This window comes from Pavona decussata, unplaced genomic scaffold, assembly GCF_977016875.1.
Source record: "Pavona decussata unplaced genomic scaffold, jaPavDecu1.1 SCAFFOLD_161, whole genome shotgun sequence".
In the NCBI taxonomy this organism is placed as follows: Eukaryota; Metazoa; Cnidaria; class Anthozoa; order Scleractinia; family Agariciidae; genus Pavona; species Pavona decussata.
Genome location: NW_028145572.1, coordinates 482222 through 591497, shown reverse-complemented (window position 1 = coordinate 591497; position 109276 = coordinate 482222). Strand labels below are relative to the sequence as shown.

At 38.8% G+C, this 109276-nt stretch overlaps 7 protein-coding genes across 12 annotated transcripts; 3 read left to right on the top strand and 4 right to left on the bottom strand.

The window, feature by feature from the left end:
- Positions 1 to 16142: 16142 nt before the first annotated feature.
- On the bottom strand, positions 16143 to 18244 carry LOC146464572 (hematopoietically-expressed homeobox protein HHEX-like). The gene is made up of 2 exons (XM_085129302.1): positions 17803 to 18244; positions 16143 to 17149 (listed from the first exon to the last, which is right to left on the bottom strand). The coding sequence occupies exons 1-2, from the start codon at positions 18092 to 18094 to the stop codon at positions 16857 to 16859; spliced, it is 585 nt and encodes a 194-aa protein (XP_084985428.1). The 5' UTR covers positions 18095 to 18244; the 3' UTR covers positions 16143 to 16856.
- A 6795-nt stretch (positions 18245 to 25039) lies between these two features.
- LOC146464571 (glycerol-3-phosphate acyltransferase 3-like) lies at positions 25040 to 41030 on the top strand. Its single transcript, XM_085129568.1, has 16 exons — positions 25040 to 25194; positions 25571 to 25616; positions 26752 to 26873; positions 27017 to 27059; positions 27256 to 27310; positions 27423 to 27488; positions 28359 to 28433; positions 29345 to 29434; positions 30117 to 30210; positions 31455 to 31570; positions 32137 to 32192; positions 33096 to 33181; positions 33799 to 33927; positions 35068 to 35147; positions 36077 to 38296; positions 39937 to 41030. The coding sequence occupies exons 1-15, from the start codon at positions 25063 to 25065 to the stop codon at positions 36162 to 36164; spliced, it is 1278 nt and encodes a 425-aa protein (XP_084985694.1). The 5' UTR covers positions 25040 to 25062; the 3' UTR covers positions 36165 to 38296; positions 39937 to 41030.
- A 555-nt stretch (positions 41031 to 41585) lies between these two features.
- LOC146464570 (D(1)-like dopamine receptor) lies at positions 41586 to 63636 on the bottom strand. 5 transcript variants are annotated; one of them, XM_085129411.1, is made up of 3 exons: positions 50881 to 51662; positions 49918 to 49972; positions 41586 to 45183 (listed from the first exon to the last, which is right to left on the bottom strand). In XM_085129411.1, the coding sequence occupies exon 3, from the start codon at positions 45107 to 45109 to the stop codon at positions 43577 to 43579; it is 1533 nt and encodes a 510-aa protein (XP_084985537.1). In that variant the 5' UTR covers positions 45110 to 45183; positions 49918 to 49972; positions 50881 to 51662; the 3' UTR covers positions 41586 to 43576. The 5 variants fall into 5 exon arrangements, with proteins under 5 accessions (XP_084985537.1, XP_084985538.1, XP_084985540.1 ...); XM_085129412.1 differs by lacking the exons at positions 49918 to 49972; positions 50881 to 51662 and adding an exon at positions 63529 to 63636; XM_085129414.1 differs by lacking the exons at positions 49918 to 49972; positions 50881 to 51662 and adding an exon at positions 55593 to 55920.
- Positions 63637 to 66701: 3065 nt separating this feature from the next.
- On the bottom strand, positions 66702 to 70220 carry LOC146464569 (kelch-like protein 20). The gene is made up of 2 exons (XM_085129217.1): positions 68699 to 70220; positions 66702 to 68036 (listed from the first exon to the last, which is right to left on the bottom strand). Exons 1-2 carry the CDS (start codon positions 70062 to 70064, stop codon positions 67720 to 67722), a joined length of 1683 nt encoding a protein of 560 aa, XP_084985343.1. The 5' UTR covers positions 70065 to 70220; the 3' UTR covers positions 66702 to 67719.
- Positions 70221 to 70244: 24 nt separating this feature from the next.
- Positions 70245 to 74972, top strand: LOC146464568 (uncharacterized). The gene is made up of 7 exons (XM_085129220.1): positions 70245 to 70451; positions 71500 to 71589; positions 72249 to 72338; positions 72859 to 72981; positions 73385 to 73516; positions 73989 to 74105; positions 74641 to 74972. Exons 1-7 carry the CDS (start codon positions 70323 to 70325, stop codon positions 74752 to 74754), a joined length of 795 nt encoding a protein of 264 aa, XP_084985346.1. The 5' UTR covers positions 70245 to 70322; the 3' UTR covers positions 74755 to 74972.
- A 745-nt stretch (positions 74973 to 75717) lies between these two features.
- Positions 75718 to 82593, bottom strand: LOC146464567 (GDP-fucose protein O-fucosyltransferase 4-like). Of its 2 annotated transcripts, none has more exons than XM_085129218.1 (2): positions 82442 to 82593; positions 75718 to 78415 (listed from the first exon to the last, which is right to left on the bottom strand). In XM_085129218.1, exon 2 carries the CDS (start codon positions 78367 to 78369, stop codon positions 77257 to 77259), a length of 1113 nt encoding a protein of 370 aa, XP_084985344.1. In that variant the 5' UTR covers positions 78370 to 78415; positions 82442 to 82593; the 3' UTR covers positions 75718 to 77256. The 2 variants fall into 2 exon arrangements, with proteins under 2 accessions (XP_084985344.1, XP_084985345.1); XM_085129219.1 differs by lacking the exon at positions 82442 to 82593 and adding an exon at positions 80454 to 80594.
- Positions 82594 to 95908: 13315 nt separating this feature from the next.
- LOC146464566 (uncharacterized) lies at positions 95909 to 97781 on the top strand. Its single transcript, XM_085129406.1, has 2 exons — positions 95909 to 96286; positions 96453 to 97781. The coding sequence occupies exons 1-2, from the start codon at positions 96043 to 96045 to the stop codon at positions 96914 to 96916; spliced, it is 708 nt and encodes a 235-aa protein (XP_084985532.1). The 5' UTR covers positions 95909 to 96042; the 3' UTR covers positions 96917 to 97781.
- The last annotated feature ends 11495 nt before the right edge of the window (positions 97782 to 109276 follow it).

The window sequence follows — 109276 nt, the reverse complement described above, 5'->3', positions numbered from 1 at the left end:
AGACGCGATCAAAGCAATCTTAACTGTCGCTCTTGACAAGGAAGCAAAGAATATTTGGGCCGGGTCCTACTTTGTATTGAACCCTACTGAGCCACCCCTTGTCATCGGGGATTACGGAGCGGGCAGTTTGACTAGTTTGACACGTTTTCACCCTTACTACTGATGGGAAATGCTGGAGAGTAGAAGTTGGATCTTGAGCTATCACGAGGGGAAAGCCGGTGCATGTCACCAGTTTGAAACAGTATTTTAAGAGCTTTAGGTAAAAAGAAAAACTCGCAAAATATATATACTTTGTTTTATGGATAAGTGGTACTGTGGTAAAGTAATAACAGCTAAAATAAATTGACTCTTATCCGAATGTTAACGAAATATCATTAGTTGTCTCCTGCTAACTCATTGAACGTATTTTTTTCCTTTAAAGGACGTCGTGCTATAGCTAGCCCTAATTCGCTGACTTAAAAGGAAGTGTTACAAAGTCTTAGCTGAGGAAATGTTTATGCTCTCCTTTACTGGCTGATAAGAAAGTCAGATGGATGTGCTATAATCTCGTACCCAGATCTCCCACGGTCAGGCCGAGGGGAGATCTCACATTTCGACATTCCCGAACCAACTGAGATCAGGGTACGAGATTAGATGTGCTATTGTCAGCCGGATTTGAACAAATTAATAAATAAATAAATGCAACCACTAATAACTAGCAATAATCAACGGATTAGGGAGTACGTTCGATGATCTCGATCCCAGGCTCTCTCTATCCTTTGTAAAGTTGGTGACGATGTCATCCGCCCCCTGAAAAAAAAATCTACGCAGAATGCCAGATACGTGTCCCAAGATCCATCCATCCATTCTGGCAATCAACGTTGTCCCATACAATCTCAAATCCAATCCGTATTAGGAGTGCGCAAGCCACTTATATCACTATGATAGCTTTGCGGGGGCACGTAGTAACTAAAGTGGTTGTATTGACTACCCAAGGTCATTTCAAGTGATACAACCGTGATAGAGCTTACTTCGTCAAACAATGTGGACGCTTGCCAAGGTGGTATTTTTTTCTAGAAAGAACGTGATAGGTCGCAAATACAACTGATCTTATCTCTCAAATGGAATAGCGACAAATAAGGAATAAAAACCAAGTTAGCCGTTTTGTGGACTGGTAAAAAACTGATGTTGATTTTCTCACACGGGGTCCTGGCTTATTCTGAAACCTGATTTTAACCCCGCCATTTGTATATTGGGCTCTCCTTTAATTTACTGACGGACAGGAAAGTCAGCTGGATGTGCCGTGATTGTCAGCGATTTGTATAAATCTGGTGAAACCACTCATCATAATCATGCCCTAAGCCGCTTACATCGTTGCCTTGCTTGGGCATGCAGTAAGTGGTTGTATTGATTAGTCAAGGTCATTTCTCAGGCTTCAGTCTTGTCTTGATTGGAGAGTGCATCGTTTTGTTTCACAATAATTGATTACCTCAACCCCTCCTCCTCCCCCAATTGATCAATCCAGAGCCGTTAGGGTTAGGGTTACAGATTAGGGCTAGGGACAATTTACCTGCGAACCACGACCGGCGAAAATTAGCTACTCCCGTAAAAGACTGTATACAGGATCGATCAATAACGGTGGCCGCTTTGCAACCTTTTTTGCAACATGAATTTATAGAATATGGGTTAATTTATTGAGTGGAATCATGGGGTGTTTTCATGGGATCAGGAGTAATGATGACGTGGAGTTATGGTGTGAGATGATACGGTATGGGGTGACGGGGGGAATTTTTATGCTTTTACTAGATACAAAGTTAAAAGTGAAGGGATGGGTGAGATGGGATGTGGGAAAATTTATGTTAGAACTAAGTACGAGTATATATGAGTGTGAAGGGAAGAACTCTTAACGTGGTGTGCACTCAGTTTAGTGAATCCGCCCAACCATCCGGGTGGTATCGGACTTATAATGAAAAACCAACCAAAAAGGCGACAAACTGATTAATCAGGGTCTAATCAAAATAAATCACTTGAATTAATGTGCAAAACAACGTGTTGTAATATGGCTGAGAAACCAAAATAAAAATAATCCGTTTGCGCTTGTTTTACTGGGGCTTTAAATTGAATTAAAATTTGGCAATGGAACGCGCAAAATATTTTAGATATTTGTAGCAAAATCGTTGTTCAGGTGAGCGACGTTTTCTCAATTGCGCTTAGATAGGCCCCGCAGTTAGATAAATATTCAGGAGACCTGATGGGGCCGCTCGACTAAAAGCCGCTCTGCAGGCTGGAATAGAGCTGGCTGGGAACTTGTATATTAGACGGTTAACTGGCTGGAACGTTTCTAAATGTAGCTTACTGAGAATTTTTATTAAACAACTGGTTCTAGCTGGGTAAAAACTGTCTCGTTTGTTTTTCCTGCCTGTCAGGACCCCTGTCAAGTTCGTAAAAAATCGTATTTGACTTTTCGCTCTAACACCGTTTTACCAATGAAATTTGAAGGCAAGTAGCGCACCAGGAAATGTTATATTTTCAAGGGATTGTGTTTAATGTGCAAAATTGGCTTAAAGTACACAATTACCGTCGACAATTTGACAAGGACATGACAAGGGACATGAATGAAACGCTTTTTTCCCTACTATGTCTTCGGGCGACTTGCCAGCCTATCAGAATGGCTGAAAAAGAGAGAAAAATACAGCCGACAGCGGTACCTCTGGACACTTTGCCGGAGCGTTGTACCATGACGATGTACCACGAGATTTCGGCCCGCGGTTCGCTTATGCCAGCTGGAGATGGTTCCGCGGTGCTTTCCGATACCTTGTCCCCGACAAGACAGTGAGGGAGAGAAAAGTCGGGCCCTAGACCATATGAGACAGATCCCTTTTGTTGGCACCTCAGTTCCACCTTACTAACTTAAACTGAGATTCAACCATGGATATATATGACAATTAAGTCATTGTCTTCCATGTGGTGCGTTTTGAGGTTAGAGTATACGCACGGGCTAAAACGATGTAATGAAAGGAGGATGGCTCGTGGTCAAACGACCTCTAGTCTTAGTGGTACCGCTAGTCTTGGACTCCTTTTCGGCCTATTTCATTCTTACAATTTTTATTGTCGTTTTCCCGAAAACGATTGCTCCTTCGATGGATTGTTGACATTGTTAAGGGAATCAGGTCGTCACTCGAAGAGCTCTGTGAAAGCCGTTGCTATTTTCCTGTTTTTTGCTATTAAGTCAACACACGTTTTTTACCACAACAACCCAGATGCTACCTTTCGCCTCTTGATTTCTGGTAAAATCAATCCTAACTCTGGACCGGTTTCTGCTTCGACTGCTGGTAAGATCAATTGCCTCGTGATGAATGCCAGAAGCTTAAAATGTTATCACAAATACAGCACAACAAACTAGCAATCCGTGTGTAACCTCCAGCGCTTCAAGGACCTGGTGTACGCCGAAAACTCTGACGTTATATGTGTCAATGAGACACGGTTGAGCCAAAATATCAGCAACTCTGTAAAATTGCATTCTAACTTTACAATATTTAGGAGAAATCGGTCTGATCGTGGTAGTGGTGGAGTTCTTATCGCAATCAAAACAGCCTCCTTCAAAGCTGTCAAAGAATATAAACCTGAATCGGAAGCCGAGCTGCAACAGCTTGAGATCATTTTTGCCGAAATTACTACGCTTACTGGTCAAAGAATTTTATTCTGTTTTTGCTATAGGCCACTCAATGAAGACCCAAGTTGGATGGATGTATTCGATAATTTTCTGCATGAAGTTTGTGACCAGTTGGACAATATGGTAATTTCGGCTGACTAATTTGCCGGACATCCTCTGGGACTCCATTGACAGCGCATCAGGTGTTAACTAACCAGCCTTTATTGAAACCCTTCACGACCACCTCTTGACACAACTCAATAAAAAAAGCCCAGTCGTGGCAACAACATACTTGACCGTGTAATCACGAGCGTGCCGAACCGGGCCGTGTCAATGTAACCGACCGTATTGTCTCCAGAAGATACGTGGGTTCTTATAGCCACAGCATGGTTATTTTCCAGTTTAACGCTTTTATAAAAGCCCCACTAAAAACCCTGATATTTGTTTACGATTATGCAGAAGGCGACTTTGAGTGTTTGCGTAAGGCTCCCCCCGGCTCTGTCAGCAATTAACCTCTCTCCGATCATAGCCAATGACGATATAAATACTAACTGTAATCAATGGAAAGACACGTTTCTTGTAGAGGTCTCTGACTATATACAGACCAAGAGGCTTAAGGGACGGGATCCCATGCCTTGGATGTCTGGTGCCATACTTAATTTGATCAAGAAAAAGGAATCTATAAGACAAAATCTGAAACTATCTCCCTTGAGCCATCCAAGGAAGAAGTTTAAAAACTTGCGCAAAACAGTTAAGCGCATGCTGTGGAACAGCCGGTATGAGTTTCTTAGTTCCGTCGAGTCCGACCCTAACACAAATCCAAAGCGTTTTTGTCGATATTGAAGCTGAATTAAAAATCGCATACAATTCCTGATCGAGTCTCGACGCCAATATCAGCCAGTGCATCCTCTGACCCAGGTTATCGTACGCCGTTAAGATCTTCAGTTCAGTGAAAATCTTCGGGAAATAGCCAATCTGTTTAACTCCTACTTCGCATCAGTTTCCGCCCATGAACCCCCCCCCCCCCCCATCTTCATCTGGAAGCTCTGCTAATGCACCAGCTTACGGTTAGCGAAATTCAATCCGTGCTCGAAGCCCTTGATGCCACGAAAGCCACCCGAGCGCACAGAGAATTACAGGCCCTCCTCCTTACCGTCACTGGCATCCAAAGTCTTGGAGCGATGTGCATTTATTACTTCAAAGATAGACTGTACGAGGTGGTATTAAAGAGATAGTCAACATGGATTCATTAGAGGGAAATCATGCACCTTCAACCTTTTGGAAGTTTTGGACCACGTGGGCTCCCTACTAGACTACGAAAAACAGGTGGAAATGATCTATATGGATAAATCTAAGGCCTTCGATAAGGTGAACCGCGGCTGCCTGCTGCAAAAGTATCACGAGTTCGGATTTGGAGGCAGCCTCTTGCAGAGGTTTAGCTCTTACCTGATGGGTCGCTACCAACGTATAGCAGTGCTGGGTGAAACCTCTGATACTTTGCCTGTCAGCTCCGGAATACCTCAGGGCTCCATTTTAGGCCCCATGTTATTTCTCATCTATGTAAATAACTTGCCCGATTCGGTCCTGACGAGCCATGTTGCCATGTGTGCCAATGACACAAAAATATATAAACAAATTAAGTCTCAGGAAGATGCTGCGTACCTACGAGCTGACTTGCTTGCTGCTTGACAGACAACACACTTCAACAGCTGTTCAAGCACAGCTGGCTGGGATATTCATTTCTTAAAAGTCTTGCTTGGTGCCAGTGAAGAGCGGGTATCTTTTTCCCAGGAACGTTTCTAGTAACCAAGATTTACCTAGGGGCACTCAGCTAGTGTTTAGTGCAACATACGATTGATTTTCTCTAAAAGAGTCGTTGGGTACTCCTGAATATTGTTTTACCGACTTTAGTTCGCAGAATGTAACTAGCGATAATTCTATTCCAAGTCTGTTGTTCGATTGACGTTAAGTTAAAGCTTAAAGCTTGATGTGTGATCTTTGTGTAACTTAAATTTCAGCGCAGAAAAGTTTGACTAAAAGTTTAGGTTTCAGTAGCTTGTCGACAGATATTGAAAGATTGAAACAAATAAACAACAACAACAACAACAACAACAACAACAACAGAAAAACAAAGTAAATCAAAGTAAACCGGCTCTTTCGCGCGCCGCTATATTAAAACACACTGCGTTTTGAGCATGCGTAGTGAACGTTAGTTCCCAAGCCAGCTCGCTGGCCTGACTAAGACATCGACAACTAACACCCCTGGGCTCAGTTGTTCAAAGCCCGATTAACCTAACCCTGGGTTAACGTGAACTTTGATTCTAGTTTAATTACTAATGAATAAAGTTGCCAAAAGATTTTTGTTCCTCAGTTTTGACGTCGACATTTCTTTACCATTAGCTTACAAGTAGCTTTCAAGAATCTTCTTAGTGAGTGAGCGTGCTGTACACCTCAGTTAACTTTTAATCGTGGATTACCGTTAATCGGCTTTCGAACAACCGAGCCGTAAATGTTTGGAACGCTTGCATCGGACACAATTTGTTCATTTAGTTGTGGACAACAAATAGTTGTATTTCAGACCAAAATATGTAATTTTCCTGTCCCCTTTTCAGATCTAACCTCCAAAATCCAACTTGTTTTCGTCCTTTTTAATAGCAATAGTAATGATGATTTATTTCTAGCGTACACATAAAAATCTCAAAATTGGAGAGAGAGAGAGAGAGAGAGAGATTAGACTAGAGAAGAAGAATCGTAAGAATCAGTCTTGTCGTCTATAATTTAAACAGGGTCCCGTTTCTCAACAGGCCCGATAACTATATTTTTAAACGTTTTTTCTCCGATTACACAGTGATTACAGACATGGTACTTGGCCAACAGAGTTGATAAAATTATAAGATTTTAAAATTTAGCATTCAAAGCTTACAAAAATTGACTTCCGTGAAGACACATTTATCACCAAAAACCTATCGGGCCCGGTAAGTTACCGGGACTTTCGAGAAACGGGCCCCAGAACGGCTCAAAAACCATACACCTTGGCGCCGCACATACCTATATAATATATAGCCTATACAGTGAGTACACCCCTTTGGGGGGGGGGGGGGGGAAGGTGCCAGATGGGACTTTAGTCTGTTGATAGTCTGCAGAGATCGAGCGAGGCTCCTGCAGTGAGTTGCAGCAGCGCCCATGGAAGGAATGCGACATTTGCGTCATTGATCATTGCAGGGGAGATTTGCCTTCTTTACTTCCGTTAATTTCGTGTACAAGCGGTTATAATTAGATCGCTACACTTTCGCGGCTTTCATAAATAAATGAAAAAGCACAGAGCTTTTTCAAGATTCTCAGCAACTGAGGTGATAACTGAATAAAACAGGCCAAAATGTGGTAAACCACTGACAAAAATTTGCTACATTTTTAGCTTCCATTTGTGTTCAATCAGGGGCGAGATTATATGTGATTATACAAGCCTTCTTGTACTTGCACGTGAATTGTATTGCAAGCATTATGCATTACAAGCAGCGCAATGAAATTCTTTCATTAAAAAATGTACTTTTTTTATGCGGCTGACAGCAGAATGGTTTAGTTTACCAAAACAGATTTTTGAATTGCTGGTACTGTTTTGTTCTGGGTAACATCGAAATTAATTAGCTCCACGAGTTAGGCTTTCAACAACAAATTTGAAGCAATTTATCAAACTTGCAATTTATCACCACGCCTGAATATTTTGACTAATGGCTCCTGCAGCGCGCAAGCACAGCAGGTAACATTTGAGAACTTTATTATTAGAATGAACACGCGTAACTATGACGCAATTGTGACGTAAATTCTCTTCCTGAGCGGAAATTGGATGAGATTATTCTAATTGGCGGCAATCGCGAAAGTATTTGGAAAAGTAAAACAAAATTGAATACGTTATCTATTTTGGTAACTACCGGAAGTGAATGGATCTTTTCACTTTTCCAAAATAGCTTTTTGCGTGTGCGAAGTTGAGTACGAAAACAAAGGAAATTGTTTAGGAAGCTTGTGTTTTCATTTGCATGGTAAATAGATTTAATAGTTTGATGACCCAGGCGTAACTCAGTCAACTATATTTTAGTTTGCCGGGGTTATCCTCTGTGAGAGTATTAATTTTCCGGGACATCACCTTGCCTCTTTCATGCATCAGTCATTTCCAGCAATGGTCATCCCCGGGGCATCGCCTGGTGACCAGATTCAGCGAAGAGTTCTCTTGCAAAGACGAGGGTTGCCAGGTCTTTAGAATAGGGTGGGATATTCGCTCAGAAAGAAATGTATCAACGTCTGTCTCTCTGTTCGGTGTTCCCTGGTAGAAGTCGCCACAAATGAACTTCTGGTTTAATTTCACTGAACTGCGGGCCAAGGTCAACTTCTTAATGCTAACAATCTAAGGGTAGATACCTGGAAGTGACTGGCATTGCAGTAAGGACAGTCAGTTACAGGTATCTATCCTCAGATTGTCGATCTCCTAAAGCATAAGAGGCGAGGAACCTGTAGAAGCAAATCTATGCAGTTTTTGCGACCGCCAAGTCGTACAACAGCGCATGATACTCAGCCACTTATCCGCAGACACTCTCTTGTCGGCTATTCAGAGATACGACTTAGTTCCAAAATCTGTTTACAGTCTTCCCTCAGTTACCTTCTTTTCCCTTGGCTAAGAAATTTCCCTCTAGGAGATAATACCTTTACCTACAATTTTCGCCCAGTTTCCCTCTAAATAGTGAACTCCCAAACTTTTTTGTTCTTTTCTGTGGTGTATATTTCAACGCACTTACGAGGTTAAAGACAGTTTGACCAAAATAAATGAAAGATTGTTTACTACGGTGTAAGCCGTGCCGCGATTATCGTATTAAGTGGTTTTCTCCAAACTTTCTTTATTAAAAACCTGTTAAATATAGATTAAATTAAAATAAGGAAGTATAACTTGGCTAGTAGGTAGCCAAATGATCTGCTCACTGACGCATCTGCATAAAAAACAGATTGAAGTTCTCATCTTCCCAACGAACCAAATTCGTAAAAAACAAACAGCTGAGGGGAAAAGATATTCCTTGTTGTTTGTTTACAAGAGGCGTGTCCCAAAACCATTAAGCAATTGAATATCCCAGATTCCCTCTATCAACGGGCCCCAACAGGCAGGAAACACGAAAATGACTCAACGGGCGATCTTCCCAAACCGATAATTGCTTTCGTAATCTTTCACAGTTGCTGTTGGGATTAAGTCTCAACGGCGTCAAATGATCACGAACACTCGGCTGTTCAAAGCGCTAAAAAAATATCACGCCACATTGCACGAGGATGTTAGTCACCCCAAATTAAGTAAATTACGGATAATTACAGACTTTCCCCTCTCAATAAGCTGAAGTATTTCGTGCTCCGCAATCAATAACAGAGTTGAGTATGTTGATAGTTTCAGTAGTTTATCAAATGCAGAATACAGGTGTCAGGTTATACAGCACATTTGCGGACAGCTCGCTAATTGCGGTGACTAATTGTTTTCTTAATTGCTTTACCACTGTATAAATTCATCTTCGTCGGAGCAAATGACATAAACAAATGACATCAGAAATGGACTCTATCCAGCAGATAGGTTTAAAAAAAAATTGGTCCGGTTTGCACGAAACTGGAAGATCCACGCTGGTTTGAGATAGACGTCGAAGATCATTTCACGTTAGGTTTGGAAACTCTGGGCTGACAAAAGTGATGTTTCGTGTCACAGAAGTGTACAAACAGGAAATTCGCGCTTTTTTTCGACTCCCGTCTGTCTGTAGCAATCGTCAAACAGTGTTATCGATTCCTTTGATTGCAAAACTATCTAAAAACACTAAAGATAACAGACGCTGCTAATGCAGATGCTTGTGATTTTGAGCTAAGCACTTTTTGAATTTGCAGACTATACCCTTGGATAAAATTTGCAGCCTGTCAGGCTTTCTTCGTCAGGACGCTATCAATACAACATATACGGTGAACGAATTGTCACCGCGATTGCGTGTACTGTAACAGAAAATCATAGCGGATTGCTTATAACGCAACAGATAACAGGTATCTCTTGCTTTGTTCCATTTAACCACTTGAACAACTTGTGTGTTCTGTCAGACGACGTAGACCATCCGCCATTATTACAATGCAGTATTATATGCTTTCATTTTTGAAAATTTCTGTGTTACGTGCCGTGGGTATGCACAGTTTCTGGCAAAAAACAAAAACAGGAGCACACACACCAAGTTTAGGCCACGCTGTTGTTAATGTTCGACATCTCTCGGTTAGGAGCCTGAAGTTTTCAAATTTTCTATAAAAAAAAACTCCAATTCTTTATATCTTTGAAACTATGCAAATTACTCAACCGGGTGTAGAAGTGTGTTGGAATTTGCAGGACAATTAACCCATCCTTTCTCTTTCATACCAAAGTAAAATATTTTATTCACGATGATAAGTTAAGCTCAGTGCAGTCGTTTATCACGTTGCTCAGCTCTCCACGGGCGGTAGATAATGTACAGTACTATATTGGCCAGTTGTTGTCTGGTTGAACAGCAATTTTCCAATACTGTGACTGGTATGGAAAAGAAAATAATTTAAGTGTTCCATAAACGTATCAGAGAATTACCCTCCGGTCAGAAATTTTGTACACAAAATAACAAAAGGCGGAAAACGGCTTGAAGTATTTCTAGTTCTTCAGCCGTTCTGTTTTGGTTTCGAAGACTGTTCTTTTTTTCAACCGATAAGAAAGTTTGTTTGCTTCATCATCTTCTAAGTAGTGTTTCATTTTAAAGAACAAAAACTAACCAGACAAGTATTGAAGAAAACAGTAGTCTTAACCTTACGCAAAAACCCTAGACTGACATAGATTTTCTCCTTACTGTCACCCAGATGTTTCTTATGCCATTAGTTGGGAGAATTTGTGGTGATCATTTGTGTTATTCTCATGACCGGAGCGTGAGTTGTTCAAGCAGCGACTGCCAGTGATTTTCAGAAAAAAAAACTTATTAGATGGTTGTCACCATTGAGGCTTAAATGTTAAAGCTTTACAATCACTGCCTGGCTGGTCAACTGTTTTCCACGGACTGTAAGATAATAAAGTAATTCTTCAATAAGGAGTTGAAAACTAGTTTCTTGTTTAATTTGGGCAATTACCAGCCATGTCTCCTAAATCATAAAGATATCGCAAATAACAAATGAATCAAAATGCTAAAATTTCCGGTTCATTGAGGCACTTTTTCTCCAAAGCGCGGCTACTGTTTCATTTCATCTTTCACTGCCTTGCGCCCCGGAAAACGACTCAAGGGGAATCAAATAGCTGTGTTTCCTGAATTAGATAATGGACCACCATAGTTCACAAGACCCTCGTCTACCCGGCACCGGCGAGTAAACATACTAATTGTACAAGTGACAAAAAATGTTTACTAACGCATATAGCAGGCAGTTTAGTGATTTGGTGGGCGTGCTGATAATCGGTTTTCACCAGTTGACACAGCAACTTCACCAAGGAATGCTTTGATTTAGAGACAAGTTTGGAATGAACGAACGCAATCTTCCTCCATGGCAGGGCGTGTCGTGAGGTATGGACTAAGAAGCAACGCGAGCAAACGTCTTTTCCAGCATTCCAGCAACGAAGGAAAAATTTGGCAATTAATTAAGAACGAAAATACACATCTATCAGGCACTTTGCAGTTCGCGTATTCATAACAGAGATCAACCAAGAAAATTAGAATGTCATATGGCTACGATAAAGACATGTCGAAGTATATTCATTTTCTCGCACGCAACAATTTTCAAGACATTTTAGTTCAATTTAACTACCTGCTGACATGTAAGATTTATAGACCATGAATGCTTACCACATTTTATAAAAATTTGTTCTCAAAACGCGTTACTTTGTAGACATTTATATTGCGCTTTACATCATGTCTTATCTCTGTCTCTCACTTGACATGTAGAAATTCAAGTCCAATTTATTAGAATAAAACAAAATCTTCCAGTAGCTAAACTAAAGGAGTAAAACTTGTTTGCTCGATTCCTCTGGTTATTTTTCACGATTAGTAGATTCACGTGGAAGTTGAAAGGTTTACAATGTATCCGGCTACATAGAAAACTGAAACGTCTATGGACATCTGTAATAACTTTCCTTTCACCGTAGCTGACATATTTTGCTCATTTGCCATCGATCGCCACTGCCTGGACCAAGGCCTGATTATTGCAATGTAGTTTTAACTTTTGAGTCAGTGGATGAAACCTTACTTCAAGCTGGGTAAAATCACTAATCAATGTAATGCAGTTTTAACTTTGACTTTAGGTAGCTAGCTTTATTTTAGAAGTATAATACTGAAGGAGAAATTCAGTGTTCCAATTGTCTATTTCTTTCCTCTCTGTATACCAAAATTTATAGGTATCGACATGGTGTAATAGCCGGTTTTCTCTAACTACGAGACGAAACCTTGAGCACGGTTTCATCTAACCTTTTATTACAAGAAGAATCTTTAGTTGTACAAAACTTAAAAAATTTTAAGATCTAGATTGGTCGTGATCATAAAAATTTGTATGTATTCATTATGGACAATAATTCAGGTAACAGTTTTTAGAAGTTTTTTTCTGCTCTCTGTTCCTTATGGTTTACAAAACTGAACAAGTAGTTGAAATCAAAATACTGTTTCGATTCAAACCAATGAAAGCTAATGCGCAGTACTCTCCGGTGCTGTTTGTATTAACATCAGTAAGATCGGATTTTATAAATCTGCACTCATGACAATTTAAATGAAAGCTACTGAGCAGTATTTTCCTGTGTTGCTGTTTACTGTGCTGTGCAAGGTGGTTCTAGTGGATGAAATCATAATGCATGATCATTCAAACGAAAGCTGTTTAGAACTATTTGTTCCATTATGTTGTACAACATGTAAAAGGTGGTTTCAACACATGGGTTTGTACAAGGGGCTTTAAAATGAAACCATTTAGCAAAACTGTTGTTGAGCTGTTCCTTAGTGTGATCAGTTATATCCCGATTTCACGAATACTGCATGCTTTGAACACTGGCTTTCCCACTTCATGGTTTCGGAACTTGTGAGAGAGAGGGATAAAATCTTTCGATTATACATTTTCAGTGAAAACAATGTAGCAAAGTTGTTGACTTCAGTGTCATCACCATAAAAATGAATCAGAGCTGTCTTCCCCCGGTCCATTTTTTTCTTTTTACTTTCTTTATCAGCGAGGCAGTATACCTCCTTATAGTTCCCTCACTGTCAGGTGGTTTCAGGTTCTTTTTAAGCTAAGATTTAGAGCTTGTGAGCGTAATATGAATGGATATATATATAATAATAGAATATACAGATCGAAGAGTTCAGTATCATGATTGTGGTCAAGTACATGATCTCAGCACTGTTCAGTGAGGCAGAGGAAGGTTTCTGCTTGAATTGAAGAAACCAAATTAGCTCAAATGCAATAAATATTTGTAAATATTTCAATTCAGATCAGAAAGATTTTCAAACTCAATAAACTGGTTGAAAATGTCAAGTATATGTGTTGCTATGTATTAAACGGGTTCATGTTCAGAGGTTTTATTAGCTACTGGTGGAGTTTATATAATATACGTCTGAGAAGGGTGCTCTATCAAAGGCAATCTCTAGTTGTAGGAAGCATGAAGTTAAATGAACATCAGTTCTATTTTAACACTGCGTGGTTAGTTGCCCTCATTATTAAATTGGCAAAGCCGGTGGTAGACAAATGGACGCGCAATCCATTTACAGCCTCACTAAAATGAATTCCTTCACTTTCTTTTGCACAGCGCTTCTAAGAGAGATAAAGCCAGTTTTCAGTTGAAGCGTTAAAAGATGTGAATTACGCTTAAAATACCGGCAAAAGGTCTTCGCCTTCTATGGCTAAGCGAAAGCTTTAAACAATGTTATCAGTTCTTGCGTAAGGTGCATTTGGTTTTCCGCGGAAGGACGTTTTCAAAGTTAGTGGGTTATTCTGCAATTAGTTCAGCTACAGCATCTTACAGACGCTCTGATCGCAACCTTTGATGTATCCCTGATCAGTTGCAAGAGCGCTCCTACTTTTTGTAACAAAACGCGCGTATTCGGCAGGAACTGTGGTTGCCTAGTTGGTAAACATTCTCAAGGATATCATAGCCATATTTTAAACTGAACTTTCTTAGCGCAAAAAAAAAAAAAAATCGGCCGCGATGGAATATATCAAATAGTTTTTTCATGCCGACACTACCGGTATATAAAAACCAAGATTTGGCAGGCGGGGTAGACGGTAACAAATGCGATACATTTAATGAATTTTATGTCTAAATTATTTTAATCACTTGTTCTATCATAGTTCAGTTTACTGAGTTTTAGATAAAGGTAATTCTTTAGTACTGCATGTGATTTATCAGGAAAGATCAAGGCAGATCTGAGCTGGAATTCCACTGAATTAGTTTTGAATGTGGCTTATTGTTCAAAGTGGGATTGTAGTGTTATCACTGAGAAGTGTTTTAAAATTCTTATTTTTTTGTCGGGACCTACAATGCTCAGTCATGATTGAATAATGGAAAATTTGAAGCAATTTGACCTTGCTCAGTTGTCTTTACTTCGCTGAAGTGCGGAAGAATTTCGTAATAAGGTTTTTAGAAATAATTACCCTAACTAGCTTTTCATGTTGCTCTTGCTTTTAAGCATGTTAAATATCGCGCACTCTCGAACGTATTTTCCGCTCATGAGGTAATTCCTTATTCAAATAAAGCCTCACCAAGGAGAGCAAATGATTTGAAAATGATGTCCCTAATGACTCTACAGACCGTGACAGCTTTCCTTCCTCTTAGTTTGGAAAAAATTAAACCCTTTATCGGCTACAATATAAGTGAAAATGTTATAGAATGTGGTGGCTGGATCTTCGTTTTATTTTAGCAATAGCATCAGTTTATTGTTCCTTACAGCTTGGGGCGAAGAAGATCTTTTCAAACTTTCATAAAAAAGAGTTAATTCGGTGTTTTCGAAACAGAAGTCAAATCCATGGGTAATTTTTCCTTTGTTCCGTGATGCCTGTTGAAGATTCAGCAGCTGTTCTTTAATTGGCAAAAGCTTCTCGCGTCAAAGGCCGGAAAACGATCTGAAAAGCGAGAATCCAAACGCGTCAATTCATCTAATAATGCCACATTGAAAAGCTAAAACTCCCTAAAAATAATTTGCAAACACGAATTAGATACAAGCTAATCAGCTGATAATCTGCGTTTTGTTCCCACTTTACGAAAAAACATTGCTGTTGTTATGCTACTCTTAGCTTGAGATGCCCTAATTGCTTAAAATGATTAACGTTATTTTGAATTTGGATTACCGGGAGTGAAAGGAGAATGTGGCAAGGGTTATCTCTGCAGCTCGTAAGATACTTCGACCACACACGCAATATGTTTTTCACATCTTCGCAAACAACGTTTCGCTCTAATTCTTCATTTTAGATCAAACCCAAAAGAGATGAAGTGTTTTCAATAAGTTCTTCTCGGTCTTGGTTTCGAAAACGTGCATAAGGAATAAACATTAGACATTACACTCATTCAACAGAAGTGATGTGTTTAATAGTCTTTTAGATCCATTGTTGTGGATACAGGGTGGGGAAAGCAAGGAATTGATAACTAATTCAGGGCTGATTACAAAAGAGCAGAAAACCCCTTCAATTAGAGAGAAAGCGAGCTCCTCGAAAATAAAAGACCTCAAATGGCTTTTCGCAATCCTACTCTAAAACACTCTTTGTGCCTTTTGCAAACAGTGCAGGGCAAGGTAATTATTTTATCACATCTGATTTCGCACCTTTGTATTGAAAAAGAAAGCTTTTACAATTAATTTCAATCGGACAGTCGTTGCGTAGGAAAACAATTCAGAACAATTCACTGGGCGTTTTTGAAAAGCAACGCCGTGTAAGCGAGTACAATGGCCGTGCGAGCGAAATCAGCAGATTACGGTTATAGATTCGCTCAACTTTATCGCAGTCGCGAGAGCCCTTTGTCGCCATAATATAAACAAATAATTTTCTATCCAGTGACACAGTAGCAATTAGGGATCGTTAATGGCCCGACAAACCATCGCGTTTGGCGACTTCCCGATTCTTCTAAGTAGTCAGTGAATTCAAAACATTCAGAGGTGAGCACGACTTTCTTACAAACGAGCGTGAGATTAAAAGTCTACTGTCTCGATAAGAACGAAGAAAAATTGTTTGGAAGCACACATCCTGCCTATAGAGCAATTAAAACAGCAATAATGAGAATGAAAGCGCAATTCGCTAAAAGACTATGTCAATCTTATCACAGGAGATGTCAGAGATCAAACCAGCAAGCAATTATGTCGTGTCACAAGGCTCCGAAAAAGTGCCTTCGAACTATCGGAAGAATCTCTTGTAAGGATGAAATAAATCTCCTTCAGCTTGTAAAATTGAAATGTAAAGGCTTTTTGTGCCTCCACATCTTCGATATTCCCTGTCTTCTTGAATTTCCCGGCCGTTAAAGAGAAAAAAGACCCACTTACTGAACAACAACTGTCATTTGGGTAAGTTTATTCTCAGTGAAAATGACTAATTGGAAATCAAAGCTATTACACAGTATTCAATTTACTGTTTGCCTCTTTGTACAATCTTTTACTTTTTCTAGTAAAACAACAAGTTTCAAAAGAAAACTAGTCTCGAATCGTTTGCGAAGCACGATGTTGTTATATACAGAATGGAGTTTCTCACCAATTCAGGCGTTCTCGAGTTAGCTCGCCGCGCGCCGGGCCGTCAATTTTGGCAATTAATTTTTGCCGCCTCTATAAATGCGTAGTTTCGCAGAACAACTTAGGAGCCGAGTTTACAATCGTTACGTTGTTGATTACATTTAACAGCCCGGCAACCTAAAATCAGCTTAAAGTGAACTTTTTCTCCAATGCAATGATCTATAATCTGGCGAAGTAAAATCTTGGTCAGCACCCGATCGATGCGAATTTGACACAGTGACGGAGAGTCCACAATACCAATCTTCTCAGTACTCAGCGACCAGCGCGAGAGAATTCTCAATGGTTTGCTTAGTGTCATGACTCACAAAGATTGGGCTTAAAGCGCTGTAAAACCAGCGTCTGGCAACTTTTTAAATGTCTTAATTCCGTAACATTCATCTAAACTATATCTTGAAGTTGTGACACCTTCTCGCCTTTTGAACGACTCAGTCTTGAATCTGCGTGTTTATGTATGTACGAATGCCTTTTTTACAAGAGCTTATTTACGAAGAAGTGCTCTTTTCTGCCATTTTCGCTTCTTCAGTTTCTAATCTTTCCGATTTCTCGCCTTGAGATTCCTGTTTAAAGCGCCTCCATTTTGCTCTGCGGTTTTGAAACCACGTCTTCACTTGACGCTCCGTTAACCCGAGGACCTTAGACAGTTGCTTTCTCTCTGGTGGCGACAAATACTTCTGGTTCTCGAAAATCTTCTCCAGCTCCATGGTCTGCTCGTTAGAGAATCGAACCTGGCCGCCTTTCTTCTTCTGTGGCTTTGGTAAAAACAGATTCCAGGCACCTACAAGTCAAAAAATGAGGGCGGAAATGATTACAGATGCAATAATTTCTGCGGGAATAAGTTGAGGTCCGAGTCAGGTGTTAATGCTGGGAGACATTTCCGTTGAGCTCTACTCCCTAAAATTTGGCTACTGTAAAGCGTTGTAAGAGTAGAATGTCGATTGAAATTGCATCTAAACGGTGGTGATTTTCGTGTTTGGGTGAGCATACGACTTTCAGGAAGTATATCAGATGATGAAGGACAGTCATACATGTCATCTGTCTTGGTCTTGTGAAAGAAGGACAGAAATAACTGACTTGAGTAAACTGCGAAATGGTACAGTGCTTAGTTAGACAATGAGAAGTCGAAACTGAACTGAACTCTAGTTAATGACCTAATACTCTTATCACTTACTTCAAAACCGAAAGAAACTACTGTGGTTAGGAAAGGCAGCGAGAACTTTTGCGCTGATCCGTTCCTACTGAGTCACCATCGATCAGGCCGGACACACGGAAGGGAATCGAGTTCATTGACGGGGCACAACACGACTCAATAGCGCTAATCGACTGGTAATATCTCCCTGAACGAAACAAATCACTTCAAGCCGGTGACCCTGCAGCATTTTACAATCACATTTTGTAATTCACCCATTACTTAGCATTACTCTCACTTACTGTGGTCATTGTACGCTTCGTAGACGCTGGGAATGCTCGGCGCGTGGAAGCCAAAACTCCTCGGGGAATGGTAAGGCGTGAATGGACTGCTCAGATTAGTGTAAGTTCGTGGAGGAGGCAGGTGAAAAGCTGGTGATAGGCACGGCGGTTTGGGTACCTCGCACATAGTTGAAGTGCAGATAGATGGTTGAGGCCTCTGGGAACCCGAGCTCAGAATATCGTCAATATAAAACGACGATGAATTGTACGGAGGGAAGACGTTCAAGCTTCTGTTCCATTCACAGTGCTGCATAATTAACGATGGCTTCGCTGTTTCACGGTGGAGGTATTCCTGACGAGCTCTGCTGCGTACAGATTGTTCAAGGTATGTCCTCTTGACCGGGATGTGCGCTGCTATATATCGCGTCTCCGGCCCGCGTACAAACTGAAACAACTGTGTTATGTTGAAATTAGCAACTAATGACCGCAATTTAGATACCGAGCTATGATTGGCTGTTTGTCAAATTAATAGATGTTCCATTTGATAAGCAAGCGATTGACAAAGGCAAGGAATTGGCGCTCTCGTTTTGGCTGTCAGAGCAGTCGACAGCATTCGTTTCCGTACAGGTATCACTAGATAACAAAAAACATATACATTGGGTTTACATATAGCTTTCCTATAATGGGGCTTTAAAACCCCGAAGATTCGCCACCGACTCGATACAAAACAAAAGGGATCAAAGATTGAGCTTTTGTTGGTTAAGCTGAATGGCGAATTGAAGAGTGTTTGGTCGAGGTTTGATTAGTTGGTTTAGGAGGAATACAAGAGAATGTTTGATAATGGACAATCTAACACCCTTCGGCGCCCCGTGGGCTTTGGTTGACAATAGAGGGTGTTATCAATTAGTGATAATTAATTAACAGACATTTTACAACATTCCAAGCTTTTTATTTTTGTAATCAACATTCACAGAATTGCTTTGTTCGCCCAAAGAGGAGACACCAACCAGACAGGTGCTGTTCATCAAATTCTAATTTCATACCCAAACAAGTGGAAATAATGCCTCGAGCTCAATCGCAAAAGAAAACGACACTCTTTCTTGATAATACTCCCAGATTTAAGCCGCATTGTAAAACGAGAATAATCTAGCTATCACACCACTGATATGCTAACAGAAGATGCGATCGCGGGCTTGATACGCGCAATCCACTAGTAATTTGGTCAAGGTTCCTGATCTGAGGTTACTCGTTCGAAAAGTGAATTACTTAAGTGATGAAAGAAAAAAACACGATCGCGCGCGCTTTATCTGGACATAAGCGTGAATTTTCTCTTGAGAATAGGGGGTTTAAACGTGTTATTTTAAGCCTACAGAAGAAAGAGGAAGACAAATAGTCGTAAAGGAAACTTGAATGACAAAAAGTCGCACAAAACAAATGTGCCCGGTGAGAGTTTTTTCATGTTAATGATCCAACAAAAATAATCCATCGAAAAGGAATCGCACATTAGTGCTAAAAGTTGCACCCTTTCAAAAGTCATTTATAGCTTTCAATGCTCCCACAAACGCACGCTTGAAATTACAGTTGAAACACAATAAGCCTATTAAGAGGGTGCGTTTTAACCCAGGTGTTTTGCAGCTATTATCTGCGCCACCAGTGTCCGTGTTTTAACGTGTTTGTCGAGAGGGAAAAGATACTATGGAAAACTGCTTATCAGTACTCGTGGTCTGATTATTTCAGTAGATGCCGTCAACACAGCACGTCTCTTGAATATGTTAAGTGCTTGGATCGAGAAACAACGTATCAAATTCGGAAAGTGAAAAACTGTAGGAAACTGAGCTTATATAAAAGAGCAATTAATTTGGTGAACATTGATTTCTGAGAATTAAAAAACGAGTTTACCATGAAAGCAGGATGCAAAGAAAATTTTAGCCTGAACTGACTAAAGAGCTTACGAATCAAGAAAGAAACTTTTCTCGGTTCAAGCTAGATGTCTCCTTAACACGAGGCTAGATGAAAAGCCCGATAAACTTGTCCATTAAACATGGCAATTTCATGGCTCTCAAGAACATCTAGAGACGTGGTATCTTATTTCAAAACATAAGCAAATAGCCAATCTTTACCCTTTATTACAATGTTCATAGGCCACCTGCCTAAAAGGTGACGTCACACACATCGTCGCGCCTCCGAAAAGCACGACGTCGAGCTATCAAATACGATGCAAACCTGTTCTGGATTAAAAAGGGTGTTACTTTTTTTTTTCCATTTTCACTTTCTATTCAGACACTGCCCTCTTCAATCTAATCGCGTTATATTCGTTCCTAAGCTCCAAAAGTTTCGGTGTCAGGTAATATTTCTATTCCCTCACAATGTATAAAGATCTACAAATCTCATTTATGCAAGGTGGAAGTAATTCATTTGTGGCGTAACATATAACATCCGAGATTCTTCTTCTTCTTTTTTTTCTTTTATTAATAACAGAGCGAAATTGATCATCGATCAAAAATTTTGTCAATTTAAAAACCAATTATGCCTTTCCTAGAACAGTAAGGGAAAAAATTTCTCTGTGATAAGTGCACCGCTCACAAATCGATTATCGCTACTCGTGCGTCACGGCCTACTCAATGCAATAAATTTATAAAATGGTTTCGATGGGTGGAGAAGTTATTCAAGGTATGAGAATTAAAGTGTTCTGACATAAGTAATTTATAACGCTTTTAAAACCCCTGCACGGAAGAACGCTTATTTTATCGCTGCAAAAACGCACAAAATGTTGAGGGCATTTTGTTTGAAAAACTGACAGGAATGTTTTTGCTGTCGCAGCGGCGCGAGCATCCGTTTAGTACAAAATCTCGGGGTCGGAGAGGTTGTTACTGTAGAAGTATATGGGCGTTGTTCGGATGATAAAAGGTTATTTCCGCGGACTGAATATAAATGAAGACCGACTCACAGTATGGTTTTTAAAATTGTCATTTGATGTGCACCAGGAATTTTACAATTAGCTATTTGATGTACACCAGGAATTTTACACTAAACAGAACTGGAGAATCGGACTGAGTGCAAAACACGAAGAGTCGGCTCATCTTCAGCGTGAATTGGATTACGCCATTGGTATAAAGTGGTGTCAAAAGACTGCATGAAATGTGAAAAATTGTTCTAAGAATTGTGATGACTTCTCGATCGTCTACCAGTGAAATCCGTGACTAGTTCCAGAAGGTTTACAAAAGAGGGATTAAGCTCTGTATACGAGAGGTGAATATCATATACTCCCAAATGTCTTCTTTTTTTTCAGCATAATATATTGGAAGTAACTTACTTACTTGAATGAAAATGAATTTTGCGCTCTCTTTTATAATAGCCGGCAGGGCAAAGATCAGAATTTATCGAGAATTATCCCGTCTACGAACCAAAGTATAAAGTGGATAATGCGTGATAAACGCAGAAAGTTTTAATCCGCGAAAAACGTCAAAGTTCAAAGACAAAACAAGAAATTTTGATAAATCACGTATCTCATGGTATTTGATCAATTTTATGTATTGATAAATGCACGTGTCTACACGACTTACGACGCAGAAGGCCAAAGAAATAGATCATGCATGAATTCAGGCCCTTACCACACAATTAGCTCTCGGACGCAGAATGAGTTTTCTCTTGTCATATTGTGTTACTGATAAGGCAGTCGTTGGTCTATTTATCACTTGTCGGAGGCAAAGCTCTGAAAAATATCAACATGATGGACTCGTCAGTGCAAGGTCAAGTGATATCAGTACTAGTATATCGTCGCGTAACTTACATGTATCAATTACTCAGTTTTTTCACGTTGTGTGGTTGGACTGATGGCGCAATACTGAGAGACATGCATTCTATAAAAGTGTCAATGTTCAGGGGTTATCTGAATCATTTGCCTCGGCTTCAGATGAATTCCAGTCTTGTTTTAAGAATTATGCAGCAACCGGTTGAAGTAAAGATTAGAGTCCAGAATTACTGTTTCTTATTATCCAAGATTACTCAAACAGATTAAAATGAAGCTGTCTTTTTGAATGGATATCTTAACTTCTAAATCCCAGAAGGTGCACGATCAGGAAAGTCGAAGTTTAACAAATATTGTAAAAGTTCTTTTCGAAAAACTTGGGGGAAGACACAAAACAAAACAAAATAAACAAACATGCAAACTTAAGAACGAACGTCGGTCACGAGACCGCAGCACCAAAGAAAAGCCGGTATTGTTTTCAATCCAATCAAAGACCTTGGAAGAGAACCATCTTACACAGCATAATAAACAGTACCAAATTAGGAAGGTATTGCCCAATCAGGCTTCCATTTCGGGAATCAGGAGTCGATCACATTTTAGGGTTTCTCGATCTCTCCACAGGCTCAAAAGTTAGAATTCAGTACCAGTAGATTACATTAGATGGAGAGACAAGTCGAAATAGGTCAATGAGGTATTTAAGCGGATAAATATGTGAAATCGTCAGTTTTTTGGCCAAGGATTATCCAGGTTTAGGATAAGTAATGGCATCGTTTCCCAGCTGAGTACATGCAATCAATAACTATAAATATCTCTTTCAATATCAAGCCAGTTTTAAGGCATCTAGTCATTTTTAAATGAACATAGTAAAATTTTCGTCATTAGTTTAGCAGTTTGTTGTGCCGTTGAACCTTGGCTTCTAGGTTTAGACAATAAAAGTCGCTATATTTAATCTTTTCGTTCAGTTCAGTTCTTGTCTGATAATGAATTCAACTGGTGCAGGTTAACGAAAAAAGAAACTTTGATTAATAAAACATTGTTATCAGTTTATGGCTTATGATTCTGTTTAGTTATACATGTCTACCAGAAAAGCTTTCTTTCTGTTGCTTGAAAGACAACAGACTATCTCTAACAGGCTTTCTCTAGTACCAGAGTTGTTCTTTCTATCCTTGAACCTGTCTATAGTTAGGAATAAAATGATCACAGGTGACCCGGAATTTCAAATCTGGTGACTGCCGTATCCTCGAACACAGAAGGCGGTCTTCTAGAGAAAGTTATGATTTTTCTTGCGTAATACTGGGTAGTAGGGAATTTCGTGTATTCATTTTAGCAACCGTTCATTTGGGTGATTTCTAACCAGTCACGCGTCAGTTTTCAACAATTTAGTTCAGCTGGGTGTCATCTATGGTGCCCCCTTTTTTTTGTCGCAATTCAGTGCGAATTCCCAAGAATTGATTTCATGTCCGCAGTCTCAAACTCTTGTCAGCTAAATAAAAGAACTGTTCCATTTAGACCTGCCAATGCAAGCATTAACACTGATGGATTTTTAATAGAGATAAAGTAAGCGATAACAAAGTCATTCTAAAAATGTGCAAAGTTGTTTACAGCAATTCACTTCTTGCGATAAAGAGCGTTTAAAATTCACATTTTTGCTACGAGATTTCCACAGCGATAAGAGCAATCTCAAGGGGAGCAGCCTTAATGTTTCAAACATTGGACTCAAAAGGCAACGACGAGAAAGGAGAACCAGATAATTCTCAACAGTTTGGACCGATAGTACTTTTCCCGGCGAAGATTTTTGGGAGAAGATTGCGGCTAAACCACGATACAGGAACAGCTTCCGATGCATCTTATAAAAGTCTGGAGATTATCAGCCTCGGGGCGAGTTAATATTGCACAAATTGAGCTTGTTGTGTGGACACCACTCCACCTCCAATTGCCCATTCAAAACTCATTGAGATGTTGGTGTAAATTGCCCTGCAGATCGGGCAAAAACCGTAAAATTCGACGATTTTTGCGCGTTTCACCCAAGTACACGGTCAGCCATCTTTTCTCGGTTCGTGATCAGTTTCCGGCTATGACACTGCACCCGGAGGAGTAACCTGAAGTGATCTGTTATTCTGTTTGTCTGGTTACCATAAGCTGATAAGAAAATCTTCGCTGTGAGCACGTTATGTTATTATTTACAGTGAATTCCTGCTCGTCTCAATTAAATTAACACCATCCACCATTGCGCAATTCTTCCTCAGATCTTTTTTACACTTTTGTACTGACTGTTTCGGAGAATACCGATAATTTCGCTGGTCCAATTGTTTGGTTTTTTCACATAATATATCAGGATAAAATTTGTCAGTGGATTTCTAGATTTTTCTGTCACGCAGGATGGTGCGAATGAACAAATAATAATAATCAAATAATTATAAAAAAGACACCCATACCCTAACCAATCAGATGTAATAGCCTTTTATTCCTATACCCCGAGTATCTACCCTAACCAAGCCTGGTTAATCAAAACGGGAAGAAAGGAAGAAAGAAATTAAAGTCAGCTGAAAACGCATCGTCGGCTTAAGGCCGCGTAAAGGTCGATAGCATCTACTAATCATGTAACTGTTTCTTGTTGCATTTAATAGCTCTTAATAAAAGCCGAAGCTTGGCATTTCAAGGAAACAGCTCTACGAACCCCTCCTTACTGAAGTTATCAGAAAAAATGTACATGAATTAAAAAGCAAACAAACAAACAAAATGGCAACAAAAACAGCTGAACTGCCGGCGTTGTAGATTAATGCTCGTTTGAAAACACACTCACATGCTTCCCTCCCCTCTCCTCTGGGGAAAAGATGGCCATCGTTCATTTTCATTTTCATTTTTTATTTGCCCCAATCTTAATACAATCAATAGGTTTTCTACATTGTACATATATATTGTTGGCAGGAGATCCCAGCAAGTTTTTGCAAACTTTTCTTTAGGGGATCCCCTATTTCTTAATATTTTCTATTGTTATATAATTTGATAGCTGTCAAATATATATACGTATCTAATTATGATCATGATCATGATCTCAGTAATCAAGCCATGCTTCGCGCTCGAATCTGAAATAGTATTTGAATATTCTTATACTTTGTGCTATGAAATAGTGCCGAGACAATCAGTAACATCACAACGGCTCAACGAAGAGATTCTCCGTTTTCATCTCCGGATCTCCGTTCCTTGAGGAGGCCATAGGCCGACTCATTTCCGTCGGTACCCCAAAAAAAAGTATAATGTTCATTTCCAGAAAGGAGGTTTTCACTAATTTGTTTTTCAAGTAAAAAAAGATAATAAATTGCACGAAATTGAAAACCGTAAACGATCGTCATCCTATATACAGGGGGTATACTTCCTAGCCTAGGAAGCAGGCGCCCTAGTTTGTTTTAAAATTTCTAAAATTTCGCGCAAGCCCAGTTGGCAATTACTGCCAAGTGGAACTGTGGGTAATCAAACGCAAAAAACAAGTTGTCAGCGGTTGATCTTTGAACAGGTCCCGTCGACGAATCAAAATGGCGGTCTGGCCGATATTTCTGGGTTGTTATTTGGCTTTTATCGTGCTTTTTATGGTGATTCCTGCTTCACTTGGGTTTTCATTCGGAATCCGGAACCTTTATTTAGCCACACTATATAAATTGTTTGAGGTAAGCCTAGGTATGTTCACTGTTAATACCCCGCGCGACGAACAAAAAATTGTTCATTTGTTTATAGGGGTACGTACCTGGATGGCGGCGCAGTGCGATGTTGTTTGGATTTGGAAAGACCTGTTCCATTTATCAGTATAGAAAGCTTGATTGCCGCAAATTACAATTGTGTTTCGAAGATTGTAACCTGAAACGCGTTGCTTAGTCACCTGAGAGCTCCACTTTAAAATATTCAACTTAGCATGCCCTTTTACTAAATATGAATTTTTGAACTGAGCTCAAGTACTGCTCAGCCACTAAGCTTAAGTGTAACTTACTTTGATGCACAACAGTGTTTACGATATTTATTTTTATTTCTTGTCATTTTGTCTCTTAGTTTGGAAGGAAAACTATTCAGTCAAAGCAAGGCATCAAATCAAGTGGTAAAGTCCCTTTAATCCAAGATTTGTCTTTATACTTTGATCCGTTGTTCCCTGTACAAACAAAGTACCAACATTGAGAGTCTTACGAATCTATCCTCCTTTGGGAAAGTTTCGTGCATAGCGGCATAATCATGTGGTTCAAGCAAGTCTTGGATCTGATCTGAAGAACTTCTGTAGCAAATTATTGTTGTGTAAGGTTAAAATTCAACACAGCCACCACACATTAATTATGCATACAATGTCCATTTTTTGGCACAAGGTCTTCTCATGATTGATGTTAGTATGAAGGTAGTTAAATCTATGATTAATGCATGGAGGTGTAGGAACATTGTTCTCTGTTTTTGCCTAAATTAGAAGTAATATGCCTTTTAAAAAAAAGAATGATAACATTGGCTGAAGTCAAAGAGAGAAAAAGGTTATATTCTTCTGTCCTGTAGGTCTTATCTGGGTTTCGTGGCATAGTATTAGAGAAAAAAAATGCATCCACTTTGCTAGCCATCAAAACTGAATTGTTACAATGTTACAAGTATTTCAAGCATTTGTTTTAATGGATAATAGATAAATTCTTATGGTCTTGGGCATACAGGTTAAAAAAAGCAAGCAATGTATGTAGTCTCATTTAGGGCTTGAAACCAAGCAAAATTGAAACACAACGAGCATTCCAGACAGCGAGACTAAATGGTTCTTTAATCACCTAGAACATCAACAAATGGTAATAAATAGTATTACTAATACTAATACTTATACTAATACTAATAGAGTGTGTGCACAACGGCCATGTTGGAGGACCAAAGCAATACAATGATTTTCCTTTGGGAAATATATTCTATTTTTATGCAAATATATTCTATTGTTTTAGTCCTCCAACATGGCATAATAATAATAATAATAATAATAATAATAATAGTAGTAAATGATAATGATAATGATAATGATAGTTGAAAGGCTCATTGGAAAAAGTTGAAGCAAGTGGACAATATGACTCCTAGAATGCATGTTTCTCCAAATATACTCAACTTTGGTCTATAGACGTATCATCGCCTTAGAAACATAACTTCTGTATTTGTACTCTGATAAGGTGCTGTTTTGACAGCGAAGTAATCAATGTTCTAATTTTTATTTTTTGGTGTTACAGTCATTGATAAGAAATCAGTAAACCCTCCCAAAGGTAACCTGCCAAGAAACAGGTCATTTGGAACATTTCAACGAGAATTCCACATGGGGGACGCTATTGAGTTCTGCATTAATGGGGTTGAGGTAGGTGGCTAAGTCAGTTGATATCAGTCTATTTTATGAGTTCAATCTAAAATAAAATGAATACAATAAATAAATAAATAAATAAATAAATAAATAAATAAATAAATAAATAAATAGAGAAATGTCCATTATCTTTCCTCTAGGCCATCATAGATGATGAAGTTACCAAACGTTTTAGTGCAGAAGGTAACTTGTCACCTTTTTTTTTTTTTTTTTTTTTTTTTGCTGTCCTCTTTTGTGTATTGATACGAACACTTTTGAAAATGTAATCTTAAGGAATCTCAATTTGTTAACTGTAATTTGTGTTTTTTTATACTTTGAATGTATTTCAATCTGTTTTTGTTCTTTTGTCTAAATTCTTAAAACACTGATAATTTTACAGAGTTGGAATCCTGGAATCTTCTTACCAGAACAAATGAAAACTACCACTATGTCAGGTGTAGTATTATAAAAAAAATGGTTCTATTTGCCTGCCTTGTCAGTAAAATTTAACGGCTTAGCAGGATGTTTACTTATGCAGTTGTTGGCTTGCACATGTTTGTTTTGCAGTGTCAAGTTAACAATAATGTGGCTCATAGGATGTTTTGTGAGATATGTCATCTTGTTTCCAATGAGGTAAGTTTTTAGTATCCTGGAAGCTGGGCAAGAAGTAGTGTAGGAAAAGGGTTCCAAAATGATTCCAGTTTACTAGAATAATTATTAGCAAGAATGATCAATCACATTTATTTTAAGTATCTGCTGTATTTCTACAGCAGATAGGGGAGGTGTGGTAGTGTAATGGTTGGTACATCAGACGTTTAAGACTTTCAGTGAGAAGATCTGAGGGTCTGTGGTTCAAGCAGTGGTTAAAGGCCAGGCTCCTGGAGAGCTTTCGGGCCTGCCTTTTCCACGGATTGGCAGTTATTTTTTGTACAAACTAACTCAATGTGTAACTCTTACTCTTGGAAAACTTAAAAATGATTTTACTTTCAGAATGATCAAAAATTGAAATTTTTGTACTGAATTTTGTGTATTGTGAATTAGTTTTTTGGGTCCGAAACCTTTTTGGGAGTTTGAGAAATGCTACCAGGTCTCTGTTGTGTATAAATGAGTCCCAGCGAAATACTGATGCTTTACATGTACCCCATGATAGGTCTTCCCAATAATAGCTTAGCTTAACCTTGTTACTGTAACATTAGACAATTATTGTCTAATGTTACAGTAACAAGGTTAAGCTACAGTCATATGGGTCACTTAGGCTTGAAGTACGAGTGTTACTTGGTGTTCCATCATTTTGAATTATGAAGATCATACAGATGGGAGGCAAAGTGGAACATTGTATACACAACAGGGGATCGGGGTGGGGTGGGATGGGGTAGGGACAAGGGAACGTGGAACTCTACTGATCTCACCTTTAGGGAAAATAAAGCTTAATGTACATATCAGTCTGATTAGGCCAACAATAGACCCACTTTACTAGTTGTTAAAATTATTGTTTTGTTTCAGGTTTATTGTGTTGGCTATTGGGATGTCATTGTTAATCACATCGAGAGTATTTGTTGCACAGCTTCCAAAATCCAGGTTTGTGAAGGGTTTAGTAGCAAGGAACTGGCTGAACACAAGTGTATGGATCTTTAGATTAGAGTATGAGAATGAGAACGAGTATATTTGAGAATGACTCAATCACATTCACAGAACACTTTTTCTTTGTTGTTTGCCTGATCAATGGAGGAGGAGTCTCTAGCAGGGCTGCCAATAAGGACAGAGGCTGTGAGATTTCCGTCAGCTGTAACATGTTTGATCCCAGCTACTTTGGCAGAATAACAAGGCAAAGTTCACGTAGTGTTGAAAAAAAGGAGAAAACTAGTTTGGCAAAGATATTTTGTAGTACAGGTCATAATCTGCTGTGCATACATGTACTACGTGTGAAGTAAAAGTAAATTAAAAGTAAAGTAAAGTTAATTTATTTATACACAGTTAGATTTAAAGCTACTGTAGAAGCTTGTGGGACTGTGTAATCAAACAAAATAAAATGTCTTAAACAGAACAGAAACTCTTTAAAAATCCCAACTGACAGGGAGGCCTACCAGTTGGCTATTTACAAAGCGTGGCCGAGGATTTGAACAGGGGACCACCCCGAAACAAATCCAGCTAGTGGTCAGGGAGGGGACTCGAGCCTGGGGCCTCCACATTGAGTCCATGGCTCTAACCACTCGACCACATCGCCTCCTGACATGTAGGTCGGAAAAATCTTCTGTCAAACTCTAAAACTTGACTTGTCTTTCAAGGTCTCTTCTTTCATATGATTATGGCTTTTAAGCTCTTGTTCTCATGCATAGATCTACTTTATTGTAAGTTTTAGTGCATCCATGACATTGAACTGTGAAGTTAGATCTCTTATCAGATCTTTTATCAGTATGAAATTGAACATTTTCTGAAAACTTAAAGTAATTTTGATTATTTACTGAAGTTGTACTGTTATTGGTTTTCAGCTTCAGAAACTGGGTAGATACCAAATGCATGTTGGTTTCATTCAGAATAATTGCAAGGTCTGTGTCTGCTGTCATCACATTTCACAACAAGTGAGTTGGCTTTCATCTTCTTAGCAAAATCCAGACTACTCAAGACAAGTGACAAATAAGAATTATTTTTCTCTGACTAGTACATTTCTTGTACTTGTACGTGTCATGAATGGTGAATTAATGAATGGTCACATGGTACAAAATCCACCATTCAAAACAAAGAAATTCAAGTTTGACTGGATGAAAGCACTTTGTTATCCAAAACAAAGAAATTCAAGTTTGACTGGATGAAATCGCTTTGTTATCCAAAACAAAGAAATTCAAGTTTGACTGGATGAAATCGCTTTGTTATCCAAAACAAAGAAATTCAAGTTTGACTGGATGAAATCGCTTTGTTATCCGAGACAAAGAAACTTCTAGTTTGACTGGATGAACTTTGCTTTGTTTTGGATGTCCCTAGTGTGCAACTTGCTCTCCAGCATGTCAGATTCTGGTCCATGTGACCGTTAGCTGCAAAGGGCCTATTCTTTTTATCAGTTAATCCTTTGTCTTATTTCTTTGCTATTCATCTACTGTATATCAGCTCCCTTAGTAAGTTAATGCATTTTAAATGGTGTCCCTGTTCAGTGGTTGTTTACCTGCTATGTTGTTTTACAATGTTATTACATAAAGTTCTAATTTTTTTACTCACTTACTTTTGTGTAAGCAATATCCAAACGTATGTTCTGTAATTGTTCTTCAGGGAAAACATGGCGAGCGGTGGTGGAATTTGTGTGGCAAATCACACTACCCCTATTGATGTTCTGATTTTGATGTGTGATCGCTGTTATTCTTTGGTGAGATAATGGAGACATAATCTGGATAGCCTGCAAGCAAGCTCTCTTTTAGGTCAACTGCGGAAGGATAGCGTGAGAGGATTGGGGCGGGGTTTCCTGCTGTTTCCAAGGTGGAAATGAAAATTATTCAGCCAATGTTGCAAGCTCCTCTTTCTCCCACCCCAGCCCCAAAGGCAAATCCTCTTGTGGCTGACCTAAAAGAGAGCTTGCTCTCAGGCTATACTGTGGACACAATGGTGATCCACCACCCCTCCCTTCCCATGTAAAGTGTAGTGAAACTGTGACTGTGACATTTGCAATGGCATTCTGTCAAGTAGATTGTGCATCTGTGCTCCTTTTGAACACTGACTAGCCTGCAGCACCAGCAGACGGAATCAACTGGTACATAAAGGACCATTTGCGAATAAGCACCCTGTTCTGGATCCCCAACGGAGTGGCTTTTGTTTCCTTCGTTGGGGGTCTAGAAGAAGGATTTAGGCGCCAATTCACAGACAGTATTTACTGGCAGTTGATTCCATTTGTGGTGCAGGTTAACTCTGACCAACTCAGCTGTATCATAATCTGCATTTGCTTTTCATGGTCTTTTGATAAATTTGATAAACAGCCTATGTACAAGACAAATTTCCCAAATGATACCTAATTGTATGTGTACATTCAGAAAATATTATTGAAGCATGTGCAATTTATGCCCCTTTATGCGCCTTGTACGCCTACTGGCGCGCGGAGATTTGATGATGATGATGATGATGATGTGCAATTTATTTACAGTAGGTGTAGTGTTAACATTAGTTTTAAGGGGAAACTGTTCTAGTTCTTAAAAATGTTGATAAAAAGTTCTCCATGACTGCATTTGGTGACCTTGCATTTTTCTGTATTAATAGATAAGTAAGGGGGTTGGTTTCTTAAGAAACACTGGTGCTGCATCAGCAGGATAGTGGAAATGAATATTTGTTTTTGTTAACAGAGTTTGTCAGTGGCAAGGGTTAATGCTGGAAATGCCAGCTCTCGAATCTCTTTACGGAGATCAAATTACCTTGTCAAGTTTGTTGATGAGATGAAACATTTGTTTCTGTATTAATAGTTTGTTTTTTGTATGTTATAAACATTGTGTTTTTATACATAGTGTTCATCAATGGGGTATTGGCAATACGAGAGACATATTTGCATAATGTAGTGTGGAATTCAGCATGTATAAAACACATCCTTAATTTGATTGCTTTGTTCGTTGTCACTTCTGGTATCAGGTTGGTCAGCGGCAACCTGGGTTGTTCGGTTTCATAGAGAGGACCCTTGCAAAGACCCAGGATCATATTTGGTTTGAGAGAACAGAAATGAAAGACAGACTAATTGTGACAAGAAGGTAATTTAATATTGGTAAAATTGTCCAAAATTACATTTATGGGTGATCCTTTTTGTATTACAAAAAAAAAAGATTTTCAACCAAAAAATTTGACAACTTAATGGGCCCTACTTAGTACATTGTTGCCCTTGAACTGTGACATGTACCTGTTATTACAGCTAGCAGTAGTTTGCCGGACACACAAACAGGGGAGGGGTGAAAAACATTCAAATGCAAAATCCAGGGAAAGGCCGAGAGGTGAATAACAAATATTATTTGACTTTGAGTAGCCAATCAGAGAACTTGAAAAACAGTAGCCACTGGTTTGGTTTATTCTAAAGCAAAGCTATTCATATTTAAACTCTTCTTTCCAATGAATAATCAGTTAGAGGTGAGTCTTCGCCAAGTTGTTTTCTGTGCAATCTATTTCCCTGTATCACCAAGTTGCATTTACATTTACTTAATTGTGATTAAACATTTTATTTACATACTTTCTTATTTTTTAGGGGGGGGGGGTGGGGGAGGGTCGTTATTTTTATTACTACATATCCTCTGATAAAATGATTTCTTTCTTGTTACCTCCTCAGGTTAAGAGAGCATGTGGAAGATTCTAGTAAAAACCCAATATTGATATTCCCTGAAGGTAGGTGAACTGCTGCTGGTTAAATTAGAACTGGTATTCTGACATAATTTCTGAAAATACCCAGCCTCGTGACCAAACTTTCCATTCAGTAAATAACCTTTTTTAAGGCCGTATGCATCTACTTGTGTTTTTATCAGTTACAAGTATTTATTACATATATATTTATTACACGTACGGTACACTGTGTTTAACTCTGTTGATTTTAGCTCGACTTTGGCTTCGCTATATCCTGACAGTGGATTCAAATGTTAGACTTGATTTAGTGGTTACAGCTAAGGCCCGGTTCAAATGTTGTGCTCAACTCAATTTACCCTAATTACCATGAATTAAGTTTAACATTTCCTGGACGTCTGAATTAACTGTCATGCCAAGTGTTTAAATACAACAAGCTCTGTTGCGCTTGTGTGCAATTCAATATACTAATGTTGCACTTAATTCATGCTAATTAGGGTAAATTGAGTTCAACACGAGGTTTGAACTGGGCCTTAGCTATGATAACTGTGTGTCCCACAAACTTGATAAGCAAAGTTTATAAGGACACACCTACTAGTGAACAGGTACCTTTTTGCTTTGAAAGCCATAAGCACTCCTTATACCAAAAGTGGTTGAGCAATACGCATCTCCTGCATATGCCAGGTCTTAGAATAGGGTTTCTGTTCATTGACTTGTCTACAACACCTCCAGAAAGAGTGTTTACAATAACAGAAGACAGTCCCGATTCAGGTACTCTTAACTCATGCTCATGTTATCATGGGACAGTCACCCCTCCTGACCAATTCCTTCAATCTCGTCAGATCGCCTGATTCCATGATGTGCTATTGTTATGTTCAGGGGACTGCTAAAGCTGTTGTGATCAATGATGCAAACAAGTTTCTTTATTGTCCCCCTCATCTTTCACTTTAGGTACATGCATTAACAACACTTCTGTGATGATGTTCAAGAAAGGCAGCTTTGAGATTGGCGGGGACATGTATCCCGTAGCGATCAAGGCAAGACTGATTAGCATGTTCTTTTATTACAGTGTATATCCTGATGAAACTCAAACTTCAACATTTTTCCCCCTCAGGGGTACAGGGGGAAGTGAGGGGGGAGGGGGGTGGGTGATTCTATGAATTGCGCACTGATGCGAAGTTAAGGGCACTTACCATGTGCTAGAACTGGCCGGCCAGGTACGTCAATTCATGGACGGAATTCTCCAATTTGAAGGCTTGGGTATACGCCAGCTCTTCAATTTCTTCGAAATGGCACTCTGATTATGCAATTTAGACGATTTTGTAGATCCCGACCTTAAAAATGGCGTACGCACATTTACGAACTGACCATTCTGGGACGCCACTTCTCACTAATAAAAAGTGCCCAAAGTTTCCACGTGAATAGTAGTGGTTCAAATTTTAGTCCAGCGCTTCCTCTTTCTTGTTTTCTTCTTGCATGCATGTGTTGGTGCAAGACAAAAGTCATATACATGTAGGTTTTTGATGCATTTTTCCTTATCCAGACAAAATAAACCACTCAAGTTTTCAGCTTATGTTTATTTCAAAGTAACGTTTACAGCTCTATGTACAGTGGTTCTCATACGGTTTCCTTGCTTTCTGTTTCGTACCTACAGTACGACCCCACATTTGGAAATGCATTTTGGAACTCTAGCTCGGAAGGCTTTGCGATGTATCTCTTCCTTCTATTGACCAACTGGGCTCTGGTCTGTGATGTGTGGTATCTCCCAAAAACGACGCGTCAGGTAAGGTTTAGATCACGTTATCCTGTGGGCATGGGGAGCAGGGATGGTGCAACTCGCCTCCAACCAATGTGGTCCGGGTTCGATTCCTGGACTCGGCGTCATATGTGGGTTGAGTTTGTTGTTGGTTCTCGTCCTTGCTCCGAGAGGTTTTTCTCCGGGTATTCCGGTTTTCCCCTCTCCTCAAAAACCAACATTTCCAATACAGTGAAACTTAAATGAACTGATCTCATTAAAAATAGAAAATAATAATCACTTTTTGCGGTTAGCGTAAAATTTTTTTAAACACGAAAGTAAATGAAAAAATCTGTACCAAATTTATCCTGGCGAATCTATTCCTGATCTCGGTAAGTGGGTAAGCTGCTAAAGAAACTGTGGCGCTGTGTTGGTGGGGAGTAGAGACGAATGTTTGGTTTATCAGCAGAGTTGATACTGACTAAAGGTAAATTGGCCACCGTAAAGAGATTGGCGTGCTGACATTTCAAGCGTTAGGCCTTTTTCAGAACGAATAAAGGAATTATGGGTTGTGTGTTTCTATATAGTGACCAGAAGAGCTACGCTATTGATGGGAGCATGGTAACGTGGACAGCAAAATGATGCGTTATTCATTGAGTGACACAGGCATACTCGGTAAAAGGGAATCCGAGTGCTCCTATCAGAAGTCGAACCTAAGACCAGCCGGCGAACGCAGATGTATTTCCGGCTGTCGCTTCTCAAGCGACAGCCGGAAATACGTCTGCGTTCGCAGGCTAACCTAAGACCTCCTGATTACTAGTTCTATTACTAGATTACTACCACTGAGCTACAGGATATTCGTGGGAGCTAAGGTCATTAAACCAGGTTCATGGGACAAACATCCTGCAAACTGCTAGGATTTGCATATAGCATATGCGCAGATGTGATGGTATATAGTATAGAAATATTGCGCTAATTGTGTAGTGTGCTATTAGAATTCGCGATAAGCAGATAATTATTAATCGGCTTTTAATCGACAGACAGTACAGGTCTCTATCCGATTACCGCACAACAAGCTGCTTTTATCCTCTATTTTGGATTCCGTTTTTTGTTTAGTTTTGTTTTATTTGTATAATGTATCACGAATTGTTTTTTTTTTTAATTTTAATTTTGATGTTTTTGTCATAGGAGAATGAGACCGCTGCCCAGTTTGCAAATCGCGTCAAGACGGAGATCGCACGACAAGGAGGACTGGTTGATCTAATATGGTATGTACCAGCTCTTCTGGTATCAGTTTAGAGGCTGCAAAACAGTCCGTATCTTTTGCGTTGGTCTGTGCTACCAACGCGTCCCACCAGGCTTATGCACTGATAAAAGACTTTTAACACCAACCTTTCAGTGTTCCCGAGACCGGAGAAGCCCGCGGCCGGTTGTTCGAAAGCTGATTAACGCTAATCCCCGCTTTTAAAAGCTAGTTTTAAGCTAATGGCTAATGAAAAAGAAAAGTCTAATTCAAAACTCAGGGGCAAAAATCGTCTGGAAGAATCTTCGATTGATTAATTAGTAATTAAACTCCACTCAAAGTTCCCGTAAACACAGGATTAGCTGAATCGGGCTTTGAACAGCTGGGCCCTGGATTATAACCCAGAGCCCGGTTGTTTTAAAGCCGATTAACGCTAATCCCCGATTAAAAATTAACCGACGGTTTCATCTCGCTCATTAAAAATATTTTTAAAAGCTTATTTTAAGCTAGCGGTAAAGAAAAGTCCAAGGTGAATCTGAGGAACAAAAATCTTTTTGAAGATTTTTCATTGATTAGTAATTGAACTCGAATGAAAGTTCACGCTAACCCAGGATTAGCTTAATCGGGCTTTGAACAACTGGGTCCTGGTCATTTCTTGAGATACTTTATGATAATTAGAGGTTTTTAATTTGTTGGCCATATTTTAAACTATCTGACAGATGTGCGGGTGATAGCTAAATTATTTTTAGTTGCAAGTTAATGGAGTAGCTTCCCTTGAATGGAGGGTAATCGCAATCTCAAAATAGTTCACGTTAACCCAGGATCAGCTTAATCGGGATTTGAACAACTGGGTCCAGAGATGGACAACGTATGGCTGTCATGCTGTATAAAAAGACTTCTTCTTTCTCCACTGATCCGATCCACAAAAAATATTTTATCATTTCTATTCACCAGGGATGGGCAACTGAAGCGAACCTCAGTGAAACCGGAGTTCAGACAGCAAAGGCAAGAAGACTACGCCAGCACGCTGAAGATTGGCTAGACGTTCTAAAGCTGCAGAAATCCGCCGAGATAAAGTAGCGAGGAGTGATTGAGTTGGAGACGTGAATGATCTACTGGCAAGTGTGGCAACGAAAAGTGGGGCTGATAGCAGTTAATAATAGACCCTTCCACTTCCAAAAGTATCCATGCAGGTTTAAATCCAGAAAAAAAAAACTAAAACACAGGCAAAGAACACAAACTCTCCTTTTTGTAGTCAGAGTGCTGGTTGAAAGCTTTGATAAACAGCACTAATTTGAATTGCGGTACTTTAGAAATTCACACAGACTTAAAACGTCGTACCACCTTGAACAGTATATTCTCAAACTCATTAATAATTCATCAAGCCAAGACAAAGCAAATCACTACCGTGAAGGAGGTTTAGAAATGTGATCTTAATTATCATATAATTTTGTGTAAATTTTGTGTACTTTTTCTCCAAGAATTATCAATAGTTTGAGAAGCTATATCAAACACTCGAAAGCAGGGTTTCCTCCTATTTCCAAACACCTCGAAGTTGGTTAAAAAATCTCGGCTGCGCCTCGTTTTTCCAACCTACTTCTCGGTGTTTGGAAATCGGAGGAAACACTCTTCCTCGTGTTTGATATATTACTTGAACACCACCACAGGAAATTACTGCTTAGTAGCTTTCATTTGAATGGTCACACGTTAGGAATTTATCCACAGATTCGAACGTGAGAGCCATCTTGTACAGCGCCACTAATGAGTAGCTTACGGAAAAGTTGAGAGAGTTTAAACTATAGGTGATTGTGCGTGTGATTAAAGGGGTAAGAATGATGCTGGCATTGAGCATTTCATGTTTTTCTATCCGCCAAGTAAAACTGCTACAAATCAGTCGGTTATTGAGGTAAGAACCGCTGGATAAATCCATCAACAATGATGTGTTTTGTATAAAACAAGAAATGACAATTGTTTCCTTTTTGAGCTAACATTCACACTTGGTAACGGCATGTCAAAGAAATAATTATTTTTGCCAGGGTTTGGGTGCATTGTGGGTAATCTTTAGTATTTTTGAATGTATGACTGATCTATTTTATTGGTATGTGATGAGTTGAGAGTTTTGATGTAGTGGCTTTTAAAAGATGCAAAACAAACAGATGTTTCTTTAAAAAAGCCATTACATTTTGTCTTGATTACTATTTGCAAATTCTAATCAGCTTATCCGATGTCTGTAAATTAATTTGTATTTACAAATGAAGCCCCAAAATCCTTAAATTAATATATTTAATAATACTCTGAAACAGCCTGTACTTTAAATATATTTCGAAGTTTGTTTAATGACGTTTTGGCGACAGACTTCTTGCATCAATTGTTAAAGCATGTGATCCATGCACTCAGGCCCCAGCGGATAATTCGCTATCCGGCGGAGAAAATTTATCCACTTGCGTTAAGCCGGTTGTCCGAAGCTTGGATAGAGCGCTATCCGGCCAGCGGATAAAGTTATCCACACCAAGGTTGGTCGTGTAACCTTTTATCCATGGGGTAAAACTGTTGAAAAACAGGCGGCGTGGCTGTTCGAACAATCAACCATTCAATTGAGTAATTGAAACAACGTACCTGGAAACTACTTAAATGCAAGAACTACAACATAAAGCCAAATCTCTAACAGCAATTGATCGCATTTTGTGTTCTAGAAAAAACATGCTTTGCGTGGTAATGTTTTAGCGTTGGCATGGTCTGGTCAAGTCTAAGGCCTCCTACTTTCCTTCAAAGATATAATCAATGAAATGAAGCACAAATAGTTATTGTTTATCAATCCGCGTTTGACAGATCTACTCCATCATGCATCGTGGGTTGGTGTCTCAACACATAAGCAACAACAGCGCTGTTTAAAAATTGGAAATATTTAGTTTGTAAAGAATATTCTTTAGAAGAGCCGAAAGAAGGCAAATTAAACAAGACTTTTTCTTAGAACTTGAAGCTTACCTTTTCAGCCTTTTGTCACCGAATTTTAAATGCTCGTAGTGGAACGCCACATCAAAAATTTTACTTCCCGACAACTCGTGGACCGCCAAGGAAACAGTTCTTTGGTTTACTTTGTTCGTGGCGTAAAGATATAGTACTTGTTATTTTTATAATTTTTTTAGTCTTTAACACTGTGGTCAACTAAAATTGGTAACTTAAGGAGGCTCGAGGCAGTTTTTTTGGACTTAGGGTGGACGTTTTGAAATTACAATCTCGCATACAAGATAAACTTCGATCTCCTTCATACTACTTATCAAAGTTAATTTTCTCATAGGTTTCCAAGCAACAGCTATTACCATAGCAACGGAAGCGCATAGCCTTTCATTTTAGACATTGTCGATTATCTCGAAATCTAGTCAGACACTTTATGACGAAACTTTAGGGATTTAAACTACTCAATCTAGACAACTTGTAGGCGAAATTAGAAAAAAATCTGTAAGAGCGTTTCTAAGTAAATAATGAATCAATTTTTACGGGGTCATTTTGTTTATTCCAGCATTTTTCACCAATATCTCTGGCAAAAAAAACTTGACACTTTGTCTTTTCTGTCAAATGGTCTTTCCTGATAGCAAAACATTCTAAACGTATGTTGAACTTCATGGGTGTCCCCGATTTTAAGATATTTATGTTTAAAAACGGTGAAAATTAAAGCGCAGATGAATGAAAAAGTTCCTACTTTGCATAAATCGAGATATCTTTAAAATACCCCTGCAAATTTTTCTGTGAAATTACAAGCGGTTAGAGTAAGAATTCTTTTCGATATTCACGCAAGTTTTAGGCTCAAGAACCGAAACCGGTGTTGGATAGGACGGTTGAATCTTGGTCAAGTTTCAGTCATTATTCGCTTTCTCCGAACAATAATTTTATTTTGTTTGTCCCGGTCTGTCCACTGCTATTCACGTGCTGTGAATATTTATGATAACGAGAGGTCGTGCAAAAGGTAACATTTACATAAATATATGCTCCTGCTTGTCAAGTCTTCCATTGTAAATTTTACCTTTTACACGACTTCACGTGATGATAAATATTCAAAGCACGTGAATAGCAGTGAAATAGACCGAGACAAACAAAATAAAATTCTTGTTCGGAGAAAGCGAATTACGACTGAAACTTGACCAAGATTCAGCCTTATTATCTAACACCAATTTCGGTCCCTGAGCCTAAAACTTGCGTAGATATCGAAAAGAATTATTACTTTAACCGCTTGTAATTTAACAGAAAAATCTGTGGGGGTATTTTAAAGATATCTCGATCTATGCACAGTAGGAACTTTTTCATTCATCTGCGCTTTATTTTCACTGTTTTTAAACATAAATATCTTAAAATCGGAGACACCCATGGAGCTCAACATACGTTTAGAATGTTTTGCTATCAGGAAAGACCCTTTGACAGAAAAGACAAAGTGTCAAGTTTTATTTTGCCAGAGATATTGGTGAAAATGCTGGAATAAACAAAATGACCCCGTAAAAATTGATTCATTATTTACTTAGAAACGCTCTTACAGATTTTTTTCTAATTTCGCCTACAAGTTGTCTAGATTGAGTAGTTTAAATCCCTAAAGTTTCGTCATAAAGTGTCTGACTAGATTTCGAGATAATCGAGAATGTTTAAAATGAGAGGCTATGCGCTTCCGTTGCTATGGTAATAGCTGTTGCTTGAAAACCGATGAGAAAATTAACTTTGATCATATGTTGAAATGATGATGTAGTATGAAGGAGATCGAAGTTTATCTTGTATGCGAGATTGTAATTTCAAAACGTCCACCCTAAGTCCCAAAAAACTGCCTCGAGCCTCCTTAATTGCCCCCATGTAGTAGTCGCGCTTCGTATACAAGCTAATAAGTTCAGAGGTGGTTTCTTCGGCAGTCTACAAAATAGCTGTTGGCCCTTTAGAGCCGGTGCAGTTGGTGCTAGTTCTCCATTTCCCAGCCTCCACATTTTCCGCCATTTTCTTGTCATGCCGTCCTTCATGTAAAAAGTGACTGATTTCACCATGGCAACAGACCGAACAGCGGCTTATTCTTTGCATAGTTATTCATGGCACTATTCAGGCTTTCAGCAACGACTTTTTATCCACTGGGTAACTATCCGGTAGATAGCAGTTTTTTCCTGTGGATAGGGGTATCCAGTCGACAAGGTTATCCGCTTTTTGGAGAACTGGGGACTACTGGTACCCAGATCTCCCACAGCCAGTTGCAACCGAAGTTGAATCTGGGTGCGAAGTAACCAAAAGCTATGAAAATTAAAGACGCCAATTGGCAGCAAGTTTGAATTTTCCCCAAAAAAAAAACAAAATTGGATATATTTGGAGGAAAAGGCTCAAGAACATTGGCGTTTCTCTAATGATATTGCTAATTTGGAAAGATTCAAACAGCTACAATATCGGGCTGCGTTCACCTGGGGCCGGCCTGGCTGGATCTATTTCTCTGCGGGCAAGGACTGAAACGAAATTCTGAAAAAATGATCTGTAAAAAGACTGTTTGGGGTTGCCTCGTCAGTTAAAGAGTGTTCCATTCACTTCGAAAATCACCGTTTCGTTTGCGAACGAAAGGCTGTCCAGCTTGCTTCCCGTGCCAGCACTAAAGCTATCTGGTGTAGTGTGAACTGGAGCCTGCCAGGTGAGAACACAGCCAGAGAATTCTATGCAATTTTAAAACACTTCAGTTGTTGAGTTCATATATAGTTTCGGCGTTTCAGTTTAGATGAACAATTGATGAAGAGGGCTGTGGTGCAACATGAAATGAAAAAAATCACTTTGATTTGGGATATTTGCTAGTTTTAGGTCGTCAGTCTTCTCTGTGGGAGAATACGATATTCGTGCTGTAAATGGGAATCAAATAATCGTTAACTAATATGAACCAAATAAAATTGAAACTGAAATGCAAGATAGTTGTTTTATACTATTTTTGTTGATTATCGTGTTTTTTTGCCTGATCGTTTTGCATGATCCTTTGAGATTTTGTAAACATGTTTTGCCCTGGGCATGTTACCCTGGGCTACAGGGTTGCAAAGGTAACGCTTCCGTCCCTGAAAGACTCGACCTTACCGGATTGGTGGAGATGAATTGGCGAAGGGGCGGGTTCATTCCTTCCCGTAAGGTGAGATTATGAGTGAAAATGTAAAAAAAAACCCACATTTTCTTTGACCAAAAATACTCCTTTCCGCCCACCATGCATTGGGCTCATCCACGTGACCAGGTACAATCAGACAGCCCTGCTCTTCCAGGTTAGGGTTGAACGTGGCGCTAATCATCCCCCCCCCCCCCCCCGCAAAAAAGATCCTGATTACAGAAATACCAGCAGTTATTGCAGTTGATAAAACTTTTATTTTCTACGGTATGAGTTTAAGAAACGGCGATGAGTACTTAGTACAGTTCCCGTAGTCCACAAACAATCGGTCCATAGTCACATCTAAAGCATTTCCAATCCGCGACCCCAACTTTTTTTCCTACCTCGCCCTCACCTAGTCCTTTATCCACCACTGAATTGGTGGATATTTATTGCGCTTATACTTACTCCAAGTCGCTTGTTTTGAATCTCTGGGAGAAGCGCCAGAAAATAACGATTGACGCAGACTCGACTCTGGAGTCAAAATGGTGGCTGTTACGAACGGGCGTCGGATGTTTGCGTTTTAATTCGTTTCGCGACTTAGCGCACCCAGCCGAATGGATACGCCAATATGAAAGACTTGTGTATGTTGTACTCTTGCCATTCAAAACAATTTCTATGATCCCCGGAACAAGTTTATTAAATCACGTGTTTCCACTTTACTTTGGTAGTCTGTACATTAATATTATTTTGAAGAGTTCAGCTGAGATGTCTAACCAAACTCTACATTTCTCAAGACATTGTTATCACTAGAGGATGTGGCCTTAACGATTTTATTAGTTGATTTTTCCTAACAGAACACTTTTGCAGCGCTTAAAATGGAATAAAAATGACCAATAACAGCAATCATCTGGACCCAGTTGTTCAAAACCCGATTAAGCTATTCCAGGGAAAACGCAAACTTTGATTCGAGTTTAAAAACAACTAATGAGCGACATGATACCTCGGTCAATTTTTAATCAAGGATTAGAACGACCGGGCCCTGATGTTTCTCCAACTTTTAGAATTCTACTTCAAAATGGAATTGAAGACTTCTGAGCAGTACTCTCCTGTGGTGCTGTTTATTGTGCTGTACAATCTGGTTCTGATGTTTGCGTGCCGTCTGTGGATCAAGTCCACTGAGCAATTCTTTTTTGTGGTGCTGCTTGTTATGCTGTACAAGGTGGTTCCACTGTAAGTGAAATCCTAAATTGTGAACATTCAAATGAAAGCTGCCGAGCAGTACTTTTCTCTGGTGTTGTTTATAGTGCTGTACAAAGTTTCTCACGTTTGCGTCTGTGAATCAAATCTTCAAATGACAGCAATCGAGCAGTGCTTTTTGTGGTACTGTTCCATACTTTAGACAACATGAAAGTTCCGATTTTTTTGCAATTCTGAACTCAGGTAGTGATTATTTCTCGTTAAAATGCTCTCTCCCGTTTAGATAAATGGTTTCCATAAGGATTACCCAAATGCACTAAGCAGAGCATGCGCAGTATGCTCGGAAGCGCTGTGCAAGCTTTTACCGCTAATTACAAATTGTTCTCTAACTGAATGGTTATAATAGCTACTTCTTGTTAACATCGCACAAAATTTGCCTGGCGAATGAAACCTCCTATTAAAAGAAGATTCTGTCTCGAATTTGGCGGACAGCTTGCAAATAACTCAACACTTTCAATTTTGAAACCGAATCAGTCTTCTCTTAAAACCTTTTGTTTCAATGATATTTTGATAGAATATTTGTGGAGCCGTATAGTATTGTAAACGAAAATCAACGCAGTTCTCTTCCGTGATGCGTCTACTGATAAGCTGCTCATGACACATTTTTCTCGAGCTGGAAAGACGGTATTACAGGCATTTTGTTTGAACGACTCAACTACTGCAACTCCAGCGGAGCTAAAATTCATTATCTGTATATTCTATAAAACAAAGACTTCCTATGCAATGGTATAGAAAAGTTTCCAGGTTATAATTTGGACTAAAAGTTTTCTTTTCTTCCTGTTCCTCCAAACCACGTTTGAAAGTACGCTTTGGAAAGGGATTACCAAACCTTTCAAGTAAAAATAAAAATGTTCGATTGCGGGGTTCAATTCCAGTTGTGATAGCGCACAAACAATCCGATGCGCTGTCTTCTCTGAGGTAAAATATACTGTGTTTAAAGTTAAAGTCAATACGTCCTAAAGGAAAGAGTTCACTGTATGCCATGTTCAGCAAGGGGTTAGGGTTAGTTTTAACCAATGACGTTTCAACTGATGTTAGAAGATCTCCCTTAAAAGAGGTATCACTTGATAGTTACTGCTATCCATCTCTAGACTTGTTGAGTTTTGATCTTCCGCTCCACCATATCAGACGTCAGAAGTTCTAATCTCACTTTCAGGAACCGTTACTCCATCAACGAGTAAATACGTTTGGTTTCTCTCTTTGTCGTGATACGTGGAGAAATGTCCATTGAATGCAGAAATATCTTCGAAGTGTGTGTTTTTGTCAGGAGCCTTTTCACCATAAACGTCGACCGTCTCCAGAAATGACACGTTTCGATCTTTCGGCTTGATGCACGGTTCTGGCGGACCTACGGTACAATCATCGGAGAAAACGTTATCATTAGACCCTGTTTTTAGTGCATTATCATAAGAGGCATTTTTTAACTGGTGATAGTCATCATATGATGGTGGTGGCGTTCTAGGACAGATCTGATCCGAGACGACAGAACGTTTGTCTTCAGGCGTTTCAATGTCTTTTTCGACGCTGGCATCATCGCTAATGGAATCGTGAGCTACTGTACCATTCATCTTCGTTTCTTCTTGGTTCAAAAGAGGCTTTTTATGAGATACCAGGATGCCGTTTGACAAATGTTCTGACTTAGTTTTTGCACTGTTATCTCTATTTAAAGAGTTGTTGCAAGTGTCACGGCGGTTGCGAAAAGACATGTTCGAGTTTTCTGTGTCAAGAGTATTCACGAAGTCTTTTCCGCACATTCTTCTTATTATGTTCCTAAAAGCAATCTTGAAAGTGGGATTGAGAAAGGCGTAGATAATGGGATTCAGACAGCTGTTTAGGTAGTGAAGCCACTTTACAGCTGAGGTTATGGCTGGGATGCTATCAATGTCTTCTCTACAGGAATCACAATAATGATACGGAAGGGAAGTCAGAAAAAATGGAAGCCAGCACAGTATGAATGCTCCAGTCACAACACTTAAACTCTTGGCTGTCTTGTATTCATTAGAAAGGCGTCCGCCATGGCGGTTTGCAAAGCGAGATCTTGTAACCACCACAGAGAGGATTCCTCCGTAGCAAAATAATATTATCAGAAGTGGAACTACGAAGCCAAATAAGAAGATCACCAAGTACTTCCAGTTCTGGTGAATCAGGAAGAGGCACGACGTCCCGACGGCATGAATCCAGGTAACAAGAATCACCCACTTGCATGTTTCGGTGGTCATCTTGGTGTGATGCTTCAGTGGGTGTTTTATTGCAAAGTAGCGATCAATGGAGATGAACATCAAGTTGGAGATGGATGCAATAGCACAGACTATGTCTATCATTGTCCAAGCCAACACAAATGTCAATATATCGATTTCTGGTGGGTACATCCAAGTTGTGATTTCGCCAGCCAGCCAAATGGGTTCCGTGATGAAGGCCACCATCATGTCACTTACAGCTAAGCTGAGTATGAACCAGTTCGTGACACTTTTTCGGATTCGTTTGAACGTGTAGAAAGCAGTTATGACAAGACCATTGCCGAACAGTGTCAAAACGATTAAAATCAGAATTGCTATTGAAGATATGACCTTGTGGGATAAGCTCTTCTGTGGGTACCCATCGGGTGCGGGAGGAGGCGCGCTGCTTGAAGTGTTTGGAGTACCGGTGACAACATCCATGGTGAACCAATTCTGTATCCAAGGATGGAAGATGTGTCTTTGTTGGTTGTTCCTGAAGAGTCAAGTTGAGATCTCTAGAAGAGTTAGAAGAAATAATTGCCATTAAAGCTTTATAGTAGACAGTGCGTGTCCATCAAAAAGAAGGGGATTTTTATTTGGGTTGCACATGCAGAGGCATCGGAGGATAAAGGCCCCTGGTCTTGGGTGGTCCAAAAAACGGATGATGATGATGACCAGTGGATAAATCACTATCTGCTTGAAAAACTTTCATGGATACATTTATGGCGGGAGTTGGTCTGAATATTTTGAAATCAGAATAGCTCAGCCTTAATATAAAACAGCCATCTACCAAAATTTTGAAAGAAATCAATACTTTACTTCAGCCGCTCAGATATCAAGGATCTTAAGATTTGAGTACATTACTACGAAAATGGGTACCAGTGCAACTTTTCTAATCTCTTTAAATATTTGTTTTGTCATTATTAGTATCAAATATAGTTCGTTTGTTTTAGATTATCACTTGTCGCACCAATCTTGTTTCTAAAGTCTTCTAAAGTCGTTGGTAGACAACGGAAAGGAGCGGGTTCTGGGGAAGTGCCTGGTTCCGTTTGAAGGTTGGAAGATGTACTTGTACCGGATCTTTGAATCCCTATTATTTGTGTTTGTAGTAGAACCTAACATACTAGGTTTTTCAGTTTTTCCCTCCCTTTCCGGAATACTTGGGATCAGTTCCAGATCGACCTTAAAGTAGAAGTCTTTAGTTAGCCACGAGAACGTCCATGAATTCTTTTGAAGAGGTACTGGATTGGTGAATTTGCCGCGTTTTTTGATCGTTTCAAAGCTGTTGCGGTTTTTTGGTTTTTATCCTCGACTCCTAATTACGGTTTTGTGGGTTTGGTGGAATTTTGTTCACCGTTTTGCGGTTTCCATGACGCACTGGTGACGAGATCATGCTAAGTGTAGTTGTGCCGTGAGTTGGAACCAAATTTGAATTTGATTGATTAGACGTTTATTTGCATGACACATTTTTGTGATCAGGATCGTTTTGTAGTAACAGTCGCAGAATTTGTCTAGATTTTGTTCTGAACCTGTATAGTTAACTACTTGGTACTTTCGCGTGCACTTCTCAAGAATCAGCCATCCACAAAAACTGTAAGAATTGCAGTTCGCCAGTAGTGGTTCAACATGAATCGCAATGGCTTTAAGTTCACGCTGAATAAAAAAAGAAACGTTAACTTATCGTAATTTAACAACACAGAAACTGAGTTGAAACACTGTAAATGTCCATTTTGTTTGCATGTCGTACCACTTGTTTGCCACTGTTGAGGCCAATTTTGCCAGTCTTTTCCCATTGGATGTGAACCATCAGAAGCAGAAGTCGTATACTTCACGGATGGAATTAATATTTCAGTCGAAAATCTTCCCGAACTGATTACTTGGAAGGTTGGTAATCATACTAAAATGGGAAACACTTAGACAAATAAACTTTTCGATTTGCCCGAGTTGTTTCAACACAATCAAACAGTCCGGCTGTATGTATATTTTCGCTCCTGAATTGTGGTTAATACAACTTTAACTAGGGTAATCTTTATATCGACTTGTATATGTGAAATCAGTCCTTCTGTAGGCAGTTCTCTTCGGTCTAAGGCCAGTGCTTGAAAACCTTCGGCAGTCTTCAAAATTTTTCTAGATAACATCACCGTTAACCGACACAATGACGAGAATGACTAAGCTATCAAGCACTTCCGTTTCATTCTCTTTTGGCGTAAGAGGCACCATTGTATTTAATGCCCCCCATCTTGGCATTAACATGGTAGGGACCAACCTCCTATTTCGGAACTTTTAGTCTGTAATGGTTGCGTTTATTTTAGAGGTTCGACAGTAGCCCAGCAGGTGGGGCATTTGTTGTTATTCTCTTAATGGATGTGCGTCAACTCTAGATAACAGTTCTGCGATAACAAACCTATTAAACCGTGTTAATTATAATAGCCACGAAACTAGAAATCTCGTTGGAAAGAGCTGTATACAGTAAACACGATTTGGGCATGGCGCAGAAAATTGAGGATGACATCTTCGATTACTCGGCAGTAATAGTGTAACATTACAGTAAACAAACGTTATCAATTTTACGTATAGTGATAGGCGTTGAACTCGTTCCGTTTGCAAGCACTTATATTGTGCCATTAACGTTACAGACGTTAGTGTTGTATTGTTTTGCAACTGTGCCATTTCTAGGCCTTTTTATTACCTAAACAGACAGACTAATCAATAGAAGATGATTCAAGTCCGGCCCTGAATGCTAGTGTTAAATGTTACCACAAGAACAGAGCTAGCGGCAAGGAATTTATTTAATTAACTCTATCAACCATTCACAAGAAATTCATTAAGAAGTCAGCTTGGGTCATTCAAACAAGTCCAGATATTTTTTTAAACAAACATGATTTCATAAAAGTCGTGTACTCGTCCTAAATGTTCAAGCTTCTATTGTTGACCGTCCGGCAGCGCCCAGTTTTCTGCGGCTTATGTTGTCGGTATGATTTCAGTTTACAGTTTGGCGCGTTTGACTGTTCGGCAAGTGCATAGAATGTGGTTGTGTGGATGAACCTTCATAAGTGTTACAACGACAGCTATTCATTAATAAATGGTTCAGTGTTTCATATGGCAATGCCGTTTGGTGTGGCGCATTCAGTTAAACTGAGTTGGATTAATTTTTCAGTCTTGCAAAAAGAAAAAAACAAAAGCGATGAAAGTCAACGGCAGAGTTATTTCTATAATAATGAAACTGTTAAATGCTGTATATCTTACAAAATATACCTTTGCTAACAAATCTTCGTTGTCATAATCAAGTTGCATGTCGGCCGGTAGTGCTTCGATGGTACGAGGTATCCAATCTTATAAATTATCAATGCTTACTATGAATCAGCTTTATAAATGCAAAATTGGCTCTGTTCACGTAAACTGATATGACGCATAAAGTTATCTCGACTGCTCAGAATTGCTACTTATATATAACATGAACCATTCGATTTTACATCAAATGAGTTTGTCACAATTCTATCAGTTCCAGATCTGCTCCGATGTTGTTGACCTAAGTTGAACTGATCGCGGCTCTTTCTCTTAATTGGCAAATCCATGTTGGTAGTTTGAGAAGGATAAGCACCTCATTTAAACCCTTAAAGGGGGTTTCCATTTTAATCAATGTCTTCTTTATCAGCTAAGTAGCCTTAATGCGCCTTATCGACAAGTATTCATGGCAGATTAACTCTATTTGAAATTTGTCTTGAGATTACGATCTACCGAGAGCTGCGATGGCCGCCGTGAATCCAAGTAAGCAAGCAAGCAGCCAACCAAACTGAGGGAACTTTTCAGATCATAGCCAATAGCGAATTATCACACAACAGTATTAAAAGTATTTGTATTAATTTTGTACTCTGACGTTCCGGATTAGCCAGCGTTAGAGAAGGCTAACAATAATTTTTTAAATCCAGATTTCAGATTGAAAATATTTTGAAGCCTTTCTGATTTAAATTTATTTGATTATATGAAGGCATAAACTCCAAGGGGCCGTGATCATTTTTCCTCTTAATATTTTAACTTCTTAACTATGTGATCAGTGATCAGATGACTCTTTGGACGCGGAATCTTTAAACTGATGCAACCATTCATACAAAAATTCTTGAGGGTTTTTTTCGTGTTTTGCGGTTCGTTTTTAATTTTTATTTTGTCAAATTTGTTAGCCAGTGAAGGACGCAGGTAACAGATGAAAGCAAGATAAAATTGCTGCGACACCAAATTATAATGCTAATTGAATCAATTAAGAGAAAAAATATTTAGAGCGTAATTGAGTTGAGATGATGCCACTAGTTAATTAAAATAAATAGCTCCCGGCTTGATTTATTGGAGTTGGTTCTGGCAGGAACACCGTGAACTCAAAGGTGTCAGCGTGTTTATAGAGGCGTTGTCTTATGCCAAGGCAGACGTTATGGCAGTAAATGAGTTTTCAGAAACTTTTGAACTATTTTAAATAGCGTAAGAAATAACAAATAAGTTCATAATTACTCATGCATCGACGCACCAGTACCCAACACGAAAAACATGAGAAATTACCACGCAAAGTGGCACGGCAATATCAGAGCGGACAATATAAATATGCACATTTGGCGCAGTTTTCAAATGACTGTCGAAATTCATTATTCGTTTTCTTTAAGTCGATGTGTTGGTTTGACGAGGCCTGTGATTGGTCAGTTACCATAGAACGAGCGTCCGAAAAACCAAAAAAACAAAAACTTTCATGGACAACCAGGTTTAACTGATCAAACCCAATTACGTCAGTTGAGGTTTAGCATAGTTTAAGTTTTTATTTTATGAATTGCCCTCTAAGCAGACGTCAATTTCACGGTTTTAGGAGTCCAGTGCTTTTATCTTTCTTTGCAACAAATGTATCTCGCGGAGCATCTTTCCTTTTGTACGATGAAAGCGAGCGTTTGAAATCACTGATCAAGTACCTTTTAAGGCGGTGCATTGCCCCCTTATTCTAATATCATTATCTTTATTCAAAATAAATTAGACTACAATTCATGTTTCCATATACACAGCACAGCATCAGGTATTTGTCAGACCGCCATGTCTTTCAGACCACTTTTTGTTCACTTTTCGGTCTGAATCTTTATGAGTAGCTATACTTTGTAGGTTTGCCTGTTTGCGTCGCAAACGCATTGAGCTAGCAAGCGGAACTCTATTAGAGATGTAGTTATGCAATTAAATTCGACGCTGCTTTGTCAGAAGAGTCGGTATTTTTCTCGTTTTACTTTTATCCGTCTGTGATTAATAACCCTCGCAGCACGGTAGCGACGTAAGGGTGTACTGAAAGAAAGGTGTGCATATTTTAGAAGCGTATATTTTGACGGTGGAGCTTTACCAGCCGACACAGTTTGATGAGCGAGAAGCCCTGTGTAGTTGAGTTAGAACGCATTAAAAATAGAAATTTCAAAAAGTTCCGGTTTGCAACAGCTGGTACATTTTCACCCAGAAAAAAAAAACAACAAAATTAAAAACAGCTTAAAAAAGTGAAAAATATTTAAGTGACATCCCACGGGGTTTTTATAAATTTAAAATCTTTTAAAATCCAGACTGAAACCAGCAAATCAGACAGGACATTTGGAAAGGCACACTGAAATTGCTGCCACTATTGAATTCCACCCGCGGCCACTTTCAGAACTCTTTCAAAGACGAATAGAAGCATTTGCAGAACACTTTAAACTTGCCAACACTACCGGGTTTTACACACAGAACTTATTTATAAAACATCTGAAATAAGTGATTTTCAGGGTTTAAATTTGGATGACTGCATAGCCCAAATACTCTCTTCCGCTGAAGACTGTGAACATTAATAAGAATTTTCAAATAAAAATATAGAATTAGTCAGTTTGAAGTCCTTCGCTTTATATGCCTCTTTATCCAAATTGCTAAGAGATAAATATCCGTTTGCTTCCAAAGACAATGATCACATTATAAACAACCGCTTGATCTAAATGCCATCGTCAAGTGAAAAACACTTGTATCATCCGGTCTTCGCTGACTCCGAGCTTCGAGTGCTTTCAGTCTAAACAAGCTTAATCTAAAGAAGATGATTTCAATTCTCGTAGTGGCCACATTGTGTGTTTTCGATGATATAAAATCAATAAACAAGCGACAAACGGATTAATCAAGATGACATGTCAGGAGATGAGGTGTCTCCTCCAAACACAACTTTTGCAAGTTTGGAAACTTACCTCGTCTCGAAGAACTTTTACAAGTTCTCTTTCGTCCGAGTTCCGATCGTGAAGTTTAATGAAAGCTGAATTGTACTACGCTAGAACCAAAGATGACCTTCGCAGCTTGATAGAGCGAGCCTCGTCTATGAAAATGTTTGCATACTTGGTTGTACCTTCTGTGTTCCAATGCAAAAAGAAACCTTGGTGTCTCTGAGTAAGGTGTTGGCTTTCAATGTTAGGTTGAAAGACACGGTTAACCTGGTTATGTTGAGGATAATGTCTTGCCTTGTTTTTATGTACGAAAGTGCTCCTAGTCCGCTTTGCCAAATTAGAGAACCAGGGAAGCGTATCCAACTACGAAGAGCAAGATAGAGACGTCATCTGTGATTTAGATTAACAATAAAATCGCCCGGAGCGAAATCACTGAACGAATTCTGCTTAGCTTTTCAGCACAATGTTGAGCAAAACCACTCAAGGAGACTTGAGGAGCTTTCGTTGTTCGTCGTCCGGACGTGAACACCAGGAATTAAAGCTGAATCAACCTCACACTGTGATGAATTCCACAAAGAAAATTTAGACATCGTTGACGGAGATGTCAAAAATTAGCGTTTTACAACCAGCAGATCGGAAGGTCGACTAGTTGCTGGTTTCACTAAAAAGACTGGCTGTTTTTTTTAAAAAAGAGTACCTCAGATTCAAACAAACTTAAATTGGAAGAGATAACGGATAAATACAACAAGGGAAAATTGCTTTCTTCTTATGTGTCTTATGAATTGTTTCTGTCGAAGGGTTGAGTGAACTCGGACAACATCACGAAGAGCAGTAAATTGGTTGTTTGTGGGTTCTTATCAGTTCGCGAAGATATGCGTGGTATTCAAAAGAAAAATTTCAGAAAGAAAAACAATTATCGTCTATAATCCGCTTCAGAAGCTAGCATGAAATCTCATGTTAGCTCTGCTAAGTTAAAACAGCATAATTTGATCGCTATTGTTTACCTAACTTCTCTATGACTCATCTTTTAATAGTCTGAAGTATATTTTCAAGAGCGAACTCGTCTTTCTTGCAGACGGAGAGGTGAACAACCTAAACAATAGCTCTGCGTGGGGCGTGGAACGATCATAAAAGATAGCAAATAACTTTGAATGTATGTGTTTCACCTTGGAAACACAGAAAACAGCGAAGAATGAAAATCTATAAATTGTAAAGTGAGTGACCAACCTATTGGAACAAGTTAACAATGGTTTGTGTTTGGAAGTTGTAAACTGAATGTACGTATCACGTACGAGATATTTTGATAATAATAGGGGTTGGTTGTATCAGTATTGAATAAACCTAAAACGTGCTAAATGTCCCAAATTGTAATTAAAGTATTTTCCTTTCAAGATTACTGAAGGACTGGGCCCCAACCCGCGAGCAGAGGCTGGTGTAGGATCTCGTGATTAAGCGTACGTGATTCCTTGCGAAAAATACACCAAAGTACGATCGGAAATATTGTTACATTTTGTCACTGCTGATAAGGCTTGAGCCTTGTTGAGATTTTCACGAAATTTAACTATTCCTTCCGCCCTCGCAGTCCGTGTTTTGCGATAAATGAAGACTGCTGATAATATACCTCCGTTAATTTACTACAAATCTGTCATTTTGTAACAAGATAGAGAATCCGTGATTACATTCTTCACTCAGTACAGTTTTAGACCCAATTAGGCTGAAGCAATTGTACTAAGCGGTTTATAAGAAAGGCTCTCCTTGAAATCTGAAAATACCACGTGTCTTACGACATCGTTTAGGTAATTGTAAAATTAAAAAAAAAAAAGCTAAAACAATAGAGTAAACGCCGTTTGCAATTGCAGACTATGTCGGACTGTTTTACAACAGACAATTACTTTTTAAGCGTCCCTTTTTGACCGAGGTACGTCTTATCGCTGCGCATATGTCTTCGTTCTTAAACGCAGAACGCTTTTTTAAACATCTTTCAACTTAGCTTGAGTATTCCAGTTGTTAATTAACCGAATGTGGAAAGTAGCCAATGACGTGAAGATGTTGACCTGAATTCAATATCCAAATGATTCACATCTGTTCAAGTTACGATCTGGGACCGTGTATGTACGATATGTACTCGTTCTCCAGAGCTAGAATTTCATTGTCATTTAATTCAGTGGAATTAGAGATCCTTACACATCCGTCACTAACCACAAACGTACGTTTCAAAGGCAGACACGTTGCAAGAACAGAAACAGACGTTTCAAAGTCTGGTGCAAACTGCAATTGGCAACGGATTAGATAGTGTTTTAGGTTTAGTAGTGCAAGGAAGCCATTCAAGGTTTGTGAAATTAAGCTGAAGCAATATTTTGTTGTACAGCGGCTGAACGGGATTTTATACTTTGCGACAGATGCTGGCGTGTGATAACGGAAAGAATATTTCCGTCATAAAGTGGTAAAAAGGGTAGGTTCACCTATTTATGATGTTACTTCAATTGAATGGCAAAAAACATATTTGAATCATCGGAATAGTTAAAATAATGGTTCAGTTTTGTTAACAATAACCCTACTACTACACTAAAACTAGCGTTTGTTATCTTTGAAATGAATTGCAACTTGAAAAAATTGGCCATTTTTTTAAAGTTCTTCTAGTGTATTTTGGAAAAATCGCTAAAAAAAAACTCACTGAAGTTTGTTCTTCCAAGGAGAGATCACTAAATATTTTCTTTTCGGAGCTCTAAGAACAATTTAATGTTAAAGAAAAGGTACCTTGTTAAATATTTTACAGTTCAGTCAACAAACACAGAGGAATTTTCGGGACAGTGCCCCTTTATAATTGAAAGTCTGAACTTTGAACAGTGGATCGCAGACTGAGTTTTCACGTAAACTGTGTCTGTAACTGGGAATTTAAAGAAAGAAAAATCAAACAAATATCAAACAAAACAATTCAACTGCAACAAAAAAGCTGAAAAAACATCTCCGCTTTAAATTTACAAAAAAAAAATCGAACGAACGTGTCACTTAGCTAACAAGAATTTTTATCATCGATAAAATCGCCGTAATGATCTTTCTGCAACTCACTAAAAACAATCATAATAACAATAATTATAAAGTGAAAGTTTGTATTCCCACATGCTCAAATAAATCTTTCAGCATAGGTTTTTGGTTTTACCACAGAAGTGCGTTTGTCACGACTGCTCTCAAATTTGTCCTCTTCATTTCCAAACTTGTCTTTCATTGCGCCGTGTCTGGGGCACGAAACATCTGATAAACGGATTAACTCAAGGAAAAAACATTTTAAAATGACGATGGAAGCAAATATTGTTTTGTTTTGTTCGATTGTATCATTTGAATTTTTTCAAACCAGGGCCGGAGAACTGAGGCCCTCTTTAATAGATTGAATACACATAGCAAAAATGTCTAAGGTTTCATGGCGTGTGCCAAGCTAAAAGCCTGCCTTTTCTGTCAATTAACGGGATTTTATATTTTTCATCAGTTTAAGACGTTGAAGTATGAACGAAAGGGAACATCCGTTTCGTTGCGGGCCACTCACCACAAAGGCTATCTACAAAAGCAGCACTTGATCTGAACTTCAAGAGCTGCCTCCTCGTTAATCTCATTTAATTAAACTAGAAAGCTGCATCACTCGTACTAAGCCTGAGAAAACGAGGACCCTTCAGTGTAAAATGAATTGGCGAAACGTTTTATATATTTCTAAAAATTCAATATCCTGTCCAGGCAATGACATTTTTTTTGTGGTGAATTGAATCATGCTCCTGATACGAATTAAAATCAGTAGTTGACAAAGTACTTACTCTAAAGCAGGGGTCAGTCTCACCCTTGACGTTTCACAGTTCAAGTTCCTCCGTACGAGAAAGATAATAATTCTTTGTTGAAATGTTGCAAACTCTTGACTGATTAAAATGTTTCAATCGTTCTTGAATTCACCCGGCAGGCAAAACGATTTCTGCGAAGTATTGTCCGAACAGGGTGGTAGGCGATCTTTCAAGAGTTGCTCCATCGCAATTGAACGGCGCATACCTACCATGGATATCTTGCAATCGTTACAAGCACCAATATCATCTTAATAGCTTTTATAGCAGCATAAGGAAAAACGATTAGTTACAGTGAGAAAATGGTTAACACAACACTCGCAAAGCTGTGAACGCAAGCGCACAAGCCACGGAGATTATTTAATCACTTTCATTGCCGGCCTCACTTAACAGAATTAGAAGGTGACAAAGCGATAATTTAACCAGTCGAGAGTTTAGCGGGGAGCCATGTTCGCCGGTGGCACTGTACCGGCAGCAAATGCGACATTCGACTCTCGCAGAGTTGGGCTTTGAGCTTTTGTTTTGATTTAAGCTTTAAATATGATGCTTTCTGTAAGCGCAGGAAGGTAACAAAAATTTACTAAATAAATAATACTAAAATGAACATTTAAAGTGTTCATCCGAAAGTTTCGTGTCTGCGAAACTCAGCAAGAACAGTTACAGGCAGTGAATTAAACATAGAACTGTACAAAAATTTCAAAAGCCATCTAGCTTAGCTTTCAATACTCTAGAATCCTCTTACCTTGGTATTCTATACCAGAGACTGCAACACAGGACTTTCGGTGTAATTTCAAGATAAGCAACGTTTTTTTTTTTTGTTCGGCTTTTTTTGCAGACTAGAACTCCGTTTGGTTAGATCTAACGTAGTCTTTGACCTAAAACTAAAAGACAGAACTAATTATCATCAACTGAACTCACAATTCACTCTCGTCAGTAGCAAGACTGGAATTCTTCTGGGACGTGACTTCATGTTAAATACCTCAGTTGTAAACATACCATCAGGGGGAGTAGGTTACATGAAACACAATAAGCTATGGATTTCGCTTGAAATTAAAATAACGAACATGTGTTTCGACCAGTCTGCCGGATCAGAGAACGGTTTTCAAAGCGCTCGTTTTTTTCATCAAAATATCTTTCGAACTTGTCTGCTTAGTGATTTGCCGTATAAGGCCAATGGTGTCAGTGTTCGAGTTCATCAAATACTTCAAGTGATTGTAAATTTGGCTGTTTGCATATCCCGTTTCTTGTGCCTTTTATCGCATTTTCAGCCAATCAAAAATAGCTGAAGGGGAAAATGGCTTGGTAAACGGTCGGTCAATGTCAGGAATGTAATTGAATGAAAGATAAAATCAAACTGTTTACATGATCTTCTCTGTAACAGCACAGCCTTATGTTTATTAGTGGTTCTGCTTTCGAGAATGGAGCCATTAAAAAGCCATTCGTGTTACTGATTCAAACACACACACACACACACACACACACACACTGCCGACAGCCGGTTTTGTCTCAAAATCTTGCAAGTTGCCCTATGCCCCTTTTGTGTTCCGCCGTTAGGAATTTCGGCAAACTAAATTATCTCAAGTAAAGAATAGATTCAAATGAAACTAGAGTCCAAGGTTTACTGGGGTCCGGATATCCGGGTGTGGGCCGGAGAAGTGGGAGAGGAGGAGGGGGAAGAAAATACAGGACTCCTGGATAAAAGAGATATTGAGAATAGCTTCCTGGGTGTATAATTTGCATTGAATTTAAGATACTAGCGTACGCAAGCTGAAATTATGATTATGCAATTAAAGGACTTTCAACTTTCGACAAGGATTTCGACAAGGAGACCTACTTAATTTCCAATAAAAGGTGAAAATCCACTGAAGACCCCCCCACAAAGTGATTAAGTGGCAAGGGACCGCGAACGAAAATGCTGTATCAGCCTTGCTTACTTTACCCACAAAGTGATCAGTCCAAGATTAATTTCTACCGTCAGTTGCAGTTAATCAGGAAAGATTTCAAAATTCTAAATTATTCTTTGGCATAGTATGATTCGAGGTTTTCTAATAAAAAATTCTAAATATATGTTTTCTTTGTCACTCATTCAAGTCTATGTATTTTTTTTCACAACTTCTTAAGCCGACAAATAAGTCTTGATGGATCTGCAATTCTCAGGTCAGAAAGCATCGAAAAGGTCATATTTATTTTATCGTATGTGGCTTGCAGCAGGGTAGTTGGCTTCAAGGGCTTCGTGCGGTTTATCAATTCAGGATTTTCCCCAGCTTTGCAATCTTTATAACAGGAAAAGTGACCAGAGATTTGATTGGAATTCAATTCTATAGGAAAGCCACTGACCTTTCCAAGACTTGCCTTGGAGTAAATTGTTTTTCTGGGACATTTCAGAACCTTTCAGTCTTAGATTTCGTTGGGCTTTTAATTTTGAAAATCAGTAATTCCTAGACAAATTTTTCTCCAAGAGTTGAAGGGGTTAACACCTTTAATCCTTTCCTTTATGCACTAAGCTTCGGCGCCATTGATATTGATTCAAATCCGATTAGCGTTAATTAATGATAGTTCCACAAAGTCTGAAAATTATTGGGGCACGATTCTGCTGCCCCTCTCAGTACAAGCATTGGCTTTTATTATTCACACATTGTAACACTGCCCAAATATGGTCATGGTGCATTGAATATTCGTCGTCCGTAGTCAACAGATATATCCTGTGATAAATGTAATAAGCCTTATTCCAAAATGGCTTCCATTTTAATATTCTTTTGTCTGCATTCAAATTAGCCCTTCTTGCCTCGTTCAAAGTAAAATATTCTTTTGATTTCTAAGCTTAAGAACGAGGTAAGAAGGGTTAGTTTGAATAGCAACAAAAGAATATGAAAATAGTAGCCATTTTGGAATAGGGTCTATTTCGTGTGTCAGAGAGAAAAAATGGCTAAATAAAGGTCTTCCCCAGCTTTTCTGGAAAAAAAAACCCGTGCTTTGTTATCAATGTGTTGAATAATTATTAACACACTTATCCTGCCCAATCTTTGGAAGATCTTCTAATTTTAGTCAACTCGGCCTACGGCCACGTCGGCTAAGTATCAGGCGATATTCAACGGGATTTCGCAGGATAATTGTTGAATATACCTGCCAAAACTAAGAGCTGCAAACCAAAAACAAACGAGCGAACAAACAAAAAATTCGTGGAATAGCCTTTTGCATATAAAGCAGTAGGCTAACTCAAGAGTCATATGTCCACCTTGCTGCGTCGACCAGGGATTTGGAGTCCCGACGGATAGTTCGGAATGAAGGAGTGTGCCGGCTTGGATTGTTGACAACGTAATGGCTTGTTCCCAAAAAATAAGAAAGATCTACTGATTTGATAAACGCACCAGGATACAGAGACTTAAAAAGAAACCAGTAGTTAAGCGAAAACTTTGAAATGATGCCTTGTTACTCTCCATCCAAGCACCTGTACTTTTTGGCAAATTTATGGCTTCCATAAATATTTTTCCCACTAGTTGAGAGAACTCGTATCTATTTTGCCTCAGAAGTTTCAAAATATATTTGAATATACCTAGTCCTACTTTCAACTGTGCAGTATGTGTTTTAGTACATAATCATGGTTTTCATCCACCTTATTACAAATATTGACGGGCCTGGAGGGGCGTTACTTCTGGCATAATTGTAATAATTGAGACTAATATAATTTTATGGCCGGTGAGCAGGATTTCACCAAACTTGTTTCCACTGTTGGTCAAAAAGCTTTTTTTTTCTTTCTATTTTTTTTTCTACACGCAAAATCCAGCATTTTCTACCCAGATGAGGCCATACACCCTGAGGAAAAACCACAAAATGACAGCAATGAAACTGTGAGGATCCCTGAGCCTCGACTAAACAGTTTAACATCGATCGAGTCTGGTGTTTGACACATTCAAGATTAATGTATTAAATCACTCATGTAAACAACAACAACAACAACAACAATATTTTAAGAATAATAAGAGAAATACACAGGAAATATAATATTTGGGGAAAATGGTGAATTTTCATTTGGTGCGCTAGCGGTTAGTCAGTGTAAACGGTTGACGAAAAAGTACTTAAGAGAGAAAAACAATCTTTCCCCACACTAAATGTTTTTCTGTGTTTAAATCACTTTTCATGATAAATTACGTGAAAAGCGAGATCTTGTTTAATTTGTATTTCAATCAGTGGAAGAGTAGAAAACAGTAATTTTTTGCACATAAATTTAAAATGATTTTAGAGGAGCGAGGTGTATCAGAGTGCCGTACAAGATCTGTAATTTTTAAATGCAATGATTTTTTTTCTTGGCTAGCATACAGAAACTGATTTTAATCTCGTTTTGGACAAGATTGCCGACCATATAGTGCTCTGATTGATGGCACAAATCCAACAAATAAACTTGAACTTGTTACATGTTGTTTTAAATTAGTCACCCAAATATGTTTTTGGAATGGCTAAAATGTTAGTTCTCATGAATCCATAATTTTTCTCTTGCAACTAGAAAATATTGAGTATAATGAATTCACCTTTGTAACTTACTGCGCTTGCTGATCTTGTTCAGTGCCAGTGAACTGCATGTCAGAAACCAAATGAATTGATTTATTTCTCTCTCGAAGGTAAGTACCTAGGCAAGTTTCCCACAGATGTGAAGAATATTGACAATAACAATCAATAGTGGGGGAAATCGTTGCATCTGCGCTCATTAATTTGAAAGAAGCTCCAACTGCTTTAAGATTTTACCTGTTAAATCACTGCTGTGCAACAGCATGGATCCGGTTTTAACTTCGGGTCGTATTCAAAGAAACCTCAATTGCCGAAACTGATCGAACTGATAGCCAGAGAGATTTCAACCGCATTGAAGACATGTACAGCTGTTTGTGATTGACTGTTACCATTAGCGGCAGATCTGTATAGAATCTTTATCGTAAGCTAGTCAGAAAAAAGCAATGGAAGATATTTATAAGAGGAATAAAACTCTTTACGAAGCTTTTGTATAAGACTATTATTGTGGTCGGATTAAACTAACAAACAACTACACATCAACAAGAAATCCAGACCTATTTTTCAAGGCCCTTTTTTCGATTTTTTTTTTTTTTTTTTTGCCATTAAGGAGATATACGAAAGACTGCTAGACACTTTATTCACCAGTGTAAAAATTACAAAGAAGTATTGGAGATGACAATATATTTCAATTTTTAAAAGAAGCTTCTAGAATGAAAAAGTAAAAGCCACCTGCTTTTTCTTGGTATATTTCCTGATGAGAAAATTTGTATCAACTTAAATTTTCTCAACTGAGTACAATAAGCGTATCCTACAGCGGCAGGGAAATTGCATCAAGTAACAGATCACTTGGAAAATTTTCAAATTGTTTAAGTTCGACCCTGAGTCACCGAGAAAATCTATCTTTTTTTTTCACCGAGAAAATGTATCGATGGCCACTCGATAGAGCGCATATTATAGTTCCTGTGAATTGGAGTGCTGTTAATCCCGCGGGAATTCTCGACGGAAGCTTTTCGAAGGATGGCGCAATTTTCATGGGGTATGTTGATCTAGATATCTTGAAAATGGAGTTGAACGGCTCTTTGAGCGACCATTCTCGCGATCAACGTTTTCCCTTATAGCAATACAACTGCATATCTATGAAACGCGCTTGAATCAGTCTTTGTCAAATGCTTTATTTTGTATAAAATCTTTCGTAGGCGCAGACCATCTCATTGCATACAACACGGACACTTTTCCAGTAGCTTGAAGAAGCTGCTGGTTGTTAACGAGGACTTCGTCAATCGTAATAAAACTTGTCGTTTCTCTGTTTTCTTTTATGCGTGCTGAACTCGATCAGTAAAAGGTAGCCAGTGTTATTATTATTATGATGATATGGGTTAGGCTTAGTATCGGGAAGGAGCTCGAGAGAAAATCAGATGCTACCGCGTTAATGAAGCAAACCAGTTCTGTCACAGAATTAATGAATTGGCAGAGTGGCAGAGGTAACCGGTAAATCAGTAAATAGCCCAGAAAGAAAACAAACACATAGTCCTAGGCCGGAAAAGTCGCTGTGCCAAATCACGATTTTTTTTAGTGTTGCATCTGATTGGCTGAGGAGACATCATCCTGGCCTTGATTGGTTAGAGCCGGCGGCAAACTCGTTCCGGCAGGGTGCTCTCTCTTCCTCCCTTGAGGGAATGGGGTTGAGTTCGCTGGAGCTAGAGTTCGCAGCATGCAGACGTGAAAGGTAATGACTCTCCAGCTTTCCAATTTAGACATCTTTATAAAAAATGAAAGCTGAAGCGCTTCTGTTCTTCAAAGATGCTGTCGACAAAAAGACCCACACGAGGAAAAACAAACTGGAAACGTGAGAAGGCGTAGTATACACTGAGCGCTAAAATTATGCACTACTAGTTACGTTCTTTCCAGGCCTCTGTACATGCTGCAAAATATATAACAGTACAGTCAATGGCTTCTTGAGAACTTTTGACGACTCGGAACAAACGATAAAAAAGTAAAACAATTAGAAATCGGATAAAAAACAAACAAACAAACAGAAAACAAAAAAATAAAATAAAATTATGCAGGCGGTGTCAAAAGTGGTTAAGAAACTACGTTGTTCCTGATTGGTGGAAAATAATAAGGCTCCATTGCATATTTCCTGACACCACTGTAAGGTTTGCATCGCCGATTTCAACCAGAAAACGGCTTAAAGTGACAGCATAATGACATTTTCAGTGATGCCGGCATGTATCGTTCATTTTACATGCTGAAATATAATTCAAACACAAAATTTTCGTTGATTGAAGAGTTAACAAGAGTATAAAACGTTTTCACACTTTTTTCAGTGCAGTCAAAATAGTCTCAAATTTATTATTCAAACTCAACATAGAGTTTTCACCCCGGAAAACCCTACAAAACTTTTAACTTCAGCTTGAAAATTGTTGAGATCTTGTTCATTTCGGCAAGACATCGGAAAGAGAGCCTCGGCCGAAGAGAGTTGTAAAAAAGCTCTTTATTACATATTTTTAGGTTAGCTTGCAACATTATTTTATAGCCGAACCGCAAGTTCTGTAGTTACCCGAAGCCATTTGTCAACACAATGGAGGTGGTAATTATGGTTCTTTTCTAACAGTAAAAGGAGTGGCTAATTAAAAATTAAAATTGCAGCGATAATAATGTTATCTTTCAGTTGCAGGGGCATAAGTTTCAATTTATTCTACCTCAGTAATTGATAGCGCAAATATAAGCAGTTGGAAATAGAAATTTTCATGGAGAATTCTGGAAAAATCTGAGCGTTTTTCGTCCATTTCTCAGCATTACGGTTGCTTTTCTTCCGTTGTTTTTGCAAGCGCAGATACATAACTTGGATCGTTAACACCTCACCAAAAATCGTCTCGGAAGTAAATGGAATTTTCTTTGATCCAGCATTGTTATGTAAAATTGCTTTAACTTATGTTTTAAAATTACAGTAGTTTTTTTGCTCCTGATCACCATGAGCCGGTTGAAAATATTTCAGCGATGAGATAAACTAACATAAAACAAGAGAAATACTTATTCAATACGTCCACCATACGCTAGGCAACAAAGTCAATAAATTGCGATTTTTCGCGGCTCTACGATCAGCAACTGAAATATCCAGGGTGTCTCTTATTACGTTCGAATTCCTTACATGTCAGAGTGTGCACGCAGATATAAAATGTAAAATACACGATTGGCCTTTGCAATCGACATTGGGTACTCAAAAAATCGAGCAATTAAATTGCCATCTCATCTAGCGTCGCCCCAAAACCGCAGGTTTCTCTTCTATTTAGCGACCTGCGATAATTTAATTATCGGTGTTGTGACAAGGGTCATATATATCTCCACTGATACGGAAAAGTTTATGGAAAGTTAGCGGTACTTTAAATTTAAATCACTGTATGTATGTATGTATTTTACATTTGATCAAGATCGATCGATTAGTTTTGCTTTAAGAGATTTTGTTATTCATATCATCATTACATTTACTGAATATTTTATCGAGTATTCTGTGAAATACGAAAAAGATCTTACAGAGTTTATTACAGTTACATATATTGAGTTACAGAAATTGATACATTCGACAGATTTTTTTCTATCAAAAATCACTGAAGATTTTGAACGAATATAACTAGCTTTTAAGTTACAGAGTTTATGAATTTCTAGATTTTAAAATGCATTTTAGATCAGTTTGATGTAAACCCGATTTGCTGAAAATTATAAGTCTAAACAATTTCCTTCGTTGCAGACAAAGCTAAGGATTCATTTCTGGTTTCTTCATAAAGCATCGCAAGGCTCTGGCTTAGCTGCGTCTTGTGGTGGTGTCTAATGAGACTTTAGTTTCTTATTTTCAATACATTGTTCCCTGCAGATGTACTACAGTTGTCGACGGAGTCGTTGACTTCGGGACTAAATATTTGATTCGAAGGATGCTGTTCAGGGAACAGGATTTGTCAAAACTGGTCCGAAAACTACATAGCAATATTTGAAAAGTCTAGTGAAGCTACAACGGGTCATTCATGTGTCCAGTTCGCGAAAACTCTGTTTCGTTTATCCCTGAATTAGAAAACTCTTTCATTGTTGTTCGTACCTGTAAAAATTATTTGAAACTCAAGAAAATAACGTCAACGGAATCGAAAACGGACTGCATGTTCTTCTTAAGATTTTTGAGTAAACTAGAGCTGTGGTAATCATGTAAACAAAGTCATGCACAAAAACTACAGCTTAAATAAATTTGGTGTTACTTGCTTCGACCTCCACTGTCGAGATAATCTGGGGCATAAATTTCTTTTAAGGAATATTAAACTGCATGTGTTTTAGGGATTGTTTTAAAGATTAGAGATACACTCACCATGCAAAATGTTTCTGATTCTTTAGGGCTCGCGCGGATAGCTCACGGTCGCAATGTCGTGTTTTTAAGATTAAATGTTCTTCAGTTTGGTACAATACCGAAAGCCTCATCCACAGCTACGCAATTAGCAAACTTTGGTGGCAAACAAGGTTATTGAAAGGGCGCTCATGAATAAAACACAGCTATCAATTACTTCTCCATTCAATCTTGCTAATCGCTTATTGTGTATTGAGAGCCACCGGGGCAGCACGTAGGGAAACCAATCCAGCGAAATAATACGTCTTCTCACAAGTTGTCAAGGTTGTAAGGATTACATTAGTTGGAACTACGTAGGTACAAAATACACGTAAAAGAAAGACAAGATTACAATGTTTGACCTTTCGCGCTTAACTGACAAATCAAATTTTAATAAATTGTACGAAAATTGGCGACTTCAAGGTGGTTCGCTTTTAAGAAGAAAAAAATTGTATTGGAACTCATTTGTTTGTCGACACGTCCGTATAAGTTAACTGTTTGAGTGATACATTTTTTAATGTAAATCAACATTCACTGACAATAAGTTTATTGTTCATTGAAATTAAATGTGGGTCGGGGCTACAGAGAGCGTAGGATAATAACTGTCTTCTTAAATCTTTCATTTACAAAGACTATTCACAGTTATGAGCAAGTAATGATTTGCAGAGATTAATTCTTGTTCAAAAAAGCCGCCTTTAAAAGACGCCTGGGCGACACAGCACTGAAAGGAGGCTTTCGTTCTTTTCTGTCGAGTCCGATACTCTCATGGCCGAATTTAACTGACGATTAAAACTAACCAAATTAGCAACTTTTAAAAGGATTAGATTTTCAATTTAGTCTTAATTGGGAAATATTTCAAGCTAATCGTTGCTGAAAAAAAAAATCAATGCAGCGATCGAATGAATCTCCCTTGCATCACAACTTTCCATGCAACGAAAAGCAGGTTTTCCCGTCGTTTTTGATATGAATTCACCTGTTTCTTTTATGGTGCGTTCGGCGTATGACCAAAACTTCCTCGAGTTGGTTTTAACCACGATTCGCTTCATTCAAAGCAGCACGCCGTTACGATATACAATAAGCAATCGTGTAACAGCTCTCTGCACGTCATCTCTAAATCTCATTATCAAATTGCCAGGGGTAAAACCGCCGGCTACAGCTCAATCCTGACTCGCGGCATTGAGGACACCCCGCCGTCACGTACACCTCTCTATCTGATTAAGGACATCCCACTACTGATCTAAATAGGAGTTCTGGTGATAGTTGGAAGTCTAGTTTACAGAGCGAACTCCCGTTAACATTGACGCTTGCCTGGAATCTCGCTCTATATTGTAATTGCGTCCGTTTGGCATTGCGCATAGGTTCTGCGCATCTTGTGATGGTCCGAGAAGCGTACTAATACAAAGGTATTTTTGCGCAGTTTATGACTACGTGGGAAAAGCAGTAACGGTTGTTGGACTCCAAAGAGAAACTGGGGGTAACCTTGCATTTTCAGAGATAATCAAAGAAAAATGTCATACATGGTTCTACATTTTAAAGCTTTTTAGAATTATTGTTGCTTGATTATCTTTGAAAAAATGCGCGGTTGTCCCTAATTTTCTTTTTGGATTCCATTAACCCTAGCTAAGAACTGCTTTTCCCGCACAGTTATAAACCTCGCCAAAATACCAGGCACCGTCTTTGAGGCGGATTTCTAGACTATCAATAAAAGAACTAAGGGACACAACGGAACTGGCGTCTTAAATACAGGATAATCTGATTCTCTTGTCTTGTCGCAATCCGCGAGATTTCCCGGGCAACATACCATGGCAACAAACCATTCGAATAACGGTGTGCTTTTACTTTGGTCCTCAACATTTCGTAGCAAAATTTGGGATTTTTAACTTTAAGTAACTCTTTTACATCTCCGAATGCCAACCTGTTCTTTCCCTGTTGTTGTAGTATAAAGCAGACACATCGAACACTGCAGTATATGCTCCGTTACGTTCTGAATTTCTGTCCATTTCGGGGTGTTGTCTTTATTTCACCAGGCTCTAGCTTACATGAGAAGTGCTAGGTACTTATGATCAACAGAACGACGCACGGACGCACTGCAGGCCTATCTTTAGTCACATTGAGCGTTCTTATGTTCTAAAGGTTCGACGCCTCCTTTTCATACTGCGCATACGTTCGGGCAAGTGTTCCTTATCAGTGCTCTGCGCTAAATACATTGACACTTAAATAAAGTGATTTATTTATATAAGATGCTTTTTATGAAAAAATATCGTGATTCAACTCTAATTAACAATTCATGCTTTTTTTCTTTTTAGAAAACTCCCAGCAATCGAAAACGAATTTCAAATTTATTCTGTCAATTTTCTATCATATCTTGCTCAAGGGCACCCAAGGGTTTGTTTCCAATCGGTGATAAATCTGTTAAATTATGAAGAAAAACTCTCGTTTTCCCCGAGTGTAAGGTCACCTCAAACCTTGCCGTGATGAAAAATTAATCCGGCTTTTGTCGTCGGCTTGTCTTAGGGCAAATACGTTGTTAAAAATGTGAAAAAAGGTCATCTAGTATTTTCGGAAAAAACCAGCAGCAGTTCGTTAATTCGGGGAATAAAATTCCAATCCCTAAAATTTTCTACAATTTAAATTTTCAGCTGAAGAATCGGAACAGCTCAAACTCTGTTAGTTTGCCCAAATTTGCCTTTTAAAAGGCCATAAATGATGTGGGGATGAAGGAAACAACATTTTAACGACGGTACCTACTATTGTTACTGCGCGTACGTTCTGTGCATCTCGAGATACAAGGATATTTTTGCGCGGTTTAAAACTATGCGGAGAAAGCAGAACTTAGCAAGTGCTCTTGGAAACCAAAATGAAAATTGGGGATAACCAAGCAACAATTTAGGAAAAACTGCCATACATTGCTTTATATTATGGCGCTTTTTGGAAATGTTGTTGCTTAATTATCTCTGAAGAATGCGCGGTTACCCCCAATTTTCTTTTTGGATTTCAATAGCCGTTGCTAAGATCTGCTTTTCCCGCATAGTCATAAACCGCACAAAAATACTTCTTTATTAGTAGGCACCGTTTTTAAACTAGTTTGCTCGAATGCTCTCGTTGGTGTCCCCTGAGTTGACAACTCAATGTCTAAAATGAAATGACTGGAAGCTTGGTTCCTTTTATAGCGCGGATCCGTGTTTAAGCAGTTTGCATATAACTAGATTTAACAACACAGGGTTCGTTATTAATTGAACCTTATTAACGTTTTCATACTGTTTCAAACTGTTATCCAGCAAAAAACTTAAATCAACAACATTAAAGAATATTTTACATTGAAAAAGGCTCAATAAAGCCATTAAATCAAATCTATCATCTTAAAATTGTTTAAAATAGCACGAGTCGTTATTCATTTCAATAGTTCCATTTTCCCGCTAGAAGATCCCCACACCAGGTCTTTTCATGACCTTGTTTGCCGTTTACAGGAGTTTACATAATAATTCAATCAAATACAAAACTACGTACGGTAAACAACCATTTCTCAAAATTCATTTCGTTTTTGCTGAGAAAGCTATGGCACAAGATTTTCGACAAATCACAGAACTTGTATGTCATAAAGCCAAACAATATCAAATTCAAACACAAACGCTTCTCTAAAAGTAGGTATTACATGCATCATGGTGTGTCTATAAATCTTTGATGTTAGCTCAGTCAATTAATTGGCTAAGTACTGTTATTCTTCTGTATTGCTTCGCAAAGCTTTTGCTCTATATCACTGGTGATCTCCGTAAATCTTTTGAATCCTTGCTATAAATATCACAAGACGCCAAACTCATCAAACAAATCTCGTAACACACAGTTCTAATTCTCACTAAAGTACAACTCAAATGTACTAAATAAAAAAAAAAAAATAAAAAAAAATAATTGTGTAGGCTCTGAGGTGCGAATGAAGCTCCATTGTAGAAGGCAAAAATAAATCACATAAAACAATGGATTTAAGATGTTAAACAACGTTTCTATAATTTATACACAAAATCCATTGAAAGATAATACAAAGTATCAAACATTTTCACAAATCCAACACGAGAAAAACTGCCGACATTTTTGCATTCAAACTGCCCCCCCCCCCCCCCCACACACACACACCCAACCCTACCCCACAATTACAACCCCTCTCCCCTCCGTGGATTTACTTCATACAACAGTGGCTCCAAAGTGCACTCGTGGAATTGACATATCACGCACATAACTCCATTGGTTAATTGTAGGGTCATACACTTCTACACTTGACAAAAACTGGTCGTTAAATCCACCCATGGCAAAGATTCGTCCTTTCATAACTGCAACACTTGCAGCAGAACGTTTTTGATTAAGTGGACAAACTGGAGTCCAAGAGTTTGTCTGCGGATCATAAACATCAACGTCACGGAGGTAGTTGTTTCCATCAAATCCTCCAATCACATAAAGAAGGCCATCAAGGGCCGCCACACCAGCTACAGACCTTGGTTTGTCTGTCAAAAGAAAATAATTAACTTTTTTTATAATAATACTATAAGTAACTTAATATTAAGGTTAATCTTTTGGGTCATTACCATGATTGGTACCCCTTTGAAAATACTCACAACTTTAAAAATTTTGGTTCTCAAGGGGGACATAACAACCACAACAGGTAAACATTATACTTGATGTTTTTCATGGAAGTATTGCATGAGAGATGATTATTTACTAGCGATACCAAGTTGCTATCCTTTTTTAAGTGATGTCCATGCTGAAGATACATGTATGATTATTACATGTTAGCAGGGAGTGCTCCATCATATTGGCTTCATTGGTAATTGTGCTGTTGCACAGGGAGTGGTTTTGAAGATATATATAATAATTTTATAAAAACTCTTTTTGGCCAGGACTCTGGAATGGGGTATATTACTATTCCTGAATTTTGTCATTTACTAGGACACATTACTTTAGGGGCCAGATACTACTTAGTCTCCTTCGCAGCTGTTTTTGGGATGTCACGCAATGCTCCCCCCAAAAATGTGACATCCTAAAAACGGCTGCGAAGGACACTAGATACTACCTAAATGCTAAAGAAAACTTGACCTGCTTTCCATGAATGCCATGTCTTAAGCTTACATAAAATGGAAATGATATTGCAAGTAAAATAATGTCCTACCCATTGAAGCCACATAACTCCATTCATTTGTCTGAGGATCATAACATTCCACAGTACTCAACCGTAAAATACCATCATGACCTCCCACGGCATATATGAGTCCGCCGAGCGTGCCTACTGCTAAGTACATCCTTGGACTCAACATGGGAGACACAAAACTCCACTGATTTTCATAAGGGTCAAAACACTCAACACTTTTGAGTCGACGCTGACTGTTGGAACCTCCTAAAGCATACAGTTTACCACCGAGGCAAGTGGCGCCAAAATATTTTCTTGGCACAAGCATTGGAGTTTGAATTGTCCACATGTTTTCTTCAGGATCATAAGTTTCGACTGTCCTCAAGTATTTTGCACTTTCGAATCCTCCAAGGCAGTAGATTTGGCCATGAAGCTGAGTAACGGCAACACCATAACGAAATGTAGGCATGTCTTCAATAGGCAGCCATTCATCTGTGTATAAATTGTACCTTTCACCTGATGCCACAGGACAACCAAGATGGAGGCCGCCAACAGAAATCATGACATCACCAAATCCTGATGGAATGCGCGGCCGCATCCTAGTGGCTAAGGAGTGTTTCCGCTTTTCAGAAGTAGGAGATGATGCGTAAGTGAGAGCTTCCTCCATCATCTGCTTACATTCAGGATCACTTGAGAGCCACTCATTGGTGAGAACATGTGAATTCAGAAAAGAAGGCGATAGCACCGGAAGTCGCACGCAACCAACAACTTCCGCCGCATACTTCAAACGATCGGGTGATGCTGAGATCCATTCCATCGCGGCGTTATACACATCTTCTTCTGATCGAACGCATACATTCTCGTCCATCAAGAGTCGTTTGACAGCTTCTAAAGGGAGATCCTTAAACTCGTCACATTTAATCACTTGCGTGAAATGCTTCACTGCATATTTGTGAGCTTCACCGCTGAGCTCCTCGCAAGAAAAGCCACCTGCTATAGCTGCTATACCGAGGCAGTTCGACGGATGAAGCTGCTCTTTGAGAAACTGACAACAAACATTCGTGATCTCTTTCATCTGAAAAAGATCCGATGTGCTAAGAAGGTCGTCCACGTTGTTTTCATTCACGTCTATCGAGGAACTGTATATGAATCGAACAATGCATCGCAGCGATTCACCTGTCACACCTTTTAAAGTGATCGTCTCGTTCTTACTTTCCATCAGCTTTCCAGTGAACATTGCTCTAAAATAAGGGCTTCCAACGGAGAGAACGTTGCGGTGTGCTGATATTGAAATCCCATCTTCCGTTCGAAGCGTTACATCACAAAGTTCTTGGAGATCCAATAGAGATTCTAATCCTTTTAGAACAAACGCAGGATTGCTGCTTGAAATGTAACGAAAAGAAGACATGATCAAAGGCTCGCCTGCTCCGACTTGGCAACAATATTGTCTTTTGCAATGTTGTGGAACAAGATATCATAAAGAGATTATGTGAACAAACAAAGGAGACGTTAGGATCTGGAACGAGAAGAAAATTACGCTTGTCATGACATTTTTTACCGCTGACAGGCGGGTACAAAGGAGAAATGTTTCGCTCGAGGAAATTTACTTTCACGTGCCGGTCTTTCTTGTACGTTCAAAATTTTTTCGAGAAGTCATCTTGCAAAGATGCCCACCAAAAGCGACGAGTTCCAGCAATTTCTGGACCAAAATCAATATTCCAACAACAGCATTCTTCGCTATGAGAAGATTTTTGGACGCGGGTTTGTCAGTACTGGGGGCCTTGAAACGACCGAGGTAAGACATCAGCTGAGCTCCTAAGTATTTTTACTGGGATCGCTTTTAATTCCTTGCTTTTATCTCATTTTCTTTTACAAAATCATACCACTTGCTCAGAATCCCACAGGCAGCCAAGCTCCAAAAGCGTTTATGTGCTACAATCACGCACGTAATAGCTGGTAATAGCGAAATTATAAGATTTTGTGCGGAAGAAAGTAATGATCTAAAAAGCTAACAGTGCAGTGTAACTAAAACTCCTTGAAATCGCCATAAATCAACACACAAATAGCCACGCAATGGGGTTCAGGTAGATAATTTTTATTCACAAATCATTCATAATTTTGCGATCAAATTGGAAACGTTTTTCTTCTATACAAAACCCCAAAACCTTGTAATTTCACTGTTACGCAACGGCTACCGTGACGCTCAAATTAGTTACAAAGGTCAACGTCACGCTTGTAGAGCTTGGGTAACCTGTGGAAGGTCATTTCAACATTACAGAATTTCATTTGATTTTCTTTTAAAACTAAGCTAAGGTATACGGTTTTAGAAATTTTTTGAAAATGTGAGTTGAGATTGAAGTCTGAATTTTCAAATGAGTGTTGTGCAATAACAATTGTTGGACACTTTCTTTGAATATTTTATGTGAACATTCTTTCCTCGTTTCTTTTTCCTTTAAAAATATAGTTCAGAAATGGTTTGAAAAAATATTATGTTTTATTTGCAGCTTTTCTGTAAGGTGATTATGGAGTTGGTACAGTACAAAATTACCTGTGTACAACCAACATAATATTGTGGACATTCAATCCAAATTATGAAAATAATTTCTGCATTATTTCTGTGAGGTTTGTTTGACTGCAGGAAGAGCTGTGTCTAAATTTACTGTGAAAGAAAGAAAAAACAACAACAATGAATAAAGAAGGGTAAACAAAAAAACAACAACAAAAAATCAAAGGCATTATGCAACCATACATGGACACGCTCCAGGACAACTTTGTCGAAGGATGGTTAAATTATAAAGGGTGTTGTATAACTTAAAATTACTTTTTTTTCGTTCTTTCTGTAGGAAATTATTGCCAGGCTTAGTTTAAAGCCTGGACAAAAGGTTCTTGATGTTGGTTGTGGAATTGGAGGATCTGGATTTTACATGGTGAAGGTATGCATGGAAAATCAGTGGCTTGCGTTAAGTACATCTGGCAAGCTGTTAACCCAAAGTTGGAACCCAACAATAAAAGAATGTATTTTGAGATATTTCACAGACTTGATTGCACAATAGGAAAGTAAGATTATTGAAATTCCTCAACTAAACGAGGATACTAATGACAGCAGTTGTTTTTTTGTCATCTTGGGACCTAAAGACAGTTGGCAACTCTATTATATATCTACACAAACTTTTGAAAAGGTGGCTGATGAAAGCTTCATGTTTTTTGTGAAATGACACCGAATCACAGGTTTTATGGCCTCGAGAAGGTCAGAATGATCCAAAAGAAAGGTGAAAGGAGAAAGGATAGAGCCAGGAGAGGAAAAAAAAAAACTTCACAAACTTTTGGCAACTTTGGAGTAGTTTTTGAGCAACAGAAAATTATTTCCACTGCCCCCTCAAAGAAGCAAGACTTGGGCAGGCCTTTTTTCAAAAACCCATGCAATTCAAAGTGTTTTGTAAAAACACAACAAAAACAATAACAATGCCAAGCATGTAAACAAACAAACCAATTAATATCACAACAACATCAAAGTTGAATTTAAAAATAGAAATGTATGGTAACTGGATGTCTTAGTGTCTTGTAATTTTAATTTTGTTTCGTTTGTACTCAGCATTTCAAGGTGGAAGTGCTTGGAGTGGACTTGTCTAAGAACATGATTGACATCGGAAAACAACGAGCGAAGGAGTTTCAAGATGATAAGGTGATTGTTTCTGTGAATGCGCAAGTTTGATTGAAGTCTAATCAAAGTGCAGATCAATAACTATGTAGCTTTAGGAACATTTTCTGCCATTTTAAATACAAGTAATAATTTGGGTTGGCCAGAGTACAAAATGAAAATTAAAAATGCAGTTTGCAATAGTGGAGAACATGGTCAACTTGGGTTGAGGAAATGAGTTATGGGATTGCCCCTGGGATAACAGAGTAGGTAGATTGTTGTAAGAGATTTTCAAATGTAGATGTCAAGAGATTGCAGTTGGCAGTTCTGAAATATTCCTCATGCTAGGGTTAACTTTTTATTAAGATTGGTTTCAGAGCTTGTAATCAATGTAAGTGGTAGCCTGTGCAATTTTTCATGAATGTAGGCAAAGTAGAGGGCAGGGCTACTTGGGTGTAAATATTTGTACACATACTAGATCTGCTGGTGGAAATATATTTTAAGTGGCTGGTGTCAGTATTCCATTTTGTTTAATTGACATGTTGTTTTGTTTTGTTGCATCTAGGTCGAGTTTGTTGTTGCAGATATAACAACTGCTGACTACAAACCAGAATCGTTTGATGTCATTTATAGCAGGGACACAATTCTTCACATCGAGGACAAGAAAACCCTTTTTGCAAATTTCCTGGTAAGTATATTTCTTTATAACTACATGTAGTGACTTTTTAATTGGTAGATCGTGACATTTCGACTGCTTACTGCTTGTCTTCGTCAAGCGATGAGGTCAACTGATTATGCTTCAGTATTTAATATGTCAAGAAGGTTGTCTGTGATTGGCAGGTTTCTATCCTTGCTGCCTTGAGAAGAGACTGTCTCATCAGCACTCTGCAGTTGTTCTGGTCTCCTGTTGTTAATACATGTAGTAAGACCAACACGCGTACACTCTAGCTGTTTGTGTTACATGTATTTTGTGAACTTAATTTTCAATAGGCTCTTTTGTTTTGAACGCTCATGGTAGGTAACACATAAGATGACATGCTTAATAGCCGCTTTTGATGCCATTTTGCTTCATTTAATATTTTAATTGATAGAAATGGTTGAAGCCTGGAGGTGAGCTTCTTATATCAGATTATTGCCGAGGCCCTACAGAGCTGTCCGATGCAATGAAGGCTTACGTTGCTAAACGGCACTACCATCTTCTTACTCCAGAAGACTATGGCAAGGTATAGAATTATTTTGTTAGGCCTGCACAAAAGGGCCTCGAGTGATATTGTTTTATTGATTTAATTTCAATGTTTTCAGTCAACTCGTGATGTGCAGTAAGTTAGTAAGTAAAGTCTTCATTTAATGAGGGTAGCACTTACATGTAATAGCACAAAGCTAACGAACCTTTGGCCCTCCAATTTATGGTATAAAATAATAACAAAATGAAAATTACAAAAAAGGAAAACAAAATACAAATTAAAAAAAAAACCCAACAACACTTATTTTAACTATAAAGTTTTAAAGTTTAAAAGGAGAAATAAACTACACTTGACCACAACTTTGATTTGGACATTGTAATTTTAATAGTTGTTAAATATAATCAGAATTTTGGTGGGGTGAATTATATTTCAAGGTTTCCGATAGGTGACAAATTTAATAGTTGAAAGCAGTGCCATTAATTTTACCTTCCCTGTCGACTTTTATTCACAGCTTTTAGAGGTAGTTGGTTTCACTGATGTGCAAGCAATAGACAACACCAAGAGATTTGTAGAAGTTCTCAAGTCAGAAAGAGGAAGATTTGAAACGGAAAAAGGCACTTTCTTGAAGGTATAACTTATGGTAAACAGTTAGTACATAAATCCCAGAAAGTGTTTGATTGGGTTGATTGAGGAACTCTTAGAAAAGTGTGGAGGGAGGGAATAAAAAGAGAAAGCTTTGGTGTGAAAACAAGTCTGTATGTAAAGATTTAGCAAGATCCTACAGGTGGGAAAAAAAAATCTCCAAAAAAGTGACACGTCATATTGCCCTTTTTGCGAGAAGCCCTTCAATTTAAAATGCACTGTGTATCCATTTTTAAACAATTTAGAGAAAACGTTTAAAGTTTTAAAGCCTATATCCATTTAAAAACACAGCATCTGTTTAATGTTTTTGGCAAAGTGTTTATTTGGTTAGATAATCATGCAAATTTCAATGATAGCTACTGTTTATTTATTTTTCTCCCTTTTTTTTTTAAGAACAAACATTTTGTTGTATAACTTGGGCTTCTAAAAAAAGCTTACGGTAAAGGAGAAAGTGCTCACCTGTTAATAATGATATTTTTTATTAATTTACAAGTAATTTATTTATTTTTTTTTTTAAACAGGATTTCAGCCCAGAGGACTTTGAATACCTTGTAGAGGACTGGGAAACCAAAATTGATCGCTGTGGTCGTGGAGATCAGAAGTGGGGACTTTTCCATGCCAAAAAATCAGCTTGAATTAATTTTAATCACAATCCTTGGGAAGAATCAAGCAATGGGAATTGCTGTAATTTCCTTCTCTGTATTTCATACGTGAATTTTTAAAAACCATTATTTTGTCTTTTAGAAGTCTTATTTATATATTAGACAAAGGAATGGATGCATTACTATGTTCAGATAACCAAAAATACCGGCGATGTCATTTAAAAAAAAAATAATAAAATATTTTAAAGAAACATGATTGTGTGATCTTTGTCTTGATAGAAACTATGGTTGAAGGGCTGGGTGGAAGAATAACATTAAAAAAGCACAAGATTAGTGTTAATTGCTCCAAGTAAACTGTACTTAGTGACACAGTGTGGATTAATGATACACGTATGAAAGTAAACTTCTGCATTTAAATTTTTTGAGCTGAAGGTGTGAAACGAATTCTGTAACCCAGTACTGATTGCCAAAAGAGAGCTGATTTGGCCCAGTCATCACTTATGCTGATCTTCCACAATGTCCTTCAATTTATGGGAAACTACTGTAAATTTATGTGGATAAATTTATTAATTTAAATTAAAAAACAATAATTTTTCTTTTTATTCAACGTTGTAGTCATTTTTGTTTCCAGAACTTTTTGTGCAGTTCCAGAAAAAATCCATACCTACCCCATGGAAGGTCACTGGAAATTCCTAGGGGTAGGGAGGGGGTCATAAAAGTCAAAATTTTAGAAGCAAAGTATGAAGCTAAACCGGAATTTCTTGGGGGATGGGGGATGCAAAACAAAAACCTTCCATGGGGGAGGGGGGGGGGGAAGAACGAAATTTTCTGGAAATGCACAATTAAGTGTTGTCTGACTTGGCTGGCTACATGTAGACTGAAAGCAGTAGTTGCATTGTGCATGTATTTTTTTTCTTCAAAGATAGTGGGGTGCATGGTCGGGAAGTCGAGATCAGCATGACCTCTGAGAGCCATGAGTAACCTGAGGGCTCAAGGTTTTGCCACCAAGCAACAACAACTTTTAATTATGTAAGTTTACATTATCGTTCATCTTGCCCACAAATAGCTAGCAAGCTAATTAAGGCAGGTTGCTAAACAAAACTCAATAAAAAACATCCTGACAAGTTATAGTAAATATAAATATTGCAATAAATATTCAAAAGTTATAATAAATATTTAAGAAATAAATAAATACTTCACCAAGCAATAAATATTCACAAGTTATAATAAATATTAAAATATTTTTAAATAAATACTTCTGTCACCACTCCACCAAGCAGTTATGTTAGGTGTAGCAAAATAAATAGGACTGCATGATTCTTGATTCTCAATATGTAACTTCTCCTTATATCATCAATACATTGTCAACCAGACAGGTGATGAAAATAAAGAAAATCATCAACTAGGGGATATTGTTTGACATTTACACCAACTTCTCTGAACTAACCTTGAAAAGAAATATATGACTTTCAGTCAGGAGAATTAACATTCTGACCATGGGAGTGAAAGGGTTAGTCCCTGCAACAAGCTTCAGGGAAAAGTTAATTCAAATAGACATGCATTTCATACAAAAAAATTTGATCTTTTTACCCTAGCCAATTTGTCCCTGGATTCAAATGACACAATATTTCAGATATTTATGTTTCTTGAATTATTTTGTGCCCAATTAGCTTCCTTGCCTTAATCAAAAGACAACACAAATAAAGTTGATGATAACGATGTTAAAATTTAATAATGATAATAATAATAATAATAATAATAATAATAATAATAATAATAATAATAATAATAATAATAATAATGGTTTGAGAAGACAACAAAGTACGGGCCAGTACGCTGGGAGCTCGAGCAGAGATATCCTGAATATCATGTGACACAGTTCAATATTATTGTGGATGTACTCGGAGGTTACTCAAGAGATGTCAGGAAGGCACTTAAGAGCTAGTGGGAGATCAAAGCGACACAATAGCTCTGCAGATACAGAAGTCAGTCATCACAAGCTCACTCAATATTGCGAGGCGCTTTAAGCTTTTGAAATAATGGACATTAAGTGTTTTATTATAATTTTTTTAAATTTTTTTTTCTTAAGTGTTTCCATCGTGAGGAACAGAAGTTTTAGTATTTAGATTGACAATTTTATGGATGGTAAATAGTTTTAGAATTTAATTACTAGGATCTTTGTGATTAGGAGTTGGGATTTTAATTATTGTAAGGACTTTGGTCGTTGCATCGATTGGTTACGGCTGGCTGCCCAATCATTGTTTAGGAGATCTGGGCATCCAGAAGTTTTTACTGCCATTATAATAATAATAATAATAATAATAATAATAATAATAATAATAATAATAATAATAATAATAATAATAATAATAATAATAATTATAATAAGAAATGTGCAAGAGAAATGTAGGAAACTAAAAATATATATTAAAAAATTTATTAAATATTAAATAAAACAACTGATGATGATGATAATAATAATTACAACGTTGGAAATACTTTAGAGCTTTGGGGAATATTCTAGGCTAGGTGTTGCTAAGCATTTTGCTTGACACCTGGTACTATTCCCCAGTCTTCAAATGCTCTTGGCTTGCAGTTGTCGGCTTTCAGTCCTTCTTTGTGGACTCGTCCTTCTGATAGTGCAATGCACATTTGACAATATATCGGGTATTTTGGCTTCCAGTAGTCTCCTATCACTGTTCCAGTAATGTTCCCAATTCCTTTCCATTTCCACTCCAAATACTTACTATACTCGGCCTCGTTAGTGCTAAGATTCTTCAGGTATTCTGCCAAAACTTTTGGGCTTTGAAAATTGCGAACTTTTATGACAGCATTTTTAAGATTGCCAGGCAGGAACTCTTCAAGTTTGTCTGTTGCCATGACTACGGGCACTGAGCCAGCATCAAAAGCATGGCTCAGTTGATCGTCAACAAAATAATTACAGTCTTGATTAAAGAACACCAGTGTAAACTTATATTTTCTTTCGAGATCTGTTTTGATCTGTTTAAAGTCCCTCCCATTTGCAGAGCCGTATCTACCCACCAAATCATTGTTCTTAAGGCAGCCTCCATAAGAGTCTATCTGTACAAACTGCATGAGCTGTCTCATGTATTCTGTGCGTACAGGCTCGCAGTTTGAGGTTACAGCCATGATAAGCCCTGTTTTTTCCTTGAAAGGAATCGGTGGTGTCAAGTTGGGCATGGTGTATACTGGGTGAGGAAAATCAGAATCCAAGCGATAGCTTTCTAACAGTTTGAATTTAGACATAAACTCTTGATTACTTAATACAGGTGTGTACACAGGGTTTTCATGAGTAAACAAGATCCATGGTACTGCATCTGTAGGAGGAGTTACATGACCATCGCGTGCATGCACAATGAATCCACTTGCCTCGCTTTCTCTGGAATGGTTGGTTGTAAGCTCGCAAGGAACAGGGCATCCATCTTTATCCCCATCAAAGTGGAAATGTACTGGTTTCCCAAACACCGTTGACCAGAAAATGATGACCCAGCGCTTTGTCGTAGGATTCCCCATTGGTCTGTTATTTCTCATGTGAGAAAAGAACTTTACATGAAGTTGCCACATTATAAACACCAAAACACAGACAAGACAAAGTAGGAACTTGTAAAGATGTGATCCTCCCTTCATTGTGTAACATCCGTTGTAGAATATTTGCTTTTCTGTAATGATCGACCTGTATAGAAAAGATGAATCATGATCACCAGATGATGTCACTGACAGTTACTGCGCCTTTCAATAACATGCAGACTCTGAAGTTCAAGATTCAACCAACCATTGTGGTTTTCACTGCCATGAATCACTGCAGCGGACCACTTAGAAAACAAAAACAAAAACGCTTGGCTCATTTAAGGGTCAAAAGGTCATGTTTGTGCTGTGATTGGCAGTGAATCCACTTTGTTGGCTTCTGTATTTTTGCAGTCGGCCAGTTGTCACCGTAATTATGACTGACGGCAGTAAAACATGCAAATCGTCTGTTGGGGTTGAAGTTTGGAGTCTGTATGTTATTATTGAAAGGCAGTGTCATATTTAATTTAAGGACGGTGCCTACTAATACCGAAGTATTTTTGTGCGGCTTATGACTATGCGGGAAAAGCAGATCTTAGCAAGGCCTCTTGGAACCCAAAAAGAAAATTGGGGGTAACCACGCATTTTTCAGAGATAATTAAGCAATAATATCTCTAAAAAGCGCCAAAATATAAAGAAATGTATGGGATTTTTTTCCTAAATTGAAGCTTAATTATCTCTGAAAAATGCATGGCTACCCCCAATTTTCTTTTGAGATACCAAAAGCACTTGCTAAGTTCTGCTTTCTCCGTATAGTTTTAAACCGCGCAAAATTATCCCTGAATTAGTAGGCACAACCCATAGGAAACCCGAGTATCTCGAAATGCGCAGAACGTATGCGCAGTAACAATAGTAGGCACCGTCCTTAAAGTTTCTCCTGCTAGAGAGAAAAAAGAAACATTACAAGTAAATTTTGCCATTACCAAATTAAATTGACAATATATTGTGCAACTTTAATCAGCTGGTGCCAAGAAAAAATTGCTCTGACAGTTAAGATAGTGCAAAATAGTGTTGGAGTAGTGATCTATCAATTAAAAATAGTTAAAATGGGGCTGGTGGTAATCACGTGAGCGACACAACGTTTTACGTACTTTACTATGATTCTGAAATTATGTAAACAATAAAATCCTCATTTCCCCTTCTTCTTAATTTGTATGCATTTATTTAATTTGACTGAGTTAATGGTCAAAATCAACTGAAAATTACCCCCTATAATTCATTTTTGGCTTCAGCAAACAACTTAATTGTAAAAGAAAATAAAGAAGAACTTTATTAACACAACGGCCTGGATCCTGAAGTAAAAAGTAAAAATATCTGAAAAGTACGTAAATATACATTGTAATTAAATGTTCGTATAACGCTCAGAATAGAATTGTTCTATTGGCATGTCTTTACACATAAATCTTTGAGTTTCTTTTTTTTCCGTTTAATCGCTGTGGGAATATCTAAAATATTCTCTTCTTGTAAATCAACTCAAATAATTATAAATACGCGTGCATTTTATTTTGGGCCGTCTCGACGTCTTGGTGAATCAAACAACCCCTTAACTCTTTAATATAATACTAGCAGTTCTCATTGAGAAGTGAGTGCTACGTCGTTTAAGGTGTTTTTGAATGCAAATACGACAATGAGAATTTCAACAAATATAACTTATTTTGTTTGCAAAATAACATGGTTACATGTATGTTCTTTGAGTATAACATTAACAAGTAACTATTGGTGTTCCTACTCCGGGCTTTTGTTGGGATAATTTATGCTTGTAGCAAATTAGGCCTTATCACGGTTTTCGACGACATTTTGACGAGTAGGCATTAACACGTCCGAAATAACAGTGTTTGTAGGGAAATCTGATGTCAAATAATTAAATTTTTCCTAAAACATCGCTTCTGAAAAATTAATGAAGCTGACCTTTTTTCGGTACCCGAAACGACATTTTTGTCAATCCGAAAACACTAGGCCTTAAATTTCCCATATCACGAAAGCTCGAAGTGAAAATTCCCTTCAGAAAATTGAAGGGGATTAAGGGCCTTCCGAACAGATAATTTACCGAAACGATCCGTTGGGTGCCCCTGATGAACGAACACGTTTTGAGCGGCTCGTTGATAGTTGCATGGGGATTCAAAAAACGCACAACAATTCTAACTTACCCAGCATCAATTTCTGGGAAATCCTAAACATTCTGCTGTTCCTCAACACGCCTTGTGTAACCCATGAAACATATTAAATCACATTTAATAAGCTCACATAAGTATACTCTTCGCTTTGTACGAATTGACGCAGGTGCAAATTCCCCGGTGCGACACGTGACGCTCAACAGTCCGTGGCGTGACGGTGTTGCGACAAATATGTGACACAGGTATCCCAAGCTCACGTTTGAGCGTATATAAACGGGACCTGAAACGTTTTCTATTTGAAGGCATCCTACGAACGATTTTCAATAGAACTTGTTCACCTGATCTCCTCTGCGTGTCTATTGGTGTCTTGTGTCGTTTTTAGGTAGAAGTCGTCAGAAATAAAACCTCCAGGAATCGCTTCAAAACCACACAGGACACAAAAGGACCAACAAAGGAGTGACGCATCAACATCAGCAGCATTGCCCATATCCCATGGCCACCCGGGACGATCCCCGGGAATTAGGATTTGTTTTTTTTAAAAATAATCTGGCAAATGCTCCATGGCCGGGACAAACTAGTTGTTCAAATGCCCCGGGGTAGTGGCTAATAATCGTTTTATTTTCTTCGTTTCTCGTCTTACTTTCAATAAAATCTAAGCTAATTCAGCCCAAATTTAGTCCTAGCTCTCGCATACAAGATAAACTCCGATCTCCTTCATACTACATCATCATTTCAACATATGATCAAAGTTAATTTTCTCATTGGTTTCCAAGCAACAGCTATTACCATAGTAACGGTAGCGCTAGAAGTATTCTAGAAGGTCGCTTTTGTTTTCATCGGCTCTTTGTCGATGTTCTTGGCCAAAGTTTCTTTGCCTTGAGACTTAATGAAAGATCAAACTTTTAAGGCTGGTTTCCATATGATCGCAGATCGCAGATCGCAATAAGGTCTGCGATCGTCTGCGATCATTCCTCGCGAAGCGAGGGCCGAAGGCCCGAGCGTAGCGAGGTTAATAAATTTGTCGGGCCGAGCCGGCCCGAGCGGAGCTAAGCCGCGCGAATTCGAGCGAAAAATATATTTATATATGTCTATATATGTTTATATCTTTGAAGGTGTCCGCACAATGACGTCAGACTGTCTGGCGTTGTCTGGAGCAAAATTTGCATACATGGAAAAAAAATATGCGTGCATGATCAAATTTCAACTGCAATGTTCATCAATATTCACTGGACACAGAACTATCTCTCCAGAATCTTTTCCCTTTCTTTTAGAAATCTTTTTTGTGAAAGATTGCATTAAAGAAATTACACGTTTTGTGGCCGCGGTCAATAATTTTCCGTGGGAAATAAATTCATCCAACACGACAGCGCTGCACGCCCGTTGTACATTACGTCGCGTCAGAAATAGATTTTCAACCGCAAACTAGCCCGTGGAACTACGAAAACACCATGCTCATCAAAAAAAATTCTTATGCGCCTCTTAATCTCCTCGTTTGATGCTACAATACGAGTAAAGAGGGCTTTCCACCCAGCCCCCGCTTCGCGAGGTTTTGCGAGTCACGTATTTCTAGTATGGAAACTACTTCTGCGATCGCCTGCGATCCTGCGATCGTGATCGCAGATGATCGCAGAAGATAGAACCATGTTCTATCTAAAGGCTGGTTTCCATATGATCGCAGATCGCAGATCGCAAACAATCGCAATTGATCGCAGGAGATAGAACATGGTTCTATCTTCTGCGATCACGATCGCAGGATCGCAGACGATCGCAGAAGTAGTTTCCATATGATCGCAGACCTTATTGCGATCTGCGATCCGCGATCATATGGAAACCAGCCTTTAGATAGAACATGGTTCTATCTTCTGCGATCGTCTGTGATCACGATCGCAGGATCGCAGACGATCGCAGACCTTATTGCGATCTGCGATCCGCGATCATATGGAAACCAGCCTTTAGTGTGGATAGACATATTTTCCATACTGAAATTTTGTCGTATTCTAGTTACTGTCAGTCCCACATACCTCTATGTATCAGCGACCCAAGTGGCTAATTTTAAAACTCTCGCGGTATACTGGTATACCACTAGAGTATACTGTAAAAAGAAGTATACTGGTTCACTCAATCTCCACTCTTTTCCAAAAATCAATCACTAGAGTTAATCTCACTTCTGACTACCTCGATTATACGAATGGTTGGTTTCATCAACACAGTTGACCAGGTCACTTGTTCTTAGTATTCTAATTTTGACCCCATTCCCTTTTAAGAGATCAATTCTTTTCTTTTCCTTGCCTTTGTACATGCCGGCTAAACAGCATGGAGGAAATAATTTGGAAACGCAATCCAGGGTTGAGTTGCTCGAAGCATGGTTAGCGCTAACCATTGGTTACGGAGGTATTAAAACCTATAGGTTGTCATGGTATTTAACCCGGGTTAGCGCTAACCATGCTTCGAGCAACTGGGCCCAGATGATTAAGATTCTATCAAAAACAAGAGCTAACAAGGACAATGGAGTAATCTCTTAAAAAATGAATGAATGAGAGGCGGCTGTATTCGCAGGCTATGCTAAAGTAGGTCCAGTGTACTTGAGTCGTACAGGTAAAAATGAGGGGGTTCTGTGCTTTAACAGAGGAAGCAGTATTATTTGTTCTCAGACTCAATTATTGCATATTGGAGGTACTTTTGTGCTAGGAAGGTTTTGAAACCTGAAATGAAAATTGCCGAGCCAGAATTGCTTCTACCTGTCACACTATATGGCGCCATCCAAATTCCGCGACTACACTGATGTCTCAGCCGGACAGTCAGGGATGATTTAAGTAAGTGCCGGTTCCAACGCCCCTGGAAATAAAAATGTTTTTTGTTTTAAGCTTCTTATGGTCACCATTGATGAATAGCGGCTCTTCTAACTAGCAAAGAACGTGATCACAAAGAATAACTTCAGGCAACACCTTAAATTCAAGGAGCAAAATATTGGTATCAAGTTCGAAGTGTTAACTGACGGCGAGGAAACAAATATCAAACTTTTACTCTACGGAAATTCGCTGAAATTAGAAGACCTTGAGGCCGGGATGATGTAATTTTGGCATGACCAACTGAATGTTTGTATACCATTTTCCTGAGGCATGAGGCTGCTAGGGTTGATAAGAATTCCTTGCACTGCTTAGGAGTGTTATATGATGCGGTCGGAAGCCTCCCAATAACTAGCGAAAATAGCCGTTAGGCAGCAAGGAGACAGTTTCGTGAAAGAGACTGACCGTATACGCTTTTTCAACTGATGTTTAAGGAAAAAATTCCTACCCTTTGAGAGTACGAGTTCCTCCGTGGATTCTAGAGCAAAAGAGAGACTGCTCGCAATTTACAAGCGGCAAAGCGGAGCTTGAAGACCCGTCACAACCCCCCATCAAATCATGCCCGTGCGCCTCCGGCTTGGCGGGAAGCAGTGCTGTGTTACATCTGTTAATCATTAATCGTTTACAAAGGATCGGATCGGCAACGTGGCATTTCGGTGTCCTCTGCAGTGGAGCAATCTCTCTGGAAAGTGCTTCCTCTTCATAACAAACTCAGGTAAATATACACCAGTTCAGTTTCTTTTTGCTTCTTATGCATTTCATCTACGGTGTGTTTACTGCAGGAATATTGAGCGCAAATTTTGTAATAGGGCTTCAAAGTAGTATACCGCCTCTCGAGCGTGTGTAAATCAGTATAAATACGCAACCTAAATAACCTCAAGCTCAGCTCCCCATTTCTCAAATACGAGCTATCTCGAGCCTCTGGCTAGTTCGAACAGCGACTTGTTCTCCCTGGAGACTGTTTACAGAAACTTGCTTTTTCATTGTTCGAGTCGAACAAATTCCTGTTTCCCTTGTCGAGTATTCTCGGTTTTCACTGTCACGCCATTGAAAAAAAAAATCGAAACCATTCCATGAATGACGTCAAGAAATGGACATGGTATAGAGGATAAATAAATAAGGCATCTGTCCAAGTGTCAGGTCTGTGCGGCATTCTGTACTCGAGTTATTTGACAAAATGTTCCACATAAATTTATAGAGCTTAGTATGGAGACGCCATGCTTGTGTCCCTCTGAGGGGCACAAACATGGCGGCCGGAAACAAGAAAAAACATCTGGAGTTCACTTTTGCCAGAAAAGATGTTTGTTTGCCCTTGTGAATTTTCGAATGTTTAGATTAATATTTCTCCTCAAACTTAAATTGTTTAGAATGCTGAAAATCACCCGAAGAGTCATTTTTAAGAGACGGAAAAGCTCTGTCACGGCCATCCTCCTGATGTCACGCACGATGGAAACTCGGAAATTGAAACTGTTCTATTTTCAAACGGAAGCACGACATCGAGCTAAGAAATTGTGAACAGACATATTTTTAGGTAATCTTTCCGTGAATGAAGGTAAAAATTTTGTAGGCCTCCCAGTTTTGAATTCTAGAATTTGGTGACGTCACGTGAAAACCAAGAATTGGCGGGAGTGTATTCAGTTAACGACAAATGTTCATTGTTAAATGAAATAATACAAATGAAAGAGTATTCAATACGCTTGAAAGATATGCCTCGATGGACTCTATCTTGGCTCCAGAGTAAAGGGGTGGAAATCAACCAACGGTGCGCGCTACTCGAAAACAAAACAGAATGCTATGGTAAGCCAGTCTCATACGCAGCCGTTAACTGAGTAGTCACGCAAGACTGGTGGGAAAAACGTTGCGTGACGCTCCAAGGGTAGGGCTGTACTTGTGAATTGTTTTCGTGATTCCACCTATGCCTTCCTAGACCTGTGCTGTAGACTAGGAATAGCCTTTTACTTTTCTTAGGGATAGAAAAACGAACGAACCACCCGGGCGTGCGCAAAAATTGTCTTCGTGTAGAAAAATTAGGGACTGCTGGGTAGTGTACTAGGCCTGTTGATACGTTTAAAACAAAATCAAAAAGGTTAATGGTGTCTTCAGGCTAGGCGGCGAGGGGTTTCCCCCTCAGACAACAGTTTTTTTCACCGCGTAATCTACCCTTAGAGAAGCCGACAGCGAGAATTGCTACGATGAATGTTTGTTTATAATACAATTTAATGGCACAAATACAAATAACATAAGAAAAAAGTATGAGCCATAAGGATGATTTGTAAAAGAGTCAAGACCCCATACAAGACAGATCACCTGGGAACTAAACTTAAAAAACAGAAAAATATAAATATGTATATTAGTAAACAAGAATAAGTACAGAAACACGCCAACTAGTTATTCCGGCGATAAAGAATCCCAAACCCCCGGTTTTAGAATACTAATACTTGTTGCCGAACGGACCTTCATAGGTAAAGTATTCCACCTAGTTTTAATTTTGGTAAAAGTAGGTAAATTTAAATACGTTTGTCCTTGTAAAGGAATAGACTTATAGACGACAGAGTTCACGTTTGCCTGCAAGCGCTCTACTTCAAGCAGAAAATTCACTACAGTTTGAAACAAATATGTCGTTGTTTCTATGGAAATACTGGGTATGGTAGCCGCTCCCTCGTGCGCGGCTTAAAAAATGTAAGCATGCGCACTCATTTTGCCGTTGTGTCGTCGTGTGACGTTTTGCAATAAGTAGAACAAACGACGTGACAACTTGTCACGTTACAAATCACGCAAGATTGCTCCTGATTGGCTGTCGATTCCCGCCAAATCCCACGCAAGCTTATACCGTACTGCAAGAGACAAACAAACACATCGGCTAGTAGATTAGCTATTTTCTAATTTGCAGCCTCGTAAAATGCAGTTTCCTCCAGACAAAATTTGTAAAAAGAACGAAAACAAACAAAAAAAAAAAAATCGTCATCTGAAATGGTGCAGCTATCGATGTTGCGTCTTTGGGAAAACAATTTGTAACATGAAGTTTTTGTTGGACAGGTTTCGCGTGGAGGGAGTTACGTATCCTGGCAACAAACGCAACATTGGCGAGCCACGACCTGGAAGAACGTATACAACGAATTACTTGGCCATAATAACTATTTGTGGTCTTCAAGTTGTTTTTACTTCTCTGGCTTTGACTAATAATAGATAAATGGTGCAATATTGAGTACCATTCGATGACTAATACATATTTTTGGAACACTTGAAGGTTTTGGAAGTTTAAAGCAACGTATCTAACGACACGAGTGTTTAATTTTTCATTAAAAAGTTTATTTTACATCATCCGGTGCGATTACCTAATCTGCCGATGTATCTCCTCATTTTTCGTTTGTAAACAACTAGCATTCATTAACCGAAGATGATACACCCAGCCACTTGTCAGCTTCTTTGCGTTTTCATGCAACTTAAAGGATTTTCCGTTTTTCAGTCTGATAACGGGCCTGAATTAGTTTTTAGTTTGAATGCCTCGAGCTTTGGTATGGCCTGGTACCAGTGGGGTCTTTCTGAAGCGATTCACCTGCTTAAAATGCCATGTGGTGTGCGGTCATCGCTTAGCTAATTGACTGAAACAATTTATATCTTTTATCAGCAGAGACGCGCGGTAAAAGGAAAAACCTTTATCAATCGATAGAAAATTATTTTAAGTTGTCGAATTAAGTTAAACGAGTAATATGATCTGGACGCCGAAGGTGTGCTCTTGTTAAGGCGGGGGTTCATATGAAATTGTCCACAAAGACTTTTTTTATGTTTACTTTAGAATTGATAAGTTAATTGGTCTCCCAACTGGCACGTGCTTTTTCGTGATATTTTCAAAGTTGAGATGCCAAACGAACCGTTTGTAAACAACAGGTATACGGGACGTATCTCTAGCTCTATGCCATGGCAACGGACATAACGTTTCTGGGTTTTTTTTTTTTTTGTCTTTTTTGATTACGCTACAAAACAGTTTTGGTCCCCAAAATCTTCAGTACAAAGATTGGATATCATCCTCTTAACTTTCCCCAAAGGTTTTTTTTTACATCTCTGAGATCTAGAAGATCTCAAGATGAATCTATCCGATTAATTTGCACTGTTCATTGTTCGTGAAAGACAACTTGGATTTTCTGTTACAAATTCAAGTAATCACCATTGCACGTATTTTCAAATTTCGGAAATTTCTGTGCTTATAACAACTTACAACGAAATGCTCTTCATTAGAATGATGTGAACAACATTTGTTTCCATCTTAGTCATTTATCAGGAGTTATCTTTTCCCAAGTAAACCTTGTTGGTGCCCAACAGGTGGCACAATTCCACGATGACAATCAAATTACAGTTAACTCTTGGGATTGAAACATTTTTGCCTTAACTCCCACGAGTCTCCTGTAGCTCAGTGGTAGAGGATCCGAGCTAGTAATCGGAAGGTCTTAGGTTCGACTCCTGATAGAAACACTCGGATTTCCTTTTTCCGAGTATGCCTGTGTCAGTTACTTTACAATATTCTGGGATTTTTCCTGGTTACACAAGCTTTTAAAAGATCATGGTTTCCTTTAGTTTCGAGTAAAATTCTTGGTGTAAAACTTAAGAAACTTGAAAAGCATGACTGTTTCTCGTGTGGATCCCCGCCGTAAAGGAGAGCTTTACATCTACCGCACAAGCTCTGGTACCGGTAGGCACCACTGTACTTTACCCCGTGAAGCAGTTTCCACTCGATAGTTGCCCATGCTATTCTCATAACCAAGTTCGTGACTTGGGATCGGGTTTCGAGAAATACCTTCACTGAGAATCTAAAGACCCAATTATACAACTGAGTGGCGAGAAAAGCGCTCCTGGTATTCCACTTCGTGTTGTTCTCCTAGGGATCCGAATTAATGCAAACTGAGTCTCACCTTCCGCCTTCATTCTCTAACTCAGGCGTGACCAATCCAGCTAAAAAACCTAGGGACCAGGGTTGGCGCAGTGGCGAGAGCACTCGCCTTCCACCATGCAATGTGACCCGTGTTCGATTCCCGGATTCGGCGTCATATGTGGGTTGAGTTTGTTGCTGGTTCTCGCCCTTGTTCCGAGAGTTTTTCTCCGGGTACCTCGGTTTTCCCCTCTCCTCCTCTTCCAGTTCGATTGCTCAGAGCATTGGCACTTATTGCTAGAGGCATAACCAGCCTCAGAAACCCGAGGGTAAAGAAAATGAACCAGCTCCAACCATAACTGGATGAGATCTGTGGGGATAGCACCTGTTCTGCCATGCCGCCGTCTCCTCATTCAACTTCCACGGACACTTCTTTCAATACCCTTATCAATAATCTTTTCCGTTACAGCCAAGCTTTCTGATATCGCTTTGATAATAAAAGCCTTCAGATCTTCTGAAGTTCAATGAGACCATTGAGATGAAACGAGCTATTGAGTCCCTATTGCTAATGCTATTACCGTCACCTTCACTAAGTGGTGCATATTGTCAAGCCTCAACATTCTGTTGCCAACAAGAGATTCATGGTTTGATTGACAGCCTTCCCATCGATCAGTCGCTGCTGTGCACAAATCATTCCATGTTCCAGTCAGCCCATCTTCTTGTCCCTTTTCACTCAGTTCCTCCTCCATATCAGCGCCGTCGCTGCAGTCGTCGTCCCATTATTTTTACGATGTGGCTAGTGAATTGCCATCTTTACTTGCGAACAGTTCTCCACTCCAGCAACGAGTATTACTATATATACGTTAATGTGTTTACCCTCTTCGAGGTCACTTTACTTTTTGTTAAGTTTCTCTCAGCGACGAAGGTTTTGTGGTACACTGGAAAAATTTCGGGCTGATTTCTGAAGCATAATGCAACAAGGAATACATGACTTCTCCGCGCACGATCCAGTATTTATAGAAGGACCCGATGACAGAGGCCCGGGATTCGAACCATTCAAAAGCTCTATTTTCACTGGACCCTGATAACCTGCAGCTGCATTGCTTTTTAGGGTTGGGAGCATTGTTCTGTTGTTCGTTCTTTCGTCCTCTCGGCCAACCATGTGAGACGTTGCAAATGGCGCAGGTGCCCTAAACCATTAACGGTCAGTTTAAAATATGACTTCACAAAACCTAAAGCGGGAGAATTTGGTTGGGTTGGAGCCTTTTTATTCCCTGAAGTTTAAAAGTCGTGTTCAACCGGAGCAGCTCCTCTTAATTTTTAACGTTCTGCCAGTGAAGCTGCACGGGACAAAAGAAATGTGTGCGCTTTTACCTGTCTACTTAATTTACTGCTTTGTTTGATATAGTATACAATAACGTCTCTATATAGAGAGTAGTACGCCTGTTTGTTTGTTTTTGTTTTTTTTTTTTCAGTTTTTTTTTGCGGGGGTGGGGGGGGGGGGGGGGAGGGGCGTGCATGAGCGGTGCATGTCATGCCTTGTGCTTTCATGCCTTCCTTTCATTTCTTAATTGTCCTTCTTCTTTTCTGGCCTTTGTTTTTCCCTACCGTGAGCGTTTCAGTCCGTTTCCTCTTTTCTTCATTTCTTCTTTCCGCTCGTTTCCCAGTTGGTCCCGCCCCGTTTCCGGTCCTCTGATTTCCTTATCACCCCTATTTTTTCCGTGTTTTTAATTTTTCCCATGCCTTTCATTCCTTCCTCACACGTGTTTCAGTGTTAATTAATTTTCGTCCCGTTTCCAGCCGCCTGGAAAATTCCGCTTCCCGTGTTTTATTTTGCCGCGGTACTCCTAAGCTTTCCTCGTCCCCTTCTCCTTCGCCTCCACCCTTTTCTTAGATGGTCCTATATGTGTTATTCACCACCTTGTGAAGGACGAGCTAATTCACACGAGCAAGCAAAGTTTAGCGAGTAAAGAATAGGGACAAGGTCTCCCAGCCCCCCCCCCCCCCCCTCTCGGATGGTTCGCTAGCCACAGCTTTCTTTTACTTTCCCGCAATCTCTCTATATATCTCCCCCTCGACATCAAGAAAGCAACCAGGAGCGTATCTTGTTTTCCGGAGTTTATTTTCCTTATTCCTTGTCTTTATTTCCCAATCTTGCGGGTTTTCGATCCCTGCCTCTCCAAATACGCAGCGATAATGCCGATTGAACCAACCCCCGACTCAAAAACGTCCTGTCTTTTCAGCTCCGGCAATTGATCATCACCTTAATGAATCGTGTTAACAATATTCACTTAGTTAGGGGACGTTTATAGTGTCATCGCAAATGGGACCTGAAGATTAAGACAAATTTCCTGTTCAATGCGATTTCGTTAAATGTAATCAAGATCACATCAGTCGTAATGAAAGTTTAGCAGTAATCAGGATTTAGAGTAATCAAGGATTTTTCGATCTGCTAAGTGCTTTTGGTGTTAAAATGTAAATGCACACATGCCACCTCTCATCTTGTAATTAACGTTTCGGGGCATGGCACAATATTCAAAACTGATTACAAGTGTTGCACATGTACAAAGATGAGCACAGGAGTCATTTTCTCCTCGTGCTATTCAAAGAAAGGAATCAGACTGAACAATATCGACCTCTTTCGTCAGCAATTGAGCGTTAAATAGGCGAAAAATTCGGCGAGCTTTGTAATTCGCTTCATCGATCTGAAACTATTTTCTCCTCACTGGTCTCAATAAATAATCCCGCGTCAGGTGGCGAGAGTTCGCGGATCATCAGCTGGAGGGTACTGTGTGATGACGAGTGAATTCTCAAAACGGTTTGACATTGGCGAACGAGAAGAATTGAGCTTTCAAGAGGCTGAATGGTTTAATGTGTCGTGTTTGCTGCCGTTTTGAGTGTAGCGTCAAGATATTAAAACGAGCAATCAGAGACGCACAAAGAAGATTACACTACTTTATTAAAGTTACAGAGTTGTAACATAAAAGTTACATAGCAATGTTTACCTATGTATCACAGAATGTTTTCTGTTCGTCTTAGCCAAAGCTGCGGTTTTGAGGTGAAGTTTGTTTGTATCATTGCTCTGGGCACCTTGGCTTAATTCTTTTGTTAAACGTCTTCTAAGCATAAGAAAAGCACTTAAGCAGCTTTTGACACTTTTAGTTCTTTTGTCACCTCTATCGTTGCCCATTCAACACGGCGATTAATTTCTCTCAAGCGATGTTGGCTTTTGCGTATCAGTAGCTGGGCGGAGCGTCATAAGTGTTTTGCGTCCTTTTCTAGCTTTCAACTGTTCAAGCTTGAAGCACTAAGAGATGAAAATGAAAATCATCAACCATTTTACTTTGAGGTTGCGAAACTGGATTGGACGTCATTTCTGAAACATGTAAAAATACAAAGAGTGTAACCGGAGGGTAGTGTTAAAGAGCTTTCATATGAATGGTCACACTTAACGATTTTATTCTCAGACTCGAGAGTTAGGACTTCCTTGCATAGAATAATAGATAGCCCCATAGAAATGCTCTGCTCAATAGCTTTCTTAAATATATAAACAATACTACTGGCATACTCGAGCTCTGTTTGCGTAATAAGAGCTTTTGGTTGAATTATCAAGGTTAAGTGTTTTTGCCACAGACTCGGTAGTCAGAAGCAAGGCTTTGCACATGTGCGGCATAACAAACAGCACGCCGATTTATAGAAGTAAAGTTAAGTCCGCTCTTTCAGGGAAAATTTCATCCGCACAGTGAAAAGTTAGTACCGCTGTATTTTACCGTGACTCCGGGTCGTGAAAGCCCGGCGCATAGCAACAGGACGTGGAAAGCGAAATACAAAGAATAACAGCCCGCGGTTGGTTCTAGCGAGTCCAAACGCGGAGAACTTTCTTATTAATTTTCTATGAGCGTAGATGGCCTTGGCTCGATTATTACTTATCTTTCTTTCTTTGCTAATGATTTGTCTAAATTTAGCTATGATCAGGTCTTTTTAGTATTGATTGTAGATTATCAAATAATAAAGTAAAGCGTTTAGTGAGGTTTCCTTTCATTGGAAAGCCACAAGGATTTAGATGAAAATAGTACGTGACGAGTCGTTAGTTGCTTAATAGCGCTAGGAAACACAGACGGAACTCGTAATTGCCTTGACATTGTTCTTATAACGTTCTTAATGGAACCTTAATCGTATATTCACTGAAAGTATTACCAGGTTGACAGAAAACTGTAAACAAAGAGAAGAGACTTCTCGAAATTAAGCGTCCAGAAGGGAACTAAAAGAAGCCCGGAAAAGATCACTTTATGGCTTTTACTGTTTGAAAGACAACGCCAATATGGCTTGTTAAGAACTGACGCTGTTTTTACCTCATGGTTGGGATGTAGTCATGGTATTGCCCCAGGGGCCTTTTTAGGTTCTAAACTAAGGCCTGCCAAACAAAGAGCGAGACAAAAAGAGCTCAATAAAGCCCGCTGAGTTCTAATTGCGTTTCCATTTTAGGCCTGAATGTTGACGAATTTTAACTGTGTATGTTAGGTAATTTGAATGCTTTCTTTGTTTTCCAATTTAAAACGACTATAAACAAACTGAACTTTTCTTTTGGCTACGAATTTGTTTACTCGCTCGACGTTTCGTGTCATTTTCCCGATTGCGTGAACGAAACAGCTGAAATGGCAGCGAACCTTTGCCACTTTACAAATCACCATCTTTTAAAATATTAATATCTTGAAAGCCTTTCAACAATACTTGTCAAAACAAGCCCCCAAGGCATCATGTCGCCCTGCTACCGTTTTGACTTCAAAGAATTTATGTATCACCCCATCTTATTTTAAAATCGACGAATTACGGTTGACGTTTTTCTTTTGAGTTAAAAGGGCCTCGTATTTGTCTTCGGAAATCCATGCGAGTATGAATACACAAGCTTTAGATCGCTATTAATTGAAGAGGCTCGTCAATTGTGGAAGAGTTGAAGCGAACAATTGCTTCCGTAACTAAGAAATAACACGTTTTCCAAAAGCACGTTGCCTTCGAAAGTTTGGGGATCAAATACAAAAGGGAGACGTATCCAAATTTGTTCGAACCCGTCAGCTTCGGGTACGTTCCACCATAGCTTGATCGACCAAGCATTTTATTTCTGTTTAGACTTTTCGGGGTGGAGCACCGTGAAATATAAAAGGATAGCATTTTAAATTCGAATCGATCAAAGCAATGTTGTTATCCTTTGTGAATTATAGAAAGTTTGGCGCCGTGACTCGCTTATTAATGACGGTTGATTTGCAATAAAATTATTCGAAATGATAAAAATGTGTCGGTGGCATTAATCATAATACCTTCAGTCATTTACATGTGTCACCGCGCTGAATAGAAATAACAGCTTGTGTTTGGCCTTGTTGAAATCTTTGTTATCAAAATAAAGATTTTCAGTTTTCAAATAAAATGTGTCGCAATTTGTCAATCCATTAAACGCCATGAAAACACAAACTTTGTTGTCTGCGCTGAAGTTCAAACGAAGACACAACTAAACTTGTTCTCTAAAATTCATTTCCGTTGAAAATTCATGGTTTCAGCACGAGATCCCAATTGACTTATAACTTTTTCAGCTTATATCTGAAGCATTTAAAGATCAGGATCTTCTGGCTAGCTTCAAAACAGCAAAGCTACCATCAAACTAGGGCTTGTCTTCCTTAATTTCGGGGCTAAAATGCAACCGGTGTGGTGTTTTCTGTAAACACTGTATGAACAATATCTTCTTAGTCCATTTACATTTAATTGCTGTAAAAGCCCACAAAAGAATTGCAAACTGACCGTAAAACCAACCGCTTACAGTGCCTTGTCTGGGCCACTAAAAACCTATTAACTCATGTGTTTGTTGATATTAATTTCAGCTCCTCCTTCGGTAAATATATTTCTTGATAGTCCAAATTGACCGTGAGGCGGTGCGTGACATGTATTCTCTTACAAGTCTTCCCCAAGGCAAGGAATTTTATTGGCATTCTCCCGTCTTGTGGGCAAATTTGTTCTAACAATTTGCTCCTACAATGTCAATTTACGAGCTTTTTGGAAGAAATTGTTCTTGAAAGCTTAAACGATTCGCATCTAATGGGGCATGGCCTTAAGAGGCAGGAAAATATAAAATGTTTGCATTCAAGTCCTCGGAAATTGGATTTGCTTGTCTAGACGAATGTTCTAAGGACATGAAATTTCGGCTTAAAGAGGGGTTAAATTTTCAAGGTTCTTTGTTACGACACCAATTTCCCTTCTTCTATAGCCGCTTAATACTTTTTCAAAGGCTATTTGGCACAAATATTATAAACGACCAACTGATGAATCTGCAAATAGCTTGCTAACTAAGTGCTTCTGATTGCGCGTTGAAAGATTTAAGACAAAAGCGAAGATGAATTTGAACCGATCAACTAAGCTCTCCAGGAATAAAACAGAGCGTGATCAACGCCTATAAAACGCCATAGATCACTTCGGTAAGGCTCATTCTAAATGGTCTTGAGATAATTTTCTTTGTTTGCTTTGCTATTTATCTGTAAAAAGGAAGGAATTACTGGTCAATATAGGATCACTTTTATGGCGTGGATTGAGTTTTATTAGTCAAATACATTAAAGAGATTCTTTTTCTTCCTTTCGCTATCAAAAATTATTGATTTTGTTTCTTTCAAGGTTCAATAAAAGGATTAAAGCTTGGTTGTAGAACAGCGTAAATGGCTTTAAAACCATCGTTTAGTGCTTTACGCGTCGAATTTAGTCTTAAGACATATTTTCCTATTTTATACAAAACAGGTAAGTGTATTGATTAGCGTCAACTTTCAATTGGTGTTTGAGATCTCAAATTCTAAATTCATCAATCATGTCACCTTTTCTGTCAAGACGTAATGACTTAATATCTCTTGGGCAAAATAAGTTAGTCCTGAATGCAATCACCCAATTGCATTTGCCTTCATTAGCATCTCATGAAAGTTGCAGCTGTGGTCTCTTTCGCCTATAATCAAGCCATCAGGATCGTTTGAGTGGAAACAACCTCAAATGGCACAAAACCATTAGCAATACTTCAAATTACTTCACAACTCAACCTCCTTTATCACATCCTTTTTGGCTTGCACTCTCTTATCGCCTGGGACTCTCTTTAAAAGCCGCCGTGATGCTCTTAATTATTTTATACCTTATCATTCGCATCTCTTCAACAGAACGTGTTATGTAAATTTGAACTGCCTAGCCGCACTTTTAGACATTATTATTAAACTAAATTTCTCACATGTCACACAATTTCTTGAAGCCTCCTTAAACGGGTTTGTGAAGCGATGATTTAATTTTTTGCTTTTTCTATAACGTGCGATTAACTGTTCGTAGGGCGTGTTGAATGTTTGTTTTAAGGAGGCGTGAGTCCAATCAAACTCTTAACCGCACGGCTAAACGTTCCGTTTATGACATGCACCAACAAATGGTCCACTTTAGCTAAGAATACCTTTAACAGAAAAGCTTTTCACGATTGTAGTTCGACACCAAGAAGGTAATTGCCGAATTGTTATCCCTCAGCCAATTGAAAAAGACAAAACATGAACACTTTTAGAATGACAACGTGTCTAGGTCTAATTGATAGCGGCGAAAAGCCAATCAGAGACAACGCTTATCAGTTATACTACGTTTTTCTATAGTAGGGGGAGGAGAAGATTATTTCTGCTTTCTCGTGCCCCCATTAGTTGTCATCCTTGACCAATCACAGGAGCGCATTTGCATGTCAGCCGTTTAACAAGTTTGACATTTTTATTCTTGATCATTATCACCGACTTAAATTGTCGCCTCGCATGCTCCAATGCATTCAAGCGAACACAAACGATCTTTGTTTGCCTTTTCTTAAGCTACAAAAATTACTCCATCAATTCCGCAGTATATTTGCTGATATTCACTCGCGTGGCAAAGTATGGAAGAGAAGACTCGATCGAATCCGTTCTCGATTTCAAATATTCTAAACAGTGCTAGCTCGCGGGAATACGGTAGAAAGGACTCGGATAACACGAGCGATGCTGGAGAGACTCACGACAGACAACGAGTAGACTTTCCAAGGACGCAAAATTGCGAAACTCGTCGACGCGATGGAAGCCCCACAGATCTGGACAGAAGAATGTCGTACGACTTTGACGAGTGGAGTAGAACGTCAGTTGAAGGTCAGTAACTCTGAACGACAGAGACGCGAGCTTCCGGTTACTGAGTTGTGAATGAGATAGTAGAACCCTACATCGCGCTATTTTGCGCCACCCATGACGGACTTGAGTTGTTTAAATCCCCTGCAAACGCAAATTTAACCTTAGTTAATCCCACGTTCTCTTACAGATGAAAAAGATGACCGCTCCACAGAGGGAGACAGAAAAGAGAGCATCAAGAAGCGTAGGAAGAAGAAGACACGGACTGTGTTCTCTCGGAGTCAGGTTTATCAACTGGAGTCGACTTTCGATTTGAAGCGATACCTATCCTCCTCCGAGCGCGCTGGGCTTGCTGCCCAGCTTCATCTTACGGAAACACAGGTGAAGATATGGTTTCAAAATCGACGAAACAAGTGGAAGAGGCAACTGGCTGCCGAGATGGAAGCCGCGAGTTTGGCACAAGCAAACCACCAAAGAATGGTTCGAGTGCCTATACTGTATCGAGACCAAACTCGCACAAGTGAACTGCCTACTCACCCGGCTGCCTACTCATTTTACCACCCATCGTCATACCCCGGGATGCAGTACCCTCAGCACTATTCACAATTCCTGCCGCCTCATCTTAGACCCCCACCAATGTCGTCACTGCTCTAGCGAACAAGAAACAGGCTTCGCGGATCAACATGTTGTTTCAGGCAAAATCCACGGTACATTTACGTGAAAGTGAACTAAACACTGTCCTTGCAAACGCTTTAGAATTAAACCACAAAGTGAAGACAATTTTGAACACCTAATGGCTCACTTGTCTGATACAGAGCGCAATATCTAACTTAATTCAAATTTGTCTCGCGGGGGTGTCCTCACTGTAGAAAAATGGCTGTCTCGAGGCATAATTTAACCTTCGTTGGTCGAAATATTCTACCCACATTTAGTGCGTTTCCAGGCTAAGTTTTTCCTTAGTGATAAGAGCCAAGATAGTTATAAAGAACAGGGTGTAGTTATTAGAGGATCGTGTACTGTTTGCAGTTGTTATTTACACCTATTTATTCAACACTGGGAGCGATTAGAGTTAAGAGATGGACCACTTTATTTGTTGCACGGAATATTTAACGCTAAGATACGATCGATCGACTTCAAGATTCCTTCCGAACAACGGTGTACATTTTATGTTTTAGACAGTGAATCGCATTGACGGATTTTTTGTTCGATTCGACCAAGAGTTTTAAAGCACAGTCGTATTGGGAGAAGAGACGGAAAAAGAGAGGGTACTGTGTCCTTAAGACACATGAGCAGAGGTACGGCTCAGGTCTCATGATTAACAGAGAGGATTGTATGAGAATTGATTATCCCAAACTTAGTGGGGCAAGAAATGGCTAATGAATTCGGAGTTGGTAGGTCCAAATTGTAAAATACGTGTTAAATTGTAGTCAAATATTTACAATAAAAGAAAGACTTTGTAAATTACGCATCACAAGTTAGTATGAATTCAAAGCTGCCACAATGAATCGCGTATCTTGTTTTCGCGCGTAAGTCTTTGTCTTTCCCAAAAGATATCATTTCACAATAAATTGATCACATGAAAGTGCGTTTCTTTTCACAAGGGCTAGGATTGAAGAAGGGCTAGAGATTGGAGAAGCCTTAGAAAGGCGAATGTGTGTTCAAAGACTGGGGAAACCTGATTTCCGAATGTCATCGATGCATCGAAACTGTTAATGGTTACTTCACCCCAGGTAAAACTTAATTATCATCCTTTTATTAAGCTTTCGAAAGGTGCGAAAATGGTGTTGAGTCACTATTCACAAAGGAGTTATGGATTTAACATGACAAAAACGGAGTACTGATTCCTAATCGTTATCAGGAGTTTGTGAAACACCAGAGAGCCTTCGCTCATTAATGTTTTTATCTATAGATAAAGAGGAACTGACTAAAGAGTGAATGAGACCTACAATATACTCTCGAATAACAGCGAGTTCCAATTCTTTCGATGAAAACAAATAACACAAGTCATCCACTTTTGGACCAGTGGGGATTATTTTTTGCGGACGACGCAGAGAAAGATTTTGGAATAAATTTCTCGCCGTTCCGCCCCCTAAATTGTTAGTTAATGAATCGTGTTTGGCCGCCGTTTTGCTAAATTGGCGACTCAGAGTTTGTTGTTAGTAGCGATTTACGATTTGAAACCGCATGGCACTTCCAAACAGGTGAAAGGAGCGATTTGAAAGTCACGGGTACCGGATCGGGTCTCCAGTCACGAGTTAAGAGGAAGGCTTAACGTTCATTTAATACTGCTTGGAAGAGATAAATATCGGAAATAGGAAATGATGCGCTCGATCTTGGCATAAAAGAAACTAAAATAAACTTTCTTGGAAAAGCTTGAAACGGAATAAGGAAGAACAAGGAAATCCATCCAGCAGACAATCTCATGCTATAAACAAAGATGATGAAATATTCATGGTGGTGATGTTTAACACAAATTTTAATGCTATCATTATTGACTTGGGTAAGATCCAAAGGTTGCAATAGCGGGCTAAAATAGTTAAATAAACGTCTCCGTGGGAGTTCTATGCGGCAAATAACAGCCTACTAAAGAAGCGTTGGGGTAGAGTGTAAAACATTCATGTTTATTCGTTGTATAATGATTCAAGTGTTTCACGCGAGGTGAATATGGTGCGATATTGGACCATTTGCACTCAATAGCAGTCATGAATAAATAAAAACCGCAATTTGACATTGAACCGTTCGCTTATCGTTCGTAAAACAGGAAATTCTAGATTAATGGAAAACATTTCCATGTGCCAAGAGATATTTTTTAAGCGAATGGAGTAGTCATTTGAGTGTTAGATTATTTTTGCTGATTAGAGGGTACCCCGCTGCTATTGGTAAGCAATTTGCTGTTAAGGGAGCGGTTTTTTTCCTATGGTGATGGAGAAAACTTAGATATGGGGATGTCACTGTGTTCTTAATCCACAACAAAGCGGCCATTAACCTGCTTCTTAAAACTAACAGCGACTAGCGGAGAATAACACCGTGCTCAGTCATTAAGAGTGAAAAGAACAACCAACAATCGAAATGCCGCGTGGAATAAAAGCCTTTAATTTGTTGACTTAAAAATCATTTTAGGTCGTCAACAAAGTCATTGAGCTGCGCGCTGCCAAACGTATGCCAAAACTAATAAAATCCGGCTGGTTTAGTTTGAGGAATTATCAAAACGTCAGTTTGAGTTACTATTTCGTTTCAACCCACTGGTCGACCAGTGATAAAGAAATTGGTTGCGTTTTAAAGTCAACCATGGTGGTTTTAAACTGATTACATTGAAATCGCAGCTGCCAGCTATTCATAACTCAAATCTTTCCCGAAGACTTTCACCGACGTGTTTAATCTAAAACGCTGCCAAGTTAAGACAAATTTATTCAACCGTTTTTGTGGAGGTTAAACGGAACATTTAAACGAAGCCGGGGATTTAAGGAGAAAAAAAAAACCTCAATGTTTAAATTAAATACGTAGTTTTCCCGCCATTTGGTCGTAATATCGTGGTTTAACTCTTTGCCAATTACGACCGCTCCTTTATTGTAATTATCCTTTTCTTAATTTAATGCGTTATCTGCGTCACTCTCGTTTTTGTTTATGTAGTAGTCATCACGAAAATGATTAGTTTTCCGTTTTTAAACAACCAAAAGTCGACATTTACAAGCAAATCGGCCATAGATTCGGTAACATGATGCCGTGGTATAGCAAAAGTTAACTGAAAGTAGAAAATGATTATTTTTTATTGAATTTAAATCATCCATTAATTCTTTGTGGTCATTTGCCAGCAGGAAGCGTTAGATAATCTATCGATATAGACGCAACGTTCATGAGAAATCATATCGTTGCTTAGCAAAACTGAGATCTCAAAACTCGCTAATTGTTCAGCCAACGCGGGCAATCTTATTAAAGAAACTGACCTGTACTCAAAAATAAGACTACCTTTGCTGTATCCCCGGAGTTTTATGTTACCAAGTTGTTACTTTTTTTCATTGTATTAAAAATAGAATACGAAAAGTGAGGGTTTTAATTATAAGGCGTACGTTCATAGGCCGGGGAAATTGGCTATATCTTCTACTGCCGAAAATTTATCCAAATAAATTGGTTTAAATTATGTGACTATTACAACGTCTCATCGTACTTGCCGGGGTATGGGGTATTTTCTTCCTTGATTACTGAACGGGCAATACGAGGCTATCTTTCAAGGAAAATTTTATTAAAGATTTCTTCTTTCTATTTCCGGGTTGTTCGGCCGGGTGATATGTGTGGGATCATTAGACACCCAAACGTGCTCACCAAGTGCACGCAATATCATTTAGAGACTAAACTAAAAGCCGATACGGTCCGATTCATTTTTGCTAACACAAAGAAATCGAAATGTTTTCATATTAAGTCAGTGCTTTCTTTCATGAAGCTTATATCTTTTTCACGAACGCCAGAATTTTAGAAATGTTGGCTAACTTTTGGATGAAGCTCGTATTTCGCTGTTAGAAAACACGTACCAAGACAGAGGTTCGTAACTGGGCCAAGCCATCAAATACCTCCTATGAATTTTGATTTAACGCGGCTTAGTAACAAGGTGAAATATCACGTGCGTTTAGCCGTTTTGCAGTCTTCAAAATATAAGGCTTCCAGCTGAGGCTTTGATTAAAAACCATTTTGCAGACAGTCATTTAATCGTGGGCTGCTTTGTTCTCGGTGAATATCTTCAAAAAAGATCAACTAATGGAAGACGAATATTGATCGCTTATTTAAAATACATGTATTCGAAACTAAACGCTGACTAAATTTTGCATCAAATGTGCTCTTTGTGGAGGACACAATATTCAAAAAGGAGATATTGTAATTAGCTGCTATTAAAGTCAGTTACCTAAAATGGAATATATATTACTTATTTATTTCCATTCAGACCATGATCCAGTGCAAATGTCAGTTATTCTGAATATGCTCAAATAAATCTAATAAAGAAAATCTTAACGGGGAAAATTTACTCACATCTTAAATTCTTTGCAGGATAGGTTTTTACTCTCAGTATCAGTTATTTCAAGTACAAAATACCTTTAACGAAGTAAACAAGAAGAAAAAAAAAAGAACTAATTTCCTTCCCACGTTGAAACAAGATGTTTGGAAAAGCACTATATTGTACAGGATGAAAATCACAATTAGGGAAATGACACAGATCTCCACTAGTGAGTTTCTTTTTACTCATTGATTTAACAAAGCATCAGACGAATTAATGATATAATCGTGGGGCATGTGCTGAAGGTCAAAGTTTCGATTTGAGTTGAGTAGAGTCGAACTTCTATAAACGGTCCAATCTTCACAACAGTATTCTTTTCTTGTCCCGACTTGTTTTTCATTCACACAAATCCTCTAATTAAAAGCTTTCCCCTAACGGTCACCTCTCTATGACAACCAAACAATTCTGTCCAAGCTCGGGGAGAGTTTCTGCTGCACCTTTACCAACCTTTCGTAAAAAAGAAAAAGACTTAACTGATGCAGTATACCAATCTCCTTGACCCAACGTAATATTTGTTATCTTCTTCTTTGTAAGCTTGGATCCGTGCCTCGCTACATTTACTTCTATTGTTTTTATCAATAGCCATCCCTCAATTTTTAATTACACTGTGTTCTTTCTATTCGTTGAGCTCTGTTCTACAAATAATTATAAATCATTCTACCTGGGAAACCAGATTTAATTTTCACCTTGTTGTAAATTTTCTCCGATCATATAATCGTACATGCTTCTAACTCCTGTATATGTTTTCTCAATCAAGTTTGTTTTATTACCGTAATAGAAATGATACTGATGTGTTACTGAAAGTGACGCTAACGGACAAGAGTAAGACCAGCCGGCAACTAATATTAAAATTCTTAGGACACAACTTGCGAGGGAAACCATGGAGAAGCAAATTGTTCCCTCTTTTCTCTGTGTTGCTTTATCAACTGAGCTACTCAAATAACAAAACTGTTTGGACGAAAAAGTGTGTATAAGTTAAATAATACTAACTAAAATTTTAAGACATTTTAAAACAAGCAAGCTTTACGAAAATGCTCAGTCAAGAGTGTGACTCTCTTTCGCTAGAATAGCAAATTGAAGACATTTAATTCTCGTGTTTTTCAATTAACCTGCGTGTCATGTTAAATCATCGAAAATAAAAAATGTACGACCTTGTCTTCAGCGTGTAACACTCTTCGCTCTGTTTTGTACTTTTTTTAACTCAAAATAAATCTTAAAAAGATTGTTGTGTTGGAACTAAACTGCCGAAACGGAGCTTTTTTAAATTGAATTTACCACTATTTATGTGCACAATGTTTGTAACTAGAAATTCGACTTTTTATAATTTTGAAAGCTCAAAACAGCTTACGACATAAAGAAATGCATTGCGCTGATTTGCACTAAAAGCTCCAGTCAATTGACAGAAAACGGATTTGAAAAACTACTTCCCTGGCCCGGGAAGTCTTCGGGATTTCAGGGACAGCGGCCCGAAGAAGAACTAATCCCTTGTGTTTAAAAAAGCCGGGTACCCTATTCTAAGTTAGTCCGTGTTGTCGATAAAAGCTCGGAAATACAGCCTTATTTTTGCAAAATGGAAAGCTAGTAGGCCCTTATTTTCTCTAAAATAACCGAAATAAACCTACGCGACGAGGTTTGTGCCCGTCGATTTTAAGAAGTCAATTCAGCAAAGATATTAAACTTCAAGATCTGTGGCATTAAGGAGGTCAGATTACATTCATGCTTTTCCCCCTTCTAGTCACCGCAATTTTCATAAACAGTGCTGCATAACGTGAAGCTTTTTTGCTGGGCCCAAAGACACTAGATCACACACAACCAACGTTCAATTGAATTGGCTATGAACAAAGGCCCATAGCCGCTTTAATAAAATCTCCAATCTACGACTTAAAATATAATTCCACTGAATAGGTATTTAAATTTATTATTCGCCTTGTAGATGTATCATGAACCCTCCGCTAGAATAACCAGAAGTCATGGCGTAACTTAAATACAGGAGAATTACTTCTGCCCTCACCGGCTTTAGCTATCACCAAAGACTGACTGAAACCGTGTTTCAAAAGTGTTCGTTTTAACAGAAATCGACTGTGTTGGTGTGCTCATTCATCTCGGCCGAATGATAAATAAGCCATAAGCTTGTGAACCATGCCGTTCGTGGATATGTGCACTAAGAAGTAGCAGTTTTGGCGGTTGAGATTTGTTGACTGAAATAACTAACTGGAGGCTATTTACGTTGGGTAGAATGAATGAATGAAAACTTTATTCAAGTGTCTATGTTTTTAGCTATAAGCTTATGGAGGGCACTGTAAAATAATATGTTAAATACCAGATACAAATCACTAAAAAAAATTGCGTGTAGGTTATACAATTATTTACAAAATTTGTTAAAAAGCCTACAAAACGTGGGTAGATAATAGAACGTATTCTGTTGGTGATGCAAAATTACCATGGTTTGATGGTTGATGTTAGAACTTTTTTAAGGTCGTGTACGATTCACAGTCCACCTAGGTCATTGTTACGTACCCTGCTTATTCCCAGTATACAGTATCATCAACAACAGGCTTTCTTGAATAAATGAATGACTTTAAAATAGTCGGTCTAGTGTATTTATCTCGTAGAAAACTAATAGTGCGGACACTAAAATTTCAGAAAAAAATCCCAGTAGCGTTTTGTGAACGCGCGCTAGCTTGTGCCAAAAATGTACCTTACTAACCTTTTTAATTTAGAACCACAACTGACTACCCTAGTGAAGAATGCGCTTAGTATCGGACAATCCATGCTATGTGATTCAATAGAAATTGAGCTGATTCATTGTGGAACGTTTTGGGTGAAACAGCTTTAGTCGCCATCAGGCAAATAAGCGCATGTGGGCTGATGAACATGTGGGAGGTTAGAAATATCTCTAATACTGTGAAGTGTGAATGCGCACTTTTGGGGGAGGAAAACTAATCTATACTGAAACAGTTATGGACCAACTATTTTTAACCCGACCACAGTCTTCTAAGGGCCAAATATCTTTTTGTGTTGGTTTATTTTATTTCTTTATTATCTAGGCGCGTGGTTAGGCTTGGACTTTCCAATATCCTTAGTCGCTTAGTCTTTAATCCATGCAGTCATGGAACCTCCGCAAAGACCTGCAGACAACAGGCTACAAATTGAGTGAATAGTCAACTGGTTAAAAAGAAAACGCTGAACTGAAAAAGATTTCTAGTCAGTTGTGGTTATACAATGTCATTTTTACCATATGGTGAAATTACGCGGAATTTCAGCTGATTCATTAGTGTGGAAAGGCGGAGCAGCTTGAGTTAACACAGACAAATAAACCTGGATAAATCTTGTGGGAAATAGAGCTTACTTTGCTTAAACAACATGGCAGTGTTTTAATAACTGAAAGCAGTACATCAAGCAATTAGAGTAGACAGACCATCTACAATCCGCGACATCCCACAAATTCAAAGTAAATATGGGGAGGGAGTTTAATATTTGTTCTGTCACATTTAGTAACAGGCATTAATTCTCAATGATACAAGTGCAAAATTTGTTAGTGACGGGGAAGGCATGAACTACTAGAAGCGGCGGAGTTAATGGGGCCTAGGTTTCCCCCAAAATAAAATATACTATTGTTGTTATTGTCTCACGGATGTGGCTTCATTTCTTTACTGCGCCAAACCAGCTGAACGAGCAAGGAGGAGAAGGGGGAGGGGTACACACTAAAATAGATCTGATTAATGTCGGATGCAATGTCGCGAGAGGAAGTGTTAAATTGTAATCCCCCCAAGGTTGTTCTGAGTGGTACGTGCTACAGGTGCAAGACGGTTTGAACAATAGACGACCTGTTTATGATATGACTGACTTGTACCATCCCAAATCTATTTTGCAAGTAACTGAAAGCTACAATATCTAAATAAGTACGGTGGAAAAAAGTGATTGCTTTGATGAAGAGAATGTTAGCAGAAAGACAACATTAAGCGATATTGCTGTTTGCTCTAGGCTGTTTTACTTAGCACAGGAACTGTTTGAGCTGAGTCATGAGACATCCATGATAAGTAAACAAACCTGGATATAGCGCGTGGGAAGGTAAAGCCCTGTGTATGCGCTGAGAGTATGCATTTTCTGAGCAACTATTAAACGAGGGGACTGAATTTGCGCCTTCACTCCAACCAGCCGAAATGAAGATATTTTGTTTGCATTGTGTAGTTCCATTTGCTCAATATTAGCATAGCTGTGTTGTTTCCCATTGCAGTACTGATCATTAACGTCCGTTAACGTCAGTCTAATGTAAGCACTTGTCATCTAAACACTTCCATCATAGCAAACTTATCAAGCTGCCTGACAGCTACTCTAAAACCAATTTACATGTAAACTTTACCCTCCTTTACGCATGGAGCTACTGAAAAGCACTATTGTTTTTTGTCGCTTCTGGTTCAAAAACGATTCCTTCCATCATTAGGAATATTTATGCAAAGATTCTGTAAAAAGGACTGAAATTATTAAATGTTTGGTTTGATTGCTGCATGTGTTAAATGAATGGGAGTTAATTTATTTGAATGCTCAGCTCCTACAAGGCCATTTAACGCATCTATTCTCCTCAGATATTAGATTCCTTGCGTTTATGAGGCGGCTTTGAATGTAAACTTCAACTTACAAATTCAACAAGGAAATAAAATTCCGCTCCCTTATGTAGCTAGCTAAGGAAGTCTAACAAATATTCACTTTAAAGACTGACTCAGAAATGGGAAAGACAACAATGACTTTCTAAAAGCTTGTACTTTGTTCCCTGCTTGTGCCACTGCGGGACGGGACGGGTCTTCAACGGGAAATAAATTAGCATTGATTCTCATTTATCAAGCTTGCGGGTAAATATCGTGTGTAGATAATGTGAATAATTCCGTGGATGTGTGTATTTAGACAAAAAAAAATCTGTGTTCCAAGCAACTAGACGATTCAATTTAAGCCTACAGGGAGAACTCAATGCGCTTTATTTTGAAGAAATTTGAAAGGAACCTAATATATACGCATTTTAATTTGCAGAACACATATTGCATTTTGTATGAAGCAGAAATTAAATAACGGTACAAAATTCCCATACAATTAATATGATAAAATTGAAAAATTACAAATGATAAGCTTTCTGATTCTTTTGTCGAGTACTACTTCCACGACGATTTTGGAGGTACTTATAAGCTTGAAACAATATGATAGCTAACTGACTGGCTTTTTTCCACTCTTCATGATTGTTGGTCAGAATCTGCAAGTCCATTAATTTACCACCCAAAACAACACTGCTGATATGATGGGCATGCCGTCTGCGATGAAGTACTCGTTCATTTGGTCACGACTAACAAGAAAAGTAAAATATATCTGTCTTCTTGGATGAGACATGCCTGTATTCAACGCCAACTGGACCAAAATGGCTTCGACGGCAACCGGGGGTACGTTGATCTTTAATTTTGTTTCCGACAGTTTACAAGAAATACCGAGACACAGAAACAGAGAAATGACCCCAAAACAGACATCTCAGTGATTTCTGGCAAAGCGCTTTAGTTAAAAAAAAACCCCGGCGAACTGAGGTTAGACATGTGTGACATAATAAGTTGTGGATGTCAGAAGTTAGGTGTAAAACTTGCATTTGAACCGGAGTTTGTAACCAAGTATTTAGGACTGAAACTGGGTTACTAGAGTGCACAGTCGTCAGCTTTCTGACTTCTTTGTGGAGAGCAGGAGGCTGTGCACAAGTTGTTAAAAAGAAGATCGCGTTCCCCTTCCCAAGCAGCAGACAGTACCATGTTTCCCCTCCGTTCTCCTAACCCTAATGCAGTCACCCAATTTCCCCATCTCTCACTGTGTATGGTTGCGTCCCACAACGGCCCCATTTTAAAGCCCGCTATCCCCACGCTAGCTCTCTTTTAGGTTAGCCGCGGAAAGAAAGCGCGATCCGCGAGCTGCGAGAGGGTTGGGGCGGGGCGGGAAAAAGGTCCTTTCTCCCGCCCCCACCCCAATCCCCAATCCTCGCGCCTAACCTAAAAGAGAAATGATAAATCTAAGCAACAACCGTGGACTATAATCCTGCTGGTATACGTTGGATCAATTGTTGATCTGATCGGCTTAACAAATACAAATGATAAAAGAAGCAGAGACCGATACAACGTAGAATTAATTCTACGTTGTATCGGTCTCTGCTTCCCTTATCACCTAAAAGAGAGCTTGCTCGCAGGATATTGAAACGCGGACGTTCTAGTATATGGAATGACATGACTGGATAACTCGAGCTCGATTCATGTCCATCGAGCTTTACATCCATATCGAGTACCATTACTGATACAACCATTAGCTGGCGGCAGAATCCTATGCTGTTTTTCAGGCGAAAATCGTTTGGAAATTTACGTGTGCCTGTGACTGTTTTATTACTCAAAGGGAAAGCCACATAAAATATGCTTGCGCAATTTTTTTTAGGTAAATCTCTTGTCTGAGAACGCAGATGGAAGTAAATTAAAAACCGTTAATTCTGCTAATCGCTTCATGTGTGGCAGATAATCGGATTAATTGGTAACCCACTGAGATATCAGTTGCAGTTTAAAAAACCTTTGAAGGACGGTGCCTACTTTTGTTACTGTGCATACGTTTTGCGCATCTCGAGATACTCGGGTTTCCTATGGGTGGTGCCTACTAATACAGGAATATTTTTGCGCGGTTTAAAACTATGCAGAGAAGGCAGAACTTAGCAAATGTTCTTGGTATCCAAAAAGAAAATTGGGGGTAACCATGGATTTTTCAGAGATAATAAAACTTCAATTTGGAAAAAAAAAAACGCCATACATGGCTTTATATTTCACTGTTTTTGAGAATAATTATTACTTAATTATCTATAAAATATGCGTGGTTACCCTCAATTTTCTTTTTGGATTTTAATAGCCCTTGCTAAGATCTACTTCCCCTTCATAGTCATATACCAAACAAAAAATACTTCTTTATTAGTAGGCACCGTCCTAAGTGCCGAAAAAAAAAATTCCCTGAAGGGCACTTTGACCCTCTCTAAATTTCCGTGTGTGGGTCATTTGAATACTGTCTTCAATTTTATTTCTTCATCCTGTGTTGTCAAGTAGATTCTTCTAGCCCAAGAAACCAAAGCTATTTTTGCTTTCATGACACGGCTCCCATTTCTTTTTTCTTCGTGAAGCTGAAAAATAGATTAAACTATTTCATTCCAAAAATTTGTTTAATTACAATAAATTATTAGCTAATCGATACCATTCAGCGTTTTTCAGCTTTAATGCACTAGTCCGTGGCTAGCGGTTTTGTTGGGGTTTGGTGAAAACCAGGGACGAAGTTTGATTGGCCGCTCGTTTTCACGGCTCCGACGCGGGCCACCAAACCCCAACTTCAACCTTGGTCCCAGGGTCTCTCCTCTTCACTGGGACGTGAAAAGGAGAGACCCTGGGGACGAGGTTGGGTGTGGGTGTTCTGTCGTATTGACGCGAGTAAAGTTGCACGAAAGGTTGTGAGGGTGATACGTACGAAATAGTCGTGCGCATTTCAGGTCTTATCAATCTTGTTTTATGACATTTACAGACATCTTTCATGCCATTTGCTTGTGTTTTATCACTTAAAAAGAAAATGGTCCTAAAAAAGCCGGGGGAGCGGGGATGGCGCAGTGGTGAGAGCACTCGCCTCCCGGGTTCTATTCCTGGAGTCAGCGTCATATGTGGGTTGTGCCGAGTTTGTTGTAGGCTCTCGTCTCATACCTACATAAACTTTATTTAAACCGTCCTAGAATTAAAAGAGTAGCGCTCAATGCTAATGTCTTCAAGGAAACTTAAGAATTAACATCTTCGTCTTTGCTCCGAGGGTTTTTTCTCCGGGTTCTTCGGTTTCTCCAACCCGGTCCGGAACTTGAGGACTAACGAGCCTGTGTAACTTTATGCTTTCCTTGTTACAGTGATAGAATTGTTTCAGCGATCATCTCTAGAACTTTGCGT

What these genes read in the sequence shown, in the direction of transcription:
- LOC146464572 (XM_085129302.1), bottom strand. Translation starts at nt 18,094, where the DNA reads ATGCAGCACTGTGAATGGAACAGAAGCTTGAACGTCTTCCCTCCGTAC. An exon ending in CGAAGCGTACAATGACCACA is followed by an intron (nt 17,150 to 17,802) that starts GTAAGTGAGAGT and finishes TTTGACTTGTAG; the next exon opens with GTGCCTGGAATCTGTTTTTA.
- LOC146464571 (XM_085129568.1), top strand. Translation starts at nt 25,063, where the DNA reads ATGGCGGTCTGGCCGATATTTCTGGGTTGTTATTTGGCTTTTATCGTG. An exon ending in AATATTGATATTCCCTGAAG is followed by an intron (nt 32,193 to 33,095) that starts GTAGGTGAACTG and finishes CTTTCACTTTAG; the next exon opens with GTACATGCATTAACAACACT. An exon ending in TGTATCCCGTAGCGATCAAG is followed by an intron (nt 33,182 to 33,798) that starts GCAAGACTGATT and finishes TCGTACCTACAG; the next exon opens with TACGACCCCACATTTGGAAA.
- LOC146464570 (XM_085129412.1), bottom strand. Translation starts at nt 45,109, where the DNA reads ATGGATGTTGTCACCGGTACTCCAAACACTTCAAGCAGCGCGCCTCCT.
- LOC146464569 (XM_085129217.1), bottom strand. Translation starts at nt 70,064, where the DNA reads ATGTCTTCTTTTCGTTACATTTCAAGCAGCAATCCTGCGTTTGTTCTA. An exon ending in GAGTTATGTGGCTTCAATGG is followed by an intron (nt 68,037 to 68,698) that starts GTAGGACATTAT and finishes TTCTTTTGACAG; the next exon opens with ACAAACCAAGGTCTGTAGCT.
- LOC146464568 (XM_085129220.1), top strand. Translation starts at nt 70,323, where the DNA reads ATGCCCACCAAAAGCGACGAGTTCCAGCAATTTCTGGACCAAAATCAA. An exon ending in CTGGATTTTACATGGTGAAG is followed by an intron (nt 71,590 to 72,248) that starts GTATGCATGGAA and finishes GTTTGTACTCAG; the next exon opens with CATTTCAAGGTGGAAGTGCT. An exon ending in AGGAGTTTCAAGATGATAAG is followed by an intron (nt 72,339 to 72,858) that starts GTGATTGTTTCT and finishes TGTTGCATCTAG; the next exon opens with GTCGAGTTTGTTGTTGCAGA.
- LOC146464567 (XM_085129218.1), bottom strand. Translation starts at nt 78,369, where the DNA reads ATGAAGGGAGGATCACATCTTTACAAGTTCCTACTTTGTCTTGTCTGT.
- LOC146464566 (XM_085129406.1), top strand. Translation starts at nt 96,043, where the DNA reads ATGGAAGAGAAGACTCGATCGAATCCGTTCTCGATTTCAAATATTCTA. An exon ending in GAGTAGAACGTCAGTTGAAG is followed by an intron (nt 96,287 to 96,452) that starts GTCAGTAACTCT and finishes GTTCTCTTACAG; the next exon opens with ATGAAAAAGATGACCGCTCC.